The 134,020-nt window shown below is 67.8% G+C and overlaps 6 protein-coding genes and 1 pseudogene across 6 annotated transcripts in view; 5 read left to right on the top strand and 2 right to left on the bottom strand.

The window, feature by feature from the left end:
* Positions 1-26,177: 26,177 nt before the first annotated feature.
* GPC1 (glypican 1) lies at positions 26,178-46,838 on the top strand. The gene is made up of 9 exons (XM_054570384.1): positions 26,178-26,612; positions 41,523-41,681; positions 42,526-42,917; positions 43,581-43,746; positions 44,194-44,324; positions 44,407-44,523; positions 44,616-44,749; positions 45,072-45,247; positions 45,457-46,838. Exons 1-9 carry the CDS (start codon positions 26,447-26,449, stop codon positions 45,687-45,689), a joined length of 1,674 nt encoding a protein of 557 aa, XP_054426359.1. The 5' UTR covers positions 26,178-26,446; the 3' UTR covers positions 45,690-46,838.
* A 1,239-nt stretch (positions 46,839-48,077) lies between these two features.
* On the bottom strand, positions 48,078-84,995 carry ANKMY1 (ankyrin repeat and MYND domain containing 1). Its single transcript, XM_054570430.1, has 17 exons — positions 84,865-84,995; positions 82,097-82,283; positions 80,054-80,197; positions 73,817-74,289; positions 72,221-72,437; positions 71,590-71,742; positions 69,412-69,758; positions 67,306-67,477; positions 66,629-66,769; positions 66,105-66,245; positions 64,741-64,848; positions 63,525-63,656; positions 59,965-60,078; positions 59,485-59,650; positions 56,045-56,120; positions 55,246-55,409; positions 48,078-48,190 (listed from the first exon to the last, which is right to left on the bottom strand). Exons 1-17 carry the CDS (start codon positions 84,993-84,995, stop codon positions 48,078-48,080), a joined length of 2,979 nt encoding a protein of 992 aa, XP_054426405.1.
* Positions 58,399-58,761, bottom strand: LOC129068257 (60S ribosomal protein L35a-like; annotated as a pseudogene).
* Positions 84,996-88,634: 3,639 nt separating the features above from the next.
* DUSP28 (dual specificity phosphatase 28) lies at positions 88,635-89,532 on the top strand. Its single transcript, XM_054570424.1, has 2 exons — positions 88,635-89,150; positions 89,298-89,532. The coding sequence occupies exons 1-2, from the start codon at positions 88,758-88,760 to the stop codon at positions 89,415-89,417; spliced, it is 513 nt and encodes a 170-aa protein (XP_054426399.1). The 5' UTR covers positions 88,635-88,757; the 3' UTR covers positions 89,418-89,532.
* A 5,016-nt stretch (positions 89,533-94,548) lies between these two features.
* Positions 94,549-102,837, top strand: RNPEPL1 (arginyl aminopeptidase like 1). The gene is made up of 11 exons (XM_054570423.1): positions 94,549-95,107; positions 97,506-97,646; positions 98,033-98,184; positions 98,608-98,724; positions 98,885-99,120; positions 99,368-99,481; positions 99,805-99,917; positions 100,010-100,118; positions 101,070-101,300; positions 101,386-101,528; positions 101,934-102,837. The coding sequence occupies exons 1-11, from the start codon at positions 94,565-94,567 to the stop codon at positions 102,219-102,221; spliced, it is 2,187 nt and encodes a 728-aa protein (XP_054426398.1). The 5' UTR covers positions 94,549-94,564; the 3' UTR covers positions 102,222-102,837.
* A 6,320-nt stretch (positions 102,838-109,157) lies between these two features.
* CAPN10 (calpain 10) lies at positions 109,158-118,813 on the top strand. The gene is made up of 12 exons (XM_054570383.1): positions 109,158-109,419; positions 111,514-111,645; positions 112,766-112,962; positions 113,658-113,875; positions 115,207-115,348; positions 115,875-116,041; positions 116,183-116,454; positions 117,142-117,344; positions 117,433-117,688; positions 118,170-118,369; positions 118,480-118,525; positions 118,728-118,813. Exons 1-12 carry the CDS (start codon positions 109,294-109,296, stop codon positions 118,755-118,757), a joined length of 1,989 nt encoding a protein of 662 aa, XP_054426358.1. The 5' UTR covers positions 109,158-109,293; the 3' UTR covers positions 118,758-118,813.
* Positions 118,814-133,230: 14,417 nt separating this feature from the next.
* Positions 133,231-134,020, top strand: part of LOC129068251 (G-protein coupled receptor 35-like) — a 912-nt gene continuing 122 nt past the window's right edge. The window contains exon 1 of the mRNA XM_054570382.1: positions 133,231-134,020. This exon is cut by the window's right edge and continues 122 nt beyond it. Coding sequence (XP_054426357.1) covers positions 133,231-134,020 — 790 coding nt within the window.

Here is a 134,020-nt window from a genome sequence, read left to right as displayed (position 1 = left end):
TGGGCTGGAGGGAGCCGGCAGTTCTAGCCGCCACAGCTGTCCCCGCACCTGCCGGCTGCTGTGGGGGGCCGTGGGGGCTCTGACGTGGACCGAGGTGTGGGGGGGAGTCCAGTCGAGAGGGAGCCCGGTCCTCCCTCTCCGTCCCACCGAGTTGGGGCCTCCGTGCCTCCCACGGAATCCGACCTGGCTGAGGGGCCTGCCGGACTAAGACACGTCCCCAACGTCCCAGCTTGTCCCACGAGGGCTGGGTTGGGAGGGTCGGGTGAGCCCAGCCATCCAGCCAAGACGAGGTCCGGCTGGAGCGGACAGCAGGCCGTGGAGCCCTCGGGCCGCGGCCCTGCTGCTGCCCGAGCCAGACAGGCAAGCAGCCCCGGCGGGAGAGCCGAGCCCCATCCTCCCCAGAACCAGGAGGAGACTGTGGTTTTATGCCACCAAACATTCTTTTCAAAAGCGGTGGGGGAGGGGAGAGGGAGGCGAAAGATAAAACAGGGACGAGGGCGATGGGCGGGTCAGAGTGAGGCAGAGGCGGGAGAGCACGGGGCGCCTCCGACCTGGGACCCCCAGGGCGGGCAGCCCCCGGACACCTGCCTCAGGCCCCCCAGAGCCGGGAGGTGACGTGCCCGGGCTGGTGGCGGTGGCGCTACGTCGCGGCAGCCGCAGGAAACATCCCCACACCGCGCAGGATGCCTGGGGGCCGGGGCCGTGGCCCCCAGGGACAGGCCCCTGGACCGTCTGCGCGGCGCTGCCCCGCTGGGCACGCTGTGTCTGAGCCCGAGAGCAGGAGGGCCCTGGACCCTTCCCGGGGCGTCCGCCTCGCGCCGCGCGGACATTCCCGTCGCTCCCAGGGCCGGCACATTTGTTTTGAATTATTTTTGTAAAAAAACGTGGGGCCTGTGACATGTGAATAGCAGCTTACAGCTGAGATCACTTCAGTCAAGGCAGCCGCTCTGGAAAAAGTGAACCGCGGCCGCGAGAGAGGCGGCGGAAGCCCCGCCGGCCGGGCGCGGACAGGCCCTGTCGCCGCGAGCCCAGCCCGGACGATCTGTGCGAACCATCTGCATCCTGTTAGAGCCCGACCCCGGTCCCGACCTTCTCCTGCCAAGCCCTGGGTGAGGACGAGCAACGTCTGTCCCGGGTCAGCCACGGCCTCTCCGCGGAAACCTGCTCACTCCGTCCGCTCTTTGCCCGCGGCGCCTCTGGCCGCCGGCTGTGCGGGGAGCCGGCCGCTGCAGGGCGGGAAGTGGAGGCCCAGCCTCCCCGCAGGGCGCCCGCCTCGCCCTGAGGCCTGCGTGGTGGGCAGGAGCCCTGGGGGAGGCCCAGTCTTTGAGGCACTGAGACGACAGGGCAGGCAGACGGTTTATGTCGAAGTGCGATCCGAGGACACGCCACTCCGCCGTCTTCGGCCACTGTGGGGCTCTGTGACGGCTCCGCTCGGAAGGCGCGGCCGCCGCGGGGGAACGCCCGGCCGGGGGACAGGCGGTGGGCACCCCCAGCTCTGCAGAGCAGTGTTTTTTCTTTCCTGGGGATCCCCCTCCTCCAGGAGACTCTCAGGAGGCTGTGCGCAGTCCGCTGGGGGCTGGCTTCCAGGTGGCCCTGTGGGGCCAGACGGCAGCGCCTTTGTAAAGTAGCGAGTCGGCAGGCAAGGGAGGGGCGTGAGCGAAGGCTGCCGGGACGTCCGGGCCCTCGGGCCACGGCTGCGGTGCCGCGTGGCCCGTCCCCGCCTGCGCTGCTGCAGGCCGCCTGCTCCTCGCCAGGGCCGGGCGGTGGCGCCACCTTCAGCGCGCGAGCCCTGCTGGGCCCTGCGAATGGGGGCCCTTCCTAGGCGGCTGGGGGTGGGGGCCGGCCCTGGGTCGTCTCCGCAGCACCCCGGCGCGGCACCGTCGCCTGCACTGGGCGCCTCGGGGGCCTCCCGTGGGGGCCCTGCCCGCGGCCCCCTCGGCTGGGCCCTCCTCGGCTGGGGACCCTCCCGGGGGAGCTGTATGCTCCCCCCAGCAGCTGCGCCCAGAGCCTCCCCAGGAACGTGGGTGCCGCCTCCCCGCCTGCCCGGGCCTCGGCGGACGGCCACCGCCAGCCCCTGCATCCGCGTCCCCCCCACGAGCTGGGCCCTCGGGGGTGGACTGTCAGGGTGGGAACCCGGAGGAGGCGCGCGAGGCAGGCGGTGCCCGGGGGACAGGCATGGGGGCCTGTCCCCACCGTCCTCCCAGGGTCTCACGCCACCAGCTCCTCCTTGGCCCTGACGGGGGAGGGGGCCCGGTCCCCTGGGCCACACTCCCAGCGTCCTCAGCAGCTGAGCAGGTCGGGCCCCGAACGCGGGAGTTGCACCCATGTGAGGAGGTGGCACGTGACCTGCCGTCCTTTGTCCTTTGTAGGGGCCCCGTGTGCAGGGCCGGACGGAGTGGCGGGGGGGCGGAGCGGAGGTGGGGCGGGCTTCCCCGGGGCAGCAGGCCCCTGAGACCCTGGCCCCTCCCCTGGGGACAGACCCAGGGTGTAGGGGAGGCTCCAGGGGCTGGGTGCGGCCGCTGGGCAGGGGTGTGCCCGGAGTAGCCGCCCCACCCCCAGCGACAGCTGTGCCCCCGTTGGGGCTCTGGGGACTGGACAAACGCCAGACCGAGAGGATTCATCCACACTCCTGACCCCTGACGTCCAGGGGCTCAGGGTGAGGTCAGCGGGGCCGGGCTCTGAGCTCAAGCTCCCGAAATAGCCCAGGGCGCTGCACGCAGGGCAAGGCCGCTGACTTCAGGCCGCAGGCACCCAGGACAACCAGCTGTCCCGCGGCCACACCTGCTGGGCTCAGGGCCGGCTCCGCCTCCGCAGGGGGCAGGGCACTGCGGGGCCGCCCCTTCCCGGAGCCCAGGCCCCGGGAGGGGCCGCGGTCCTCGCCCTGCCCCCGGCCTCTGCCCTGTCTGCCCGCCCCCGGGGCCCGAAGCCCGTTTCCCTCGGCTGAGGCTGGTTCCCTGCAGGTCCTTGCCTGCCGTCGGCTGGAAGCGCAGCTCCCGGCCCAGAGCGGGCACGCTCAGCCGCAGACGGGTGCCGCCCGCGGACGTACAGACGTGGTTCCAGACAATGTCTCTAACACCCCCGCAGTAGAGTCCACCCGCGTCCCCTTGTTGCTCCATCACAGCGGCAGAGGGGACACTAGTCCGAGAGTTTATCGACCCCAGATCGGGAACCCCCAGCCCCCCGGCTCCCGCGCGGGGAGTTCTGCTGCGCAGGCGGAGTCGCCACAGCCCTGGGCAGGCGCCTCAGAAGATAAAGGAATCGCTCTCCAAGAAAACAAGCTGGGAGGAAGGACACGTCGCTTGAATTTGCAGTGTTTTAAAATTGTAGGTTTAGGGAGAGACGCCTTTACCGAGGCGCAGGCAACGGCAGGGGGCCGACGCCCCAGGGGCGCGTGCTTCTCCTCGGGTGCACACCGGGGGGCGCGGGTGTGCACCCGCGGGAGGAGGGGTCGTGATTATCCAAATAGAACTGGGACCCTTCCAGGGAAAGGGCAGCAGTCGCGTGATTAAAGACCCAGTGGGATCTGATTAAAGCTGGTTTTTCAGTGGGGAGGGTGCCCTCGATGAAGTCACGAACCCCAACGGCGCCCCGTGTGCGTGTATGGGGCCTGCCTGTCAGCGGAGCACAGCGCCTCGGTGCCGCCAGGAGAGCTCGCCGTTCACCCTCCCCCATGGACACCCGGCGAGCCCCGGGGAGTTCACTGTTCCCAGGCCAGCGGCTCTGTTGTTTGTTTACAAGGAAACCGCGCCCCCTGTTTCTGTGGGTCCCCGGGGGGCAAGCGGCTGGAGAGCAGGGAGCGTGGCCGGCACAGCGGCCGACAACCTCCAAGGGGCCCCGGCCTGCGCCGGGTGCCCCTGCCCGCGGCGGGCCTCCCTCGCCGCGTGTCAGCGTGCTCTGCGTGTCCAAAAGCAGGCGGCAGACACGACAGCCGGGCGGGACCCCTGCGTCGGGCTATAGAAGGCCGCACGCTGTGGGGGGGCTCTCTGCCCCGCCCCCGCCGTGGCCCGCCCGCTGGGGAAGCCCCGTGGGGAGTCCCGCCTGGTGAGGAACTGGAGCTTCGCAGCGGGGGCCCCGGGGCTGCCGACTCCCTATCCCCCCGGAATGAGCTTGCGGGCGGGGCCGCCAGCCACAGTCGAGGCCGGAGGCGCCTGCGGCTCAGCCGCTGCGGGGCTGTCCTGCTGCGGGAGACGCTCAGGACCGGGGTCTGGGCCCCCAGAAGACGACACACGCCTCTTGTCTGAAGCTGCCGGTTGGACTTTGTTTTGCAGCAATAGACACGAACACAGGCGCCTTTCTGGTCTTGCAGAGAGAACCCGCTGAGGAAACGACCTGAAGGACGACCCGCGTGGGGAGAAAGGGACCGGCAGAGGAAGGCGGGCAAGCGGAGTCGGAACACCTGTGCCGCCCTCGAAGCGCCGTCGCCGCCTCCCCCAGGAGGCCGTGCGGCTGCGGGCGGCTGCTGAGACAGACGGCCAAGAAAACTCCCTCCTCTCCCGTCTCCCAGGGGCTGGCGCGCCCCTCGTGAATTCCCTCTTGAGCTCCTGCTTCTATAAAACTATTAAACGATGTATAAAAATGGAGTTCAAACGGCACGCGCCCCGCACGATGTCAAACGTCCGAGGAAAGGCAATGCCACGGCACAGCTATACGGTCGGGTCTCCGAGCGCCGTTGGAGGGTGGAGTTTTAAAATGGGGGAAACGGGAACTAGCAGGGGCCATGGCTGACAGAGAGCACCGCTCTGTCGGTGAATAAAATGGGTAACATGAGGTAACACGGATTAAAGGACAAAAAGGCACGAGTGGAATCGTAGCGGAGACCGTCCCCGGGAGGAGGCGCCCTTGGAGGCGATTTTTCCGGGCGGCAGGCGGAGCAGGAGGTCCGGCCTCGCAGGGGTGCGTGATCGGGGGGTGCGGAGGTAAAAATCCCGCTGTGCGCTGGAGCACTGTGTAACTTGTGGCAAGTTCAGGAACCTTCGCCGAGGTCCGAGCGGCCCCATCTCTAAAGTGGGAATAATCGCCTGTGGGAGTCTTAACCTCCACCTCTAATATTTTTGGAACCAGTGTAACAATCAACTATAAGGAAAATTAGTGAACTTTCTTGGGTGTTATTTTCTGTTCTTGAAATGAGGACAGCAGCCCCGTGCCCCTGGCCTTGCAGGGGCTTCAAGACGCCAACGACCCACCCGTGGCGCGGGGGTAGAAAAGCTGTGGCGCATGCACGCGGGGACTGCCCCTCGGCCGAGGAAGGAAGGAGGTTTCTCCCTGGCGACAGCGCGGCGGGGCCGGCAGAGCGCGTGCCGCGCGAGAGGAGCCGGCGAGGGACCGGCGCCATGCGATCCCACGCATGCGTGGGACCCCAGGAACACGCCGAACTAACAAGCGAGTGGAAACAGAGCGCGGCCGACAGCTCCGGGGGCGGCGAGGGGTGGGGGGATGGAGCGAAAGGGGAGAAGACTCACGGACACGGACAGCAGGGTGGGGCTTGCGGGGGAGGGGCAGGTGGCAGTGGACGAGGGTACGGGAGGGGGTGAATGGTGAGGGGAAAAAGAAAAAAGGAAAGAATAGGAAGACATTTCTAAAAGTGTCAAATTCATCATTTTGAGGTGACAAATCTGCCCTGGCTGGTGCGGCTCTGTGGACGGAGCGCCGGCCTGAGGAGCAAGGGGTCGCCCGTTCGACCCCCAGTCGGGGCGCAGGCCTGGGGTGCGGGCCGGGTCCCCAGCAGCCGGTGCACAAGAGGCACGCCCACGGGGATGTTTCTCTCCTCTCTTTCTCTCTCCCTGCCCTTCTCTCTAAAAACAAATGAACAAAATCTTTTTAACAAATGACAAATCTGCGTATCATGACACCACTTGGAAAACTATCTTCAATACAGTGAACAAGCCCGGCTCTCGCGCCCGCGGAACCCGCTGAGGACGGTGCCGCGGTGCCGCCAGGCCAGGGCGGGGAGGGGGCGCTTTCGCAGCGCTTTACTCAGATACAATTTGCATGCGACAAAAGGCACAAGGCTTCTGGGCGACGCCTTACACGTGGACACAGCTTGAGGACCGTCACCGGGGTCGAGACAGACAGCGCCTCCGTCCTCCGCCGAGCTCACTCCTGCGTCTGTGGTCGCCCTGGCCCGGCTCCTGGGGGGCAGCCGCAACTCTGACCTTCAGACGGTGTTGCTTAACCAGTACCGCTAACATACACATATTTTACAGCCTTGCCCCAGGGCATGCTTACTGATTTCAGGGAGAGGAGAAGGGAGGGAGAGATAGAGGGACCGAAACATTGATGAGAGAAAGAAACATCGGTCAGCTGTCTCTCGGCCACGTCCCGACCAGGGACCGAACGCGCGACATTTTGTTTTATGGGAAGACGCTCTAAACAACTCAGCCACGACAGCCAAGGCAATAATGCTGCCATTCTTTCCGGTCTGTGTAGAAACACGTTCAGGAACAGCTGCCGCAGCATGCGAGGCCCCGGGTGCCCACCCGGGACAACCCGCACCCTGGCCCCTCGGGTCACACCCAGGCACCCACAGACGCGGCCTGGGTGGTCGGGACGGCGGGGGCGCCCTGGGCTGCTGACCCGCCGCCCAGGCCCTGTGGGAGCCCCGCTCGGCCCGCACCCCCCGCTCCGGCCTGGCCCCCGTGGGGTCCCCGCCAGGCTGCAGACCCCGCGCCCCTGGGCCCGGCTCGGTGCCGGCCCCTCCCGAGCCCTGGCCCCTCCTCCCAGTCCCGGATGCGACCCTGGGCCCTGGGCTCCTGGCTGCGGGGGACAGCGTCTGCGCCACCGTCGCCTGCGCCGTCCAGCCGGCGTCCAGGCCTGGCCAGACGTGGTGTGGCGCCGCAGGGAGCCCGCCCCCCTCAGCCCGGGGGCTGCCCAGGACGCGGGGGCAGAGGCCTGGCCGGTGTCCTCTGGTCCCAGCCGCGGGCTGTGTCACAGTCCTGACGAAGGAGGCAGCAGCCGGGCCATCACAGGCTGCTCTTGGGGGGCCCGCACTCAGAGGACACCGTCAGCAAACCCGCCCCGGGCTCCGCCGGCCTGGCCCCCGGGCACTGGCCCGGAGGAGGGTCTGAGGTGGCCGTCACCGAGAGGAGGGCTCAGCCCCAGGTGCCGTTCTGCGGCCCAAGGAGGCCACAGCGCACCCCTCCTCCTCCGCACCGAGTCCCCGCAGCCCCCGGGACCCCGAGAGCCTGGGGACGCCCCACCTCAGGGACCCCGTGAACAGGGCAGCCCCGTGGTCCCTTGGAAGGGAAAGCGCAGCTCCAGCCGGTCCAGCGTCCACTAAAACCGCGTTTATTGTAACCGGTACACACTTTGAAACGCAACGCTGGGTGCGTGCCGACCCAATGCCGACAATCACGGGAACCGACCGCAGCAAGCGGTGCCAGGGCTTCTGAGCTGAAACGCACCTTCCCTGCGTCTTCAGAACCGGCCGGGGCTCCCAGCTGCCGCGCCGCCTCTGTCTCTTTCCCCGAGGCCAGAGCGGAAGGGGGCTGGGGAAGCTCGGAGCACGAGGTCAGTCCCGGAGCCCCGCCGGACGGACGCGGGTCTCGGGTCTCGGGTCTCGGGCGCCTCCCTCTCCCCTGGCGTTTGCTTGTCCTCAACGCGGAACAGCAAGGCCACCGGGAGTGTGAGGACGGTTGCGGGGGAGGGGCGCAGAGGGCCCTGGGCCTCGGAGACCCGGTTGAGCCCTCACCCAGGAGGGGAAGAAGCCTCCCCAGAACTAGGCAGGGGCCACTGGCGATCGCAGCGTCTTCACGCACCTGGCGCCAGGGTTCCAGGCCATGGCGCCGCCGCCCAGCAGCCTCTCCCGCCTGACGCTCGGCCGCCCTCGAGGACGAGGCAGAGCCTCTGAGTCTGAGAAAGGGCGGCAGGCGGCACCCGGGCGATCGTCTCCGAGGCCGACGCGGCGGACGGAGACCCCTGGGCAGGCCCTCCAGCGCACAGCGCCCTCCCCCACCTGGCCCTGCACGGCTGCACCCCCACCTCCGCCCGCTGAGGCTTCTGGGTGCTGGACGGGGAGCTGGCACCGAAGGGGCGAGGGTACATGGGGACACAGCGCTGGCGAGGGGCCCGCCGGAGCAGGACCCTCGCCGGGGTGCGGCCTGGAGGGCAGGTGCCCGGCCTCTCCGGAGAGCCCCAATTTAGGGATCCAGCCCCTTGACCCCTTTCCTGCCCAGGCCTGGCCCCCGAATCCAGTCTGCGCAGACCTGGTGACGACACCAGGGCCCTGGGCCCCCCTCCTCCCGGGGAGGGGCGTGGGCTCCCCAGGGACAGTGCGAGGGACGGCAAAGCCACCAGCGCCGGGCCCCTACCGCGAGCGACGCTGCGGCAGACGTCCCCGGGGACCCCGCATCCACAGTTACCCGGGAGACTTTTGTTTTTAAGGAGAAACTGATGAAAACAGTTTAACAGGCAGATTTTAAAGCAGGCCTCTCTGCGGAAGGTCCGAAGGCCCCGGAGGAGCCGATGCAGACCCGTAAGTTGGAGAAAACTTGTGTGCACGTGTGCACGTCTGCCCGGCTGGTTCGTCCCTCGGGGAGCCCTGGAGCTGGGGAGCGAGAAGGACCTCCTGCAGGACCCCCGGGGGAGGGCCTTCTGCTCTCTGATCTCCGAGGAAAGGGCAGGAAACGCTGGCTCGGGGCACGCGGCTCCCAGGCCAGCGGGCTCCTGCTGTGGGCTCGGAGGGGCAGTCCCAGCGGCCGTCCCTGAACCGCGAAGGCTGCACACGCGTTTCCACAGACGCAGCGTTCGCTAGGGGCCTCCCTCCGAAGGGTAGTTCATGCGCAGAAAAGCTCACAAGTCGGGGCGGGTAGCTCCAGGCTCCTAAAAAAGGGGACACGCCCGTGAACCCACCGCCCAGACCCGTCCCAGGGCGTCCGCAGAGCCCCCGGTCCCCGGGACCCGCCACAGAGGCCGCTGCTCTGTCTCCGTCACCGCCCGCGAGCTCTGTCTGGGCTTCGACTTCACGGGAGCGGGGCCTCGCCGGCAGCGCGAACTCCTCTGTGTCTGGCTTATCCAGTTCACGCTGCACGTGGGCGGCTCACCGGCTGTCTTGGGCAGGAGTTTGCTCTCCTCCTCACGGCCGTGTGACCACGCCTTTGTTTGGAAGCGTCCGCGGCGCCGCCGGTGGACGGCAGCGTTTGGGGTCCAGGGCTTCGACAAGCAGCAGGGCCTTGTGCCCGCACAGGTGCTGGGGGGTCGGGGGTGGGGCGAGCGTTTCACAGGACGGGCCTGGTGGGTCCTTGGATTTGCGTGTTTCCAACCTCAGGAGACGCTGCTGAACAGTTTCCTAAAGTCTGGGTGCCGTTTCACGCTCCCCGCCGCCCCCAGGGCCCCGGTTCGGCCGTCCGGGGCATCTGGCCGTCCCGCTGATCGCTGTGGTTTTAAATGGGCATTTCCGTGTCACTGACGACATTGAGCACTACTGTCACACGTTCATCCGCCACTTTGTGAGGCCTTTCCCGTCTTTACCCATTTAAAGCGACAGGCGGTCCCCGCCCAGGGGATCGCTCACAGGTATCCGTGGGCCGGGTGCCGTTGCCTCGCCGCGTGGGGAGCCTGGAGGCGGAGTTTGCTTCCAATACCTCACTGTACGGGGGACACAAACTGTGAATTTTAAAAGCCGAGACCAGCAGGAAGATGAATTTCCACTCAAGATCAGTGCATTTTATACACAGCCCGTGGCCAGGCCTCTGAGACACGTGTGTAACCGCTCAGGACAGGGCCGAGGCCGAGGCCAGCGGCCCGCTCACCCCGGTCAGCCACGGGCTTGCTGCCGCGGGGCCGGGGAGGCCTGCCCATGGCGCTGTTCAAGGCGACCTGGGGCAGAGCCCGCTCAGATGGCGTGACTCCGGGGGCCTCGACGCGAAGACACTGGGCGCCTACCCTCCCGGAGAAGCCCCCGAGCTCCCTCCCTGCCCGGCAGGGCGCGCTGAGCACAGTGGACGCCTTTCTGCTTGTCGTTCCCTCTCTCCTTCGCTCTCTGCATCCACCTGTGAGTCCCCGGGGACGGAGAGGGCCCCGCGCCTGCCGGCCGGCACTCACAAACCACGTCCCGGCGAAGGAGTGAGGGACGGGGCAGCGCGCAAAGAAACCGCCTGCACGCCCCGCTCTGGCGCACGCCTGGGTCCCGCCAGGCCGTCCCGGGGGCAGCAGCAGCGGAACGGCCAGGACAGCTCCACGGGGCCGGACGGGCGGCGGCGGGCCTGGCAGTGCCCCCCACAGGCCGCCCCTGCCGCGGTCATGGGCGGGTGCCCGAGTCCCTCCCGCGGGACTGCCAGGGCCCGGGCAGTGGGGCCGCTTCTCAGGACCCAGGACCCAGGACCCAGCTGGCGGCAGGCGCAGGGTCCGCTCTGTCTTTGGGGATGTCGACGTCCCCACCTCCGAGCCCCCAGCTGGAAGGCCACCGCCCCTCCTGCTCACACGGCACGTGGTTCACAAGGAGCAGGCCTCGTTCTGGGGGACGTGAATCCACGCTAGTATTTCCCCGTCGGTAAAATCGGTGAGTGCTGGCAAATGGCCAGCAGTCGGCTCTCTGGCGGGGGCGGCCGACGTGCAGCCAGCTCCCCCCCCACCCCCCCGGCCGGTGTGAATGCGGCCGGCTGAGCCGCTGCTGCTGGGTCGTCGGCCCCTGCGGTGGAGGTGGGGTGGACGCAGGTGGACGCCCTCCGGCCCCGGCTGCCCTGCTCCCCCACACCCCGCCGCAGGCCGCAGGCAACGTGGGTGGTGCCGGTGCGGCAGCCCCCGCCCTGACCCAGCGCCTGCCCTGCCCCTGCACTGGTGCGTGTGCGGGACAGGTGGCCTCTGAGCTGCCTGAGTCATGCCCTCCCTGGGGCCTCTGCAGCTGCTCCCGCGTCAGACCCCCAGCGCAGGCCCCGCTGGCACGTCCTCGTCCGCAGGGCTCTGCCCGGCCCCCACGGGCGCGTCACGGACGCCGCGGCTCCAACCGGGGAGCACTGCCTGCTCGGGAGACGTCGGGGGCCCGGCCGGGCCGGGACCGGCCTGCGCCCTCGGTCACAGCTGATTGGCTGGAAAAGCCCAAAGGACGAGGGGGCCTGGGGGGACTCTAGGGGCGCCCTCCCCACCTGCCGCTCCGGGGCCGCAGGGCAGCTGCTGGCCTCGGCGCGCACCCACACACGTGTGCCACAGACACATGTTCCTTTGCACGCTTGCCCCACACATGCCACAGACACGTGCCCCATACACATGTCCCACACACATGCCACAAACACGAGCCCCACACATGCCACAGACGTGTGTTCCCTCGCACACTTGTCCCCACACGTGCCACAGACATGTGTCGCCCCCACTGTCTCCACAAGCAGGATGCCCGCCAGGGGCCTGCTGGCACGGGGGCCGAGCCTGGGGGCAGGGCTGAGGGGCAGGAAGTGGACTCCACGCCCAAGGGAGGGGCCACAAAGGAGGCCCCAGCGGAGCGGGAGTGCCACCGATCACCGTCCACCGTGGGTCCCCCGTGCTCGGGGGAAGGAAGCCAGGCGCAGGGGCCGGGGCTACAGGACGGGTCCCCCGTGTGAGCTGCGGACCAGGCCCCGGGCCGAACCGAGACGGGAAGCAGGCGGGGGCCGGGGCCGGGGCCGGCGGGGAGGGTCGCACGGCTCTGTGAACAGACGTGAGGGGCCTCGCATGGCCCACGTGACGCGAGGTGGGGCCGGGCAGGTGAGGTTTACCGCAGTTATGCCGGAATTTAAAACCACCCCAGGGGGTTCCGGACGCTCCCCCTGCCCGGCCCGGGCCAGGCCTTGTCCCGGGGGTCCTGGGCCCCTCCCGGGGTGGCCGCCCAGGCCCCGCGAGCACCCGGCCCCGCTGCCCGCGGTCAGGCTGCGGCCTTTCCTGGGCGGCCGCGGGGAGGCCACGGGCTTGCAAAGCGCGGTGCGCGAGGTCGCCCTGACAGTCACAGCTGGAGCCGCGCAGGGCCACCTTTCAATCGGCTCTCCTACTGCGTCTCGCCCTGGACCCCGAGTCCTCCCGGTTCCTACTCTCCGAGCTACTCCCTTTGCTTCCACAGCAGAGATGGAAATTCAGACACGACTATGCCACCGCCAGCACAGCGCGTCCCGCCGCCGAGCGCGCGGCGGTTTGCCACACAGGTCGGCGCGCCTGCGGCCGCGGAGCCGCGCGCCCGCCGCCTTTCCTTCCGAGCGCCCGCGGCCCAGCGCCCCGGAGGTCGTGCGCAGGCGCCTTCCCGTGGCCGCCCCCGCGTTTTGAGATCGAGGCACCACGGGCTTTACAACAGGCGAGCCACGCCCACTCCGACGGCTGCCCCGAACACCTGGCAGACCCCGGGGCGCGTCCCCTGCCTCCCGGACGTCGTCTCCGCGGGGCAGGCTTGTCCCGGGCATCGGGCCTGCTGGCGGTGGCCCGCCCGGGAGGCCGTGAGCGACGCCCCTCGACACGAGCCGCCTTCAGGGGCCAGGACGCGGGGCCCACGGTGCACTCGGCAGTGGGGCCTCTCTCGGGCTCAGGGGAGGGCGGGGGACGGCATGAGATCTCAAGGACGACCGTCCTGCCTGTGAGACGGTCCCTGCCCCAACAGGAGCCTCAGGCCACAGCGGGCGGACGTCCCCGCACGCCCCCTTGCCGGGCTCACAGGCCGACCCTCCCGGGAAGGCGCGCCAGGTGGGGGGCACATGGAGATCAGACCTCTCATTCTGAGGATGGAGGAGTGGGGTGGGGGTGCCCCGGAGCCGCCCGGTTCTGGGGGTCTGAGCCCCGGCGGCGGCCTGGGCGCCTGGCCTCCAAGGTCGCACCTGCCTCGGTCTCACCCAGGGGTCCGGGCGGCCGCTCTCATCGGCCTCCTCACGGCCTGGGAACCTTCCCAGCGGTGAGCCCGCCATGCCTGCCCCTGCTGGACCCGGGACCCGGCTCGGCTCCTCCGCGGCTGCCTCGCCCGCCCTGGGCTCGTGGCGCCGCTCCCACACCCGGGCACTGACCCCAGATTCCAGCGCCAGGGCGGGTCGCTGTGCCGGCTGGGCCAGGACTCCTGGCGCTGGGATGGCTCTCCCCACTGCCCGTCCCCCGCACTGGCCTGGGGGAGCGGGAGCCGGCACTTGCCGGGGCCCCATGCCTCCGGGCCTCGGAGCTCACGAGGCAGGCAGCTCGGGGTCACATGCAACCGTGAGCCCTCAGTCTGTGGAGCTCCTCTGGGCTGCCTTTCTGTCCTCACAGCCGGCACCCGCTGAGGCAGCCCCCCGCATGGACAGACAGACACAGACAGACAGGCATGCAGACCCTGGCCGGTGCAGGGCGGAACTCGGCCGCGAGGGCTGTGGCCTCGGAGAGGGCCCAGGGCGCGTTTACAGGAGCATGGGCTGCAGCGAGGGGTCTGCATTTCATCCTGAAGCAACAGAGACCGTGGGGGGAGGTGGTGCCTGAACGGGGTCCCCCAGGTCAAGTCCGGGTTACCAAAACGTGGTCAGAGGCTCCTCCGGCCGGACGCCAGCCCCGAAACGGCCAGCCAGGTCCGGGGTCCTTAGCTCTGCCTCCTCTGTCCCCAGGCTGAGGACCTTCTGCCCCTGGGCCCCCCGCAGCTGGAAGGGGGTCCCTCCTCTCCGAGCGCCAGGACACACCCCCACCTGATGCGAGTGGGAGCGGGGCTGGGCCCCTGGCCTCCGAGCACCAGCTGCTCGGCGTCACGGCCCAGGGAGGGCGCCGGAGGGAGGCCGTCCCCACCCAGGGCCCAGGAGGCAGCACGGTCCTGCCCGGGGTTCCCAGGCACGGCGGCTCGCAGGGCTACCGCCCCCACCGCGGGCCCCGCCCCCGCCGGCCGCCCTGCCGTCTTGGTCTTGCTCGGGGCAGCCAGGCGCGCTCAGCCCTCCCGCCGCCCACAGCCCACCCCCTGTTGCCACTTCTTCAAAGCGAGCTCAGGAAATGCCGGCCTGGCCCGCGTCCCTCCCTCACCCTCTTCCATCTTGAACCACTTGGAGGAGTCCAGCCCGTCGCCCGCAGCCGCTCCCCGGAGCCCCGGCTCGAGGACCATCTAAAAATAGGGCCTGACCCGCTGGCTCTGGCCACACGAGAGAGGGAGGCCCAGGAGCGGCGCCGAAGGCCTGGTCGGGGCGGAGGACGGGAGCGAGCGCCCCCAGGGTCAGCCCGCCGCCCGGCCCCGCGTCCTCTTCCCGCCCGCCCAGCAGACAGACGCCCGGCGCGCGACCCAGAGGCTGCACACCGGGAGGAGGCCGGGGCCGGCGGAGGGGCCCTCCCGGAGGCCACGGTCGGCGGTGGCCGCAGGCGTCAGGCGGGGGCCTCGCGGGAGCCGGACCTCGCGTCAGGCCCCGGGGTGACGTCAACCCGTCGCTCACCCGCTGAGTCACGCGGGTCAGCTGAACCTCCTCTGCGGACGGAGTCAGCACGGCCTGCCGGCTTTTGGCGTCTCGTGGGGCTGAAGGAGCCACCGTGGGCGAAGCCACCCTCCCCCAGCCACCCCTCCGGCCCCCGCCCGCAGCTCCTGGAGGCCACCTGCCCTGGCCGGTGCGCCCGCCCCGCCCCCAGAGTTCCGCCCGCCCGCCACGCCCAGCACGGGGGGCACACACTCTGCGGCGCGGACAGCAGCGGCGGATGCTGCTTGCAGCCCTCCGCATCCACTCCCCCTCCTCCCTCAGTCAGAGCTCCGATTTTGTGGGGCAAAGACATCTCTCAGGCTCCCCGCGGCTCCAAGAAACCAATGGGAAGAAAGCAAAATGGCACCACCAGGCTTACAGACGAGCGCCCAAGCAAGAGCCCGCCCAGCTCAGGGGTCCCTACTGCCTGGGCCTGTGCGCTTCCTCCTCCTTGGGATGCAGACTTGAGGGAGGGAGCCCCAGCAACCACGTATGACCACGAGGGAACCCCGAGCAGGGGGCTCTGTGCTGAGGGCGGCAGAGCAGCGGCCCCGGTGCAGCCCGGCGGCCTGGAGGGGCACAGCAGGCCCCGCCCCACACCCTCCAAACGTGCCGCTCCGTCTACAAAGGGGCCCCAGCGCCCGCTGCCTCCCGCCCTGCCCGGGGCACGAACCTGCTGCCCACCCCTGGGGACCTTCCCCGCGACGACCCTGTCTGGGAACAGCCTCAGCCCCCAGACGCTGCAGCTGGAAGAGCCAGGGGTCCGGCCAGCTTGGGCAGCGACCCGGCTCCAGGTCGGCTCCCGGCCGAGGTCGGCTCCCCTTCCGGCTTCACTCAGGGCCGGACCCCTTCCCACGGCGCTGACACGGTGGCCCGCTGTCTCCGAGCCGGGCCCCCGGCTTAGGCGGCCCCGCCACTGCAGGAGCCGGCCGGGCTGTGCTGTCCCTGGGCAAGCCGGCCTCCCGGCCTGACCGGGAGAAGAGGCCGATCGGAGGGAAGGACCTGGCCAGGAGGCCCCCGGCCCGCATTCCCGGATGACTCCCCTCCTCTGGCCGCAGGTTCCCCGTCCGAGGGCCGAGGGCAGCGGGCAGGGGGCCGAGATCAGAGGAGAGCGCTGTCTGAGCCGGGAGATGGGCATCAAAGGAGCCAGGCTGCTGGCCAGGGGGCAGGCCGGTCCCCGAAAGCCCTCGCCTGCCGCGGTGAAGAGCAGGCCGCCGCGGTGGAGGCAGGAGCCCGGCCCGCACAAGGGGGCCCGGGCCCGGGGGCAGAATGCGCCCCTCACCCGGCGATCGCCGCCCGGCGCGTCCCCGACGGATGTTAGAGCCTGCGTCCCCTGCTCACGGCAGCACTGTCCTCGGTGGGACCCCTGAAAACAGCCCCTGGGGCAGACAGGACAGCGCCCTGGGCCCCAGAACCTGGGCCGGGGTCCCCTGAGGGGAGAAAGGGACTTGGCCTCTGGATCAGGTGGAGGGTCCCGAGGTGGCAGATGCTCCAGGACCACCGACGGCCCGGGGCCACCGCACGCGTCCTCGCCAGAGGGGCTCTGGGTCAGCACAGGAGGTCGGAGGACAGCAGGGGACGCAAGCCGGGCGCGGGCGCCTCCGCAGCCGGGGAGAGGCCAGCAGCGGGTCTCGGGGGGGTTCGGGGTCACATGTGCGCGAGACATGGGGCGCGTTTCAGGGCAGCTACGGGCGCCTCCGCAGACGTTGAGGAAATCCCACGTTCATCCTCGAGAAAGGTGTCAAAGTAGAGACAGAAGGAAACCTCCGTCGCAGCCCGTTGGTGGCCCCACGGCGGGGTCACACACGCTGGGACACAGGCACCTTTGTCCCCAAGACCAGCGTTGGCTCACTCACCACTGCCCAGGCGCGGCCGGAGCGCAGAGAACGGGAAGGCAACCAGGGCCTCCACGGGGGCAAGAGCGCGGCGCAGGCAGCACCGTTCCCTGGAAAACACCCAAGGACGTCTGCTGAGGCCGTCACCGGCCAAAGGGGGACGTCTGCCCGGTGACCAGGTTCAGGAATGACACGCAGGAATCTGCAGCTTTCGTAGATACGAGCAGTAAGAAGTACATACTTCGTGGACAAGACGGTCTCACGAAAAGAGTAAAAAAAAAAGACAAACTCCTGAGGAAGAAACTTAACAAGACACGTACAAATTCTCTGTGAAGAAAATTTAAAAATACACCCATGAGACCCAGGTATGTATATAGATGTGTGTGTGTTTGAATAATTTATTGGGGGAACACTGGTTCATAAAGTCGCGCAGGTTCCAAGCGTATAACCCTGCGACGCCTGATCGGAATGTTGCATGTGCGCCCGCCCCCAGCGCTCAGCTCCCGCTGACGGGAGGACCCGGGCGGCCCCCGGGGCGGCCGACGCACCACGGCCGCCGCAGCGAAAACTCCGGTGGCGGGCGTCAGACGGGAAAGCGGACGTTGACACGCAGGCCGGAGGCCTCGCGGCTGCAACTGCAAGGGCCCCTCCCGGGCGGAGCCGTGAACAGCCGGGCCGGGCGGGTCAGGCGGCGGCCAGGCCCCTGGGAGCCCCCGGTGACTGTGGCGGGGACAACCAGAGCCAGCCGGCGTCTCCCACGTGACCCCGGCAAGCCCAGGATGGGAGCCTGACCCTGAGCGGGCCCCAGACAGCGGGGGAGGGACTGTGACCCCACGTCTCCCAGCGAGGACGGCCTTCCCCCATGTGCTGGGCCCTGGGACGGCCTCCACCCCGGGGCCGTCGCTCCAGTGTCGGGTGGGGGTCACAGGGGAGTGCACCCCTCCCTCCTGAGGGGAACGAGCCTTCAGAATCGCGAGGCTGGACCCGGCCGGGGGCGGAGGGGGGAAGACAGCCGGTGGGCGGGAACCCAAGGGGGACAGCCCCGGGGGCGGACGAGACGTCCGGTTTCCCCGGGCAGAGCAAGGCAGGCGAGCAGAAAGCAGCTGACATGCTAACAAACACGCGGAGACCCGGTGGGGCTGGCGCAGCGGCTGGAGGCCCCGGAGCTCAGGCACAAGGGAACCTGCGCTCGCCGCGCCCGACCCGGGGGCCGCGGGCCCGGCCTGGCAGCCCAGGGCCTGTCCAGAGCCGGCGCAGCCCAGCCCGCGGTCCTGCCCCAGGCCCCAAGCCGGCCAGCGGGGCCAGGCCGCTGGGTTCCGCGGAGCCCCACGGGGCCGTGGCGTCCCAGACCCTCCAGGGAGGGCGCGTGTCCTCGCCCCATCCTCTCAGCACCCGGCAGGGACACCCCTGCCCTCCCTGCCCTGGCTGGGCACCGTCCCCCCGAGCCCTGGCCGCAGGGTCCCCCGCTCCCTGGGCGCCTCCCATCTCCCCCCATCACCACCACAGCCCCGCCCCCGCCGCGAGGCCTGCCTCCGTCCCTGGCCAGTCCTTTCCGGGGCGGTGGGGCCGCGGCTCCTCCCTCAGGGCTCAGGCTGCACTGATGCAGGACGTGGGCGCGTGGGGGACAGGGAGCAGGCGGGCAGCGCCTGTCACAGCTGCTCCCGCTCCGAGCAGGAACCCTCAGCGCAGGGTGGAGGTTTGCCACAAGCAGAGATGGCCCCCCAAGCCCCGGGGGCCCACGTGGGCTCCGTCTCGGGGACTCAGGGTGTGACTGAGGGGGTCTGGGGGGCGAGGGGCCGGGCCAGGCTGGGCTCCCCTCCCCTGGAGGCTTCCCGCAGCTGCTCGGAGGCTGGAAGGAAGGCCATGCTGGGCAGGGCCCCGTGGACCTGGAGCTGCTGACGGCGGCGTCTGCCTGGGCAAAGGGAACAGAGCGTCACCGGGGGCCTGGCCACCTGGCTGGGGGCGGGCACTGCCCTGGGAGGGGGAGGGGAGCCATCGGGCGGCAGCTGGAAGGTTTCAGGTCAAGTCAGGATACCGGGCTCCGGCTCTGCCCTCTCCTGACCGGCACCCGGTTGGGCAGCGGCCTTGTGTGGCCAGTGGGCACGGGCCTCTGTAGCCAGGTCTCCCCGCACCTCCGGGGTGTCCGCCCGGGGCAGGGCCCTCTGGAGGCCGCGGCCCTCGGGTCCATGGCAGGCTGACCTCCCTCCCCCTCTCTGCCCTGACCACCTGGTGGCTGCTCCCTGTGTGGCAGCTGAGTCTCGGGGCAGGCAGCACGTGAGGGTCCCCAGGCGGCCTGGGGACCGTGGCCAGTTTTGTGTTGGCAAAAGCACCACCCCAGGCGGCTCCGCAGGACCTGAGTCTGGCGCGGCTGCAGGGTGCACGGGCGGGCCAGCCTCTGCGGCTGGCGGCCTGCGGCGGGGAGGGGGCCTGTGTGGCGGGTGGGCCTCGTCCACTCAGGCGAGGCCGTCGGAGCGGAACCAGGGGCTCCCGGGCACCACAGTGCAGCTGCGCCCAAGACCCGCCGCCTGCGTGCAGCCCGTGTGGCCGGTCACTCAGGGGGGCCGCAGGGCCGGGATGCGGGCCCGAAATGGCCCCACGCTCTTGGCTTGTCCGTTACAGACGGCAGTGGGGGTCCATATGTTACCCTGCTAATTAAGCATTTTCTCCTCAAAATCAAGTCTTCACACCATGGAGGGAGCCAAACCCCAGCTAGGCCCCGAGGGACCCTGGGCCGGGCGAGGGAGAGGCAAGGGAGGGGCCCGGCCGGCGGGGAACCCTGCCCGCCACCCGCATCGATCACGGGCCGGCCGCCCGCTCAGCCATCCGTCACCCGGTGTGGTCGCGGTCGCAGGCGGTTCCGGAATGACCTGCTTCCACTGCTCTCTCTCAGGGGGAGGGGCTGGTGTCAGGGAGCCAGTGGCCTTGCCTTCCTCCCGCCCGGGGCCACGAGGGGTGGGCCTCCAGCTCACCTTCCTGGGGTTGAGCCCCGACTCTTGTCCCCAGTGGCTCCGGAGCCTGGGGGATGGCTTTGGGGGATCTGGGGCTCAGGGCCTGCTCCCCCTCCTGCTTCAGGGACACGGCATTCGTGGCCAGCCCTCCCAGGGGGCCCCGCTGGCCCTCTGTGGCCAGGACACAGCGGGAAGTGGGCCATGCCCTGACCTCCGGCGCCTGGCAGCCCAGCGCCGGCCTCTGCCCAGGGCTCCAGGGAGGCAACCTCAGAGTCCATGGAAGGTCTGCCTGGCAGAGGTGCATCGGGCCACGCCCAACAGAGACCCTGTGCTTTAGGGGGTGTCTCCGGGTCACGAGGATCAGCTGACCGCAGGAGGGGCTGCCCACAGAGGACGGCCACCCAAGCAATCAATCAGTCACCGACCAATGGCGCCTACACGCAGGCCCCGAGTGAACTCTGCCGTGGGGCTCTGTGTGTGCGGGGGGCCTGCTCCCCTGACCCTGGGGGGCACAGTGGAGCCCCGTGGCCGTGCCCACAGCTTGGCTGTGCACTGGCACTCGAGCCTGCCTCCCTTCTGGGGAGGGACCGCAGCCCGCCCGCGAGCGCTGAGTGTCTTCCTCCAGTGAGTGACGGAACCCCAGGTGGTCTCAGGGACCACAAACTGGCGTCAGAGTGAGGTGCTGTTGTGGGGACTGTGCCCCCCCACTTGTGCCAGGGAAACCCCGGGCAAGGCCCCCGCGGCCCCACCTCCCAGAGCTGCCCAGGGCCCCTCGCCCTGCTGTCCAGGGTGCTCCAGACCTGGGGGCCGGAGGGCGCCCACTTTCTCCTCAGGGCGGGCGGCGGGCGTCTGTGAACACCTCCGGGAGCCCCAGGGTCCTGAGCGGGAGACAGGCGGGCGCGGCGGGGGTTGGGGAGGGCGTCGGGGCCAGCCCAGCCTTGGCCCCCTCCCTGGGCCGCCCTGCGGTCGTGTGGGGCTGCCCCAGGCCCCACCCCGCCCGGGGGCCAGGCTCCCTCAGCCCAGACCTCAAACTTCAAGCAGAATCAAAGGATTTTTTTATAGTTTGAGCAAAAAAAGTCTTGTGATTTTTTTCCCCCAAATAGTTTGGGCTTGGCAAATCCTAAGCTAGACTTCGCCAAGCATGCCTTCCTCCTATAATTTGAAGAAGAAAAAAACAAGCAGCCAAACCACCGTGTGTTTGCAGGCAACTTGGTCTGTGTGCTGCCGATTCCGCCTCTGTCATCAGAATCTCAGCGTGGAGTGTCCGCGTGCGCGGCGTCCAGAGGGCCCCCGGAGCCTTTCCCGGCTCTGCGATTTTCAGTTTTATTTTAATCTGTCATGGCAGCGTCTCGGGGCGCCACGAACCAGCCCAGGTGCAGGTGGCCAGTCAGGCCAGCCCCTCCCCGGGGCTGCCGGCTCCGGCTGTGGGGCCGGACAGGGCAGCCCTCAGGGGCCCCTGGGTTCCAGGACCTCACCGTCCACCCTGCGTGTCCGCTTCAGAGGCGACGGATCCGAGGGACGTTGTCCCGGTCAGACACAGGCTGGCAGACGCCTCCCACGTGGCCCCAGAGGCCAGGGGGCTCTGCGGGGGCTGGGGGCGGGGAGGCTAGGAGCAGCACGAAGCGGCCTGCGCCATCTCACCTTTGGGAAACGAAGGAGAACGGGGCGGGGAGCCCCGGGATGAAGGCAGAGGGCGGCCTCCCCGTGGGCAGGCCCGAGGCAGGGGACCCGGGGGCCTGAGGCCCCGGGCTGGGCTCTCGGGACAGGAGGACAGGGTCCCGAAGATGCCACCTGCCGCTCGGTCCCCTGGACCGACTGGTCCGACTGTTCTGCCGCGCCCGTCCTGGTTAGGGGGCTCCCGGCGTCCGTCCAGGGGGGGCAGGCCTTGCAGGGCCCCCCGCCCCCTGCAGACGGGCCCCACTCCCCGGGCAGCCGCAGAGCCACACGCCCACGGGTCACGACAAGCCACCAAGCCCGTTCACAGGGCCCGGAGCCCAGCGTCCGCGACGTTGTGCAGAGGTTTCTGCTGGGGTCACAGGGGGTGAGTCTCCGCATCCGCGTGTGCCTGCGCCTGTCCCGGTGCCCAGCCTCGTGGTGGCAGCGTCTGAGGTCCCCGGCCCTGGGGCACGCGCAGCCCTGCCCCGCCAAGTGCCCCGTGCCGGCGGCCAGCTGTGCCAAGGCGCGGGAGGACAGACGGCCGCCCGGGTCCCCGCTGCTGGGCATGGGGGCGCCGGGGCGGGACACCTCCCTGGCCTGGTGAAGTGTCTCCTAGAAACTGTCAGCCACCATCAGGATTAACAGTGACGCCTCGGAAGCACCCCGCCCCGCCCCCACTGCAGTCGCGGAGGAGGCGCGCCTGTTGTCACCGGGACCTTTGCTGCTGTGCGTCACGGACCGCTGTTCTGCGAGAGACCCTGGTCGCGGCTGCGGCGGAGTTTTAAAAGAGACGGCAGGCATAAATATTTGAAAATTAGAAGTAATGACTTAATTGCAGGTGCAACCCGGAAGTCAGAAGGCGGTCCACTGGAAAGCCATTAGAGCTAACGCGGTAATGGAGTCGCTGTGGCATAACCAAAAAATAAATAAAAATAAAAAAAATTCCGTGTTCCACGGCCAGGGACTGTCCTGTACACAGGAATGACCGATAAACCCATATTGCCAACAGCGCTGCCTGCCAGAGCCAAGAAGGTCTACGAATCAATACTCAAATGTAAAAGGCCTACGTGATTTTTTTAAAAAATCTGAATAAGAAGAGAAATTGGAAATGCGTATAATTCTCAATTTTGAGAGGGGGGAAAAAAAGAGTTCTCTCAAAATTAATCTGTAACTGCGGGCAATTCTCACCCATTACTTATGGAGTTTGACAGGCTGAATCCAAGGTCGTCGCGGAGAACATCTGAAAGAACAGCCAGGAATTTCTGAAAGCAAGAAATACACGTCCTGGAAAACGACAGCCTTCGACGCGGCGTGGCCCCGGCCCAGGCGGACACAGGCACGGAGACCGAAGCGAGGCACGGAGCAGTCCAGACGCGCCTTCCCGGCATCTTGCGTCATGGGGGTGGGAGCGGGTTGGAGCCAGATTCCGGGCCAAGATCTTCAATCCATAAAGCGCTCTTCAAAAATCAATGCAAAAAGGCCCAGCGATGACAGTGGGGACAGCAGCGGACTTGAGGGGACCGCGAGGACAGGTCCACGTCCCGGCTGCATGGAGCGCAGGTGGGGACACTCGGGAGAGATGGTGTCTCGTCCCCAGGTCGTCCAAGAACCATGCCCGTGGAGCCGGGGCGGCCCGCGGCCGGACCTGTGGGAGGGCGGTTCTGGATGGCTCGCCCCAGCCCCGCGCGCGGTTTCCGATCACCGGTTCTGCGGGGCGTCGTGTGTGCGGCGGAAAGCCTCGGGCGCGGCACATGGCAGACCCTCCGGCACCCGCACGCTTACAGGGGAAGGCGGACGTTTTCAAACTCGGGGAACGGATGGAAGAGGACAAGGGAGGGCGGCTGTGCATCGAGTGTGGCCTTGGATTTCCGTCAAAAGAAAAGCTGACCCCCCCCACATGGCTGGCAGACGGTGGGGCCCCCGTGAGAACCCGGGGGACATTTCAGAGCATGCCGCTTCCGAATTCGAGATTTTAATGATCACGCACACACACCCTACCCAAGGTGTAGAGAGCCTCAAATTCCGGTGGGGGCCCCGTGGGAGAGCAGCGCTCGGCCGCTCCTTCCCCAGCTCCTCCCGCTCGGGGGGCTGGGGGCCGACGCCCCGTGGGCGCGCAGAGCTGCCCCGTGGTCACGCCGGCGAGAGCCGCGTCGGCGCCAGTCCCGGCACAGGCACCGTCCCCTCCGCCAGGCACCGCGCGGGGCTCTGTGTGTCTCCCACCGCCGGCCACCAGCACTGACCTTCTGAGCAGCGCCCAGAGGGGGAAGCGGCTTTAACTGCTCAGTCCACTCGGAAACTTTGGGGGTGCCAAAAGACACGCCCTGTGGCTCCTCAGCAGCCGGGGAAGGGGAGCCCCAACCCGCAGGACCCCGAGAGCGGAGGTGGGACCGTCTCTGAGGGCGGAGAGGAAGCAGCAGCCGGCCTGTTCCCTGTGTCCCCGGAGCGGTTGGGGCCCTGCCTCCCCAGCCCCTCCCGGGCCAGAGGCAGGAAGTGGGGGTGGGAGCTGCCCTCCAGGACAGGGGTCGCCCCTCAAGGAGACGGAAATGTGGGTGCGCCCACCCTCCCACTCCTAAGGCCTCGAAGGGCCCTTTCTTCTCGGCCCGCGCTGAGCTTCGCTCCCCACAACGCAGCTACGTGAGCAACAGCGCCCTCCCTCGCTCCTCCCTCAGGTCACGCGGCCCCCGAGAGCCCCACGGGGCCCTGTCTCCCAACACCAGGGCTGTGGGCGCCACGCGGCCCCCGCCTGGCCAGCGGCATCCCTTGTCCGCAGCTGAATGGCAGGCCGCGCTGGGACCCCGGCGAGCCGGCCGGGGACGGCGAGGTCGGGCAGCCGGCCCGGGGCAGCTCCTCCGTGGACCGGAGCGGGAACACCCGCCTCGCCAGGAACTGCGTCCACGCCTGTGAAACCGAGGTGCTCCCTGGGGTGGGGTCAGGGCAGGAGGCCCTGGGGGCCTCTGACAGCTTCAGCAGCACCGCCGCGAGCTGTGCCCGCCCAGCGGCCGCGTCCCTGCACCTGGCCTCCCCCCCCCGCCCGTGTCATTAAGGCTCTCGGGCAGGGGCCGGCCCCAGCTGGAGCCGGGAGGCCTGTCCCACCGGCCATCCCTCGAGGCCACGGGCCGACGCGTAGGCGCGGCCCCCGAGGGCAGGCCCCCAGAGCGGGCTCCCGACTGGGTCCTCACCGGCCACGGTGCACAGGGCCCCCGTCTCAGCTCTTCCCCGGGGTCCGCACGGGAGCGACACGGGAACGAAGCCGAGCTTCGCATCCCAAATGACACGGCTGGTCAGCCGGGGGGTGTCCGGTTCGGCCTCGCACGCAGGGCTCCGTGTTCTCTGCGCGGCGCAGGACCGGCCGGCGGCGAGCGCCGGCTCCGGAAGCCACGCGTGCGCCTTCCACCCGCACTTTCCCTCAGGTGAGTGTCCTGCCGTCTCCACCAAGTGTCCCCAGCACAGCCTGGCAGGCGCCGCGCCCGGGCGGGAGGCACAGGCGCCCTGGGTGACCCTGCGGGCCCCGCCCGGGCCCCTCAGCCCAGCCCCAGCCTTGAGGGCGCCGGAGGCTGAGCACCCACAAGGCCACCCCACGTGGAGCAGTGAAGGGCCAGAGCCCCGGGCCCCAGAACGAGAGGGAGGCCCCGGGCCACCCGCACCCCCCAGTGCCTGCTGCCCACACATGGCCACCCGCTGCCGCCTTCCTCAGGGCCGGACGCGCCCCTCACTACGCGGGCGTCCAGGCCTCTGCAAGGAGAGCTCCGAACTGGCCGGGGAAGGCGTCCTCCCTCGGGGAGGGCCCGGCTGCCAGCGGTCTGGGAGGCGGGAACCCTACTGCGACCCCGCGGGGCGGAGCCTTTGCACAGCGGAGCCGTGCCCACTGCAGCCTGGGCCGCTCCCGGGGGCCCCCACCCCGGAACACCCTGGACACTGACGCCCCTCGGGAGCCTCCAGTCCGCCTGGATTAAGAGGAGGTGACAGGGACGCCGTGACAACGACGACAGGAAGAGCCAGTGGCTGTCGAGCCTCGCGTGGGGTTAAGCCCGCGCTCCTGCCTGATCTAGTAGCACGTGGCTGGCCGGGCGCAGGCGCAGAGAGGGCGGGACTAGGGCCGGGCGCGCAGTGCTGGGGGGTGAGGCAGCCGGCGTGCGCCTGGCTGGACAGGGTCACACGCGGGAGGGCCCTGCCGCCTCTCAGGCCACAACCGTGTCCCTGGGGGAAGGAAGCAGCCGGTGCTGGGAGGCCGAGCGGGGTCCTCGCTGCTCGCCGGCACGGCCGACGGACGGGGTGGGGGAGCAGCACCTTGTCGGGACCCCTGCGCCCTTCCTTCCACCTGGAGGTTCCCCGGGGGCCCTTGGCCAAGGACACTGCCCTCTTTGTTTCCCTTCGATTTCTGCCAACCAGGCACCGGGGTCTGCGGCCTGGCCAAGGTGAGTGGTCTCCGCGGCCTTTGCCCACGGGGCCGAGGGGAGAGGGCGGGGCCCGGGCGACGGGGTGCAGCGGCCTGGGGAGGCAAGACAGGCAGGAGCCCGCCGCTTCGCCCCGGGTCCCACGGACTCCAGCCCGGCCCGCTTTGGGCGCCGGGGCTGTGTCTCCCTCGGCTCCCGCTCTCCTCGTTGCCCAGCAACCTGACCTGCTGCTGTCCTACCTCGTCCCTCCTCCCAGACATCACCTGCCACCACCAGCAGCCAGGCCAAAAGGCGGCGGCGCTTTTGTTTCTTGAGCATCCAAAGAACCACGTGGAGGGGACCCAGCCCAGGCTGAAGACCTCCAACTACGTGGCCATGCCCCCTGCAGGGCACGCAGCGGGGGGAGTGGAGGCTCTTGGCTACTTTCCCGCGTGCAGTCCCCCTCTGTCCCCCACGGAAGCACCAGGTGTGACAGAGGCTGTGGGAGGGGCGCTGAGCAGGGTCGGGGTGGTGACGGGGTGCAGGCGAGGGGAGGCGGCGGGCGGCGGAGTGGGCGGCGGGCCGCGGGTGCCCCGGAGCGGACCGGGGCGCGGACCGGGGCGCGGACCGGGGCGCGCTGCCAGGGTGCAGGACAGCGGGGCGAGCCGGCGGGGGCAGGATGAGAGGGATGCTGAATTCGGCTGTGGGCGGGGAGGCCCCTGATAGGCACGCGGAGGGCGTGACGTCACGTCCGGCGGGGAAGCCCGGCCTCCGCGCCCCCGCCCGCCCCGCCCCCACAGGTGGTGCCGCCGCCCTGGGCGCTGGGCGTGGGGCCGCCCTCGGGGACCCCAGACGCGGCCTGCGTGCGCTCCCGCCTCCCTCGGGCAGTGGACGGGCCCACGGGAGCCACCGGGCCCCCGAGTCCTCGCGGAGGCCAGGAGCGCCCGGTGGGCCCGGTCGCGCCCCGCGCTCCGCCCCGGGCGCCTGCTCCCGCCCCGCGCGCCCCTCCCCTGCACCGCCCTCCCCGGCAGCCGAGGGGCCGGGCCGGGCCGGGGGAGGCGCCGAGCCGGGACTGCGCGCTCGCCCGCTGCGCTGGGCGGCCCGACCGAGCGGCCGGTCCTCGAGCCTCGCGCGCCCGGCGTCGCCGCCGGCTTTTGTTGTCTCCGCCTCCTCGGCCGCCGCCGCCTGCGGACCACGAGCCGCGCGCTGGGACCTTGGCTCTGCCCTTCGCGAGCCCGGGCTACGCGGGCCCCACCGGACCCGAGAGAGGCACGGCGAGCGGCCGGGGGCGCCGCGGCTCCGCCATGGAGCTCCGGGCCGGCGGCTGGTGGCTGCTCTGCGCGGCCGCCGCGCTGGCCTCCTGCGCCCGCGGGGACCCTGCCAGCAAGAGCCGGAGCTGCGGCGAAGTCCGGCAGATCTACGGTGCCAAGGGCTTCAGCCTGAGCGACGTGCCCCAGGCAGAGATCTCCGGTGAGTCAGGGCTGCGGGCCTCGGACCCCTGCGCGCCCGGGTTTCCTCCGCGTCCCCGGGTCGGCCTGCGCGGATCCGGGCCCCGGGCGCCCGAATCCCGCCGCCTGCACCGGCCGCCGAGTAGTCCCGGCGCCTCAGCTCGCCCGCACCCCCTCGGGCCCTCACCTCCGAGCCCCGAGCCGCCCTTCTCCGCTAGGCACCAACCCTTCAGTGGCTCCCGTTCCCGTGGAGTTGTCCTCGCTGGGCTCTGCCCGGGCGACCCGGCTCGGTGCGCTCCTCCAGGGCCACGGCTCCAGCGCGGCGTCGGGCTGCAGTCCGAGACCCAGCCGGCACGCCAGCCACCCTCGCCTCCGGCCAGGGCTGACCAGCGGGGTGGCAGTCGGGGCGCAGCTGATGGTGGCCGCGGGCTAGGAACTCTCACCGGACTGTGGGGGCCTCTCCGGGAGGTCCCACCGGGCAGACTGGGGGTTTGTTCCCGCGGGGGCCCAGCAAAGGCGGCCTGGGGGCGGAGTGGGGGGGCGACCTCTGCCCCCTGAGCAGCAGTGCTGCCTGGCAGAGGTTCTGCCCGGGAACGCGTGCCCGCCCACGAGCCCGCCTGCCTGGCGCTCGGAGCCACTTTCCCGGAGTCCAGCTGCAGGTGGTCGGCGTTTGGGATCCGGCCCAGGAGCCATGTCATTTCTTTGTGAAAGCATCGACCCTCCCAGGCGGCCTCAGCCCGGCAGCTGCCTGGCGGCCCTGCCCACCCCTCCCTGCCGGCTGCCGAGGAGCTTTGGGGACAGCAGGACTGTGAGGGTGGGAGATGGGGCAGTGTCCCCGGGACCCCGAGCTTCATCCTCACCCTGCGGCCAGGCCCGCAGCCGCGTCTGCGTGGGATTCCAGGGGCGCCGGGCCGGGGCAGAGCAGGCCGGGTTCCTGTCCTGGGGGCTCCTCCCAAACTGGGGTGCGGGAGGCAGGTGAGGGCTGTGCTCACGGGGGCACAGGGGGCGTGGGGTGGCCAGGGCTCTGGCATGCGGGACAGGAGCGGAGTGTGCCAGTGTGAGGGTGCGTCTTCCGGGGGGGCGGGCAGCCAGGCTCTGGACCCGCTCCCGGCAGGAGCAGGCCACCCTGAGAGATCTACCCCCACCCCCACCGCGACCCCCAACATCCCCAGGTTCTGGAAGGGTTCCTCCTCGGCCCCCCAGGTCAGGTGCCCGTGCCCCCTGCCCTCGCCGAGGGGCTGGTCATTGTTGGGGGCTTCTCTCCCTCCATGGGCGGGGGGGTGCCCAGGGCCAGCTACTCAGTGTGGCTCCTGTTCTTGCCCCTCCCCCCACAGAGGAACTCTGGGCCTAGGTGGGCGTCCCGGGTGGTCTTGGTGGGCCGCTCCCCAGACACCGGGGTCTCCGTCCCCACCCTGCCCCGGACCTCGGACTGGACGGCGGCCTTCGCTGCGGCCCCTGCCCGGGTCCCTGCCGGCTCAGCGTGTGCCCTTAGGGGCAGCCTGGACGCACCCCAGCCGGCCTCCCTTCCTCCCTGCAGTTATGCTGAGAGGCAGGCTGGCAGAGCCGGGCGGCTGCGGAGGGCCGGGAGGGGACGTGGGAACTCCGGAACTGGGGGGCCGGGGGCTGGGCCTTGTCCCTGTTGGGCTGGAGGATGCCGCGGGTCAGGGGCCAAAGGCCCGTGACGCACGTTGCTGTGCATGTGGCGGGTGGGGGCGGGTGCGGCCCGCTGGCCGGGGGCGTGCGGCCACCGGCCGCTGTCCTAGCATCGTCCTGGCCGGGGCTTCAGGCGCCACCCTCCTTGGGGTCTGGAATGCGGGGGGCCTGTCCTCTCCCTGCTGGTGCCCCACGACTCCTGCACCGGGGGAGCTGCCCTAACCCTAACCCCCCAGCCACACCCCCATGGCCGCATCCCCCCACGAGCCCCGGCCTCCAGGGTGTCCTCTGGGAGGGGGGGCCGGGGCTGACCCCGTGCCAGCGCCACGTGGGGCAGAGGAAACGGCGGCCTCAGCGCAGCGGCCCCCAGCGCTGTCTTCTCTGCCCCGTGTGACTCAGCGGGGCCTCGGTGGGCGGGGTGCCCTCTGGTGGCCCGGCAGCAGCGCGCAGAGTCTGGGGAGTCCTGCGGGGCGGCCTCCGTGGCGTGGGGGGACCTGCTCAGCTGGCCGGGGCGGCCGGTGGAGACTCGGTGCCTCCCTGTGGGTGGCGCGGAGGGCGGGCGCCCCAGGTCCGGGCGGCCCCTGGGCTCCTGTCGAGTGGGGAGCAGTGGTGGTGGCTTGAAGAGGAGGCTGTGTGGGTGCGGGGACTGTGGGCCCAGCAGTGGTGACGGCTGTCACCCTGCGTCACAGGTGGGGAGGCGGCCTGGGGGCAGCGCAGCGGGGCCCCGCTCAGGCCAGAGCACCGCCCAGGCGCTGGCTCCCGCGCATGCTGGCGGTCGCATCAGGAAGCGTCAGGGACCCCGCCGCCGGTGGTCCCCTCACCACCAGCAGTGTGGACCCCCCGATGCTTTCCGAGCACCCACCTGGCCTCCCGACACGCGGCGCGGTTCCTCTCTGACCCTTCACGGCTGCCCTGGGTCAGGGTCAGGGTCGTGGCCACAGAGCCGGGCCTGGCTCCTGGTGCTGCTCCCTGGGGACTCACGCCCGTTCTGCCGTGTGCCAGGCCCGTGTGCCACACGCGGTCTGGCTGCCGCGCCTCCGCCCCAGGCTTGGGACCGCACGTCAGGAGGGGGCGCCAGCCGGCCCCTCAGCAGACGCCTTTGCTCCTCTGTGCCCGCGGCCGGTGTGTGCCGGGGCCCAGGCCCCGAGGCGGGGCGCTTGGAGCCCTGGGCGTCCCCCGCTCCGGTTCCCAGAGCCCACCCAGGGCCTGTCCCTCCGCCACGGTCAGCAGGCTCCGCACGTCACCTGGGGCACAACCCCTCCGCAGACCCGCAGGGTCTGTGTCCCCGGCCTGGGCGGGAGGCAGGAGCGGCCGCGGGCCGGGCGCGGGTCCCCACGGTGGCCCGGGCCTCCTGCTCCGCCTCGCCCTGTGTCCCCGCCACTCACGAGGGCTGAGGTTTCATCACCCCCGGCTCGGGGACAGGGCTTGGAGAGGGGCACATGGGGGCCCCCAGGGAGCCAGGGTCTGGCGGGCCACCTGCTGATGCAATGGCCCCGGCCACCGCGCCTGCCGCTCCTTGAAGGGCGGCTGTCCCCCGGGGCCCCCTCCCCCGCGCGGCCTCCCTCTCCCTGTTTCTGGGCGTGTGGCAGTGGCAGCCGTGTGACCGTCCAGGAAGGCTGCCGGGAGGGGGAGCGTGCTGCCGGGCCCCGCATAGACTCCCCGGGCCCCGCTCTCCCCCGGGGGTCCGCAGAGGCCACGCAGACCCCCTCGGAGGTGGCGCCTGGGCCTGGAGAGCCGGACTCGGGTCGGGTCCAGTGGGCGCGTCGGGAGGACTTGGGGTGTCACCTGCTTTACAGAGGAGTAAACTGAGGCCTGGAGGAGCCACTTCCTCTCCGGGCCCGTGCGGGGCCTGCGGCCCGGTCTGCTGACCCCAGAGCCGGTGACGTCAGCGGCTGCCCGGTCCTGGCACTGTGCTTTCCTGAAAGCCGCCTGCGCCCCAGCCCTGAGGCCTGAGATGGGGGCGCGCAGCCAGGCCTCTCCTTTTGGCCCCCTGGACTGTACGTGGGGTTAGAACTGTCTAAACTCTCTCCCCGGGACCATGGTCCTGGCCTCCCTGCCCCAGGCCTGCCCCGTCCAGCCGGACGCAGCTGGGCCTCGCCCGCCCCCGCCCCCGCCTTCCCGCTGCCGGTCCGGAGGAGGCTGGCTTTCTTCGGGCCTGGGGCACTGCCGCTTCTGTTCTGCTAAGGGAGGCCATTCCCAGGCACCAGGGACGCGGGTCAGGTGGTCCACAGAGGCTGGCCTGGCTGTGTGCCGGTGGCCGGCCCGAGCCAAAGTCCCCATGCGTCCCCCGCACCCGGCCGGGCCAAGGCCCTGCGGAGCCGAGGACGGACGTCCTGTGCGGGGGCCGGCGAGCCTGAGAGACGACGGTTGTTTTGTTGGTGCACTGGATGCATAATTAGAAACAGTGCCAGCTCGCGGCTGGCAGGCCTGTGGGCTGGGGATGCCTCCGGAGAGGGGCCGGGGACACGCGGGCCGGGGACACGCGGGCCGGGCTGCAGAGCCAGAAGGAGGCGTGCTCACCCCTGCCTCCGCGTGGGCGCCATGCACGCGGACACGCTCGTCAGATCGCCCTGGACGGGGAGACAGGCCAGGATGGGCTCGCCGAGGCCGCTCGGAGTCAGGTCCGCCCCACCTGGCGGTGACAGGTCAGACGCCTTTCCTGGAAGCAGGGCCCTCCTCCCCAAGGCCTGACCTGGTCCGGGGACTTTCAGGCCGAGACTCGAGACCCGGGTAGGGGCCCGGAGGGTGTCAGCCGTCTCCGGGCTCCCAGCCCTGGCTCGTGTGACACCTCTGTGCCCGGCACCCCGCGCCAGCCCAGTCGTCCCTGGCTGCCAACGTGGCCCTGGGGGCCTGTGGGGTCCGGTCACTGCCCACAGGCTCGGGAGGGCGAGAGCCCCAGCCCGGGCCACCCACCCCGGATCCCAACCCCGCCAACGAGCCAGCGTGCAGCCCTCTTGCCTGTGTGTCTGGGAGCAGGCCCGGGCAGGTGCCCCGCGCTGCCTGCGGGCGGGGGGTGCCCAGCCCTTCTGCTCCCTCCTGCTCTGGGCCCCACCCCGCCTTTCCAGGTGGGAGCGCACGGCAGCCAAAGGTGCGGTGCAGGCTGGCCTGTGCTCACACATGGGGGCCGCCACGCTGCGGGGCAGGCCCTGGGCCGCAGGGAACTCTGGGTGCGAGGGGCGCACCTGCTGCCTCCTGGAATCCTGGGTGGGTCTAGGAGCGGGAGGGGCGGGGCTAAGCCAGCCCTTCCCCACCCGCTCGCCTGCTGTGGCCTCTTCCCTGGCCGGCTCCTGGCTGGCTCACCTTCCTGGCACGTGCACCCCCGCCCGCCCGCAGGTCCTCCCTGGGCGCCCCCAAACACAGGCCTGGCGTCTCCTGCCTCAGGGCTTGGCCCTGCCTCCCGGGTGCTCCCCAGGTCCAGGCCGCAGGGATGCCAAGCGCTGCTCTGCGCCGGGCCTGGGCCGGGCGCCAGGGGCCGGGAATGGCGGCGTGGACAGACCCCGCAGACCGGGCGGCTCCTGCAGCTCTAGGGCGTCGTGTCCCGGCCAAGAGGCCAGAAGCCCCAGGTCAGGACATCAGCTGAGCTGGTTCCCTGGAGCCAGAGGGACCCCCGTCCCAGGCCTCCCAGCTTCCGTGGCTACAGGTCCCTGCTTCGCCTTTGCGTGGCGCTTGCCTCGTGTTTCCCTCCAGGTCTCTGGTTTTGAAAATAAAGACACCGCTCCTCTCGCATCAGGGGCCCACGCAACTCCCGTGTGACCTCGGCGTAACCGGTTATATCTGCAAGGACCTTGTACTCGAGCAAGGTCGCCTTCTGAGGTCACGGTGCCCGTGACTCTGGTGTGTGCGCGGGGGTGCTAGCCTCGCGGTATTTCGTGATGCTGCCGCCTCAAGACGGGGCCCTGCCTCTGCAGGGCCACTGCGGGCCCAGCACAGATGTGCCGCCCCAGGCACGGTGACAGCACGGTGGTCAGGCCGCCCCCGGGCCACCCACAGGCTTCTGGGCACAGCCCTGGCCTGGGTGGCATCGCCTCAGGCCTAGTGCTGCCGCTTGGTCCTCAGCCAGCGCCTTCGCTCCTGAGAGGGCCCCCAAGCAGGGCACGCAGCCTGGGGGGCAGGTGTCGGGCCCCAGGGCAGCAGCGGGGCGGGGAGAGGGGCGGCGGCCAGGGCTCAGCCAGGAAGCCCGCTGCCCACTTGTGCTAAACACTCCCTGGGTCCGGAGGCTCGGCTGGGTGACCGGCAGCCCCGGGGGACCTGTCCGCCCGCCCCCTCGGCCCCCAGAGGCCCGGAGTGCAGCCCGCCGCCCTGCGCATCTCCGGAGCCGGGGGCTGGCTCGGCTCCCGCGGGAGGGCCGGGCGGCGGACCCGCAGAGGCAGTTTAAAGGAAAGGTTCTCACGTGATTCGGCCCCGGCACGTGCCGGCAACGTGCCGTCCTTCCGTGGAGGGAGCTGACACCCCAGGACTGGCACTGTCCTGTCACTGTGCTTGGGGACTGGGGAGCTGGGGGGTGCGGGGCAGACACATAGCTACAGGCCCCTCTGTGAGATGAGACAGGTGTCTCCCCCCCCCCCCCGAACAGCTGCCCGGGGAGCGTTTTGGGCTGTAGGCGGGGCAGGGCCAGGGCCAGGGCTGAGGGGGCCCAGGGCAGGGCAGCCCTGCAGGGCTGGGCGGCGAAGGTCACTCCCAGGCGGGGTGTGGGGGAGGCCAGGAGACAGCTCCGTGTTTGCACACCTGGCTGAGAGGGACATGGCCCCGGCTTTCCAGCGTCTTGACTGAAAGTCCCGTTTCCTGCTCCTGTGAACAAGGCACCGAGGTGTTGCAGTGCCTGGGACTTGGTCGCCAGCAGGAACCGCCCTGTCCCTTCGCCTTCGTAGCGGATGGCGCCAAGCACCATATACACAGCCCCAGCTTTGCTGCCCCGGTCGGCGTGAGACGCGCGGCAGGACGGCGCGGGGCCCCGGTCACGTGTGTGGTGATGCCCTGGCAGCCTCCTTGCCAGGGTCACGTGGGGCCTGGTCAGTGTGCCTCTGGCTTGCCTCTGGGGCTGCCGCTGGCCCCAGCCCCTCAGCTGTCTGCTGGAGGTCTGACTGCCCAGGGCCGTCCACGGGGCTCTGGAGCCCCTCTGCCTGCTGAGGGGCTCGAGGGGGCAGGGCCTCGATGCGGCCGTGGGAGCAGGCTCCCTGCGCCCCAGAGACCCAGCCCTGTCCCACGTGCTCCCCGGCCCCGCGGACCCCGGAGGGCAGCTGGAGAAGCAGGGCGCACACGGCCTGCACACTGCCCCCTGCCGGTCCCGCCCAGCTTGGGTGCCGCCACGGGGCAAGCAGGCGGACGCAGGGGACACGTGGGGCGCGGGTGGCGCTGGCCCTGGCAGCGCCCCGGCCTCTCCCCGGCCCCGGCGTCCGCCTGCCGCACGTGGCAGCGCAGGCCGCGGCATCCAGACACACGGAGCGCTTCCGAGGGTTACGTCCTGAGTTTAATTCCGGACGCAGCAGGCAGCACGCAAGCCTCTGATCGGCCGAGGCCCCACGTGCTTATTGGAAGTGCCTCCCAGGTATCTGGGGAGAGGCTGTTTGCAGTTGTGGTGGTAAAATACGTGTCATAAAATTTACGATCGTAACCGTTCCTGAGAACGCAGCTCAGGGGCAGGGTCGGGCCTCTGTCCGCACCGTCCTCGCGCACCGTCCTCGCAGGGCTCCCTCATCCGCCCAGGACGCACTCCCGGCTCCGCCCCCAGCCCGCGGCTCCGCCCTCCGCGCCGAGCGTCTGGATCTGGCCAGGCGCTGGGGCCCTGGGGCGAGCCTGGCGTGGCAGTTCTCCGCGTGGGGCGGTGTGCGGGCTGTGGTGTGTGGGCGCTTCAGCTCCTGGGCTGCGCAGCCTCCGCTCGGCGCGTGTGCACGGTCTGCGTGTCTGCTCGCCCCCTTGGTTCTGGGAGCAGTGCTGTCGCGCACGGGGCTGGGCGAGGTTCTCTTCAAGTCTCTGCTCTCGATTTGTGCGGGCAGTTACTTTCATGCTAAAAAGCGACGCGTCTTTTCCTGCAGTGTGCGTCTCACCGTGTCCTGCGTGGTTCCTGCGCCGCGCGCCCGCCCTCCCCCTCCCATCTCGCCCGCAGGGCTGGGCTCCCCGCTGGGCGCCCCCCCCCCCGCCCCCCGCCCTACCTGTGAGTGGTGGCGGGTGCACGGGAGCGGCCTGCTGCCTGGGCGGCCGCTGAGTCAGCGGGGGCCTCCTGCCAAGACGCCCGCCTGCCCTGGGGGGTTGCCGTCTGCAGCCTGCCCGGCCGGGCGTTGGCCCTGCTCAGGAATTCCCCTGGGACGGGCACGGTGGGCGGGGCAGGCGGCCAGGTGTGTTTGGCTGTGCGGGCCTCTCCCCTGCCACCGCAGGCCACGTGACACCGCGGGGCTCTGGAGCCGCCGGGGTTGTTCTGGCCGCGTTGGAATTGGAAGGAGTTGCTGTGTCGTGAGGGTGAAATGGCTCTGAAACCTGGAGGTGGCTGAGCCCTCACGTGGCACGGGGGCGGGGGGGGGCCCTCTATCTCAGGATCTCAGGGAGGTGGCCCAGCCTCTGTGACAGCCAGGGACCCCTCGTGGGGCGGGAGCTCGCCCCATAGGCTCCCCTCACACCAGCGCGCTGCCCGCAGTCCTGCCGCCTCTGGGAGGCGCGGCTTCGGGGAGAAGCGTCTGAGACCACGGCTGCGGCCGGGGCGGGCGTCTCGGCCGGTCCCTTCCCGGGCCGGCGCTGGGTGAGGGCGCGCGCAGGTCCTCATGCGGATCCGTCTGTGCCGCTCCAGCCCCGGCCGGGCGCTGGGCAGAGTCCCGAGGAGCGAAGGGGCTCCCCTGCCTGCAGGGCTGAGGGAGGGTCAGGTGCTTCGGGCCAGAGGGTCCCAGGAAGGCTTCCTGCAGGAGGGGAGAGTGAGGGCCTTGAAACGGCAGCGCGGGATGGAGGTGTCAGCGCAGCGGCAGACCACCGGCGGGAGGGCAGCCGCGGGGGCCGCAGGCCAGGCTGGAGCCGCCGTGGCCAGGAGGGGCAAGGGCTGCCAGGCCCCCCAGGGTGGCGGGGCAGGGCGAGCCATCTGCTCGGCCCCCGCTACCTATGGTTCTGTTCTGGGGCGCCCCTCGGTGGTACCGGAGGGCCTTGCCTTTGTCCCGGCCCAGCGGGGGTCCGCCGGCTCTGCGTGCTGGGCACTCACCACGCGGGATGGACAGGCCTGCGTTGTGTGCCTGTGGGGGGCGTGGCTGAGGGAACCTGAGCTGGAGCGTCCCCTCCACCCCTGCCCAGCGTGCGCCCTGTGGCCTCAGCCAAGGGAGCAGCCCAGTCCACCCCTGGGGCCCCATCGCCGCCCCCAGGCCTAGTGGCAGGTAGGCCAGGAGGATGGGCAGCCGCGGGACGGGGCGTGGACATGTCCCAGGCAGGTGCCCCGCAGCGCGGCCTGGGCAGGGCTGAGCGGGGCCCGCGGACTGGGCTGCCCCGGCCCTGGGAGAGAGCTCCCTGCCCTGCGGCCAGAACGTGGGGTCACGGCGGCAGCAGATGTGAACCCGGGGTTCCCTTCGTCCCTTGTTTGTCCTGAGGCCGCGCCACGACCCATGAGCCCGGAGGCAGCCTCGGAGAGACCAGCGGAGGAGGCCCGGCCGCCCGGCCAGTGCCGGGTGGTCCCCCCCGGGGTGGGACGACCGCCTCACTCAGGCGCCCCCACGCCTGGCGCCCCCCCCCCCCCCGGCACGGCGGTCCGCCCGGGGGTCCCTGCCCAGGAACCAGGCAGGGCAGAGGGCTGCCTGCGAAGTGCCTTCTTCCAGGGTCTTTGGTGTTGTGCCCTGCCTGGGCGGGGGCACGTGGCCCAAGAGCAGCCTGTCCTGCAAGCCTCTTGTGTCCCTGTGAGCAGGGTGGCGGAGGGGCACATCGGGGACCCTGCCCTGAAGGGAGGGTGGCCTTGGGGTGAGAAGGGTCCCCCTAGGGAGGCGGACAGGCCCAGTGAGGGTGAGGGCAGCTGGGGCCTCGGTGGGAGCCACCAGCCCCGTCCAGGGAGGGCGGGGAGGGAGGGTGCCCCAGGGGGTGAGGGCTAAGCCTGGGGACCTTGTGGCCCCCTGGGGTTTGGTGTTTCCAGGGGGAAGTAGGCCAGGGCCTTGTGCTGCAGGCCCAGGTCATCGGGGTAAGGGCCCAGAGGAATGGAGAGGCCACCAGGGGCTGGTGGTGGCCTCCCAGTGCTCAGACAGCAGTGGGCACGTGAGCGTGGTGAGTGCGAGAGGGGACTCGTGGGTGGCGGGCTGCCCTGCTCCACTCAGGGGAGGGGCTTGGCATCCCCTGCCCGCACCCTCATCGCCATCCCCGGATGGGTGCCGGGAGGCCAGGCCTGCGCAGGATGCGCTGCTGGGGCCACGCGAAGGGCCTGTCCTCCCACCCGCGGAGATGGGGACCAGCACCCAGGAGGGACTCGCCGCCGCGGCGGGAGGCACCGGGTAGTCCCCAGGTTGAGGGAAAAGAGGGTCTTTCGGCCACCGCCCGCAGGGCGGCAGGAGGGGGCACAGGATGCGCGCGGCAGGCGGGGCTGCGGGAGGAGGCGCGTCCCCGCGGGGCGCCGCCCTCGCCGTGCGCGCCAGTGCGGCTGCGGTGCTGTCTGCGGCCGCCGTCGCAGAGCCCCGGTGCCGCGCACTCCCGCCCCGACCCGCTTCGGCCCCGCTGCTCCAAGCGCTGCCAGCCCGGCCCTTCCTGCTCCGCCGCCTTTCCCCAGCCGGACCTGCGGAGCCCTGCGCGCCCGCACCCGGAGTCGCGCGTGCTTCCCGGAACGTCGCGCCGCTGGAACCGCTGCCACCGCCGCCGGGAAGGGGTTTCGGGCCAAGGCCGGGGTGGCGCCCGCGGAGTTGGGATCCAAGCGGGGGGACCCGTCCGGGCCCCAGCCCGCCATCGCCGTCTCCCGTCCCAGCCCTCCGTCATCCCGAGGCGCGCCGCCGCCACCTCACTCCCGCCGCGCAACCCGCATCACCTCCACTGCGGCCCCATCACCACCTCCTCACCCATCGCTCTGCCGGAGCCCATTCTGCATCCCCGTCCTCCGCTCTCCGCCCTCGGCCCCTACATCCCGCACCGTCTCACGTCCACCCCGGGATCTCTCCATCCTCGGGGCAGCCCAGCCCCAGCCCTCCCCGTCAGTGCCCACCTCTGCCCCGTCCCGCAGGGTCCCGCCACCCCTCCCACCCCCTCCTCTTCTCCCCACTCTCCTGCCGCAGCCCCCCGCCCACCGCATCAAGCCCCCCTTCCTCCGGCAAACCCATCCCCCTTCCCCTCTCGGCGCAGCCCCTGCGAGCCCCTCCCGGCACCCCCTCCCCGGGCGCGCCGCACCCACTGCGGCGAACCCCTTCCCCGCCAATCGCGGCGCCCTCCTCCTCGCACCGCCCCCCGCCTCGCGCCGCGCCCAGCGCTGCCGCAGCTCCAGACCCCGCGCGCCGGCTCCGGATCCAAGGCGCACGGTCTTCCGTCCGGGCTGGAGGGACACGCGACCGGCACCGGGGCGCCCGGAGCCCCGCGGCCGCTGGCTTTTGTTCCGCTGCCTGCGACGCAGCCCAGCCAGCCTCGCACTTGTGGCCCTGGGCCTGGGGGGCGGACCCCTCCCATCCAGCGCAGAGGCGCCTGCAGCGAAGCCCCTGGTTTTGGGTTCCCGTGTGTGACAGAGACTTGGCGGCACCTGTCATTTGGCCGAAATGGTGGAGGGTTTTTGGGTTGTGGGTGAGGGGCAGGGAGGGGCGCCAGGGCAGAGGGGGAGGGGTTATGGTGCTGTTGATGTCTTGGTGGGGGAAGGGGAGGCGTTGAAATGTCCTCCCCCAGGGGGTCTGAGGCCACCCTCGTGGAGAGACTGTCAGTAGGACAGGGACTGGCCAGGGACAAAGGCGGGAGGAGGTGGCGGCAGGCAGACGTGAGGAAGGACGGTCCGGGGCGGGGGGTGCCCCGGGAGCCTTCGACCATTTGCCCATTGCGGGCGCAGCCTGGTGGACTTGTCAGGAGGGTCCTGCCGCCCCGGGGGTGGGGCAGGCGTGGGGCAGTTTGTCCCGAGAAAGGCCTCTTGCTCAGGGGAGCTTCCTGCAGCGGGAGCCAGGCAGCTGTGCGGGGGGTCCAGGATGAGGGGGGCGGGGGCTCCCCGCCTGCTTCCCAGACCGGCATCCTGCCTGCGGTGTGCTGGGGCCGCGGGGTCTGGAACCGTCACCTGCCCCAGCGGCGGCCGCCGACGGAGCTCGTTTCCCAGGCAGCTGGGCCTGTGGGCACAGCGCTCCTGCAATGTGGCTCTAGAGGTGGCTGAGCAGGCAGCCTGCGCACGGTGGGGGCTGTGGAAGCTTCTGGAGAGATGGGCTTGGCGTGGCGCCATCTTCCCTCTGCAGTCTCCGCGGGACCACTGTCCGCGGCTGCCGCTGGGCTTGGGCTGGGGGGCGGTGACCGCTGCTGGGGTGCTGGGGGTCTTGGGCGGAAGCGCCGGGGTGGCCGTGCCGGATGGGGGGCCGTTCGGAGGCCCTGGTGCCCTCGGACGGACGGACGGGCGGGCTGGGGGCTGTGGCAGGAGGGCGGAAGCCTCCCTCCCAGCCGGGCGGGGGTCTAGGGCAGCCCAGGAGGTCTGCGCCCCGGCCGGTGGGCGGCGCGGGCCTGTGCAGGATGGGGAGCTGGCGGGGGGCCCTGGAGCGGAGGCTCTGAAGGGGCCGGGTAGGAGAACAGACCTGCGGTTCCTCTTCCCTCCCCTCCAAACCGGGGGTCAGCGGAGGAGAAAGCCTCCCGAAGAGTGAGGGGAGGGAGCGTTCTGGCCGGGTGGGGCCCGCCGCCCAGGAGGGCAAAGGGGCTGGCAGAAAGGAGGGAGGATGGGGGCGCTGGCCAGCCCGCGGGGGAGCAGCCTCCGTGTGGGGGAGGGGGCAGCAGCAGGGAGGGGAAAACCTGGCGGGGGCGTGCACTCGGCGGGTTTGAGCTCCGGGGAGCAGGACTGGACTGCTGGCTCACTTGTCACCTTTGTTCAGGGCTGAGCTAGAGAAGACGCAGGGGTGGGAAGGGCTTAAGGGGCCAGTGGAGGGTCCCTCGCTCACTTGCACACCTCCAGGGTCAGGGAGCTCATTCCCTCTCCTGGCAGCACACCCGCCCCCAGCACTGGTGGGGAGGGGGCTTGCATTGCGCGGGCGTGCCCTGCAAAACCCACCTCTGCCTCATGTCCAGGACCAACTGATGCCCCTCGGTCCAGGCAGAACCGGGCCCGGGGCAGGCCCAGGGGACGCAAGAGCCTCTGTGCCCTGACCACTGGCCCCCGCGGCTGCGCGCAGCGGGCTGGGGGGCCGCCCCTGCCCAGCCGCCCGGGGCCCCAGGCTGGCGCCCGAGCTCTGGCTCCGTGTCTTCACTCCCGTGGTGTCTGAGGAGGGAGGGAGGGACGGGGGCTGTGCTGGGGCTGCTGGGACAGCGCGGGCCACTGGGCGGCTGGACGAGGTGGCCGGGCAGGGCGGGGGGAGGGGCTGGCAGTGCCCGGGGCCTCAGAGCCTCCTCCGGGGGGCTCCCTGTGCCCTCCCCGCTCTGTGGACGCAGCCTGTCTGAGCTGTCCGCATACATGACAGGCTTCAGGACCGCGGTCGGGGGTCCCCAGGGGGCCAGGAGGGTTCCGGAACGAGGGAGCCAGCTGGGATGCCGCCACCCCTCTGGCCTTCGAGGCGCACGCCCTGGCTGCCCATCCGACTGAAGAGCTGTGTCTCCCCCCAACCCGCCGCGGTCCCATCGCCCAGCCGGCCTGGCCTGAGCACCGCTCACAGCTGAGCCCAGGTGTCACGTGGGAGCCCTGGGCAGGCACGGGCCCCGCCCTCTCCCCAGGGCAAGTCCCCTATGCCTGCCCCGCCGGAGCCTGGTGGTTCCAAGCAGTGGTCGGGGGTCCTTGTCGAGGGTGCAGCCCTGGTCCCTGTTGCTGGGGTGGCCGGGGGTGGGGGCTCAGGTTCCTCTCGGCGAGGGTGCACAGCCCCCTATCTCGGCCGTGCTTCCCCCGCCCCAGACGACCACTCGACATGTGCCCGGCTCTGCAACCTCGGCCCTGGGGTTGCAACCACCGCCCCCCCGCCCAGGGCCCAGGGCCCCACATCCCAGCCAGCACCAGGGCCGTCCTGGGGGGTGTTCTCATGTCCTGGCCACCCCTGGAGGTGCCAGCTCCCCACCACGGGAGGGTGGTAGGGATGGGGCGCCCCCCCCCCGCCAGGCCCTGGGAGTCAGGCTGTTCCCAAGAGACCTGCATGGCCTCGCGCCCCCGCAGCCAGGGGCTCTGAAGGAGTGGGCACCCGGTGGTCTTGCTGCTCCGTCTGTCAGCCCTGACCGAAAGCGGGGCTGCAGCCCCCCGCCCCACCGATGGGCCTGCTGGGGCTGCTCCAGGGCCTGCGGACGGGGTGGCCCTGAGACACGCAGCCCACTGGGCGTGCCCGGGGCCAGGGTGCCGGCCCCAGGTCACCGGGGCGCCCCCACCCAGGCCCCGCCTGCATTCCACGCCCCCGGCCCTGGCCACACTGGGCCCCACGGGAAGGGGGCTGTGGGGGGAGGGGCCTGCAGTGGGGCAGCTAGAGCCGAACCCTAATCTTTGCCAGCCTCAGTTCCCTGGACTGTGAAATGGGGTCCCGGCACCTGCCTCAAAGCTGCAGTTGTTATAAAACCAGGACCCGCGCGTTCTGGGAGTTTCGGTGTCCCCTCTGCCCTGGGCACACGGCAGGGACTTCCTGTGCCCAGGGCTCGTCCCTGCTGTGGCTGTGCGGGCTCAGAGCCTGTCCCTGACCTGCAGCACTGGAGGGTGGGGGGCGGGGGGGCCCCTGGCAGGCACACCGGGCCCTGCCCTGACCTGAGCTCTTTGGGGCGGTGCCTCTGGCCAGCCCAGAGCTGTGGGTCCCGGGGTCCCCACAGAGCAGGCCTGTGGTTCAGCGGGACCTTGAGCCCCAGGTGGCATGGGAGGGGTGAGGCCGCCCCGACTGCCCCTCGGGGTCCTTTCTCCCTGTCCGAGCCTGGGCAGGGTGGGCGTGGAAGCCTCCGCCAGGGACGCAGATACTGGCAGCCCGTCCTGTCCAGCATGGGGCTCCACGGGACCTGCGCTGCTCCCAGCCTCGTGGACGGCCCTCCGGCCCCAGCGCAGGGTGGCATGGTGGGGGGGTGGCACCTGGCATCCTGCCCTGGGGCTCAGTCCTGGGCACCCCTGCTTTCTGCCCTCCCCTGCTGGGCTGGCCCGGAGGCCCTGGAGGTGAGGCCTTCGGAGCAAGGGGCGGGGCCCAGGCCCTGCCCCGCCCCCTCTTCCTCACACCCCTCCCCCCTCCACCAGGCGAGCACCTGCGCATCTGCCCCCAGGGCTACACCTGCTGCACCAGCGCGATGGAGGAGAACCTGGCCAACCGCAGCCGTGCGGAGCTGGAGACAGCGCTGCTGGACAGCAGCCGTGCCCTGCAGGCCGCGCTGGCCGCCCAGCTGCGGGGCTTCGACGGTGAGCCGGCCCCCCTGGTGCCCTGGAGTCAGAGGGGCTTGGAGTCGCACTTTGGGGCTGAGGCCTGGGATGTGGGGGTCCCATTAACAGAAGGACAGCCACGTGCGGGGGCCAGAGCAGGGGAGCCGTGAGCCCCGGAGTCTGAGGTCTCTGCCTCCGCCCTGCTGGGAACACATGCCCGTTTCGAGAGGTGGAACCGTCCTTCCCCCCAGGTCCTCCGAGGGGCCCCCCTGCCCTCCAGGTGGCCCCTTGAACAGGCGGAGCCCTTCTGGGCACCTGCTGGACGCTGGCCTCAGCGTGAAAGCCCAGATGCCAGGCGGGGAGAGTCTGGGCCCCGCGGAGGCCCTGCCCCTCGCGGCCGTCACCTCGGATCTGGGCAGAGCGCCCTAAGCAACGAGTGCCGGGACTGCGTGATGACGTCTCAGTGGGCGGTTCAGTGGGCGGGGTCCCCAGTGAGTGACGGCCGAACAGAGGTCTCCGTGGACAGGGAAGCCCCGGGCATTGCCGGCGGGATGGGGCACCCGAGGCCGACGGGAGACCCACAGGGCTTTTGTCCGAGGCCTGTGGGTCCCGGCTCCTGGAGTCCTGTCCACAGCAGCTGGCCCCACGGACTCTCAGGGGGCCCCAGTCCTCCCCACGTGGCCGTGGGGGCTGGCCAGCTTTGGATGGCTTTAGCCCGTTAGGGCCCTCCTGTTCCCGGTGGGCCAGCAGCCCCCTCCTCGCGCTGACGAGGGGGCGCAGGCCTGGCCAGTGGGGGAGGGGCAGGTGGGACGTGGGCCGTGGCCGCCCGGCGGGGGCGGGCGGGCGGGCGTCCCCGTAGCCTCACGCTGCCTTCTGTGCCCAGATCACTTCCAGCGCCTGCTGAACGACTCGGAGAGGGCGCTCCAGGACGCCTTCCCCGGCGCCTTCGGGGAGCTGTACACGCAGAGCGCCCGGGCCTTCCGGGACCTGTACGCGGAGCTGCGCCTCTACTACCGCGGGGCCAACCTGCACCTGGAGGAGACGCTGGCCGAGTTCTGGGCCCGGCTGCTCGAGCGCCTCTTCAGGCAGCTGCACCCGCAGCTGCTGCTGCCCGATGACTACCTGGACTGCTTGGGCAAGCAGGCTGAGCCCCTGCGGCCCTTCGGGGACGCCCCGCACGAGCTGCGCCTGCGCGCCACCCGCGCCTTCGTGGCCGCGCGTGCCTTCGTGCAGGGCCTGGCCGTGGCCGGCGACGTGGTCCGGAAGGTGGCCCAGGTGCGCTCCGCTGCTCGGGGACCCATGTTCTGCCCGCTGCTTCACGTCCTGGACCCCCGGGGCCCTGGGCCCCCTCCTGACCTGGGGCTGTGGCTGGGGACCTACAGGCAGCACTCACGGCAGTGGGCGGGCGGCATGCGCTCCACTCTGAGTGGCCTGCCCGCTGTCCGGTCCCATCCTTGGCCAGGCAGGGAAGAGAGGGCCCTGGGGCTGGACGCCGAGCCAGCTGCAGGGGTCGGGGGGGCGGGACAGGCCCCTGGAGGCCCGAGCAGGTGGGGGCTGCCGGGCGCCCCATTGGGCATCCTCTCAGGCCCCCTGCTGACTGGTGTGGGGGCGCGTCGGCCTCGGGCCCAGAGCCCTGGGTGGCAGCCACCTCCCCCTCCAGCTGCAGTCCTTGGCGAGTCTCCCCTCAGTCCGGAGTCTGGGACCCCTCGTCTACGTGGCTGCTGTGCTTACGGGGCGCTTTCCCGGGGGCTGGTGACAGCGGAGTGTCGGAGTGGCCACAAGGGCGAGCACCCCCGTGGCCTGGGCCCCCCGTGGGGTGACAGGGCCCCTGAGAAGGGCAGGGCTGGCCCCGGGGTGAGGCCACAGGCGGTCGCGTGGGGACGGGGAGGGCGGGGGCCGGGGGCTGGGGCAGGCGCTCAGGCTGCCTTGGCCGCGCAGGTGCCCCTGGGCCCCGAGTGCTGGCGGGCCGTCACGAAGCTGCTGTACTGCGCGCACTGCCTGGGGGTGCCCGGCGCCCGGCCCTGCCCGGACTACTGCCGCAACGTGCTCAAGGGCTGCCTGGCCAACCAGGCCGACCTGGACGCCGAGTGGAGGAACCTCCTGGGTGAGCGCCAGGGCCCCGAGAGGCGGGCGGGCCCCGGGGTCGAGGGACAGGGGTGCCTCCTGAGCGCTCTGGGTGGAGCGAGACGTGACAGGGCCCAGGGGGGAGCCCTGCCCCCGGGCGAGGGCCCAACGCGTACGTGCCAGCGCGCGTGTGTGTGTGTGTGACGTACAGCGGGCCGGCTTGTGCAAGAGCTGTGAGCTGACACGTGGACCTTGCGTGGCCCAGCACACATGCCAGCAGGCGTGGGATACATGGCGGACCCACAGGCACAGGCGCCAGCATGTGTGGCACGTGGTGGGCCAGCCCACACGTGAGTGCATGTGCGCACCGCTGATACACGGTGGGCCAGCGCGGTGTGTGCATGCAAACACACGAGTGTGCACATGCGTGCGTATGGTAGTCTGGCACGCAGACATGCAAACCGCTGTGCACTCACACCTGTGCCAGACTCCATGGTGCTCATCACCGACAAGTTCTGGGGCCCGTCGGGTGCGGAGAACGTCATCGGCAGCGTGCACCTGTGGCTGGCCGAGGCCATCAACGCCCTCCAGGACAACCGTGACTCGCTGACTGCCAAGGTGCGGGCGGGAGGTGTGGTGGGCCCGGGAGGGGGTCCGGACATGGCCTCGTGCCCCTCCAGGACCGCTGTGTCTCCCCCAGGTCATCCAGGGCTGCGGGAACCCCAAGGTGAACCCCCACGGCCCCGGGTCTGAGGAGAAGCGGCCGCGGGGCAAGCTGGTGCTGCAGAAGCCGCCTGCAGGAGCGTTGGAGAAGCTGGTGAGCAGCTGGCTGGCGGGCCAGGCCCAGGGGGGTGCGGGGGGGGGACCGGCGAGGTCGGGGTGCCCAGCAGCCTGACTGTTGCCCTACAGGTCTCAGAGGCCAAAGCCCAGCTGCGCGACGCCCAGGACTTCTGGATCAGTCTCCCGGGGACGCTGTGCAGCGAGAAGATGGCCATGAGCGCGGCCAGCGATGACCGCTGCTGGAACGGCGTGGCCCGGGGCCGGTAGGTGCCGCCGGCCAAGCAGGCTGTCCCCCCCCTGCATCTCAGCCAGCCTGTGTCTGGCCCGCGCCGGGCCATGCCTGACATGGGGCACACAGCTGGACCCTGGGCGTGGGGACGAGGGCTAGATCCTCGCCCCCAATACCGTGCCCGGTGTGTCCTCGCCCCGCTGCCATGGGGCCTGCGTCAGCTCCCCTTGGCGCCCGAATGCCTTGGGGGTCCCAGATGGGCCGTCCCCTACCACCAGGCAGGAGGAAGGGCAAGTTTGGGGGTGCCCGCTTTGCAGGGCCCTGCGTGGTCATCCGGGGCCTTCCCTCTGGCCCAGGTACCTCCCCGAGGTGATGGGCGACGGCCTGGCCAACCAGATCAACAACCCGGAGGTGGAGGTGGACATCACCAAGCCCGACATGGCTGTCCGCCAGCAGATCATGCAGCTGAAGATCATGACCAACCGGCTGCGCAGCGCTTACAACGGCGAGGACGCGGACTTCCAGGACGCCAGTGAGGGCCGCCGCGGGGCGGGGGGCGGTGCTGTGGGGCCCTGCCCCCCCACGGGTCCCCAGGCGCGGTCAAGGCCCAGCTGGGATGTCCGGGCAGCATCAACCGTCGGGGGTCAGGGTGCCCCCTGCCTGGGAGGCCCACAACGCAGGGTCGCGACGCTCAGGGTCCCCGGGTGAGAAGGGCCTGCCCGAGCCTCCTGTCCTCCCCAGGTGACGATGGCAGCAGCTCTGGCAGCGGGGACGGCTGCCCCGATGACGTCTGCGGCCGGAAGGTCAACAGGAAGAGCTCCAGCTCGCGCAAGAGCCTGACCCACGCCCTCCCCGGCCTGTCGGAGCGGGAGGGCCAGCAGACCTCGGCCGCGGGCCGCCCCCAGCCCTGTGCGGCCCTCCTGCTCCTGCTGCTCACGCTGGGCCTCTCAGCGGCCGGGCCCCGGTGGCGGTAACTGCCCGGGGACCGACGCCAAGGACGGACTTTGCCAAAACTCGAACAGACGATATTTAATTCCCCTGGGCCTAGCGGCCTGGGGCAGGACAGGGAGGAACAGTGAGCGACTGCTGCTCTGTGACGCACGGGGGGCAGGTGGCCCCCCAGGCCTGGCTTTGCCATCACCCTGGCTCTTAATTTTGTGTGAGGCCCTCAGGTCAGCCGGGAACAATGTCCCCCCAAAGCCATGTATTTCAGGGACCTTCCGTGGGCCCAGGATCTGTGCGCCCCCGCTCACGCAGGCCTGGGGCCGCCTCCTGGGCCCCCCGCCCCGCCTGTCCACGCGCCTCCCCCAGGTCCTTGCCCGGTCCCCGCCCAGAGCTGGGGCCTGCGGGGAGGCGCCTGGAGCCTGTGCCTTCCTCTCCCACCGCCTCCCGTGACAACTAGGGGCCCAGGTGTCAGAAAGTGAGGCCTACCCCAAGCACCCGAGAACCCTCGAGAGGGCGCAGGGTTTCTGCCACCTGGGATCTCGAGGGGCTTTGAGATGATGCATGAACCCCTCATAGGCAGCCAGGCCCCCTTCCTGCGATACCACGGGCCCTGGAGCCCCTGAATCAGCTCAGAGCCTGTTGGGCCAAGTAGGCCCTGCAGACCTCGTCCCTGCCAAAGACCTGCTTGGGGGGGGACCCCAACGCACCCCGAGCAGCAGCCCACACAGCACATGCCTGGGGCTCTGCTCGCGGTTGTCTGCAGGTGGGCTTGCTGCTCCTGGCCGTCCCCGAAGGCAGGCGGCCCCTCCGCCCCTGGAGCCGGGCCTCGGCTCAGGCCCTTCAGGCGTGAGGGGGAGCAACCTGGCCGCCACCCCCCTACTGTCCTCCCCAGACCCAGGGCCAGGTGCCAGCTCAGGGTGACGTGGGCCAGGGCTGCCGAGCGGTGGGTGCAACTGAGCTCAGGGCCAGCGTGCCCCGGCACGGGGGCTGAGGGACGCTGGGGTCCCTTCCTCAGCCTGCCCACGGCAGGGAGCCTGCGAGCGCTTTGACAGTTAAGGGCTTTTCAGACGTGCAGATGTTTTTGCAAATGCTTCCCATCCTTGTTCACTGCGAGCTGTTTTTTCAGCTCCTTCCTAACAGCTTTCAAAGGATGCCCTTCCGTGGGCCCAGCATCGGGGCGCCCCTGCTCACGCAGGCTTGGGGGGCCCCACTGCTGCCAGCCCCCAGGAGGGGGCTGGCCCCCGGCCAGGCGGGTTCAGGCCCGAGAAGGCAGTCCCAGGGGGCCGCCGAGCCTGGTGGGCAGGGACGGGCCCAGCCTGCAGGGGCCCAGAGCAGGCTGCCGAGTGCTGGTGGCTCTGCCCCCCCTCTAGGGGCGGGGAAGGCCACTGGCCAGGCCCCTGACCCGGAGCTGGGCCCAGCTCCCAGCCTGAGTTCCAGGCCTGCTCGCCCCAGATGACCCGGAGGGGGCTGGGCCCGGACCCTCGGGCAGGGACTGTGTGCCAGGACGGCACACTGCCGCGTGGGGACGGCCCCGGAGGGGCCTGTGCCCGCCCCCACCCTCTGCGCATCTCTGGGAGGGATGGCCGGGCAGTGGCCAGGCCTGCTGTGTCCTGCCACGGGGTGTCAGCAGACAACGTGTGTTCTTTGCGTCCTTGTACAAATAAAAGGCCGGACACCTCCTGTGGCCGCTGATTCCTCCCTGCCCGCCCCACTGTGAGCGTGTCCCCGCAGACCGCATGGCGGGGCGCGGCCCGGCCTGCCAGTCAGCCGCACGGAGGGCGCTGGCACCGGGGCCCTGCAGCCGCAGCCGGCGGCTCCTGCGTGTCCTTGCCTTGTCCCGGGGAACCCCTGCCGCCCGCCCCCATGTCCTCGCACGTGCCCAGGAGGGTTCGGGTGCCTGCCAAGCAGCCTCAGCGCTGCCCTGGGGCCCAGCTGGGCCCGGCAGCTGTCACCAGAGCGGGACCCCTGCTGCCCCACGCGGCGGCCTGCGCGGCCCTCGGCGCCAGGCGGCCAGCCCTGTCCCCACCGCCCACTGGCGTGGGAATGGGTGCAGGGCCCACCCAGGTCCTCAGCCAGGGGCTGCAGCCAACACACACCCGAGAGCCGCTGGAGGGTCACTTTATTGTGCCCCACAGCCCACGCGAGCGGCCTGGCAGACATGCAGCGCAGCCTCGTTCCCTGGGGCCTGGAGCCCCAAGGGCCCCAAGTGCAGCCGGCGGACATGCGCCCTGGGAGGACGGACAGGTTCTGCGGAGGGGCCTCCCCAGGCGCCGAGGCTCCCGCCAGCCTGTGCAGCAGGGCCCGCGTGCTCCCTGCCCTGCTGACGGCGCCCGGTGCCTGGCGCCCAGCCCTTCCCCCTCCCTGGGCACGGGCGGCCTGGGGCCCGCTCGGCCTCTGGGCGGCGGGGTGGCCTCCGCTCACTCCTGGTTGTAGCTGGTGTAGACCTGCTTCCACCTGCACCACGCAGGATCCTGACTCTTCTTCAGAGGCTTCTGGACCTTCTGTCTGAACCGAGGCAGATGGGCTCGCCCTGTTGGGGAAGGGAGGTCCCCGGTGAGGCGGGCGCGTGGCGTGGGACAGCCCCAGGCCGCAGGCTCCTGACAGCCCACGCTGCCCGCCCGCCCGCCCGCACCCCCCTGCGCGTGCATGTGGGGGCACGACCCCCGCCCCCTCCAGGTGACGGCAGCGCCCCTGCAGTCCAAGCACCAGCTCCAGTGGAGACGGGGGAGCCGCCCCCGCCCCGTTCCTAACAATTAAATGGAGGGCGAGACCTGGGGCCTGTCCCCCTCCTGGAAGCCGACAACAGATGGCAGGTTGCACGTCAGGGCCACTGAAGACAGGGACAGTCCCAGGGCAAGGGGGGCACTGGGGGACGGGACCCTGGCACCCCTCACAGAGGGGCCACCGCGAGCTGTCGGAGAATCGAGACGTTCCCGCCGCCGCCGTGCGCCCCGACCGTGGATGGGCCCCCTAGCTGTGCGCGTGAGCCCCTTCCCGTGCCCGCCCTGGGGGGCAGAGCAGCCGGCCAGCGAGGTCTCCAAGCCCCGGTGACAGCCAGGAGCCAGAGCACAGTCCCCGCGTGAGAACAACGGGAGGAAGCACGAGGGAGCGTCTCATGGGAATCGGTCACGAGGCTCAGCCATGGCGAGCCCGCCCCAGCAGGCAGGTCGGGGTGCTGGACAAACTCGAAGCTTTTCCAAAGCCAGCAGCTGCCCGAGGGCGTGGGGCGTCGTACCACAGGGGCCCGGAAGGCCACGGGGAGTGGGGGCACTCACAGAAACACCCCCGGCACAAGCAGACAGGCGTGGGGCCAGGACACCGGGGACGGTCACAGCCCCTCCCTGCTGCGGGGACCCACAGACGCGCCGGCGCTGCCGGTCCCCTGCTGGCCAGGCCAGGAGCAGACGCAGGGGCCTCGCAGACCCCCCCGCTTGGGACGAGATCGAGTCCCTCGGGGGGGGACGACACCCTAGTGACAGGACCGCACACCCAAATCCCAGCATGGGGAGAGGCGCCCCCGGGCCTGAGCGGCGAGGGCAGCTGGGTGCTGCGTGGTCTCAGGGCGGCGGACGGAGGTGGGAATCGCTGGGTGAGGACACATCTATTTTTCAAAGGAAAATGAGGAGATTGGAGGCACCAGGGGGCGCTGAGGTGCAGCCGCCCCCGCATGAGGGCCCCCCCCAGGAGGTGGGTCAGCAGGAGCGGGAGGTGGGACCGAGGCTCCTGTGGAGGGCGTGGCCCGAGCGCAGCCCCCCGGTGACTGGGGCCACGCCGGACACTGGAAATGGCGGGGCCCCAGGGACGGTGGCGTGGGGAGAGGCCACCCACAAACGGCGCCTGGCCGCCAGCGAGCCCCATGGGAAGGAAAACAGGTCCCCACGACGTGGGAAGAGATGCTCCAAAATGTGGGGGTGACACAGAACACGTGTGATGGACCCAGAGCCCCAGGCCACCAAGGACCTATGGGTCCCCACGGTGCCTTGGCGTGGAGCCCTCAGGGAGACCGCAGACCCCATGACCGCAGGCCACACGGCTCCCAAGCAACTTCCCGTCAACAGTGAAAATCCAGTCCACAGAAACAAGAGGCCAAGACCAAGTGCACAGGGGCCTCTCAGCTGGGACCCTCCCGTAGCCCGAACACCGGGGTACGGGGGACACGCCCCGCCTCGTTGTCTTCAGGGAGACCTTCCAGGGGACAAGGCAGGAGGGCGGGCGCCGGCCCAGCACCAGGTCAGCAGAGCCCGGGGAGGCATCAGGGTGGACGTCTGCCCACCCAGGTGCTAAGAGGTCAGGGCGCTTGTGGTGTTTGGCCTTTTGAATCCCGACATTGCAGCAGGTCAGCCCGCGTTTCTGCGGGGCCGGGAAGCCTGTGCGTTGGGGGCAGCCCCCCCCCCCCCCACCAAAACAAGGGCACACACCACAGGCGAAGCGAAGCAGGGCCCTCGGCCTGGGCAGGGCTCCCCGGGCTCCAGCTCAGTCCGCAGCCGTGGCTGGGGGAGGTGGCAGATGGAGGGAAGGAGGGAGGGAGGCAGGCACCCGCTCCCTGGGCGAGCAGGTGGGCTTTGCTCTGCAGGGGAAGCCCTCAGCTCCTGCCCGACGGCAGCTTCCACGTGCTTCCTAGAGCCAGAGAGGCCACGCTCGCTGCCCGTCGCTCCAGAGACCGCAGGACGCGGAACCCTGATGCCGGCACATTCCGGGCCATTCAGCCCCTGCCAACATTCCAGCCCGATGCCAGCACCCTCTGCCGCCGTGGGGCCTCTGCCCCAGCTGTCCCCTCTCCGTCCACACCTGGCTCCCCGGGCCTCCTCCCAAGGCCCCCCGGCTTTACCTGGACGCCTCTCAGGTGTGGGACTCAGGGAGGGGGGCCTACAGACAGCTCCCTCTGGCCCTGCCCGCCTCCCGCCCCCCGAACCTTAGCCTCCAGCCTGGCTCTCGCGCCCGCTCTGAGGCGGCCCTGCCCTCTGTCCGCCCCGCCTCACTGCGCCCTGTGTGGGCCCTGGGCTGGGCCAGGTGGCAGGGCGCCCCTTGCCCAGCCTAAGAGGCCCCAAGAGTCCAGGTGGGTGGACGAGAGGATGCTGGGCGGCCGGGAGAGATGCGAGGAGGCTCCCAGGGCTGCGCGGGCCGGTCACAAGCCAGGGGAAGGGCGGCGAGGCCGGAGCGGGGAGGAGGCTGGTGGGCCGGCCGCAGACCACCCTCAGCAGACTGACCCCGCCCCGGCCATCTGACTCGGCCACCCTGGCTACACCGAGGGGCCTTGCTTCCCGGCGCGCCTGGGTCCTCACACAGCACCAGGTCCGCACGCTGTCCCGACTCCACCCCCCACCCCCGGTGGCACGAGGACAGCAGTCTGCACGCTCTCCCCGGCGACGTGGGCATGTTGGCCTCTTGCCCACCTCCAGCAGGTGACTAACAGTCGTGGGGGCGAGGGGAGACCCCAGGGTGGCCAGCCTTGGGCGTGGCCTCCCACTCCCCGAGCAGGCGGAGGGGCCTGGCAGCATGGGGGCACCTTCCCGAGTGAGCACGCTGCGCTCAGCGGGCACCCTGAGGACAGGTGACCGGGAGGCGCCTTTTGCTCCGAGCCCGTGGGCAGTGCGGGGTCTCTGCCCCTCCCGGAGGGAATGACTGGGTCCATAGGGGGAGCGCCAGCCACAGGGGCAGCTACGGGCCCCGGCTGCCCCCAGGAAGGCTGGCCAGGCTGCCAGTGGCCCCTGGCCTGGCTGCAGCCCCGCCCCTCCCAGGGTCTTACAGACGGCACCATGGGAGGGGACCCACGGCGACCAGCATGGCGCTTGGCACGGAGCAGGGCCACGGGCAGCCCTCCCCGGACGCCACGGCGGCTGCCCAGGGTGCGGTGGGGAGGGGCCGGTTCCGGCCCATTCTGAGGATGGACGCAACCCTATTTCCTGAGGAGGGGGCGTCGGGGGCAGGGAGGGGGCAGCCGGGGACCCGAGGCCGTGGGCTGGGCAGGCGTGGGCGCGTCATCTCACAAGGGAAGAAGCCCCCAAAGCCCCCATCGACGGGACAGATGAGCGGGACAAAATGAAGTACAAGGAAGAGCTGAAGACCGACGCCAATGGCTGGCTTTCCCGTGACAGCCCGTCCTCCGGGGGCCGATGGCCGGGGACATTCCCCCAGTCACAAGCTGGCCTGCAGCTGCCACTGGCACCTAACACCACACAGCGCTCGCCTGCCTGCCACGTGCCATGCAGGGACAAAGAAAAAGCCACAGGCGCCGGGAAGGCATGGGGCGGGCACAGGGTGTCCGCAGGGCCAGGGGCTGACCACCCGGTGCGCAGGATGAGGGCATGGCCGCCCGATGTCATTCCGTGGGCAGGGGACGATGACGCCAGGCGAGCATGGGGGACATGGGGGCCAGGCCGCCCATTGGTGGGCGCCCAGGACCCGCTCCGCACCCACCGCGAGCACAGCCCCGCTCCGGGGCGCCGGGCGGCCCTCACCCCCAAACAGCAGGCCTCCCCTGCAGGGCGCGGCCCCCACCTCGCGGTGCCCTGGGCGCCCAGAGCCAGTGCTCCCCACACAAAGGGGCCGGAAAGGAGAGGACGTGCAGCGTCCGTCTGGGCGCGGAGAGGGCGGGCTCCTGGCAGGCGCGGCTCAGCCGGGCACAGGGGGCGCCGGCAACGGTGGGGGAGGCCGGGCGGAGCAGCTGGGACTCTGAGGGGACGTCCCACGTGTGGACACAGGAGCGGCGGGGCCACAGGGGCCGGTCTCAGTGGCACCAGTGCCCGGGGCCCAGAGGGCGGAGTGGGGTCGGGATGGGAGCGGCAGCGGCAGTGGTTCCAGAAGCTGCCGCAGTGTGAAGAGCTGCGCGGGCGTCCTGAGGACCGGACGTGAGGCGAGGAGGTGAGAGAAGGCAGAGGGCGCGGCCCCGCGGGAGAGGCCCCATCGGGCGCGGCCCAACACCGCCCGCGGCCTGGGCGACAACGCTGCGGGCGTGCCTGCTGCGTCCCCAGCCAAACAAGTGACGAGGCCCCGCAAGATACTCATCGGAGCGCACGTGGCCGCAAGCGTTTCCCGGGATGAGCCTGAGGTCAGGCTGCGCCGTGCGCCCTGGGGTGCCCAGAGCTCCGGCTCCGTTGCTGGGGAAGGAGGTGCTGGCTGTGGGGCACTCACCCCTCACGCAGGAACTAACTTGGGGCCACTCACAAAATCACAGGTAAAACAAGCAGCATGGGAATCGTTAGGAGCTGGCTGCGTCCTGTGCGGTCTTGGGGGGGCGGCCTCCTCAGTCCCCAGGGCACCAGACCCCGAAGGTCAGGCCCGTGCGGGGGCCCAAGCAGGATGCCCCTCCCCTGCAGCAAATCAAGACGCCCCCGCCCCCCAGGACCCAGGAAGGTGGGTGCTGGGCTCCAGGGAGCGCCTACGTGTCAGGAGGAGCCTCAGCCTGAATAACAAGAACAAGGACAGACACGTGTCCCGTGCGAGGAGGGCGCTCACGCTCGCCCAACGTCCTCAGGAGGCTGGAGAGCAGTTGTCATTCCGGAGGACGCTCCACTCAAACGTGCTGTGACCTCCCAAGGGTGCGTGTGACGGGGACCCCTAACACCTGAGGGTCTCCCCTCTGCGAACCCCGCCAAAGGCGCACGTGGGCCGCGGCGCGTGCAGTGAGCGCGCTGATGAGTGAGCCAAACGACGCGAGCGCCAGGGCGAGGGGGCCGGATGTGGGCCGGCGTGGGGAAGGCGCGTCAGGCCGCTGCGCTGACCACCGAATGAATGAGAAGCGAGTGGGGCGTGAAAGAGCTCGCGTGTGCTGGGTGCCGCGGAGCAGCACGCGCATCCAGGCGCAGGCCCCCCGGGAAGAACAGCTCAGGCCGCTTGTCCCGGAGTGGGAGGCGAGGGCGGTTTCCCCATCTTTGTCTTGTCTTTCTTGACAGTGAGCGGCCAGGCAGGCAGCTCAGAAAATAAACCGCACGTGGGGACCACGGCATCACAGGAAATGTTCATGGCAAAGAGGGTTGTTTGTGGCCTCGTTTAAAACATACAGACCACACTTCTGCTTTTAGGTGCACATGTGCATGTGTGCATATGTGCATGTGTCTACATAGGAGACTAGCCGCACACAGCACGTCAGCCACGTGTGCGCGTGAGGTGGCGTCCCCTTCCTCCTCCAGCACGTGTGTCTGCCGCACACAGCACGGTGCGGGGTCACAGTCCTCACCAGGAGTGTCCTCCCACCGGCAGCGGTAGTGGGAGCCGCCCGCATCCCGTCCTGGGGTTCAGGCCCCAGCCCCGCCGCCGGGAGCCCACCCACCAAGGTCACGCTGGGGCTGAGGCCGGGGCAGCGCGCGCCGACCGGACCTGGAGCGGCACCGGGTCCCGCCCCTCCGCCTGGGAGGCCGCCTCGCCCCTTCCTGGCGCAACGCACGCCCAGAGCCCCCAGCCAACTTCCCAGTCCCTGGTTTCAAGGAAACCAGACGGAGCTGCGCTGCAGGCGGGGAGGTCCAGACCGGCCAGGCCCCGGCCCCCCGGCCCCCCGGCCCCCCCCCACTCTGTGCTCAGCGGTGAGACCTGCGCCTCTGCCCCCGCCCGTCCAGCACCTGCCTGAGGACAGGCCCTCGGCGTCCAGCAGCTCGGCTCTTGGTCGCCGGCCCCTCCTCCACCTCCATCCCCGCAATTTCACATTCACTGCGACCCCCGTCTCTGCCCGCGAACACGTGGCACCAATGAATGTGACTGAGACGCCCCGCCCGTCCCTGCTGAGCGGGCCAGAGCGCCGGCCGGGGGTTCTCGGAAGCCCCCCAAGGCCCCCAGAGCATGGGAGCCCCTTCCACAGTAACCTCTGCTCCGGTCCTGGCCCTCACCCGCGAGGCCGGGCAGCCCTGGGCTTGCCCGCGGACGGCGTGGGGACACAGGCGGGAGTGGGACACAGCCCGTGGGGCCGCTTTATTTCAAGGTCCGGAGGGAGGCGCCGCCGGAGCCCCGCGCGGACTCTGGCATTGGGTGGGAGGCAGCCCCGGGGCCCCCAGCAGGCGCCGCCGGTGAGGCCTGGCTTTGCTCCTCTACTGAGATCCTTCCACCCTCGAGCTCTCGTCCTCGAGGCAGGACCCTGGCAAGGAAGCTGGCAGAGGGGGGGCCGTGAGGGCGGGGCCTCGGCGCCCCTGGGGTGCCGGCAGCGCGGACTGTAATAAAAGCTCCATTTTACAGAGGGGGAGGCAGAGGGGCTGGTGGGTGTCAGAGCCCCGGGAGGACCGGCCCCGGGGGCAGAGCCGCGGGCAGGGCCAGCCGGCGGCCCGGCCCCACCGCAGGACAGGCGCGCGCACCCCGGAGGAGGGGAGCGTTCCCGGGGCAGCTGACCTCCCCATGTCCCCAGCCGCCTGAGGGGGCGGGCGGGGCGGAGCCTGCCTGTGGCCGCAGCCCCACGGCGGGGCGCCCAGGATCCCGGGGAGCCCGTGTCCAACAGAGCCCCCCGACGGGCCCACCCCAGGAGCCGTGGTGCATGGGGCGTGGCGCCCCGTGTGGGGCAAAAGGCCGGGCGGGCTCTGTGCCCCTGGCCCCCACTGCCGGGAACTCAGGGCGGCTGAGCTCCCGGGGACTTCAGAGGGTGACGGGGCCGGTGCGGGGGCTCACCGGTGGCCACCAGGGCGCCGCAGTCCCTGCTGTGGAAGTCGGCCCAGGCTCTGGCCCTGCAGCTCTTGCCGCAGGTCAGGATCCCGTAGCAGCGGCTGCAGGGCAGGAGGCGCACCCCCACGGAGCGGCCGCACTGGTGGCAGAACTTGAAGAAGGGGATCCTGCTGGGGGCCGCGCAGCTGTCAGGTGGTGCCCGCCGCCCGTGCCTCCAGCCCAGGCCCTGGGACCTGGCCCGTGTCCTCCACTCACGGGCAGAGACCTGAAGTCCCGTCCGGGGACGTCCAGCACAGAGCCGTTCAGGACAGAAAACAAGCGCCACGCCCAGGACCCACCCGAGGGCCCACAGGCGGGGCGGGGCTGGGCTGGAGGCGGGGACCCCACATGCCAGAGCGCGGGGTCGGGGGTTGCCGTGTCTCGTGGGAGCAGCAGCTCCGCGGGGGCCCGTGGGTCAGCCCAGCACGCCCTCGCCCTTGGCAGGAAAGTGAGCGTAGGTGAGCACGCCGCCCCCACCCACCACCCCCCGCCCCCACCCACCACCCCCCGCCCCCACCCTGTTGGCCGGGCCGTGCCGGGGCGCACGGGCACGTAGAGACTACGCCGGCAGAGCAGGGTGGGAGCAGAGCCAGGACCCCGAGGAGGAGGGCAGGGAAGGGTACGGGCACAGGGTCCATGCGACAGCACCCATCTCCCAGCCAGCCGTCCCCCCAGCACACGGGGGGCTCCTCGAGTGCGCCCTGCGGCCCCCGCTGCCCTGCGTCCTGCCACGCCCATGGCAGGCAGGGCCACACCAGCCACTTACGGCTTCAGCTCCGTGTGCAGCACCGTGGGCAGGCTGGCGCCCTTCTGCTTCAGCCGGTAGCAGGGGATCAGCTCCGCTGTGCGCAGAGAGACCACGTGAGCCTCTGAGGCCCCCACGGCGAGAGGGCGCCCCGGAGAGGCAGGGACCCCACACGGAAACACCTCCGGGCATGTGAGCAGGAAGGCGGGCGCCCTCCCTCGTCCCCGGCTCCGCCCCTGCCCACCACACCCAGGCCGTCCCTCGAGCTGCTGTGGGGACAAAGACGTGGGCCCCAGCTTCACAGCCGCTTCTCTAGGGGGAAACGTGAGGGGGGAGGGGCAATCTGCCGGGCGCAGTGGGGGACTCCTCCTCCACTGAGCTGAGCTGTGCCTCGTGCGCCTGCCAAGTCACCTACGAAGCCAGTGGCCCAGTGGCTTCAGTGCGTGCGCAGGTGCGCGGCCATCGCCACAATCATTCGGAACGTCAGCGTCGCTCCCGCGGACGCCCGCCCCCAGCCGCTGTCATGCCCGGCTCCCGGGCCCCCAGCCCCGGCGACCATTGTCCGCTCGGTCTGCGTGGCTTTGCCTTTCCGGATACCTTGTTCAACACGCATGTGGCCCTGTGACCGTGCTCTCTCACCGAGCATTGTGGTCACGGTCCCTCCACGCTGCAGCCAGTGTCTGTGCATTGGCCACGGCCCGTTTATCTGTTCGTCCACGGGTGGGTGCACGGGCCGCTCCCAGCGGGCTTCCGCGAGTCACGCTGCTACGAACACACGTGTGCCAGCGTTGGGGGACGTGTTCATTTCTCTTGGGTGCACAGACGGGAGAGGAGTTGCTGGTCACACAGGGCTCTGTGGTTGGCATTCGAGAGCTGCCGGGATGTTTCCCACACACCCACTGGCAGGGCAGGAGGCCCCCTCTCCCCACCTCCTCCCCGACACTCGCGTTTTTGGTCACGGCCACCTCACTGGGTGTGGACTGGTGTCTCAGGGTTGCGCCATCTGTTCGGGATGACCAGTGACATCGGGCCTCTTTTTAGGGGCTTGTCGGCCGTGCGCAGATACCTGGCCTCCTTTAAAGAACTTCTGCGTCGGTGCCGATGTGACGAAGACCGGTTCCATCCCTGTGCCCCGATTTCCTTCCGGTTCCGGTGTCTGGGCTGTGAACCAGGGCTTAGCCACCTCCGCCGGCGGACCGAGGCCTGGGGCGGACGAGGAGCTGCACTCTGTGAGCCACGGAGACTTTTATCGGCCACGGCCGGAACGGCACAGCCCCCGCAGCAGGTGGCGGCTGGTCCGAGCGAGGACACGGTGCAGGACCGCCGGGAGGCGCGGCTCGCGCCCGGCCAGCGCGCGCGGCCCTTGGTCTGGCCCGCCCATCCGCACTGGGGCTACGCTGCAGATGTGCCCTGCGGCGGCGGCCTCGTTTTCCAGTCTCAAGATCTCTTCTCAGATCACTGTCTCTACTCCACTATCAGACAGGTTTCTGTTCATATTCTTTGGTCTTCAACTCAGTTATGTGTTTGCTATTGAGTCATGACAGTTTATCCTACACACGAGTTCCTTACGAGATGTATGGTTTACGAATATATTCTCCCGCCAGTTGTCTTTTCCTTCTGAGTGCCCTCTGAAGCAGAAAAACAGGTTGTTAATTTTGACGCTGTCCGATTGATCTAGTTTTTTCACGGCTCACGCTTTTGGTGTCGTGTCTAGGAATCCACTGCCCAGTCCGAGGACATGAAGACTCACCCCTGTGTTTTCTTCCAAGAGTTTTGTGGTTTAAGCTTTTACATTTAGGCCTTCAATCCAAGCTGAGTTTATTTTTGTATGTGGTGTGAGGGTCAAGTTTCATTCTTTTGTGTTTGGAAAACCAGGTGCCTTGGCCCCACTTGTTGAGAAGACGGTTGTCCTTGCCCCGTGAAGGCCTCGACATGGACACGCGGGTTACTTCTGCATTCTAGTCCACGGGCCTGTGTGTCTGTCTCCTGCAGGTGCCACACTTCTTTGACAACTGTTGTTTTGCAGTAAGTTTAGAATTGGGAAATGTGAGTCTTTCAACTTGGTTCTTTTTTCCAGATTATTTTGGCTGTTGTGGGACTCTTGCATTTCCACAAGGATTTTTTTTTTTTTTTTTTTTTTACTCTTTAAAACAGATTATATTTACTTATTTTAGAGAGAGGGAAGGGAGGGAGAGAAAGAGGATGAGGACCATTGACATGTGAGAGAAACATCCATCAGTTGGCTCTCGTTTGCATCTTGACCAGGAACTAAACGAACCTGCAACCCAACCATGTGCCCCAAACAGGGATCCTTCCAGAGGCCTCCAACCGACTGAGCCACACCAGGCAGGGCTGTTACTTGCTTTTCAATAAGTTTAAGTCCTTGAGGGGCACAGCATCACACAGATTCTGTGTCCAATGGCCTTAGCAGGAAGGCTGCTTCGGAGCTTAGCACGGACCACACCACTGTTTCCACGAGCACGAGTTTCCCTCCCCCGGTGACTCTGGTTTTCTTTGGTTCGCCACCAGAAGTCGCTGTTTTGTCTTTTGCTTTGTGCACGGAGGCACATCTCTTGCCTAGATAGAATCCAGCTTCATCTAGAGCATAAACACCTTCAATTTTGAGAAGAGCTGTGTGTTCCCTCTGGCTACGGAGACCCCATTTATAGCCAGCAAAAATGGCCTTGGACCACAGCCTTCCAGACATACTTGTCGTCGTAGAAGTCCCGTTCCCAGCAGGCTCCACAAGCTTCAAGATGGCGGAAAAAGGCCCACATAAATTTTACAACCAGCTTCACTTTGCACAAAGAAGTCAGCTAGAGTTCGAACAGGCAGATGGCTCTCCATTTATTGAGGTTCTTTTAATTTCTCTTTCTTTCTCCTCACCTGAGAACATTTATTTCCCATTGCCTTTTTTTTTTTTTTTTTTTTTTTGAGACAAACATCGCTGTGAGAGAGAATAATTTGATTGATTGCCCTCCATATGTGCCCAGACAGGGAACTGTATGAGCCCGGACCGGGAATCGAACCCACAACCAAGCTATGTGTCTTGACTGGGAATCAACCCTGCAACCCTTCGGCTGTGGGACGACGCTCCAATCAACCGAGGCTCCCCTGCCAGGGCAATTTCTTTAACAACGTTTTGTAGCTTTCAGAGTGCAAGCTCTACGCAGCTTCTATTACTGATGCCACTACAAACGGAGCAGCGCCCCTCCTGGGTGCTGTGCCCCGTCCCGGGGCAGCCGGGCTGGCGTTCCTGGACGAGCGTGGCCAGAGGCTCTCCCGGGGCCACCTCAGCTTCTTTGCACGACCTCCTTGGTGGGCAGGACACGGGCGCCAGCAGACCCCGGCCCAGCAGGCGGCCGGGGCGGCAGCAGGACAGGCCTCTCGTGTCCCCTCCCAGCCACTGGCACCGCACGACTGTCAGGACGCGCAGCCCGGCTCTGCCTGCAGCCACCCACCTCTCTTGCTCAGGTACAGCGCTTTCGGGTCCCACTGGCTCTCCATGGCCAGGACGGCGTGACGCAGCTGGGAGCCCATGTGCTCCAGGAGCCGCTTCCGGGCCAGGAACACCTCCCGCTCTGCCGGCATCAGCAGGTGGAAGGGGCAGTGGGCGATCTTCCGGTCCTGCGGCACAGCGCCGGTCACCAAGGGGCGCAGGGCGGACCCCTCCCGGGCCTGGCCTGTCGCCCCAGGAGGCGTACAGGGCCGGGAGTGCACCTCTGCTCTCGGGGCTCATTGTGAGGGCAAACGGGAAAAGCACTCCGGAAGCCAGGCACGGCGGCCAGGCCTGGACACGCCTGGGCGCCAGGCCGTCTCTTCCCGAAGGACCGGGATGTGCCCTGGTCGGAGGCGTGAGGCACCTTTGGCTCAGCTTTGCCCAAGGGATGCTACAGGCCCCTGCTCTACCCCCACCACCAACAGGAAACTGAAAGCCATACCTGGAAGAATTTGAAATACCCGTAGTCGACAGCTGTGCCCACTGCCACCTTGTCCCCCTGCGTGAGTGTCACAGGGGCCAGGATGTCGGCCCCGTAAGCGATGAGCCGGTCAATCTGGGGAGAAGGGGGCGGCGTCAGGTGCATGTGACCACTCCGGCCAGCGGGAGGCAGGACCCGGAACTGGAGCGTCCAAACCCCCAACAGCCCCCCGTGCTGTGGTCTGGGCCACCCAAGGCTTCCAGGGCCTCTTGCCAGCCTTGCCGGATGGAGGAGGGCCGCCCAAGGTCATGGTCCCCAGCGGGAAAGCAGGCACTGTCCAGACACACTGTTGTCACCTGCAATGCCCGGGGAAGCCACCCTCTCAGGCGCGTGGAGACAGACAAAACAGACGCACGACCTCATGGGTGAGAAATCAGGGTGATCGTCATGACGGCGACTGTCAGGGGAGCCGAGGCCGGGCCACGGCCGGGGAACCCTTCATGACCCCCGCCCCCGCTGCCCGTGCCTGGCGAGGCCTGGCTGCCGCCACCTTTCCCGCAGACCGGAGGGGCCCAGGGCAGACACCGGGCCTGTCTTGTTTGCATCCTACTGCACGTTCCCGGCCTGCGTCATGGCCCCCGTGGGAGCCAGTTCCTCGCGCTTTGCGGGAAGCTGCCCCGCCTTGTCCCCCAAAGCCGGGTGACTTTTGTAAGTGGCCTGGTGCTCCCCTGAGGTGTGGGGGTTTGGAGGGCGCCACCAAGGCCCATTATGTGAAGGAAAATGGAGGAAAAGCACCGGACCGTACCGACAAGTGCTTGTTTGAACTCTAGCTGATCTATAAAACTCATAAAGGACATGGGGCAAAAGCCTCAGGATAATGGACTCGACAGCGATTTCTTAGGTGTGACACCAAAGGTACAGATAACAACAAAAACTGGCCTTTGTGAAAATTAAGAATTTCTGTGCATCAAAGGTCATTATTAAAGAATAAAAAGGCTCCCTGGCTGGTGTGGCTCAGTGGACTGAGCACTGGCCTGCAAACCCAAGGGTCGCTGGTTCGATTCCCAGTCAGGGCACAGGCCTGGGTTGCGGGCCAGGTCCCCAGCAGGGGGCATGCAAGAGGCAACCACACAGCGATGTTTCTCTCCCTCTTTTTCTCCCTCCCTTCCCCTCTCTAAAAATAAAAAGATAAAATACTTAAAAAGAAAAGAGTAAAAAGGCAACACAGAGATGTGAGAGAATATTTTAAATCACAATATCTGGTAAGTGATTAATTTCCAGAATACAAAGAGGATTCTTAAAACTTAACAACAAAAATGTGTTAAATGGACAAAGGACCTAAATGGGACATTTCTTCAAAGATGACACACGAGTCGTCAGCAAACTCATGAGAAGCTGCTCAGCAACACACGTAGAATTAAAACAAAACCAAATGAGCCCTGGCTGGTGGGGCTCCAGGGATTGAGCGCCCGACTGAGAACCAAAGGGTCGTGGGTTCAGTTCCCAGTCAGGACACACGCCTGGGTTATGGGCCAAGTCCCCAGTAGAGGGCGTGGGAGAGGCAACCACACAGCGATGTTTCTCTCCCTTTTTCTCCCTCCCTTCCCCTCTGTCTAAAAAATAAATAAAAATCCTCTTAAAAATAAAATGAAAAAAAAAACAGCAACAAAAAAAACAAAGAACAAACGAGATGGCACGTCTCACGCACCAGGGTGGCTGATGTCCAATAACCCAGAAAAGAACGAGTTGGCGAGGCCGTGGGGCAATGGGACCCTGGGCACGGCGGGGGTGGGGGCAGGGCATGGGAACGGGGCGGCCACGGTGGGAAACTGGGTGGCGTTTTTTGAAAGAATTAAAAGCAGAATGACCATATGATCCAGCAACTCCACTCCTGGTAGATCCCCAAACGGAAGGCCGAGCCTGGTCCGTGCTCACGGCAACATCATTTACAGCTGCCGGCGCGAACCCACGCAGCTGTCCATCCACGGACCCTTAAACAGCACAACGTGGCCTGTACACGCAAGGCCACGGGTTATTCCGCCTGGAACGGAAGGCCCGGCGGGCGCCCGCCGCCTGCCGCGCGGGGGCCTTCAGAGCGCGGCGCTCAGGGGTCCCGATGGCCCGGCAGGACACGCCCTGTGTGGTCCGCTGACAGGATGGGCCTCACAGGGTCAGGTTCGAGAGACAGAGCGGACGGTGGGGGGCGGGGGGCGGGACGGGGAGTGTTTAATGGGGACCGGGCGGCTGGCCGTACAAAATGAAAAGAGCTGCAGGGGCGGGCAGGGGCGGCGGGGGAGGTACGACCGCTGCACAGCAAGGAGCGTGCAGGGCGCCGCGGAACCGAAAACCGGTCAGGTCGGCAACTCCCGGCCTGGCCTGCGGCTCAGCCGGCAGGAGACTCATCCTTACACCGAAAGGCTGCAGGTTCGGTCCCACATCGGGGCACGTAGGGGGCGCTCGGCTCCCCTCCTTTCCTCTGTCTCTGAAATCAATAAGCGTTACCTCAAGGGAGGATGTTTTTTCAAAGATGGCACATTCTATGTGTCTTTTACCGCAATTTTTAAAAAAATGGGAATAGTGTAACCTCACTTTGGCAAACCAACAAACAACAAACACAACCCCCGAAACACCTTCCATAAAGATGCGGGTGAGCAGCCCGGCAGCTGCAGGCGGGCGGCTTGTCCCTCCCGCCGAGGAGGGACACAGAGTGAACGGGAGGGGCCAAAGCCCCACAGACCTGGGCCGGGCGCCCTGCTCAGCCCGCGCCTGCCGAGCGTGGCCTCGCGTGTTGGGGAAGTGCCGTGATCGCGGACCACATACCTCCCCGCCCGCGAGTGCGAAGGAACGAGCGGAAGCTCTTAAACGCGCAGAGCCTGAGGCCGCGGTTGGCGGCCGACAGCGGCAGGTCTGCTGGGCAGAGCGACCCCGGAGGAGGCGGTAACAATGGGACGCAGGCTGTGCAGGTGAGGGAGGCCGAGGGGACTCTGCGGTGTCAGTACGTTCCTAACCGGCTTATGGTGCACGGCTGGCAAAAATGTTAAGATGTTATTTTTAGAGAGAGGGGAAACGCGGGGGAAAAGAGGAAGAGAAACATCAGTGCGTTATGGAAACAGTGACTGGTTGCCTCTCGTACGGGGACCGAACACACAACCCAGGGCGGTGCTCTGACCGGGAGTCGAACCAGCAACACTTCATTTTGGGGGACAATACCCAACCCCCTGAGCCACGCCAGTTGGGGCTAAAGATGTTTTAATCATTGTAGGCGTGGGAAGTATTTATGGGAATTGGATGCGGTCTTGTGGCTTTCATTAAACCTCCACCGCAGTTTGGAGGGGTGGGTGCGTGACCAGGGTCTCCATCTCAGAGCGTCTACAGTGGGGTCGGCCGGGGAGCTAGTGTCACAGCGCTGGCTTCTCGGTGGGCAGAGGGACACAGCACCCCGACCCCTGCCCCCTGCCCGGGACACAGCACCCGGACCCCTGCCCCCTGCCCGGGACACAGCACCCCGACCCCTGCGCAGTAGGTCCCTTGTCAGCGTGCCCCGCCCCTCCCTGCCCCGGCGGCCCCGCCCCGCGCCTCACCAAGGCCAGCCTGTTTTCTATGCTTCTCTGGTGCTCGTAGGCGATGTCGCAGGCGACGCACAGAGCGCTGCCCAAACCTTTGGTCAGGAGCAGGTTGGGGTCTGCTCCATGGGCCAGGAGCTCCTTCACGACCTGGACAAAGACGGGCTGGTCAGCTGGCCAGCGCCCCCCCCCCCCGCCCCTCCCGCCACAGGACGTGGCCCGGAGCAAGGCCACTGCCGTGCTAGGGCTCACGGAGGCCGCCCCGGGCGCCCTCCACGGCTGCTGCTGGCTCAGAGGAGGGGGCGGGGTGGGGCGGGGCTCTCGGTGGCTCCTCAGGGCAGGCCGGCGCGGTCCCCGATCTTGTCGTCTGTCCCGGGGCCGGTGCTGAGCCAGCCCAGGGCCAGCCCCTCATCCTTGGGACCACTCTGCCTCTGCCCCGGGCCCCCTGGGTCTCTGTGTCCATGCAGCCAGACACGGACAGGCCGCGTGTCCTTTGCTCCCCGCTGTGTCCCCAGCCGCTGGCCCAGGTGCCACCCAGGAAACCAGGAGTAAGGGCAGCTCTCGTGCTGGGCTCTTGGGAGCGTCCCCTCGGAGTGAGCTCCCTGGGCCACACTCCCTCGGGCGAGCGGCTCGCTGGGGATGGGGTCAGGCCTCGGGGCCCAGCTGCAGTGTCCCCTCGCCCGAGAAGCCCTCAGGCCGCCCTGCTGAGGGGGCTGCCCTCCCCCGGCCCCCTCCAGCCTCCGTCCGTCCTTAATCTCTTTTCTTCCCGGCACTTGCCGTTACCTAAAAACTTGCCCCACATGGGTGACAGCCTGTCTTCCCCACTAGGATATAAAACCTTTGGGGCAGGGACTTGGCTCTTTATTCAACATCTGCTTCCTGGAGGGGTGCCCGCGGGCACATGGCAGCTGCTCCAAAAATTAAATAAAAGGACGCGCAGGTGGGTGGAATACAGATGGAGAGAGGAAGGGAGGCTGGGTGGCTGGGTGGGTGGGTGGGTGGCTGGGGGATGAATAAGTGCAGCCCTGGGTGGCAGCGGCTGGCGGGAACTGGCCCTTGCACCTCCCCCGCAGGCCCCCGAGGGGGCCTCCGCCCAGCTGAGCCCTTGCCCCCGGCCCCTTTCCCTCCCCTCAGGGCCCTGCTCTCTAGGGAGCTCCGCCCACAGGGGAGGGCCCACTGCAGCACCGCCCCCCAGGGCCGGGGAGCCTGCCCTGGCAGGGCGGGAGGCGCTCACCAGGTCGTTCCCGCTGGCGATGGCCAGGGACAGCGGGGAGTGGCCGCTCCACAGCAGGCTGGTGTTGGCCCTGTGCGCGAGCAGCAGCTGGACCACGTCCCCGGCGTACTGGGAGGGGAAGGCGGGCGACAGGTTGGAGCGCCTGGCGCGGATCCCGAGCTCAGACGCCCAGACCGTCTGCCAGCCCCTCCATCCCAGCTCCTTGCCCCGCGCGGCTCTGAACTCTAGGCGGAGGAGTGGTGGGCGGGGCGGTGTGTGGGTCAGTCCTCGAACTGAGGTGCTTTCTAAACAGTCTTCGTGTCTAATTAAAAACAAGGACTGGAGGTGTGGGGGTTGACTTTAAAGCTCGTTTTCAAAGGAAGGGGAGACTCAGGACCCCATGGCCATCACCGCCGGTGCAGGGTTGGAGGGCTCGGTGCCCCGGGACACAGCCGAGGGGGAAGCCCAGCCCGGCGGAGAGGAAACTTTCCACACCCCTCCCTGCCCTTCCGCTGCCCCCGCCCCCCGCCTCCCAGAAGCGCTCACAGACGGGGACTGCCCCCCGCCAAGGCCGCTCCCTCTCCCCAGCCTTGCCGGCCAGGCCACAGCCCCCAAGAAAGCGCCCCCCGCCCCCACTGGAGTGCGGGCCCGACGGCTGGGCCCTGCGGCCCCTCCCTCAGCCCCGCCCGTGACCCAGCGAGAAGCTGCCGCAAGTGTCCCCGAACTCTGCTTCCCCAGAGCCTGCCCACGTCGGACGTCGGCGCGAAGGACACAGGGTGTGAGCGGGAGAGCGCTGTGTTCGGGGGCCTTGGCCAGCCCGCCCTCCGGAGTCCGGCTGTCCCCCCTCCTAGCGGGGACTCGGGCGCCCTCAGAGGGTTCTGGCCCGGGCGGCTTTGACACGAGGGACGCCCTGCAGCAGGGAGGCCGGAAGGCGGCCCCGCCCCCTTGCCAGCGTCACCAGGTGCCCCCCACACGGGCGCTCATTCTCTCCTGTCAGGGCGGCACGCACGACCGCCCCACTGTCCTGCGGCAAACGCCCCCGCCACAGTGCCCCGAGGCCGGCCTTCACGGCCGTCTTACGGGAGGGTAAACCGAGGCTCCGACACCCCAAGGCCTGTCCCCTGACCCGGCCGGCCCCCGCCAGGGCTGCTGGCTCCCTGCCCTGCCCCAGCACCTGTGCACCACCCAAGTGCGTGCGCACACAGGCACACGTGTGTACACATACGTGCACACTGCCTACACGCACGACTCACAGGTGCTCTCATGTATGCAACTAGTGTACAAGCACAGAACGCACATGGGCACACCGGTGTACACACTCACAGGCACACCCCAGGGCGCGCGCACGCCCGGCGCCCCGCTCCCGCCGCCCCGGGGGCCCTCACCCTGTGGTCGTCCTCCCGCGCGCAGGCCACGTGCAGAGGCGTCCTGCCGCCCTCGTCGGGGACGGAGACGGGCGGGCTGTGGTAGCTGCTGGGCGGGCCGGCTTCGCTGTTGAGCTTCATGCTTGAAGGCAGCAGGTCTAGCTGTGTGCAGGCGGAGGGTCAGACGGTCGGGCCCCGCGCCCCTCCCCCGGGCGCCCAGAGACCGGCCACTGCCCGACCAGGCCAGGCCAGAAGCGCCCGCAGGCGTGAGTCCGCTCACAGGCTGCGCTGCTCTGCGCTGCGGGTCGGAAGCGGCGTCTTGTGCACCCCCCCCGTGCGTCCTGCGGGGGCGCCCTGGGCCCACCCCTCGAGGTCTCCCGCCAGCGAGCTGTGTCCACGCTGTGGCGCAGCCAGGTGGGTCTGGGGCGCACAGAGCGCCTGCCCAACCCTTTCAGGACAGTGAAATGTTGGGTTACACGGGCGGCACTGTCTACAGAGAAGCCCGGGCCCCCAGCGCCCACCCTCCCGCGTGGCGGACGGCGCACCTGGCCCCCTCCGTGCACGCTGTCCTGGTCCGTGGCCCTGGCGTCCACGTCCGTGATGGTGTGGAGCAGCAGCTCGGTTATCTTGACGCCCTCCGCCCCGGGAAGGGCAGCGGCGATGTGGAGAGGGGTCAGGGCCCTCAGCTGCCGGAAGAATGCGGGCGGGGTGAAGGCGCGCCGGGCGAGCGACCCCCCACCCCGGGAGGGCAGGCAGGGCCTGTCCTGTCCGGGGCGAGTGCCCCTCATGGTCCCGGAGCCGCGCCCGCAGCGCCGCGCTCTGGCCGAGCCGGACGGCTGTGACCTTCGTTTCGAAGATGCAGCGCCGTCAGCACACGTATCGTGAGTCCTACACAAACTCCACTCCCCTGAGGCACAGGATTTTATTCTCAGAAGGAAGGGCAGGGCCTGGCCAAGGGCCCTGAAAGGTGAGGGCCACCCCTCGGCTGACGCTGAGGCAAAACGAAGCCGCTAAGGAAGCCTCTGCCCTGTCAACGGCCTCCGACACCACGGAGGCCTCGGGGGCCGCGGCGGAGGCGGGGCGCGCGCGTCGCCAGGGCGGGGGGTCGCCGGCCCCAGCGCGCGTCCAGCCCAGGCGCCCTGCCTCACACCACGAGCGCCCCCGCGGCCGGCCCCGCCTGCCGCGCGCCCCGCCCTGCCCCGCCGGCCCCTCGGGGGCCCACCTCCGGGGGGAGCTGGAGGTCGGTCCTGGCCCCGTTCTCCAGCAGCAGCCGCACCCCGTCCACGTCGCCGGCCTTCACCGCGAAGAACAGGACCTGCATGGGCACGCGGCACAGGTCGGGGTCAGCGCCGCGCTGCAGCAGGAGGGTGATGGTCAGCCACCTGTTTCTGTGTCTGGAAGGATCAGCAGGACGTGGGCTCAGGCCGGAGGGGAAGCGCAGGCGGCTGCCTGGACAGCACCCCTGGTCAGGCAGGTGCTCCCCCCGCCGGAGGCTCGGGAGGCACGGACCTCGGCTGTGACACCCCGAGCCCCCGAGTCCTGCCCTTGCGAGACCGCCAGCCCCTACCCTGGGGCCAGAGCCACCCACCTGTCCCCAGGCCGCTGTAGGTGGGCCGGTCTGGCCAAGGGCTCGTCCGGCTGTGGCCCTGCCAGTTTCTGGACCTCAGAGATCCCTAAACCTCACTCAGGTTGCCGGGAAGTGGAGTGTGGGGTGGGGACCAGCCCTCTCTCCTGGGGGCTGTGAGGTGAGGGTGGAGAGCACCTGGCACCACGCGCACCAGACATGCACACACATGTGCACACGCACATATACCACTCACAAGCACACATGTACACACCTAACACCAGGCATACCAGACATGCACCCCCCCACACATATACCACTCACGCGCACACATACATGCACTGGCATGGTCACGCACACACTGGCACACACATGCACATCTCTTACGAAGCACACAGAGCTGGGGGCAGCCAGGCTGAGCCCTGGGCCTTGAGTAGGCAGCTGGGTGGGCTGGGCAGTTGGCAGGCGTGGGTGGGTGGCTGCGCTGAGGAGCTGAGCCAGCGACGAGGGCGGCAGAGGGCACGGCCGGGGGCAGGTCTTCCGGCCACGATGTCCCCGCCACCGGCAGGGAACGGGGGTGAGGCTGGCAGGATGGCCGCGGGGGAGCCAGGCCAGTCTAGAGGAGCCGTTCTCAACTTCCCATCCTCAGGACCCCTTTCCACTCTTACAATTCTTTGAGGACCCCAGAACGCTTTTGTTCACGTGGATTCCGACCACCCCTGTCTACTGTGTTACCAATTTTAAAACCTGAGAAGTTAAAAAAAATTTACCAACACATTTAAATAGTAACGAACCACTGCACGTTAACGTGGAACGTTTCTGTGGACGACACGCACCCGGCCGCACCAGAACCCCCCGCCCCATGGGGGACCCGCCCCGCGCGAGCCTGCGGCCCCGGGCGTGGCCGTGCGCACGGGCGGCCTCGCTGAGACCGTCCCGGGCTGACACGTGGCACAGACACCCCGTGGCCGTGCGCACGCTCCGGGACGCATCCTCCTGGGAGAGCTGGGGCACCATCACCGTCAGCACGGCATCGACAGTCCCCCTTAGAGCGAAAGCTGACTGTTCAGGAGAGTGACGGGTGCTGTGCGCCATCTGGTCCCTCTGTCCAGTAAACACGGCGGCCCACGGGGAGAGGACAGTGACTCCTTGTGCGGCTCGAGCCACGGAAGTGCTTCCCCCCCAAACCTTCCCACTGGGGCTCGAGGTAGATGTGCTCCAGGCAGCCTCCGCCTCGTGCCACAGAAAACGTCACGAGGCACGGGCTCCACATCAGGATGTGATAAAGCAGTCACTTCTCCGGCATCCGCAAGGCAAACTCCAGGTGGAACCAGCGTTCTCTTGTGTGTGTGAAGCAGTGTCACGCGACCGTCACACACGTCTTAGGGTTGCTGTGACGATTGTTTCCACCTCGCAGGTTCCCAGAATGGGTCTGAGGCGCCCGGGGCGCATGGGGCACACTTGGAGAACCACTGGCCTAGACTCGGGGGCGAGTGTGGGGGGTGAACGTGTGTGAGCCCGTGGGTGGTGCCCACCACCCACATCCCGGTCGGGAACGTGCTCCGGGACTCTCCTGTCTGTCCCTCAGATGCCATAGCCAGGCCCCAAGCACCGAGCCGCCAGACACGGCCCCCCGAGACCCATTAGAGGTAAGGCGCGGGCAATACAAACACCCTCTCCCGGGGCAGCGGGGAAGTGAAGCTGAGCCTGCGACTCCCCTGGAACGCGACCCTCAGCCCCGCCGCCCACACCCCAGACACCTACTTGACGGTGGACAGCGCCCTCTGCCTCGCGGCCCCTCCGTCAGAGCTGGTCTCGCCAAAGGGCGCCGCGCGCGCACTGCCGGCCTCCACGCTCCTCTCCAGCCTGTCCTGCAACAGCTTGCCGAAGTTCTGCATGCACGGGCTGTACTCAACGTTGGGCTCGCTGCACGGCGTGTGCTTGTCCAGGCTCCCGGACGCGTCGGCCGGCCCCTTGTCCGGGTCGCTGATGCTGCTCTTCAGCGACGTGGACTCCTGGCTGCCTGGCGTGAGCACTAGCTCTTCACGACGGGCAGCGTCTGAGTAGTGGAACGTGGAGGCGCGGGGCTGAGTTACGAGTTTGGGGACTTCCTTGGGGAAGTACAGAAAAAATACATCATCAGGAAGAAAAAGATGGGAGTGGCCGTCCCGTTGAACACCCCCTTGGGCAAAGGTCGGCGCGCGTGGCCGAGCATGCTCACACAGGAGTGCCCTGGCGCCTTCCTAAAAACCCAGCGGGGCAGCCAGCACTTGCAGGCACCACGCGCAGACCTGAGCCCCACAGCAGGCGCCAGCGGCAACAGCACACAAAGCACCACACGTCTAGCACCAGACACGCGCCGGTAGGCAACGCCAGGACAAGGCCATAAAGCGTCTCCCCACTAGTTATGCACTGAAGTGCCAACTGATGGTCACTGGCACCGATTCAGCTCCAACAAGCACCCCCGCTGTGGTGCAGTGAAGGAAACTGTATTCAGTACCAACAGCTCAATGGGGACACAGCTCCGCTGTGAGGTGGCCCTGGGGCCAGGCCCCTCGCTGGCTGGACAGCCCTGCTCTTCTCCCAGGAAAGCACATCCTGTCTGCCGCTCAGCTCGAGGCAAAGGAACACAGCGAGCTTCCCCTTCCAGTGCAAAAGGAGAGGGCACTGCCCTGGGGATGCTGCTTATATGGACAGAAGCCCTGCCCCTGGTCCCTGATTGGCCCCTCCTCATGCAAACGAGGACTCCAAATCCTTGCAGTTTGATTGGCCCAAAAGACACTGTCCCACTTGGTCGGGGTGGAGCTGTTTTCCTTGCAAGCTGATGAGGATATAGCTGCACAGCTCCGATTGGATGGGGAAAGCCTCAGTCCTATTGGCTGACCCAGGATCCCAGCAGCCCCTTTATAAGGGCAGCTCCGAGGGCAGGAGGCAGCGCAGGCAGCAGCTTGGGGCAGGCTGCCCCCTCCCCCCGACGGACAGCGTGTGTGGGCAGCCCCTGGACAGAAGTGGCCATGAGGCCCTGGTTTTTACACACATGAGCCCAGTGAGCCTCCCGGAGCCCTTCTTAGTGGGCATTGTCTTTCTCAGGGTCCACAGAAGTGGTAGGTCGTGGGCCTAGCTACCTGAGAGTTTTTTTTTTTTTTCTGCAAATAGTTGAGGTTTGGGGGCCTAGGAGCCCGGCCTGACTGCAGCCTGCAACACAAACCAGCGTGACGGCCGTGTCCCCACGGCGTCACCCACCGGGACGGCCCTGCTCCGGGGGGCCCCTTGCTCGCTCAGGTCTGTGAGCCGCTCTCCGTGGAGCAGTGCAGGGGTCAGAGGACAGCCTTGCCCCGACACAGAGGACAAACAGCCAGCTTTGTTTAGAGGCAAAGGGACTGATTTTTACAAAAAATTCAAGAATAGAATTAAAGGGCTTTGTGGGCCCGATTCCGCCATCAGGAAGTTAATTTACTCCGAGCGTATGAGGACGCCTCTAGGTGCCGCGCCCCTGAGGACGCTCCGCCTCGGTCCCCGCCCGCCTCTGCGCCTTCCTCCGCTGACCCCACAGACTGCCCCGAGCCCGCGTCCCTGTCGGTCTGGGAAGCCGCTACTGGAGGCCACTCGGCAGAGGCGGGCCTCCCTACTCCCTCTCCTGTGCCCCCTTTCCTGAGGACCACAGCGGGGTTCCAGGGCCCCAGAGGCTGTGCACATGGCTTAGGGACACACGTCCCTCAGCGTCCTGGCATCGAGCTCCGAGCTCCTTGGCCTGCGTGCAGGCTCCATCCCTGCTTCCTGCTTCCCGGCCACAGGCCTGGTGGTTTCACCCCATCTGAACCCGGTCCATGCAAGCAGGGGAGGCTGGCGGGCCGCTGGGCAGGCAGACTGAGGGGCGTGCCATGGGGGACGGGGGGCAGGCGGACGCCGGGTGCCGAGCGGCCGCGGGGCCCGCGGGCTGACCTGCGTCCTCTCGGCGATGTTGGGCTTGAAGGACCCGGGCGGGTAGTAGAGGAGGAAGCACATGCTGAGAGGCGTGAGGCCCTCGTCCGTGCGCTTGTTCACGTCGGCCCCGTTGTCCAGCAGCAGGGTGACGATGTCGGTGTGACAGTGAACCTGGAGCGAGGAGGCTGGTCTCACGGGGGCGGCAGGCTGCCTCGGCGAGGGGCGCGGGGCGAGGGGCGCGGAGCGAGGGGCGCGGAGCGAGGGGCGCGGGGCGAGGGGCGAGGGGCGACGGGCGCGGGGCGCGGGGCGACGGGCGAGGGGCGCGGGGCGAGGGGCGCGGGGCGAGGGGCGAGGGGCGCGGGGCAAGGGGCGACGGGCGAGGGGCGCGCACGCGGCACCAGCCTCCCCGAACGCGGCCCCGCCGGCCGCGGCTGAGACGGCCTCGCGCCCTCGCTCGCGCTCGGCCAAGGGACGCCAGCATGCGACCGAGGCAAGAGAAGACCTACGTGCCCTCACCCTTTCCCACGTGGCCCTGGACGTCCCCCTCGGGGGCTGACCGGGAGGACTGTGGCTTCAGCGAGGGGAGAGGGGACGGCCCCCGCCCACTCGAGGGCCACCCTGAGCAGACAGCGCGGGAAGGGGCGCTCACGGCGGCCGCGGCGAGCGCGGTGTAGCCCTGCACGTCTGCCACATCGGGACTGGCCAGGCTGTCCCTCAGGATCCCGTAAATCCAGTCGTAGTTCCCTTCCTCGGCCTTCAGGATCAGCTCCCTGGACAGCCGCTCCCTGGGCCCGTGGTACGCAAAGCCGCTCCGGTCCCCCTCCAGGATGGCGCCCATGTTCCAGCAGGTGTGCGCCTTCACGTTCCTGGCAACACGGGGGCTCCCGTGGGCCCGGCGCCTGCCGCCCGAGGAGCCTCCCTTTTGGCCCCGCCCCCTCAGCCCTGGGGGCTGCCCTGCTGGCCAGCTGGGGTCAGCGTGGACGTGGTACAGGGTGGGACACACTGTCTGCGGGCGAAGATGCTCAGGCAAAGCGCCCGCCCTGAGCAGTAAAGGCTGCGAGTGGACCCTGTGCGTCCCTAGTTTATTCGGCCCCTGTGTGTGTGCGGGGAAGGGGCTCTCGCAGCTGGGCACCTGGGTGGGAAGGGGCAGGTGCTCACACAGGCCTGGCCCTTGGCACCAAACAACCGCAGCCGACCTCTGCTCGTTCGCTTTCCTGTTTGAGTACAGAGCACACAAGGCCCAAAGCCCACCCACCATACACACAAAAGCTTCTTGTGGGCACAGACCCCCTTCCCAGCCAAGAACTGTGGCTTTATGACAACTCCTGGGCCTGAAAGTCGCAAACTATGGGCTCAGCCGATGTTTGCGTGATGGATGGACAGATACGTCAGGGACTCAATGGATGGATGGGCGGGTATGACGGACGGATGGACATGGAAGGACGGATGGACAGATGGACTGATGGATACACACATACGTAGCCACTGGTATTCACAAAATACACACTCTAAAACCGCTTAGTGATATCTGAAGACGACGTTTAAGAAAGGGATTCAAGTATTCTTGAAAATTTTGCTTAAGAAATCAGCTTCCCCTCGGCGCAGTTACCTCCCCCAGGGCTGTGGGGCGGGGGTGTCCGGAAGCCGGCAGAGCGGCTCCGCCTTTGCCCGGCCATCTTTGGGGGAGCTAGAGGCCTGGCCAGCCCTCAGCCCTCCCTTGCCTGGCGCCCCCACCCTTGGTTCTCTGTCCAGATTCGCGTTAAGGCTTCCCAGTGATACCAGGTCCTTCTCTGTGTGTGGACCTTGTCCAGCGACTTGACCACTAATCACAGGCACGACCTTGCGCAGGGCCGGGGCAGTAGCTCCGGCCACGCGGAGGAGACGGACGAGGCCCCTGCACCGGGATGCGAGCTCTGCTCCTCGGGCTCAGGAGCTCACCCAGGCCCACCGCCCCCCACCCCAGGCCCTGGCTCCACGCTCCCCGAGCAGCCCCCAGCGGGCCTTCCCCGGAGCAGGCCGCCGGCCCCGCCCCCGCAGCCCTCCGGCCCACCCGCCGCCCCGGCCCAGCAGCACCGGCTTCCCTCCCCCGCCATCGGGCTGTGTCAGCTGAAAGGAGGAGCCCGTTGCATCACCACGGCAGACCCCCGGGCGCCACAGCGCTGGGCGCCAGGCGGGGGGGGGCGGGGGGGGCGGGGGGGGCGGGGCGCGCCGCCCAGGCTCCGGATGGGAGCGGCCGCGGCATTACCTGAACTTGTACGCCTGCTTCTGGATTTTGACCATCAGAGGGGTCTCGTTTTTGACGAACCAGGGCTCCCCGTCCTCCACAAACGGAGGGACGCCAGGCAGGAAGAGACGGGCGTCCAGGTCCCTGCGCAGGGTGCGGGGCACGGGCATGTGCGCGTGGTCGGTCGAGTAGACATGCACGTCCGGGGGCAGGGTCAGGTCGTCGTCCAGCAGCAGCCGCTTGTAGTCGTAGAAGAAGGGGTCCTGCTCCTCGTGCAGGTCCCACCGCAGGGTCCCCTCGTCGGGGACGCTGATTCTGGCCGGAGCGTGCGTGAGGAAGCCCGCGAACTCGGGGTAGCTGCGGACCGAGAAGCCGCCGGGCACCGCCATGCACAGCTTGAGCAAGTGCCCCTGGAACCACAGCCCCACGTCCTGGCTGCCGTCCGGGTAGGTCTCGACGCCCGGCCCGAAGCGCTGGTCCGCTCGGTACAGCCCCTGCGAAGCGAGACCCGTGGGAGGGCTCAGCTGGGCAGCGGACTGCGTACAGGGATAGAGGCCGACGTGCTGGCGTGGGCTCATCCGTGCAGGACGTGCTGCGGACCTGGAGGGGTCTCCTTTCGGAGAAGGAGCCGCTAATCACAGACAGGGCCTGCCCAGAGGGTTCGAGGGGGGAGCCTGGCGGGAATGGCACGAGGGGCTCGTTTCAGCAGCTCCAGCCTGGGGAGCCAGCCCAGCGCCCAGGCAGCGTGCGGTGCAGGCACCAGGCTTAGGGTCAGGCAGGTCCCGGCAGGTGGGACCGAGGAGGAGCCGGTCCTTGCTGCCCGTGAACCTGGCTGAATGCAGCAATTCCTGGGCCTTTCTGGATGCTTCCAGCAGGTGTGGAGCTGGAAGAGCTGGGAGAAACAAGCGAGAAACAACAAGCCACAAAGCGGCCCCAGAATAAGGGAACCTGGGCCCGGAGCTCCCTGCGGGCGGCACAGAGAAACGCCCAGTTCCCAGGCACCGATCTTTCCCGCGATGGCGTGGAAGGGCGCCTGGAGGTCGTGGGGTGGCAGAGGAAGCCATCCAGGCCTGAAACAGCGGGACATGCGCGTTGCTTCCTGAGCACGCCCTCACCTGCGCGCTGGGATCGGCGGCTCCCACATCACCTCTCCCCCCTTCGATCCGCCTGCCCCCGCGGCCCCAGCTGCAGCCCCGGGGCCGTGTGCCGCCACCACAAGGCTTCGTCACGCCCCGTGACGCCCGGCCTGCCCACAGGGAAAGCCCAGCCCACGACAGGTGGCGGAAGGTAGAATGAAGGACCAAACTGCTCTGACGATGACCTCGCCACGCAAAGGGGTCGGGATGGGGGCTGGGGTGTTTCTGGAACAATCTGTGGAATGGCACAGGGGCACGAATGCCACCAGAGTCTGTGACACTGGCCCAGTGGGGCGGGAGGGAGGACTGGGTGTCGAGAGAGGTGAGGCAGGTGCTCAGGAGGCCGTGCGGCGTGTCGCGGGGCAGGGGTAAGCGCCACGCCAGTGCACCGGGAGGAAAGGCTGGAGGCAGGGCAGGGGAGGGGGCTGAGCGGCGCAGGCGCTGGAAATCTGTGTGCAGCCCCAGGTGCTCCTAGCCCGGCCCCGGGCTCTAGGTCGAGACCTTTCGTGAGGACATAACCCGACAGCACAGCTGTGACCACAAATGCGGTCACACAGAGGACATCACAACACACAATAATGCCCCCCGCTTGGTGATTAACAAGGAGGGTGAGTCCACAGGTGCACCTCCTGAGGTTTTCAATTTTCTGTTTTCTGTATGTGTTGTCAGGCAAGGGCCACCTGGTGCCAGCTCGACACTGGCGGGAACCCCCCGTGAGCTGCTCTGAGTGGCGGAGGCTTTACTCAGTGCAGTGCAGCTCCATGGAGGCACACCGCCCGGCGGCCAGGCGCCCCGCCGCGGAGCGGGAGACACCGGCAGACGCCAGTGTTCCAACTCCCCCGGAGAAGCCCCTTGTCCTGTGCAAAGGGGAACCGCCCTCCCAAGCCCCTGGGGAGCTGCCTTATATGGACCGAAGTTCTCATCCCTGGTCCCCGGTTGGTCTGTCCTCATGCAAATGAAGACTCTAAATCCACACAGTTTGATTGGTCCAAAAGACACTGTCCTGATTGGTCAGAATGGCGCAGCTCTGATTGGTCAGTGGAGATGTTGTTGGGGGGGGGATATAGCTGCGCAGCTCTGATTGGATGGGGCAGCCTCAGTCCTCTCGGCTGGAACAGGATCCCAGGAGCTCCTCTGGGGGCACAGAGGGCAGGGCACAGCGTGGGCGGCCGCTCGGGGCAGGCTGCTCCCTGACGCGGGGTTTGTGTGAGCGGCCCCTGGGCAGATGTGTCTGCGAGGCTCTGTTGTGTTTGTTTGTTTGTTTGTTTTTTAATCTGAGCCCAGTTGGCCCCCAGGAGCCTGTCTTGGTGGGCATCTTCTCAGGGTCCACAGTGTTTCGTTCTGAGCGAACGACCACACCTCTAGGGGAGCAGCGCCGAGGTCACGGGCAAGCATGGCAGGTCTGCCAGCGAGCTGGGATCGCAGCGCCGTCTGGTGGCCGTCCTGCGAGACCTCAGGAAATGGGGCAGAACGAGCCGCCCTGGAGGGCGGGGAGGAACATGTGTGCACCTTTGCTCGAAGTTTGAAGATGGGAAGATAAAACTCTAAAATGTCAGCCGCGAGGAGGGCGGGCTCTGGATGCCAGAGGAAGGGGCAGGAGCGCTCTCCTCTGCGTGGGCCTGCGTGCGAGATCGGACTGGGAAAACGTCAGTTTTCACATCGTTACACAACTAAATTAAAGCAACATTCTAGCGCTAGAATCCTGAAACACGGAAGCAAACTAACACAGGTGAGTATGGCTCCTGCATCCAGGGGGTGGGTCCGCCCCCGGGAGGAACCGCTTTCGGTGACATGACCCCATGCCCCTGGCAGGCAGGCGGGGCACGAAAGGATGGCCGAGGGACCCGGAACTGTCTTCAGAAGCCACCTGAAGCTGTGTGGCGATTCAGAAACTATTACCCACTGGTCCGAGACAGAGCCGTGGCAAGTTTTGTCAATAGTTAGAAACCAAGACCGTTAGAACAAAAAGAAAAGCAGGCAGACACAGGGCTGTAGCTGTGACGGAAAGCCTCACCCCAGCCCTGGCTGCCGTGGCTCAGTGGATTGAGTGCTGGCCTTCGAATCAGAAGGTTGCTGGTTTGATTCCCAGTCAGGGCATGTGCCTGGGTTGCAGGCCAGTTCCCCAGCAGGGGGTGCATGAGATTCAACAAATTGATGTTTCTCTCTGTGTCTTTCTCCCTCCCTCCTCTCTCTAAAAATAAATTAAAAATTTAAAAAATAACAGAAAAAAGAAAGCCCTACCTCCCTAAACGGGGGGCTGGAGCCATCAGGAGCAACTGAGGATGTCTTTCCTCATCATTTAGGCGACCAAAAAGGCCTAAACGTCACAACCACCCGACAGAGCAGGAAGGAGCACACAGACTGTGTTCCTAAATGCCGTGTCCCGCCACAGGGGGCAGGCTCCACAGAGAAACAGTCCGTCCTGGATCCAGGTGGGAAATTCGTGAAGGAGCCCGGGACTCCTCGTCAGGGCAGAACACAAGGAAATGACCCCAACCTGCTGCACTGTGTCCAAATCGCAGGAGTGGGGCCACAGAGGCTCCCCCTGACCGGGGCGGACACTCCCTGACCAGGGCGGACAGTCTGGGCGTCAGAAAGCACAACAGCTGCCAGGGACTGAAACACAGCACATGTGTTAAAACCCAAAAGTTTATACAGCTACTGAAAAATAAACTATCACTGACCGCCTCTTGAGGGCATTAAGAAATCGATTTATTATTCTGAAAACCGGAACAAAAGAAAAAAGATGAAGTCCACGTCTTGCCTTTGTCATACGAACTGCCTCGTGGCAACCAGTAAAGTAACCCTAGTTCGTAAGGGAAGGAGGAACCACAGAGGATGTCGTGCATCCTCTGACGGAACAACAGCTGTGGACGGTGATGGCTGACATTCTCTAAAACCGCGAGAAGAAAGGTCAGTGGGGCCGTCCCAGCAGCAGCAGCAGCAGCAGCGTGAGGCAGCTGACACGCGAGCGCCTGAGTTCTGTCATCCCCCGGACGGACAACTGGACGCGTGTCTCCAGATGTGATTTTTGACAAAGACGCAAAAGCTAAGCAGTGGAGAAAGCTTAGTCTCTTCAGCAGATGGGGCTGGGAAAAGTGGATATGCACATGGGGGAGGGGACGCCGGGGGGCAGTGACCGTCACTTCCTGGGAAACACAAAGATTAGTCAAGAATGAATCACAGGCTGACATGTAAGCACTAGAGCCATAAATCAGACAAAGACACACATGAAAATCTTGGGAACCTTGGGTTAAGCAACAATTTCTTAAATAGGACACCGAAAAAACCCCCAAAAACCAAACCAAGACTAGGGAAGAAAAATGGATAAATAGGGCCTTGGGACAACTCTCAAAAGTCTGATTTTCAAAAGACACTGTAAAGAAAAGAGAACGGCAGCCAGTGTTGGAAGGAACTGTTTGTAAGTCACAGAATTGGTAAATACTGCGCCCAAAACACAGGGCGGGGCAAAAGGAGGGTTACGGTTGTCTGTGAGACACAAGAGTTTTCTCTTGCATTATCGCTCCCTAACGACTGTGTTATTTTCCATAGGAACAGCCATAAACCTACCTTTGCCCCTAATGAGAACCCAAACAACCCCGTTAAACACAACAGGCAAAGCACAGGAAGAAGCCCTTCGCCACAGGAGAGAGACAGACGGCAAATTAGAAGGCGAAAGACGTTCAAATCACGGGGCATGAGGGTGTCGCAAATTCACACCGCAAGGCACCCGTGGGAACGGCTAGAGTCTTAAGCGGACGACACCAAGTGCTGGCAGAGCCGCGCAGCCGCTGGAAACCTCACGCAGTGGCGGGCGAGGCGGGCAAAGGCTCAGCTGCTTCACAAAGCCGTTGCGCAGTTTCTTGCAAAACTTGCCACACACTTAACGCATGGTTGCTGCCCGGTCATATTCTTCTCGCAGTGAAAATAAAGACCGACGTCCCCACGAAGCCCTGCAATGGAAAGCTCTGAGCCGCGGCACGCGTGGTAACCACACACTTGAAAGAAGGCAACGCTGCCGCTGTCGGGGAATCAGCAGACCACGACTTATGTCCGTAGGATGGGATACAGCTCCTTCACATAAAGACATGGACTACAGATGCATGCAAAACACGTATGAATCTCAAAAGAATCACACCCTAAGCCAAGAAAAATCAAGCGTTAAGTATTGCATGCTGGGCGATTCCATTTACATGGAACTGCAGGAAAGGGGAAACCACGGTGACAAAAAGCCATCGATCGGTGGCTGATAAGGGCTGGCGGTGGAGGGGGATTGGTCGGCGGCAGCAGGAAACGTGGGAGCGTGTTCACACACACATGCACGCACGCGTGCACACAAGCACCCACAGGCCCGCGCCTATATACATGTTGAAGCAGCTTTGTTCACAATTGCCGAAAACCGGAAACCACCCACATGCCGGCCAGTTGGGGAGCGGAGAGCCGGGTGGGCCCTGCAAGGAAAAACCACGGAGCCAGGGGGAGGGAGAGGCCCCCGCATGCGCCTGCGCACGGGGCCTGAAACGCGTGACATAGTGCACGACGCCACGCCCACGGCGTTCTCGCACAGGCAGCCTGAGAGGCAGAAGGGACCGACAGGGGCCGGAGGGGCGGAGCAGGGGAGGCGCGTTTCGATGGGGCGCGGGCAGCGCCGGGGGTGGCAGTCGCTCAGCTCGGGGCTTGTCGGGCCTCGGAGCTGCACAGCAACGTGGGGGGGCTTTCCTGTCCGTTACGCCGTAATAAAATAAACGAGGGAAAAGGTATCTGTATTTGCAAAATAAGGAGTGGTCTCGGGGGGGGGGGAAGGGGGCAAGTTTCAAAACAACATACAGCAAATGATTCAAGCTGTGGGCAAGAAAGTAAATATTTAGGTGCATTTATTGTTCTATATAAAGAAACATGCAACTTGCTAACATCCCAGTCCTGCTCTGGGGACCCAGGAAGAAGAGGCCTCCCATTTCTTTTTTTCATTTTCACTCTTGTGCACCTTCTAATTGGCGCTGTTTTATACAAATGTATATATAAATAGGACACCAACTGCCCCACAACCTAAATATTTTTTTGTACAGTGGCCTGAAGATAGGGGCCCCCCCCTCACCTGCACACACGGGCCCCGTCCGCTCACCTGGAAGACCCGGGCCTTGGTGTGCATGGTGCCATAGCCTTCCCGGGAGCTGAGGTAAAACGTGCCGGTGAAGCGGGAGCCGTCCGGCCACGTGTAGGTGCCGAAGCCGTGGCAGTGGTCTCGGTAGAACTGCCCATGGTAGGACTGTGGACAGAGCGCTCTGAGACGTGGACCTGAGAAGCCGCCCTCGCCACCCAGACCCCCACAGGACGCCCTGCCAGCTCAGCTCCACGCCTGGCCAGCCAGGAGTCCGCTGGGGGCCGCTGGGCTTGCAAACTCAGGGGCTGCCTGGCCGCAGGGTCCGCTTCAAGCTCAGGTGGCCCGCGTGGACAGAGCTTGGTCGCTCAAATCATGCAGAGGGGGCCCCAGGAGGTCCGCCCTGATGGCCACGCCCCCTCCTGCCTGGCTCATAGCGGAAGTCAGGAAGGGAAAGGCCAGGACCTGACGAGGTCCGCGCCCGCCGGGGTCTGGGCAGAGGCTGGGTCCACTCTGGGGCTCTGGCCTGGCCTCAGCCCTCACCCTGCCCGGCCTCCGCTCAGGCTCCCCAGGCCGCAGGAGGCCCGGGGGGAGCGGGGCCACCAGCCACCAGGTCACCCGTGTGGCCCTGGGGTCAGGGCTGTGGGCCTGGCTAGGGACGTGGGTTTGGCTTTGATTTTAAACTCCTCAGTATTGGGCCTCCGTCTGTGTCAGGGGTGGGCCTATTGGAGCCTGTCCCTCCGCGGGGACCCCAGGAAGAAAACAATGCAATGTCCAATCACCAGACTCGACCATCATGCGCCCCAGAAATGAGCTAGACAGCACTCGGCGCCTGTCCCCACTCAGCACAAAGGGGACACACTGCTGCCTGCTTCGCATCCCTTCTCTTCCCTCTGGCAGCTGAGCTGACTCCCCGTGGGGTTTTCAGTGGACTGACCCTCCCCCACACACGCGACCAAGGCTGGCCAACCGAGGACTCCTGACCCCCAGGCCGGGGCTTGATTTGGGCTCGGCCACAGGACCCGTCCCCGAGCCAGACCACCCTCCTGCTGCGGCCTTCTCTCCTGCAGTCGTGTGTGATGCCACCCCGCCGGGCGTGCCCGTGGTGGAAGGCCAGCCTCGCCCCCTCCACTGGTCATCAGAACCCTGGGCCCAGCCACGTGGAGGCCTGTGGGGCCCCGGTGAGGGGCTTCCAGTTACAAGAGCCGACAAGCCCCTCCGTTTCAGCCGGGTCTAATTTCGGGTTACTGCTCCTGAGGGTCTGGCTGTGCTGGACTCTGGCTGGCAGAGAAGTCCAAGGCTGGGGACAGCGGCCTCCCACAGCAGTCACTGAGTACGGCGACGTGGGGCGTGCCAACGTCCGCTCAGCTAAAAAGGAACAGCCTGCACGTTGCAAACTGTTTGCGTAGGCCTTTGGGGGCCGTTCGCTTCCCAGCATGAGCGGGTTCTGTCCGCTGGGGCCCTTGTCCCTGCCTCCGTCCACCCCTTCGGGCCTCCTCTGACCGGCAGCGCAGACACGCTTGGTCCTGCTCTTCAAATACAGTCGGGCACTCAAGGCCACTGCCGGAGAGCGGCACACCCTCCCCTCTGGTCTCTGCTCCGCCAGCCTCCGTGGCCGCCCAAGCTGCTGCTTGGCGGAGCCCCCAGCTGTGCTCTCACTTCTCAGGGGGAAGCTGGCGTCGGGAGGAAGGCTCCAAGTACCCAAACCTCCCACGGCCCTGAGAGGGCAGCCCCACCCTGGACGGCACCGTGCCAGGCAGAAGAGAAAGCAGCCAAGGATGAAGAAACAAATCTGGACGGGCCCAGTGCTCGCGCCACGGATGCCCCGCTGACCAGCGTTGGCTAGCAGAGCCCCAGGGCAGGGCGCCCGGCCCTGCGCTCCTGCCTCAGTGCTGGCCACGTCGCCTGGTGGCTCCTGTGCGCCCGGGGCCTGGCCCAGGGCTCCTCAGGCAGGAGAGACCTCAGCCTGGCCGCCTCCCTCCCATCGCACCCCTTTGGAAGCAGCGAGAAGGGCTCTGGCTGGCCGCGCCCTGGGCAAGGGGCAGGGAGGCGTCGGGAGCCAGTTACCTCGCCCGTGGGCCACGAGAACTCTCCGTACCCCATCTTCATGTCCAGCCCGAACTGCCCTCGGTAGACGCAGCCGTCCGGCCACTCCTGCACACCGTGCACCAGCTGCACGTGGGCCTCCTGCAGGTCCTGCTCCCCGAGGGGGCAGCCGGGCTCCTCCCCGTCCTCTGCGGCCGGTGGCACGTTCCTGGGGGGCAGGGGGAAAGGCGGAGGCTGGGAGAACTGAGCTGGCCGGACTCCTGAAGAGTGAGAACCCCTCTCCACCCCCTTCATCCCCCCAACCACCCTGGGGCAGAGGCTGCTGGTACCCGCATTCTCCAGAAAGGGAAACTGAGGCAGAGAGGGTGTGGTGATTGCCCAGGGCCACACAGGACGCGGGAAGCACAGCAAGTCTGTCTGGCGAGGGGAAGTCTGCCTGTGGGTGGCCTGGCAGCAGCCCGGGCAGAGGACCGACGGCTGCCTCGCACCAGCCGCGCGCTGGGCCAGCCTGGTGTCGGCTGCCTGCCCGGGCGCCCCCTGCAGGCTCTCCCGTCCCGAGCTGGCAGAGCTGGGAAGGGGACGGAGCCTGGACCGACTCTGGCAGAGTGACCTATGCCCAGAACTAGGAGCACAGGCTCCAGAGGAGGGACGACAGAGGAGCAGCCTGAGCAGCTGCTGGGGACCCAGGAGCGAGCAAGCGCGCACCCAGAGGGGGCAGGGGACGTCTGCCAGGCGGGCTGCCTCTTGTCTGCTCTTGCCCCGGCCGGGGCGGCCCAGTGGACTGAGTGCCGGCTGCGACCCAAAAGGTCGCCAGTTTGATTCCCAGTCAGGGCACAGGCCTGGGTTGTGAGCCAGGTCCCCAGCGGGGGGCGCGCAAGAGACAACCACATGTGGATGTTTCCCTGTCTCCTTCCCTTCACCTCTCTAAAGATAAATACAATCCTTAATCTTTAAAAAAATACAAATAAACAAAAGTACAGTCCCAACTCAAGCGCGGACCCACCTCTGCACAGCACACACCCCCTCCCCACCTCTCTGCAGTACGCTGCTTCGGGGTGTCTGTCCTCTAGACCGGCCCTGCTGCCAGGCTGCACACGGCACGGGGACATTCAGACTCTGACCTCCCTCCACCAGATGGCCCTCACATGCCAGCCATGAGCCACAGAGCCCCGAAGCACCCCCCAACGAGCAGGGATTGGGCTGCTGCAAACACAAGGATCTCTACTGGCCACATTGTTACAGGTCTGCAGGGAGAAGCCAAGAAAGACAGATACCCACATGCAACGGTCATGAAGTCCGGGGGCTCAGATATGCTTTGATTTTTTATTTGTTTGTTTGCTTTTTTTTTTTTTTTGCTTACATGTGGGTTGAATTGTGCCCTCACCCCCCAAAATTCCTATGTTGAAGTCCTGCCTCTCCAGAACCGCACAATGTGACTTTATTTGGCCCCTAATCCAGCGTGACCGTTGCCCTATAAAAGGAGGAAGTTGGGACAGGGAAGAGCGCACAGTGTGAGGATGCATCTGCGGAGAGAAGACAGCTGGCTGCATGCGGGGGAGGCCTGCCCCCGCACCCCGCCACGCCCTCAAAGGGGCAGCCCTGCCTGCCCCCCGGTCTTAGGCCTCAGGACCGAGGACAGCGAGTTGCTGCCTAAGCCACCAGCCTGTGGTCTTTGCTACAGTCCTAGCAAACCAGCACACCAGCAGTTTCTCATTTTCTGCGTGGCACAGACATTACTTGTCAATTAAAGAACAGTGATAATGAGGACAAATAACTGACCATGAGAATAAGAGAACTAGAAATTTTCAAATATTTTCCTAAGAATAAAAATAAATGAAAATGATTTTGAGATCAAGCAAGGAAATCACCGCTGCAACCAATCCGCCTGGAAGGCCCCTGCGGGCTCTTTGGAAAGAGCTGGCAAGGCAGGCGAGAGCTTGGCCACTCGGCTCTGCAACCAGACAGTCTTCCTACTCCCTTGTGACTCAGTTTCCTCCTCTGTTCAGCGGGGACAATGTCAGGCTCTCCAGTGGCTATCGCAAACAGCATGGGCGGGGCTTACACCACGGACGGGCATCGCTCCCAGCTCCGGAAGCTGGAAGTCTGAGGTCGGGGTGCCCGCGGACTCGCTTCTCCGTGAAGGTCGGCCCCGTTGGGTCCTCTCTTGGTGCGGAGCAAAGCTGTTAGTCCGTCTCTTCCTCTTCTTAGAAGGGCAGTAATGCCACCATGGGGCCCCACCTTCATAACCTCATGTGACCCATTGGCCCCGCAAAAGCCCCCTTTCCCAATACCATCCCATTGAGGGTTAGAGCTTCAACATAGGCACTTCAGGGCTGGGGACCACAGCTCAGTCCATACCAGGGGCAAATACAACAGGGTGACAGGGTGGTCCCCCTTCAGATGTCAGGGCCACCTCCGGAGGGCAGTGCCTGGCCCAAAGCGGGCTGGCCGCGGGTCGGCTCTCAGGGCAACGGCGGCCTGGGAAGAGGCTGTGCGGACCCAGAGCCCCTAAGGCAAGTGTCCCTGAGGCAGGGAGGGGCAAGGCAGGGACAGGGCGGGCAGGCTAGAAGGAAGGGGTAAAGGCCGGGCTCGGGCCCAGTCTCCCATTACGGTGATTCTCCTCACTGGCTTTTGATACACCATCGAGGTCTTTCCATTTCTCCAGAGACTCGTTTTTTGAGGGATAAAATAACTTAGAGCGATTTCTTAACACCTGTCCCAAAGCTGGGTCCAGCTCTGGCGAGTCCCCAGTGTCAGAGGCAGATGTCCCTACAGAAGGGCCCTCGCACCTTTTGGCAAAGAGCAGGGAGCTCGCCCAGGTTTCTGGGTCCTCAGAGGCAGCAGGCTCGCTGCCTCTCCCCTCCAGCGGGCCGCCGTTTGGGGCTTTGTAAAGTGAGTCCGAGGAGTAGCCCCCTTCCATGTCTCTCGCCTTTGTACCTGCAGGCAGAGCCCGAGACCCACGTTAGCTCTCGAAGCTTCCGGCAGGCGCCCCCTAACAGGGCACAGCGCCATCGGTCTCGGAGAAACGGGCCCCTCCCCAACCGGACCGGGCCCCAGGCCGCGGCCCCCCAACATCTTGTTAGAACCCCCCCCCGCCCCGGGGGAAGCTTCACCAGAGCTCCGAGGGTGTTCCTGTCCCTTCGTGGGGGTGGGAGCCACAGAAAGAGCCGGCGGGCCTCCTTCCCACGGCCTCTAGTTAGAGCCATGCGGCGGGGCTAGTCCGGCGCCGGCCAGCTGCCCGAGTTGGGGGCACAAAGGGCTCCCCGTTCTCCGGGGACCTCGGGAGTCCGCCCACGAGGGCTGCGGGGCCGGGCGCGAGGTCATGGCCTCCACCCGACCCCTAACTCATAGCCCATCATGCGCGTGGGGCCCCAAATCTCCTCTCCGCTCCCCCCAGGCACAGGCCCCCATGCCGCCTCTGTGGAGCTCGGAGACCTCCCTCCACTTCGACTCACCGCGACTCGCTGCCTCCCCGCAGGGATCGCGGTCGCGCCCCTGCCACGGGGTCGCACCGAGGCTCGGAGAGCTCGCAGCGACCGCCCCGGATCCGCCAACCGCGCCGCCGCGCCGGCCAGTCTCCACCTTGTACCTCGCTGGAGCCCGAGAGCGTCGGGTTGCCCTGGAGACGGGCCCCGCCCAGGCGCGGCTCTCGGCCTCAGCCAATCCCCCGCCCGGCCTCGCCCGTACACGCCCACAGACGCGCCCCGCTGAGCCCGGACACGCCCCCCGGTGTCCAGAGGTCGGGCCTAGCCGTGGCCCTCTGTGACCTCACGGGGCTCCCTGCCCCTTGACCCCATCCCCCTCTCCCGCCGGTGACACCTTCCCACCCCGCGGCGGCCCCGCACGTCCGCGAGCGCTGTTGGCTTATATGAGCCCCGCGAGAGCGCGGGGACGCGGCAGGGCAGTCTTTCCCCGCAACGGAGCTCAGTGTCCCCCGGAGGACGCTGTTAGCCTCCGGGCTAAGGGCGCCCCGGGGACATAGCGCGAAATGCTACCACGGTTCCCGAGCAGAGCCCCGAGGAAACAGGCACGCCTTTGGGTGGGTCAACGTGCCCCAGGTGGCGGTAAAGCCAGTGTTTGATCAGACTCGTCCTGACCCTCCAGGCCGGGAACACGAGGAGGGGGCCATCCAGGGTCACCGGGACCACATTTTAGAATTTAGATTTGTTTTTCCAATCTCACCGAATTGTCAGATTTGCCAGAAATATTTTTAAACAGCTTTCGTGTTGGGTGATGTATGAGTTTCCTAAAGCTGCTAGAACGAAGTGGCACAAACCGGGCGGCGTAAACCAACAGGAGGTGTTCCTTCCTTCGTGTTCGGGCCTCCCAACCTTCCTCTCTCTATAAGGACGCTCGTCACTTGGTTCAATCCAGTGTGACTTCATTGCATGTACAAAGCCCCTATTACTGCCAAGGAGGGTTACCAACCGCGACGGGAGGCCACTGGGCCACCCACGTTCACGACACGTTGGGTGGGAGGAGAGGTTCCCGGCGCGACCTTGAACTGAGCTGGCCGAGGGCGGCAGGGTGGCTTTCCTGTGGGTGCCTTAGAGGGAGCGGCTCTGAGGCAGGAACTCGCCGCTGTTTCCAGTGCCCCGGCGATAACAGGCAGCCCTGTGAACAGATCTCTGTTGTTATTTTCAGTTCTCGAACCGACGTCGTAGTTGCAATGACACGCATTTGTGTCATACTCTGACGTTCCCTTTCCCCTCACTTTTGTTACCCAGATGTTTTAGGCAGAAACTTGCCGTTAAATGAAAGGCTCCTTTCTTCCCCGTTGAACTCCCGTCTTTTGGAGACTTGCCTGATGGGCAGCCCGCGGTAGGAGCCCCCTTCTGGTGGGGTTCGGTAACACCTCGATGAAGCAATCACGGGAGAACAGCTTTACTGATTGGCTGCATGTATAACCAGGGGTCCCTTCTGGAGCTGGGAGACAAGAAAATCTACTTCAATGGCTCCCATGAGCTTGGGAAAATGGGAACCCCACTGCCTCCCCAACTCAGAAACGTCGAGTCTGCCCCCAGGACAGAAGAGAGAAGTGGGTTCTGGGCGGGCCTCTGTAGGTGACGTGGGGACCTGCAGCGGATGAAGGCCTGGCTGCAGACCAGTATGTGAGTCTTTCGCTCACAAGGGAGCCCCAGGTCGCAAGAAAGATCGGGCAGTTACCAATGCTCGGTGGCTGCAGCTGGAATGAAGAGGACCAAGGTCCCCAGAGAGGGATTGCACAGGCTCATTTTGTCGGGCTCATCCCGCACTACGTGTGTGTGTAGGGGTGGTGGGGTCCACACTGGAGGGGAATCTCTGGTAGCATTGAGTGCAAATCTTACGTAAACAATGGCGAGGAATCAGAAAAACCTTCTACTACTATTACAATAAAATTGAAATTGCAACTAAATAAATATATGCAAGACTTCAAGATGGCTACTTTTCACTGAAACCATTCCCTGAAAGGTACTGGTCATTAGGGAAAAATAATCTATTGAAGAGGTCTTTTCAACGAATCTTACTGAAGAGGCAACTGTGCAGACATTAAATGGCATTGATTTTTTTAAAGTTACAGAGATGTCCCAAGAAGTTAAAAACTATGAAAAATACAAACAACAGAAGTACTGGTCTAGAAAGAAATGATGAACAGTTCGTGGTAAATGGCTTTATTTATATGAACAGTGTTTTACGATAAAAAATAAAATGCATAAACTACAAAGGGCAATTTATTAGGAAGCAGGGAACAGAACGAATAAGCATAAAGCTGTACTCAAGGGCATCTCAGCCGTCAATGCAGTTCAACAGGAAGGAGTCATGAAGAACACACAAAACCGCCCTGCCCGGTGTGGCTCGGAGGGTTGGGCGTTATCCCTCGAACTAAAGGGTCGCCAGTTCGATTCCCAGTTGGGGCACATGCCTGGGTTGTGGACTGCGTCCCCAGTTGGGAGGTAAATGATGTTTCTCTCCCTCCCTCCCTCTAAAAATTAAAAAAAAATACACGAAACTAGGTAGCTCACCAACTAGACACGGAGGGTACGGATAAGGGTACGGATAAGGGTCCGGACGGGAATCCGCGGCAGGGCCCTCTGCTCTGCCACACTAGCGATTTTCCACCCGTCATCTCATGGCGCGCATACACTAACTACTAAAACTCCGCAGCACCCATCTGACAAAAAACAGGTATTTTGATTTATTAACACCGGACTGTTGTTGTGTTGGCTGTTGTCATTTTTTTAATTGGACAATCTAAGGTCAGTGCCCCTGACCAAATGGCCAGGCACTGCGTGTTACAAACCCTCGCGGGGCGTCGGTGTGCCTGCTGCAGCCTGCTGCCTAAAACCCGCTGCTCTCCTCGGCAGCCACCCCTCCTCCAGCCCCGCTGGCCCGCCCGCTGGACAGACTCCAGCGCAGCTGTCCCCGTCTATGAAACCTCCCTGGGTCCCAGGGACCTACACCTGCAGCTCTAGAAGACCCGCCTCGCGGAACGGCTGCCAGACTCCCACTGGCAGCCAATCAGAGAAGGGGCCGCAGGGCCTGACCAATGAGGAATGCCCAGGGTCCTGTGGGCGGGCCCGCTGGTGCACAGCCCCGATCCTGCACGCCCCGGCGACCCTTGGAGGTCTTCGGGGCCCGGGGCGCCCCCCCCATCCGACAGAACGGATGTAGACCCCCCGGGACAGCCGCCCGAGCGCCGGTCATGGACTCGGGACGAGCCGGATGCCTCGGGAGTCTCGAGGTCGCCTCGCCGCCGTTTGTGCACGTAGCCCCCTCGCTCTTCCTCGGGAACTCGCGCGCCGCGTCCCAGACGGAGCAGCTGGCACGCGCGGGCGTCACCCTGTGCGTCAACGTCTCGCGCCAGCAGCCCGGGCCGCGCGCGCCCGGCGTGGCCGAGCTGCGCGTGCCCGTGTTCGACGACCCGGCGGAGGACCTGCTGGCGCACCTGGAGCCCACATGCGCCGCCATGGAGGCCGCAGTGCGCGCCGGCGGCGCCTGTCTCGTCTACTGCAAGAACGGCCGCAGCCGCTCGGCCGCCGTCTGCACCGCCTACCTCATGCGGCACCGTGGCCTCAGCCTGGAGCAGGCCTTCCAGGTAGGCGGGCCTTCCGGTGGGGCGGGGCGGGGCGGAGCCGCTCGTGGGAGCGAGTCTTCCTGGAGGGGCGGGGCGCAGGAGTGGAGGACGTTTGTGGTTTTGGCACCGAGCGCTGCGCAGAGCTTAATTTAATCCCCTTGTTTGCAGACCGTGAAGAGCGCCCGCCCCGTGGCCGAGCCCAACCCGGGATTCTGGTCTCAGCTCCGGGAGTACGAGGAGGCCCTGCGGTCCGGGTCCCGCTTGCCCGCGGCGCCCTCCGGACAGTGAGCCCTGGTTGCTCAGTCCAACCCCCAAGCCGGGGCTCCGAGTTTCCTGGGGTGAGGTAGTCCATGCACTCCCCTCGCTTATTAGACAGGGCTGGGCAAGGAAGGTCAAAACCTCCTGAACTTGAAGCGGAAAAGCATCTTACAGGGACATCAAGACCGGGAGCCAAGGTCAGGAGATGAGGAAGTTCAAGGGTCACAGAGGTCCGCCACCCTGCCGCTGGCTCCCGGGCCGCTGGGACGAGGGCGACGCTGGCAGGACGCCTGCGGCTGCCGGCAGCCTCGTGCCTGCCCCCTGCCCAGCCACAGCGGCTTTTCTCCAGCCTCGCAGTGGCCCCGTCTGAGGTCTCTGAACCCAGCGCAGGATCGGGCCGGCGAGCACCCGTGGTGTCCAGACTTGTAGCTGCTGCGTGGTGCGGACTTGAGGGTGCAAGGCTGTGACAAACTGCCAAGCACACCCACCTCATGCCTTACTTATGTGCCGGTTTCAGCAACAGTCCTGAGCCCACGCTGGGTGTCCGGCAGCCACCCGTGCACCGGAGCGTGTGTACTAGGGGTAGTTCTGGTCACACACACCTCACCTGGACATCCTGTGGCCTAAAGGTGGTCCTGGAAAACTTATCGCCATGCACACCTTACTTTTTTAAAAGATTCTTGTTTATTGTTAGAGAGGGGGGAAGAGGGATAAAAAGAGGGAAACGTCAATCGATTGCCTGTTTCACACCCCACCCAGGCGCCTGGCCTGCCACCCAGGCCTATGTCCTGACCGGGAATTGACCCGGTGGCCTTTCAGTTTGCAGACAACACCGAACCCACTGAGCAACGCCAGCCAGGGCACCGTCACCACCACTTACATAAGAGAGTGGGAAGAAGAAAAGGGAAAACTGGGCAACTCATGTGGCCAGCAGTGCCAATTAAATGCCAACAGGAACCCCAACCTGGGGTGCGGCCAAGGAGGAAACTATTCTTGGTAAACAGCTCAACTACCACACAGCGCAGCTGTTTTCAAACAGTGACTGCACGGTGGCCCTGGGGCCAGGCCCCTCTCTGCTCGGCTCCTCCAAGCTCTGCTTGGCTGCTCTGTGCTCAGCGGGACAGCTTTCAGATTTGAGCTCAGCCCCGGGAAGTAGCTTTCAGTCTTGGGGAGAAAGAGAAATGGCACTCGGGGGCGGGGGCGGCTTATATGGGCAGGAGGCCCGCCCCTGGTCCCCCCACATGCAGATAAGGGTTCCAGATCCTCTCGGTTTGATTGGTCCAAAGGGCACTTATCCGGACTGGTCAGAATAGAGCCACCTGGGTTGGTAAGGGCTGTGCACCTGATTGGACGGGGCAAGCCGCAGTATCATTGGCTGACGCAGGATTCCAGGAACTCCTTTATAAGGGCTGCTCAGAGGGCGGGGCTCCATCCAGGCGGCAGCTCAGGGCAAGGGAGGTTTTCACACCAAGTGTGGTTTGCATGAGAACCCCTCTGTGGAAGTGGCTGCTGAGCTCCGGGTTTATTTTTGTTTGTTTGAGCCCAGCCAACCACCAGGAGCCCTTCTTAGCAGTTATCTTCTTTCTCAGGGTTTAGCGTGAATTGCAGAGACTAGATATAGTTCCTGGTTAATATATAGAAGCACATAGGAGACAATGAATAAAATAACTGTCGTTTGTATTTATCATTTTCCTTTCTGCTACCCATTTCACGCCACCCCCCCGCCCCCACCCTCTGCCAGCCCCTCACTGGTGCTGGCCTTTCCTGGTGGGATGAGCTGTCACCCTGCAAGGCCCTGAGTGGCCCTGCCTGCGCTGGGGCTGTGCCCTCCGCTTCCTTTCCCTCTCTATGCGGGTGGCGTCAGAGAGCAGCCTGAGCTCCAGCCTGCTCCCCTGATCCCCAGCAAGTAGCAGCGAACCCTGGGGAGCCAGGGCCAGCCCCTCCCCCCAGCAGAGCAGCCCTGACTTGCCTGATGCCTCAGGTGTGCGGTGGTGACTCAGCCTCCCATCCCAGGGAACAGGGTGTGTCCCCAGGTGGACGCATCCTACCTGGGAACAAAGACATCTGCCCCAGCAGAGCCCAGGGCTGTGGCAACGGGAAGCTCACCCTGAGTGGGGCACGTGTGGCTGTGACAGGGGCCACCCCCTCCCAGGCGCTCGCTCCTGCGACAGGAACGATGTCATCCTTCGGAATGCCACACCCAGCCCTGCTCCGGGTCGCCAGGCCAGGCCCCCGTCCCTGAGAGCCGCAGCCGCAGCTGTAACCCGACCCTACCACCCTGATGAAGGCTCAGCGGCCGCCGCGTGCTCCCCCAGGCCACTCGGTCCACCCCACGGGGGTCTGTGCCACCTTCTCTCCCTGGCAAGAGCCCCTGGGGCTCTACCTGTAGCCTCGGGAGCTGAGTGATTCGCCCAGCCGGGGGCTCGGGGCAAGGACCAGAGCCCCGGCAGCCACCCTGCGGGCCGCAGCTGACCCCTCCTCATGGCATGTCTGATGGCAGGGCCCCTAACCTGCTGACCCGGCCCTGGGGGCGAGGGCGCAGAGATGACAGAGCCCTGGCCAGCTGGAAGGGCATCTGTGGGTCGCATCAGCTTCTTATCCCACCCGTTCTGTTCTGAGAATCATCCGACTGTGGTTCCTGCCAGGGATCCAATTATCCCCAAAACCTCTGTCCAAAGAACAACAGCACCACCTGAATGCCCCTTCCTCCAGGAAGCCCTCGCCTCCACTTCTGCCCCCTGGCAGCTGAGGCCAGGGAGCCATACTCCTCCCTGGAGCCCGCCCGTTGAAACGGGGTGCCCAGGCCAGGTGCAGTAGGGCAGGGTGGGGTGTAGGTGGGGCGTCGTCTGCTTCAGCACACCCGGCCAGCCAGATAGAGACTAGAGAGTGAGAATTCCTAGGGGGGAGGCCCCGGCTCAGCAGCCGGACTCCCACGTCTGCCTGCCCTGGTTGGGTCCGCATGGGCCAAGAGCTACACGGCTGCCCCCCGGCTCTGTCGGGACGGGGGCAGGGCGGAGGGAAGCTGTCTGCTGTGGGCTTCGCAGTCTGCCAGTGCCTATGGGCTGGCATTAATACTTCAGAACAGGTCTGCGTGTTCCTTCCAGACTGGCTTGTCTTGGCTTTTTACATAAGTGGGGATGGAAGGCACCCCCCCGGGGTAACCCCAAGGAGGTAACAGTTCCTCTGGACCAGCAAGGCTGCCCCACCTGACCCCCGGGTGCAGACCTGGCCACAGGACATACCCAGGGCCCTCCAGGAGAGGGCGGGGGGCCCTGGCCCCCGAGTCCGCAGGACCAGCCAGCAGGGCAAGATGCCCCTGATGTAACTCGCTCTCGGCCCAGGCGGCCGGCTGACCGGCCTGAGGGAGGGCGGGGTGGGCTGGCGCCGGTGCCCACATGGAGCCCCACTGCCCCCGCCCTGCCGGCCTGGGCATGGAGCTCGGTGAGGCTGGTCAGCCTGCAGGGCCACGGCAAGCACCGCCCTTGCACCACGGGGCCCCTGCCACCCAGGCAGGCACTGGGCCCCCGAGGGCAGGAAGGGCTGGCCAGACCCCAGGCCTCTCCCTCTGGGGCCTCTGGCCTGGACGGACCCCTCCGACAGGTGAGTGCAGGAACGCTGGGCTCCTCGTGCGTGTGGGGTGGGGGCCCCAAGGGAGAGGCTGTGTCCCTGAGCCAAGCTGGCACACGGGGACCTGCCTCCGTGAACATGCTCTGCGTCAGCGGACACCTGTCCTCCCTCTCGACCCCCTTCCCACCCCCACAGGGGGAGGGCAGGCACGATCGCATGGTTACAGGAGGGGACACTGAGTCCAGAAGATTCAGCGCTACCCAGGGATGATGCTAAGGTCAAGCGCGGTGCCTCAGGCCGCCCCACACCCCTCGCCACTCAGCAGCCGGGCCAGGCAGAGGCGCGCAGGGCTCTGGGTGCTCTCCAGGGGAGGCCCCGCGTTCCCACGCGACGCTGACCGCGACGTCGTGGTGGCCCCTCTCACGCCACGGCTTCAGGGTCTGCCTGACACTCCCTCGCTGGGCGTCTTGCCTGGTCTGCAGCGTCCCCTCCGAGCCCAGGGCCCGCCCACGTGGGATGGGGGCCTGCAGGCCTGTTACTGGTCCAGCCCTCACCTCCCAACCCACCTGACTCTAGGGCCCCGCCCACCGTCGGGCAGCTCTCTCCAGCGGAACCTCCTTCCAGGACGGGATACGGGCTGCATCCAGTGTGGCTGCCACCAGCCACGCACGCACTCCACACACACACACCCACGGAGACCTTGGAACAGGCTCGGCAACCCAGGAGCCGAACCTCTCATTTTAATTCAAACCTAAATAGCCACACAAGGCTGACGGCCACCCGATCTGACAGCACAGCCCTGAGCTCCCCCTCACACCGCGTGGCCGACCACACAGCCACTGGTCTCACGGGGGTGTGATCTGGGGGAATAAGGGAATCGCTCCCTCAGCCCCCGGCGTGTGAATCCTGTGGAGCTCCCGACACTACACTTCCCAGCTTCACGGAGCAGCCACTGCCCCGGGGACCTGGCCCCCAACGGCTCTGAGGGGGCAGCGCCTGCTGGGGTCTCTCTGGCGGGCCACGTAGGAAGTGCACAGGGCAGGGAGGCCTCCTGGCTCCAGGGCGCCCCTGTCCGCCGAGCACAATGGCCCGGAGGTCCCCAGATCCCAGCTCACTACCCCTTGCACCCCCACGCACAGCGCCCCCGCCCCTGGCACAGGGCCCGCCATCCCCTTGCCGCCCCGCGCACAGCGCCCAGTCTCCTGACCCCGCGCACAGTGCTCCCAACTACCCAGTCTCCCGCGCACAGCGTCCGGCCACTCGTACAGAGCTTCTCCCGCTCCCAGTTCCCTCGGCTCACAGCGCCCCGGCCACCCGGTCCCTGGCTCACATCGCCCCGAGCACACGTTCCCCACGCACAGCGCCCCGGGACACTCGGTCCCCGGCTCTCAGCGCCCGGCCACCCGGTCCCCAGCGCACAGCGCCCCCGGCGGCGGTCAGGCGGAGCCGGAGCGGGGCGGCGCACGGCGCGGGGCCGGGCCGGGCGGCTCCCGTCGCGACTTCCTGTTGTGCCCGCGCCCCACCGCCGCCGTCGCCGCTGCCCGGCACCCCTCGCCGGCTCCCCGCGGCCCGGCGCGGCGCCGCCCATGGATTTCACCTAGCGCGACGGCATGGCGGCGCAATGCTGCTGCCGCAAGGCGCCCGGCGCCGAGGCCGCGCCCGCCCGCCCGCCGCCCGAGCCGCCGCCCGCCCTGGACGTGGCCTCGGCCTCCAGCGCGCAGCTCTTCCGGCTCCGCCACCTGCAGCTGGGCCTGGAGCTGCGGCCCGAGACGCGCGAGCTGGCCGGCTGCCTGGTGCTCGAGCTGTGCGCGCTGCGGCCCGCGCCCCGCGCGCTCGTGCTCGACACGCACCCGGCCCTGCGCCTGCACTCGGCCGCCTTCCGCCGCGCCCCCGCCGCCGCCGCCGCCGCCGCCGCCGAGCCGCCCTGCGCCTTTGCCTTCGCCGCTCCCGGACCCGGGCCTACGCCCCCGCCCCCTCTGCCCGCCTTCCCCGAGGCACCCGGCGGCGCCGAGTCCGCCTGCGGCCCGCTGGCCTTCAGGGTGGACCCGTTCACTGACTACGGCTCCTCGCTCACCGTCACGCTGCCGCCTGAGCTGCAGGCGCACCAGCCCTTCCAGGTCATCCTGCGCTACACCTCGACTGACGCCCCTGCCGTGAGTCCTGCCAGGGGGGCTAAGAGCGGCGGGCCAGGCAGGCGGGGTCGTCGCCGCGCTGCCAGGCTGACCCGAGACCGGGGCACCTGCCGGGAGCCGAGGCGGTCTGGCCCGGAGGGTGGGGGTCCTGGCCTCTCACCAGGCACTCCCCCTCTGGTCCTGGAAGCCGGCCCAGGCGCCCTCCCTGAACCCCAGCTGCTGTCTGGGGAGCCCTTAGAAGCCTTGCACCGAGTGAGCGCCAAGGTGCTGCCCCAGCAGCTGGTGGGGACCGGGAACAGCAGGCCACCAAGGGAAGCCCCTCCTTCCAGGTGTGCAGAGGCAGGGCGGCTTCGGGAGGCACTCGCCTCTCTGTGAACCTGCCGGAGCCTGGCACTGAGGGGCAGCCCACAGTGTCGCTTGTGGAAGGGCCTCCGTGAGACCTGGGCCTTCCGAGGACTTATGGGCACCAGGTCTGTTCTCCGGAGGTGGCGCCAGGGGCAGACCTGGCGGAGCGGGAGGCTGAGGTCAGCTTGGCTTTCACGCCCTGGGCTTCCAGGACGAGGACTGATGGGAAGCTGTGGCTGAGTGGCCCATGTCCCCAGCAGACACGCGTGGGCTCTGCAGGACTTGGGGCCCAGAGCTCCCACTGCCCCAGAGGCTCTGCCAGAAAAGCCAGACGGCCCTGGGCGCCCGTGTGGACTGCACACATGTGACTCCACACACACACACACATACAGAGAGACAACACAGACGTCCCGTGGAGATCCCTGTCACTGCCCACGGCACGCGAATGGACAGGGTGACGGACAGGTGGTGCTGAGGCGTCAGGCCGGAAGCCCAAACTAGACAGACCCGGGCCGGCTGGGCTGGCCTGGCAGCTGGCTCAGGTGGCCTGGCGACCCGGCAGTGAGGTCTAGGCGGTGTGTCGCTCCCCGACCTGCGCACGGGAACGCAGAGCCCCTCTGTCTGGTGCACCCGGGGCCCAGGACCGGCTGAATGGTGGCACCAGGGCCTTCCACAGCCCACGGGGGATGGGGCCGGGCCAGCAAGGGTGGCCGTTGCCCCTGGGCTTTCTGTGGGGCTCTGGGGTACGGGGGCAGGGAGGGGCGGCGCGGTCCCCCCGGGCCGTGGGCCTCCAGGGCTGGCGACTCGCCTCGGTGCCCACCGTCCCCTGGGGGTGCCGTGGGGCCCAGGGCCCGATCCCTCAGCCTGTCCCTGAGCCAGGCGAGGATGCAGCTCCCTGGGAGGCAGCCCGAGGGGCTGCTGACTCTGGGCCCACGCCCCTTGCGCCCCACTCCTGGACACCAGCACCTGCCAGCAAGGGCAGCCGTCCGCCCCCGCTGCGGAGCCTGGCGCCCGTAGTCCTGCTCCACGGCCCCCCTGACCCGTTGGCACCTGTGCCTCTGCTCCCGGCCCCGTGCACCCTGGGGCTCGGTGCGCCCGGAGGGTGGCCCCTCTGGGCGGGTCCTGCCTGCCTGGGGGCCTGCCCCAACCCCGTGGGTCTCTGGGAGGCGGAGAGGTGGACGTGGGTAGTGGGGACAGGAGGCTGAGCTGCGTGGACCCCGTGGAGGGCCACAGGGGCGGGGAGGGGAGCGTGAGAGGCGGCGGCGGTGGGGGTGAAGGGAGTCTGGGGGCCTGTCCCCAGCGTGGGCCGAGGGCTCCCTGCAGCAGGTGTCACTGTGGGGTGTCTCCTTAATGTGGATTCTTGGGTCCCAGCCGGGAGCCTTTTGGGGTGGGGCCCAGGAATCTGCATTTTTAACAGGCCTCCTGCTGCAGGCAGCCCGTGGTGAGGGAACAGGGGCGGCAGCTAAGGCGAACCTCGAAAAAGCCACGCGTGCTCGCAGGCGTCTGCCAGGGAGACAGCGCCGCCTGCGGGTGGGCAGCCGGTGGCAGCAGCCACTGCGGCATCGGTCCCCGGTGCCCCCGGCACGGACACCTCCGTCCGGGCCGTCCTCTTCGAGGGCCCGGCCTCGGCTCACCGCCCGCCGTCCCCTGGCCTGGGGTCCGCTGCCAGGGCGCCCCAGACGCCCCCGGGATGGGCGTGCGCGCTCCGGGGGCGCCCTCGGGAGGCTCTGGTTCTGCCCTTCCACGTGCCGGACCCCCTCTCGGGGCTGACGCCGGACGCGTCGCCGGCCTGTGAGAATTTGGGCTCGGGTGTCCCGGCTGTGCCTCGGTTTCCCTTTGGAGGCTGGGCCAAGGGGCCTGGCGGCTCCCGGTGCACGTCCCGCCGCCTGGAGGGAGGGCCGGCCCTGCCGACATAGTGCAGGCGCCACTCTGGGTCCGCGGCCCAGCCTGCCCGGGGGCGGGTCAGCGACAGTGACCTGCACCCCCGTGGCCCCGGGTGTCCTGGCGTCCCCTGGGGAGCGGAGGGCGCCCGCTGACGCCGCCCGCCGCTGACACCGCCCGCCGCCCCCCGCAGATCTGGTGGCTGGACCCCGAGCTGACCTACGGCAGCGCCAAGCCCTTCGTCTTCACCCAGGGCCACTCCGTGTGCAACCGTTCCTTCTTCCCCTGCTTTGACACGCCTGCTGTCAAGTGCACCTACTCGGCCGTGGTCAAGGTCTGCGCCCCGCCTGGCCCCCAGTCGCTGCCCCGCAGGGACCCCGCCCTCCTTGCTCGGGGGAGGGGCTGCGTCAGCTGGGCGCCCGGCCCTGGGGTGCACGGGGGTTCACATGGGGTGGCCGGTCCCACGGACGGGGCCCCCGCCCCTGGGGCTCGGGGTGGCAGCCCACACCCAGGGCACGCGGTTCGCAGACCGGGACTTAGCTCTGATGGGGGTGACAGGCTCCCTGCCCGGGTTGTGGGGCCCAGGGCGGGGCCACGGGGCTCCCCGGCGAGGACGCTTCGGCGCGGGGTGCCCTGTGGGGGCATGTGGGCTGCCTCCACAGGTGTGGGCTTTCCCGGCCTGGGTGGGGGTGCCCTGACGGGTGGGGCTCCCGCGTGCAGGCCCCGTTGGGGGTGCAGGTGCTGATGAGCGCTACCCAGAGCACCTTCGTGGAGGAGGAAGGTGTCTACCACTTCCACATGGAGCACCCCGTGCCCGCCTACCTCGTGGCCCTGGTGGCCGGGGACCTGCAGCCAGCAGACATCGGGCCCAGGTAGAGCCTCCGCGTCCTGCGTCCTGTGTCCTACAGCCGCTGCCTGGGGCTCGGGCTGGGAGACCCCGTGCTGTGGGGACCGGCCCTGCCTCCTTGCTGTGGCCTGGGCCGCGCCGCCGGGCCCTTCTGCCCCACACATGCCCAGACTGGGCCGCCTTGGCTTCCAACCAGCCGGCACCCTCCCCGAGCCCACGCGGCTCCTTCCACTCAAGAGACAAAAGGAGCGGGGCGGCCGCTCGGGGTTCTGCTGGGCCCCTGCCCCAAGAGGGCCTGCGCGGCAGCCGTGGGGGGCAGGGGGCTGGCCTTCAGCCCGGGTGGAGGAGGCATGGGTGGCCCCGGAGCCCAGAGCAGGGGAGGGCCTGGAGGGGGCGGGGCGGGCGGCCTCAGCGCCCCCCGCCCCCGCCCCCGCTCTGCGCGTGACAGGAGCCGCGTGTGGGCCGAGCCGTGCCTCCTGCCCTTGGCCGCCAGCAAGCTGTCGGGTGCGGTGGAGCAGTGGCTAAGCGCTGCCGAGCGGCTCTACGGGCCCTACATGTGGGGCAGGTACGTCCAGGCGCCCGCGAGCCCTGGCCGTGCAGAAGGGCCGGTCGGAGGGCGAGTCCCCAACCCCCGAGGAGTGGCCCTTGACTGACCTCCATGGCGCGGGTGGGGGGGACGGACGCGCGCCCCCCAGGCACCCCAGCCCTCTTACCGCCCCCCGCAGGTACGACATCGTCTTCCTGCCCCCCTCCTTCCCCATCGTGGCCATGGAGAACCCCTGCCTCACTTTCGTCATCTCCTCCATCCTGGAGTGCGATGAGTTCCTGGTCATCGACGTCATCCACGAGGTGGCCCACAGCTGGTTTGGCAACGCTGTCACCAACGCCACGTGGGAGGAGATGTGGCTGAGCGAGGGCCTGGCCACCTACGCCCAGCGCCGCATCACCACTGAGACCTACGGTACTGCCTGGGGCTGGCCCCGGGCGGGCGACCCGGGGCGGGGTGGGGCGGGGCGCGGCAGACGGGTGGGGTGCCAGCCCTGCCCGGCCTCCAGGGTGGGAGCCCCTGCCCCCTGCTCCACGGTGTCCGCGGGGGTGGCCTTGGTCAGCTCCCAAGGCTCTGGGTGGGGGGGACAGCCTCGTGGCCGCCCGTGGCTCAGGCCTGCCCCCGCCCCGCCCCCGCCGCCTCTGCCTCCATGGCCACCCAGGTGCTGCCTTCACCTGCCTGGAGACGGCCTTCCGCCTGGACGCCCTGCACAGGCAGATGAAGCTGCTCGGAGAGGACAGCCCAGTCAGCAAGCTGCAGGTCAAGCTTGAGCCAGGTACCCTGTACCCCCGGCCCTGCTTGCTCGTCCCCATCGCGGCTGAAGCCCTGCAAAGGCCGCCCGGGGGCCCCCAGCCCCCGGAAGGCCCCTGGAGGCCCCCGCAGCCCGCCGCCGCATCGCCTGGGCGCTGAGCTCCTGCTGCCGTCCGTGGCGGCGGGGCCCTCGGCCGGCCCCAGGCCTTGCTGGCGGAGCCCATCGCCGCACCCCCAGGGCGTCTGCGTGTGTCGGGCGGCGGCCCTTGGCCCTGCCCTTCCTGCTCCACCCTCCTGGCCCCCCATTGCCCAGAGGTGGGGTGCCACCCAGAACTGGTGTTGTTTCAGGGGTCAACCCCAGTCACCTGATGAACCTCTTCACCTACGAGAAGGGCTACTGCTTCGTCTACTACCTGTCCCAGCTCTGCGGGGACCCCCAGCGCTTCGACGACTTCCTACGAGTGAGCAGCTGCCCCGCACAGGCCCTGCCCCTCGCGCCCCGGCCCCGCCCCGGCCCCGCCCCGGCCCGCTGAGCCCTGCCCCGTCCCCACAGGCCTATGTGGAGAAGTACAAGTTCACCAGCGTGGTAGCCCAGGACCTGCTGGACTCCTTCCTGAGCTTCTTCCCGGAGCTGAAGGAGCAGAGTGTGGACTGCCGGGCAGGTGAGGCCCGCCGCCGCCCGCTACGTGCCCCGACCGGCCCGCCGGGGCAGCGGTGGGTGCGAGGGGTGGGGGCCCAGCTACCCAGGTGCGCCCTCTGCGCTGCGGGCTCATCGTTCTTCCTCCAGACGTTCATGCTGGACAGTGAGGGCTCGGGCCGGGAGACCAGGGAAACAGAGAGGAGGCTGTGCTTCCCAGCCCAATGAGGTCTGGAGGGCTTCCAGGAGGAGGTGGCACTGTGGCCCGGCCGACCCGCTTAGGCAAACTCAGGACGGGGGGCGTAGAAGCGGGTGTGCGGAGGGCATGGGGCGGGAGCGGCTGGGCGGAGGGGGGTTGCCCCAGAGCCGCTGCAGCCCGGCGCCTGCGACTCCCCTTGGGGTGCCCCGGGGGGTCCGCGGGCCCAAGGGCTGAAGGGGAGACCGGGCGGTCTGACACGTCGGAGGGGCCGAGATTTGCCGGACGGCAGTGCGGGCCGCGCAGGGGCTGGGTGCGGTGACCCTGTTGTGGAAGGTTTGGTGAGTGCGGCATGGGCTTTGGGGTGCACTGCAGAGTCGGGGGGCGGGCTCGGCTGACGCCCCCAGTTGCCTGGCACCAGGGCTGTAAAGCAGGGGTGTCACTTCCCTGACATGGTGAAGGGACCCCGACTCTAGTACCAAGGTCCAGTTTCAAATGCTGCCGTTGCCTTGCACCCAGGAGAAGGGGGGGGCCGGGGGGTCCCTCAGTCATCAACGCAAGCCTCCTGGCCTCCCCGGGGCCCCAACAGAGGCCACTCCGGTGGCTCGATGTGGCAGGTGCTGGCGCTGACCCCAGCCTCCCCCGACTGCCCCTGCGCCGGGGGCCCCGGGCCCTGGAACAGTCACACCTGGGGGCAGCCTCGCGCTCTGGGGCCTTCTGGGCGGACCTGCCCAGTGGCTCCTCCCAGCCCAGGGGACCCCAGATCGCACCTCCCCGCAGGGCTGGAGTTCGAGCGCTGGCTCAACGCGACGGGCCCGCCCTTGGCCGAGCCGGACCTGTCTCAGGGATCCAGCCTGACCCGGCCCGTGGAGGCCCTCTTCCAGCTGTGGACCGCGGCGCCGCTGGACCAGGCGGCCGCCTCGGCCAGCGCCATCGACATCTCCAAGTGGAGGACCTTCCAGACGGCGCTGTTCCTGGACCGGCTCCTGGATGGGTCCCCGCTGCCCCAGGGTGGGTCCCGCGGAGGCTGGGCAGCCCGGGGCAGGGGGGCGGGGGGATGGGGCGTCGGCCGGCCCTGACCTGCCCCCGCCTGCAGAGGTGGTGACGAGCCTGTCCAAGTGCTACTCCTCCCTGCTGGACTCCATGAACGCCGAGATCCGCATCCGCTGGCTGCAGATCGTGGTCCGCAACGACTACTACCCCGACCTCCCCCGCGTCCGGCGCTTCCTCGAGAGCCAGGTGCGGCCGCCGGCCCGGCCCTGCCCGTCCCGCCCCTACCGCCTCACCGGCCCTGCGGTCGGGCCGCTCGGGCCGGGCATCCCGGAGAGTGGGGAGGGGCAGACGTGGCCCCAGGGCAGGCGGCCCACGGGAGGCGTGCAGGCAGCGCCAGCCCATGCGCAGAGTGGACTGGCAGGCAGAGCCTGAGGCCTCGGCCCACTGGGCCTGGGGGCGCCTGAGCCTCTCGGAGGCCCAAGGGCCCAGGCCCACAGGGGCTGCGACCTCTTGGCCCAGCCCAAGCTCCCTGGCGAAGGACCTAGAGTGGGGTCTGAGGCCAGCAGGGGCCAAGAGTGTGGGCCCGGGGCCGGCGGGCTGGCGGGAGCGGCCGGGGACAGCCAGTATGACCTTGCGTCCCCGCGCCCGCAGATGTCCCGCATGTACACCATCCCACTGTACGAGGACCTCTGCACCGGCACCCTCAAGTCCTTCGCCCTGGAGGTCTTCTGCCAGACGCAGGGCCGGCTGCACCCCAACCTGCGCAGGGCCATCCAGCAGATCCTGTCCCAGGGCCTGGGCCCCGGCGCGGAGCCCGGCGCGGAGCAGGGCGGTGCTGGCGCCGGCGCCGAGGTGGACGCGCACCCCCCGGCCCTGCTGCTCGGGGACGAGGCCCCCAGCGGCGCCATCTCTCTCAGGGACGTCGACGTGTCTGCCTAGCCCCGACCTCCCCGACGCCACGATTGTGCCTTCGCGGCCCAGGCCTGCCACGACTGCAAGTCCGCCCCGGCCACGAGCGCCGCCTGGGGCCGTCCCCAGGGACCTCCCGCGGCCGCGGCCGAGGCCGGGCCCCTCAGCCCCCTGCACTGCCGGCCCAGCGCGGCCAGCACGCGCCACGTCCTCCTGTCTCAACACTGGCTGCCGGGTGCTGCCCCATGGCGACCGCCACACTGTGCCTTACGCCTGCGGGAGGCCTGGGCTGCGCTGCCCCCACCGTGTGCCTCCCGCAGAGCCCTGCCCCCGGCCCCTGGCAGAGGGACAAGGACACAGACGTGCCCTCAGGGTGGGGGCAGGGGACACCGAGGAGAGAATGGACGTTTGGGGACGAGCCCCTGGAAAGCCTTAGCCCCTCAGGGAACACGGGGACCCAGGCGGGGACGTCTGTCTTGCGGCTGCTGGGGCCACTGCCGCTGTGCCCGTGGGGATGGGGCAGGTGGTGCTGGTGCTTCCCGGGCCCACTGTGCTGGGGGCGGCCTGGGGACCCTGCACTCAGAGCGCGGCCGCCCGGGGCACCGCTGCGACGGGGCCCCCGTGACCGTCCCATTAAACCTCCCCTCTGAAAACGGCCGCCCAGCTTGCCCGTCCCTCTGCCTGTCCCCCACGTCCGCCCGGCAGCTCCTGGGGGCGGGGGGTCAGCAGCAGTTCGCGGCCCCGCCCTCGGGTCTTGCTCTGCACTCCAGCCGCTCTGGGCCCTCCTGGCTCTGCCCAGCAGCCCCAGGTCTGAGGACCAGCAGCAGGCTGCCCTCGACGCCCCCATCCCCTCGGCCAGGCCTCTGGGACCTCCCGTTGGACCCTCAGACACCAAAGCACAGGAGGCACTTGCCACTCCACCGTGGGCCGTGCTCGGCCATGGCCCCCGTCACAAATGAGTGAAGGAAGCGACGGGGGCGTTTGGTCTCAGACACTCAAGACGGAGGGGCTGTAATGGCCACAAGCACAGGTCCTGTAGAGACTGTGGGGCTCGGGGACAGGTTGGGGGCTGTGCTCAGCGTCACCGTGAAGGGCAGCGGAGCTGTGGGCCGCAGCCGAGGTGCAGCGCTGAGTCCCCATGGCGGCGCCCGGGCTCAAGCCAGAGGCAGCGGCGGTGTCCAGTCACGGCTCTTATACCGGGGTTGCCTGCTCTGGGCCTGAGTGACCTGTCCCGCTGGCCAGAGCCAGGCTCGCAGCCCCTCCTCACAAGGGCCCGGGGCGCGGCAGGGTCGGACGTGGTGGGCCAGTAACCCCGCGCCTCCGCGTCCGGCCCCTAGGTTGCCCAACACCCCAGTGACTCCCCTGCACTTCAGCCTTCCCTTCCCCTCCCCGGGAGAGGGCCCCAACATGACACAAGCCCGTGCCCAGGGCCTCTGTGGTCTCCAGGGATGAGGATCTGTGCCCACCCCGCACCAGGGCAGGATGGGGATCCACCGCACGGGGGCCAGGAGCTAGGCCTCCGCAAGGTGCTGAGAAGGGGGACCCGGGAGGCTTCGGGCGGCACCTGCCCCACAGCCACCGGGAGCCTTTTCAGGCACAGCCACAAGGGGGCCGGCCCCCGAGCGGGCGCCCCGGTCCAGGGCGCTCAGGGGTCCGTCCTCGCCCTGGCTCCTCGGCCCCCAGAGCCCTCCTTGGGGGCCGCAGCGCTTCTCGGCCTCGTCCCTGCCGAGGCCGTGCCACACTTCTGGTCCCGGCTCCGGTGTCTTCAGCGGCTCAGCTCTCGGCACGTGCTCGGGGCCGCCCCGTGGGCCACTGCCGCCCTGGTCAGTCGCGGCTGAGAGGGGGCTCCACCCCGTGGGTCTAGCATGCGCCCCCCCCACCGCCCCTCCCGCCTTTGGACCGAAGAGCTGGGAAGCGGCTCTCGGCAGCCCCCACAGGAGGGGCCGCGCCCACAGCCCTGCTGCCCTACAAGCTCCAGCTGCGGCTGCCCTCGGGGGGAGCCTTGCCCTCAGCCTGGGCGTCCCGGCCTCCCTGGCCTTTCTCGACTCCTCCCCTCCCCGCGTGCCCACCCGGAATACCTCCCGGCCCGTCTGTTCCTGGCAGTGTCTTGCCCAACCCAGCCTGTGAGCAGCCTGTACCGCTCCTGTTTCCCAACTTCTCCACCAGACCGAGCTCTTGAGACGTCACTGCCGCACGAGTCATCACGGCTGTTTTCCCAAACGTTCCGCGGTTGTGTAACAGCTTGCTAGCGTCCCCGCTTCCCGCGAGGGGCCCCCGCCAGCCCCCCCGCAGCGCGCGTCCTGCTGTGCTGGACGTCCAGCCTAGACCAGGCAGGCTGGGCGGCACCGCGGCGGCGACCCGCTCTGAAAGGCCAGCGCTTCAAACTGCAAAGCCTTCCCGTCACTCCTGCTCGCCCACGTCAGGCCGGCTGTGGGGTGGGGTCTCCCCATCACCGGGTCCCTAGGGAGCTGTGCTGAGGGGGGACAGGACATCTCGGACATTCTAGGCACCTTGCCACACAGATGAACGCGGGGCTCGCGCTGGTGATGAGACGCATGGGGGCCAGGCACCCCTTCTGTTCACGCCAGCCTCACTCAGCCACTCCTGCCGCGTGCACAGAAATGGCGTTAATAACTCCCATAAGGGCTGAGGGCGGGACCCTGGGCGAGAGCTGCGTTTTGGGGACAGAGAACGGAGCTCGGAGGCAGAGGAGGGCGGTGTCCACGGGAGGGGCCGCGAGCTCCAGATCTGCTGGGGCCCAGGAGGGTGGGGCCCTGAGGAGACGGCTTCCTCCACGCAGGGTGGGAGGCTGAAGCCGGGAAGGGCGAGGGAGCCGCGGGTTTGCCTGTGGGGCCTGCACCGTCCGCAGCCTGTCTGGGGCCAGGGATCCCGACAAGGCGTCCTGTGTTCCTCAGGCCCCGTCCTGCGCAGTCCAGGCTCGTCCCGGGTGCTTCTCTCCCATCCCCTACTCTTGCTGGCGTAGGCCCCCCTGATCCAGGCCAGATACCTGGGGCAGAACCTCCGGGAACCTCAGACCTAAAGACCTGGCTCACCCACCCTTGGGAGCAATCAGGGAAGCACGGGGAGGGCCACGCGCGCGACGCACCGGACCAGCCCCCGAGCCGCTGGCTGGCAGAGGAAGCAGAAGAGGCCTGCAGCCCAGGGCGTGAGCACCTCCGCCACGCCAGGGGCTGGGAACGAACTGCGAGGCGGGCCAGCGCTGGGGCAGAGGGAGCGGGAACGAACCAGTCGGAGACCTGGCTGTGTTGGGAGGGGTGGTTGTTAAAAGTGGGAATTCAGGAAACGCTCTCAACGAAGACAGGACGTGTGGGCTGGGAGGGCCAGACAGGTGCTCCAGGGTCAGCCAAGGGACTTTGACAAGGGAAAGTATGCAGAAGTCAAGTCAGAGGGCTTACTGAAGGCCCGAGAGGCACAGGGAGACAGACGAAGCCACAGGAAAAGGTTCAGATTGATCAGGGCGCCCTCGCCCGCTCCGGCCGTGGCCTTGCCTCCCTCGCCCCCCAGGGCCAGGCCACCCACGGCAGCCATGCCTGGTCCGCCCGCCCCACCCGTGCGCCCATCAAGGTCTTTTCCTGGCCACTCTCTCCTTTGCTTTGGAGAATCCGATGTTAGCTCTTCAGGCTATTACGTACTTTTCCCACTTTCTCTCTGTGGACTTGGAGAAAGAAAATGCCGTCTAAGGAGGGCTCCTGACGCCTAAAATTTAAGAGATGCTGAGCCCAGAAGCTCTTTGTGCACAGCAGTCTCTGCCTTTTAGGGAGGACAAGCCCGGGCTCAAGCACCAGCCTGGGCCTGGACCTGCCCCCTGCGCTGTCCTGCCCGCTGAGCCACCCTTATAAAGGAGCTCCTGGAATCCTGTGTCAGCCAATAGGACTGAAGCTTCCCTGTCATCCCATTGGAGCTGCCCACATACTTTACCAACCAATGAGGATTGCTCCGTTCTGACCAATCAGGACAGTGCCTTTTGGACCAGTTAATTCACAGAAGGGCAGGCCAATCAGGGACCAGGGGCGGGGACTTCTATCTATATAAGCCAGCTCCGCGGGGCTCAGAGATGGGGCTTTTCGTGTCCCTGGGCCGCGGTGTTCCTTTGATGGTCCCAGTAGGGCGAAGTTCTTTAGCCACAGAAGATCCCAGTCCCAAGGCTGCCTCACAGCCGTGCTGTGTTGTGATCGAGCTGTTCTGCATCAAATGGCTCCCTTCTTCATCACTTCCCAAGTGGGGAGTCCTTGGCAGAGTTTGATTGGTGCCAAGGGCCCCCTGTAGGCATCTCTAATGAGTCAGCTGGTCAGAATGGAACTCCCACGATGGAGAAATGACCTCTAAACACGGGGCTTGGCCAGGCTGCCCGTGGCAGCCCAGCACAGCATCTCAGTGGCATTTTAATAGGATCACGGCAGGGTGTTGAGATCACCGCCACCCACCCAGGTCCAGAAAAGCCTTTGTTCAGAAACCAGTGAGCAAGCTGACAGAAGGATCCCCGTCTGCAGTGACTCCCCCAGCACCCGCAGGGCTACACAGGGCGGCCCGCATCCGACACGCGCTCCTGTCCGGGTGTTACTGGACAGGGGCCTGGCCCGGAGAGGGCCAGCTGTAGTGTGTGGGCTCTTGACTTTGTGTGGGAAATATTTCACAACACGAATCCAGGTGACTATGAGGAATCATTTATTAATGCTGGGAACAGTGAAACAGGGAAGAAGCAACAAGAAACAAGGAAGAAGCGGCCTCGCCTAGAAGCAGCAACAGGAGAGCCTAGGCTGGGCCGCCTTAGCTCACTGGGAAGTCAGAAAAACGGAGGCTTTGGGGACAGGATCAGGGCATTAGCTGATGCTATTAGCTGGGACCAGCTGCCCGCTGCCCTTTGAGAGTTTGGGAGACACCTGCATGTGAAAAAAGGAGGGGGAGGGAATGGAGAGCGAGCTGGGGCTGGGCTCTTTGCCTTGAGGCCTTTATCCCCTTCTTACAGGTGGGCAGCTTAGGGGACATCTCCGGGGAGGGTCTCGGACTAGGCAGTGGTTCTCCAGGTGCGCTCTTTCAGGGCGGAAGCCTTCCCTGATTGGTCAGTGCCAGACCGGGGTTCTTCAGTCACTGCGGTTGGTTCTGGCATTTGCCCACCTGGTTTTGCTACTTTTGGGGGCTTGGAGCTGAAACACAGCTGCAGCCTCCATGGTCTCTCCAGGGAGGGGAACTTTTGTATTTGGTTGTAAATTGCTCGGCCATTGTGTTCAGATATCTGTCTCAATTTCCCTATTCCACTCGCCAAGGAATTATCCTAGCTTCTTATTATCCTGTCTCCAAAGAAAAGGAGTCAACTGGGGGGACTGCATGCACTGTGCTAATAACAGAACTTAAGGACACACGGCCATTTGGGAGCAATAGTTGGCGGTAGGGGACATCCTATAAGGAGCACGTATTTTTTATTCTTATAAACATTTATCTGAACCAAACAGAGAATACACCTGGGAGCAAGAGCTCAACAGACTGATAAGTGCTTCCTTATTATTTTTACCAGGGGGTTAAAAAGACAAAATTTAATCTAAAACATCACCCAAAAAAGAATCCACTCCTCACATACCAGTGAGCAAAGTGAACGGGTTCTGCCTGGTTTGGGAATGCTGGCTGCCCTCCCCGCCCCATCCTGGGCTGCCACCTCCTCCCTTTGAAGCTCCTTTTTAAGTCTGTGGAATGGAACAGTGATACCTACCGGTGGGTCGTGTGAGGATCGTATAAACTAGGTCTCCCGGGTGGAACGCTCCTCACTTCTGCAGGATCGCCCATGGTTGCTCTTATGACCATCCTTTCACTACGGGCCCCACAGCCAGTCCTTGCGATTCCACAGGACCTCTGGGCCGTCTCACCCTGCGCCACACCCACGGGGCACGTCCCTCTTTCTGACTCAGGACAAGCCACCAAGTGCCTTTTAAGAAACTAAATCTTTCTCCGTTGCTGGTTCAAAATCGGGGCCTTTGAGCTCACTGTGCCACCCCAGCCTGAAGGACCTATTTCTGAGCCCAAGCAAAAGTAGTCATAGTGAAGCAAGCAGCTGGGAGGGGCAGGGAGAGAAGCAGCCTCTGGCGGGGCCGCCTTCCTTCCTAGGAACGCGCAGAAAGGGAAGGCGATGCGCAGGTCCTGCAGCAAATGCGAGTCCTTGAGCAGGTCCCGAAATCACTGTCCTCACCTCCCCGCAGCACCGAGCGGCCATAAGCCAGAGCCCCACGTCCAGCAGGTAACTGTCCAGCCAGCCCACCAGGACCAGAAGGCCGGCCGTATGCGGGGCAAGAGGATGCTCCAGCCGCCTGCCCTGGACGCAGCGTCTGAGCCCAGCCTGCCTTGACACAGACTCCCAGGCCCTCCCCCACCCCACCGCCCCGGGCCGTCTCCTTCCCCAGGACCCCAGGAGGGCACAGGAACAATATCCGGGACTCCCCGCCCGGCTCGCGACTCTCCCGCCCAAGCCGAGTCTCCTGTGGGCTCCGCCCACAAAGGCGGCACCGCCTACGCCGGGAAAAGAGGCGCACCCTTGGAGGCCGCGCTGCATGCTGGGACCTGTGGTCCACGGCGCTACGCCGGCCGAGGCGGCTTCTCTGGTACCTTCGGCCCCAGAGCGCGCGAGTCCCAGCGGTCCCAACGCCTCGGCCCGACCCGCACAGGCCCAAGGACAAGACGACCGCTGCCCTCGTTGAGCTTGAACCTCGGCCGTTACAGTTCCGGGTCCCTTTGGCCCGGAAGGAGAAGTGCAGCCTCGCGAGAACCCAGCTCGGGAGCCACGCCCCTGGGGAGTTGGAAATTCTACGCGAACTTCCTAGCGCCCAAGTGCGATTGGGCACGGCATCATGTGACTCCCTGCGCTGCGCCTGGTTGGCTGCATCCTGGGAACCCTGCGGTTACCAGGGCGACCGAGGGACGGCGAGCGGCGTCGTCGGCGCTGCGAGTCTGACGCGATAGAGGGCCCGGCGAAGCTGGGGAACGTCGGGCAGCCCGAGGACGGCAGCCGACTCGGCCTCCCGCCGGGGCTACGCTCCCACTCGGCCGCGCTCGACGCGGGGGCGCGGGCTACACATGGGAGCCCAGGGTGCCCAAGATGCGTGCGCCGGCCAGGGAGCTGTTCCGGGACTCCGCCTTCCCTGCCTCGGACTCCTCGCTCTTCTCCAGCTTCTCCACGCCGCTGGCCCAGTTCCGGGAGGACATCACGTGGAAGCGGCCCCAGGTAAGCGGCTGCGGGGCCCCGGGTCGGGTCTCTGCACTTTGTGTTCTGCCCAGGTGCGAGCGCGGAGGCTGGGCGGAGCGGCGGGAGCCGGGCCCGGTTCCGCCGGTCTGCGCTGCTGTCCTCGCGAGGGGGTCCCCAGGCTCCCTACTCCACATGGCAGCGACCCCTGAAGCTTCCTTGGCTGCTCTGGGCCGCGCGCTCGCGGCCCGCACCTGTTGAGAGTTCGGTTCCGAAGGAGAGTGAGGCAGCGCGAGAGGGGCGTGCTCTCAGGCGCAGAGCCAGCCCCGCTCCTGCGTGTCCGCCAAAGGGCGCCTGCCGGACTTGGCTTCCAGTTCTCACGGCTCCTCTCTATCTTGTGGGTCGGCGGCGAGGTCCTCTGCTGCTCTGGTGGAAGGGCCAGGCTGAGCCTACGAAACAAAGTCACTTGGCTTTGCAAACTTCTATTTTGGATTTAGTGCACCTGCGTTTCCAGGTGTGACCATGTTAAGGTGGCAACTTAAAGGGGTGCCGGGGCTGAGTGCTACGTGGACATCTTTAGAAACGGCTTATCAGTGTGCTGAGTGAGACTGCCCGTGGAAGAAGCCTGCCTTCCCGGGTGAACCGGCCGCCAGAGCGGGCGGCCCTGGGGCAGCGCTGCCCAGACCTGTCTGGCCTGGGAGGTGGCAGGCCACGGCGTGGAGGGTCTGATAGGTCACGCCGGTGGAATTTGGATAAAAATGGATCTTGGTTGCAATGGGAGACCAGGAGAGGGTTTTCTGTAGAGGAACGGGTCACCTGGGGGTACTGCCGGGGGGACATGGGCGGGTGGGGCAAGAGTGTGAGCCCGCCTCGCGGTGGTCCCGGGGAAGGGCTGCAGTTCGCGTGACAGCGTTAGCATTTTGATGGGCGAAGACAGAGAAGGGATCGGAATGACAGTTCGGTTTCTGGCTTGAGCACCTGGGTCAGCGGGGGTCCCATTTGCTGTGCTGGGGGAACGTGGGAGGTGGGAGTCTGGAGTGGATTTTACCCTCGTGTGTCAGTTGGCACTGTCAGGAGGCAGGGGGATGGGGGAGTTGGGAGCCCAGGGCCATCCGGGCAGAGGCTTGATCTGGGGGCTGGGACTGTAACTGGCGGGTTTCCGGCCGGGCCTGGGGGAGCGTGTCCAGCGGAGAAGGGGGAGGACTCGGAACTGAGCCTGGGGGAGCCCTAATGTTTCCGAGTCGGGGTGGCAGGTGCCAGGAAGTAGCAGCAGGCAGTGAGGTGAAGGACCCCCAGGAGCACATGGAATCGTGGCAGCCAGGACGGGCCTGCTGGGGTCAGGGGACACCCGCCTCTGCTCTGATGCTGTCGAACGTTGGGGAAGGTGGACACAGGTGCCTGTTGGAGTTGACAACACGGAAGTGACCTCGGTGAGACGGTCGGAGGTGTGAAGCTAGAGAGGCCCGAGTCTGCGGGAGGGAGCCGGGGAGGAAGCAGGGACAGTGGCTCTCTCCCAGAGGTCGGAGGTCAGAGGTCGTCCATGAAGGGGAGTCCCAGGAAGCGGGGCTGAGGGGCAGCGTCCCCCGGGCACCTCATGCTGGAGGGATGCTGCCCCGGAGGCGGCAGCGGGAGGGGTCGCAGGAGGAGCCCAGGCCTGAGGCAGGAGGGGCAGGTCAGGCAGCCTCTGATGAAGCAGGGGGTGAGGGCAGCGGAGAAGAGACAGAGGACAGCAGGCGGGAGCTGGTCCGGGGAGTGGGCCCAGGAGCCTCTGAGGGAAGCAGTGGGTCTTGCAGCAGCTTGGAGGACCCGCTCGAGACTGGCCGTTGGGGATCTAAAGGGGAACCGTTGTCTCGGTGGATGTTCGTTGCTTGGAGAAGGGACGGTAGCACTGATCGAGAGCTGGGGCTTTAGCCAGTTAAGGAAGGTGGACAGAGACAGGGACCCCATAATCGAAGCAGGATGGGCGATCTGAAGCCAGGAGGGGCTCATGAGTGACGCCTGCAGGAAGCCAGCTGCCCCTCTCCCCCGTCTCGCTGTGTGCAGGAGCAGAAAGGCCCCTGCCAGCCTGTCACGTGAGTCCCCTGTTGTACGAGCTGCCAGACATATTGTAACTCTGGGCAATTTTCTGTATTTTAGGAAATTTGTGCCGCGCCCCGGATGTTTCCAGATAACCCGCAGGAAGGGCAGGTGAAGCAAGGGCTGCTGGGGGACTGCTGGTTCCTGTGCGCCTGCGCCGCCCTGCAGAAGAGCCGGCACCTCCTGGACCAGGTGTCTGTCTTCCTGTCTGCTCTGCACAGGAAGGAAGCCGGGGGCCAGCAGCGGAACCCCGGTTCTGTGGGGCTCTGCCGGGCTGCTCCGCACGACAGCGGCGAGTGAGCGCCTGGCGCTCGGGCTGCAGGGGGCGCCTCCCGCACGGCCCTGCCGCGCCCCCCCCCCCCCCCCCCGCACCGAGGGGCTCTCCTGCAGGCAGAACCGGCTGGCACCCGGACCAGGGAGGCAAACGTGCCCGCCTGGGTCAGAAGGGGCTGGCCGAGGCAGCCTGTGCCCTGGCTTGGAATAAACGTCTCTAGCTAGTTGGCTTCTTTAATAGGTTTTGAACCTAAATCGGCCGAAGATGATTAGAACCGTCCCTGGTGCTCGGCTGACACCGCAGGTGCAGGCGGCCACTCCCACTCCCACCCCTCCCTGGAGCCACCCGCCTCCTGCTTGGCGCCCTGCTCAGTGGTGCCCATCAGGGCGGCAGCAGCCGCTGCCGACAGTGGCCCGTTCGGACCCCCTGCTGCGACCCAGGCCCCGCACCCAACATCCCGCCTCGTGGGCTCTGACCTTTCTCCCAACAATGAGGGCGCTGGATCTGCGGCCACCGTGCCTCTGGCTAGTGTGTGGCAGAGCCGCACGAGGTGTCCGTGCGCAAAGCCCACACTGCCTCTTGGGTCAGGACGCCACGCCCGCGGTGAGCGCGTGGGTCCGGGCGGGGCCGAGGTCCAGCGTCCCCGGCTCCCACGGGGCGATTGCCCTGCCCGCAGTGGCCTGCCACCCGCACCCAGCTCTGTCGGGAATTGGGTCTCATATGTGTAAAACTCCTATGTTTTGGATTCAGGTCAAGGGCTCATTCGGGACAAGATAACGTAAGAGTTCACATCAAGCTTTGTGAGGCACTGGCTCTCTCCCTGTGGTTTTAAAATGTTTTACTGACAAGTCTGTGGACGTCCCGTATGTGGATTGGTTTTCCACGAGCGCCGACCTGGGTGTGGCACAGGTCGGACCCTTTGCTGACCGCAGGGCACTGTGGGGCAGCGCAGCGTGGTCGCACTCTGCCCGATACACCTGGGGGCGCTGCGTGGCGTTTGTCTCATGGTCTCCTCTTGCCTCTCCCTGTGCGCGGTAGGTCATTCCTCCTGGACAGCCGAGCTGGCTCGACCAGACGTACCGTGGCTCCTTCACCTGTCGAGTTTGGCAGTTTGGACGCTGGGTGGAGGTGACCGTAGATGACCGTCTGCCTTGTCTTGCAGGGAGACTCTGCTTCTCCCGGTGCCAGAGAGAGGATGTGTTCTGGCTTCCGTTGCTGGAGAAGGCCTACGCCAAGTACGCGGGCAGGAGCGGGTGGGGCAGGGCCAGGCGGGTGGGGCAGGGCCAGGCGGGTGGGGCCGCCACCCCCTCAGGCTGCCCCCCCCCCCCCGAGCCCGTCTCCACCCTCCCTGGGCTGCAGCGCCCTCTCCCTTCCAAGCGTCTGATGGCCAGTCCTGGTGGGGCTGACCGGTCCAGAGACGGAAACCACGGGGCCAGGCCTGCGGCCGCCTCTCCCTGCCCTTTCTGCCCAGCTGGGCACGAAGAGAGGGCATGTGTTTTCCTTCTCTTTCGTGAAACCCCAGCAAGAAAGATGTTTCCATCTATTTGTTCTTCACCACTGGGGACAGGCAGCCTCTTGCAGGCCTTTGGGGAGGAAAGAGGCCACCTGGGCGGTGGCCTTGTCTGTGGTGGCCCAGCCTGAGGCTGAGACCTCATGTGGGGCCCGGGCAGAGGCCCTTCCCTCGAGAGTGCGCTCACCATCTGGCTCACGGGTGGGCTTTGCACAGAGGCAGGGGGTCTGCACGTGGGCAGGGGTGCAGGGCGTCGTAGGGACGCTGCGTGGCAGCCGGCGAGGGCAGGGCGGCAGGAAAGAGGAGGGATTGGAGCGGGCAGAGTGGGGGTCAGAGGACAAGAGGGGCTTCGCAGGCTGTGGGGATGGGAGGGGCGCACGCCGCGCCCGTGTCGGGGCTCACCGGGCGCCTGTCTCCCAGGGTCCACGGGTCCTATGAGCGCCTGTGGGCGGGGCAGGTGGCGGACGCCCTGGTGGACCTGACCGGCGGCCTGGCAGAGCGGTGGAGCCTGAAGGGCCTGGCCCGCAGCAGCGGCCCGCAGGACGGGCCCGGCGGCCCAGAGCCCCGGACTTGCCGGCAGCTGCTCTGCCTCAAGGAGCGGTGTCCGATCAGCTGCTCGGTGTTCAGCCCCAGAGCAGGTGAGGCGGTCGGGACTGGGACTGGGCTGAAGGCAGCGTGGAAGTCCCTCCATGCCGGTGCGTTCCGGCTGTGTGACCTGGCCCTGCTTCCTGCCCGTCTCCGGGGGCGGGGGCGGGGGCGGGGGCGGGGGCGGGGGGGCCTTCTCCCTTGCCCAGGACTCACCCCTGGGCAGGCAGGAGCCTGTGTGGAGACGGCTGCTGAGCACGAGATGGCGCCGTCTCTGGCTCGGCTGGCAGCCTGCAGGGTTGGCACCCTTGAGCATAAACCTTTCTTTTTTTTAAGATTTTTTTTGTAGAGAGAGGAGAAGGGAGGGAGAAAGAGAGGAAGAGAAACATCCACGTGTGCTTGCCTCTGGCAGGCCGGCGCTCAGTCCCCAGAGCCACACCAGCGAGGGCGGAATGCGCGCTTTTTGCATTCTGCGTTCTAGGCCGGCCTCCGTGTTAGGTGGACGCCGTCCCCCTCCTGTCTCCTTCGTGCGCCGGTCGTAGCTCCCTTCTGTCTCCCCTAATGCTGGAAACGGAAGGCTTTTTTGGTTCCACGCTTCACAAGTAACGTGACGCTTTATGCTTAAAACTCTCCTATTTAGAGTTACTTCCATGATGGAATCTTTGGTCAAAGGCTGACCGTTGACATGAACTGACCTGCGTGGACAGTTACACTGCCCTCGCGTGTGCGCGAGGCGGCACCGACCTGGGCAGGGCCCCTCCCCTGAGGCTGGGGCTGCCCTGGGGCTGCCTGAGGTCCCCCGGGGCCCGGGGGAGCAGCCCGGGGCTGGGGACGTGGGAGGGAGAGCCCGCGCCCGTGCGGTGGCTAAGTGCCATTTGAACAGAGCACTTGGGGGTGACCCAGGGGGTGGCGTCCTTGCTCGGGGCCCTGACCCCGGCAGGGCCATCCTGCTTGGCTGCTCCTGTGTCGCCTGATTCTGGGCTCTGGTCCTCCCTCTGGCCCCGGCCGGCCTGGCCGAGAGCCTCCCTGTCCCTGGGTGGTCCCAGGCCGTCGGTGACCGTACCAGGAGTGGCGCTTTTGAGACTTGGTCCTGCACCAGGCATCCTGCCGGCCACATGGTCCGGCCAGGGCCCCTGGTGTACCCCGGAGGGGAGTGAGCCGCCAGGCCTGGTCCAGCGGAGCGGGAGTCCAGACCCGGGCCTCCCTGGGGCCCTGCACTGCCTGAGGCTGCTGTTGCGCTCACGGTCCACGGCGGTCGGGGAGGGCGCCCCGGGGGTCGGTGGGGCCGCAGCGGTGGGGGGCTGGACCGGCCCCAGGTTCGGAGACAGACCTGTGCGCCTGCTCGGCGTGGGGACCCCGCCTGTGACTGAGCCGCTCCTCCCAGGTGCCAGGGAGCTGGGGGAGTTTCACGCCTTCATCGTCTGGAACCTGCACGAGCTCCGCGGCCGGGCCGGTCAGAGCTTCCTGCTGCTGCGCATTCAGAACCCCTGGGGCCGGCGGTGCTGGCAGGGGCCCTGGAGAGAGGGGTGAGCGCCAAGAGCCCGGGCCCCAGCAGGGGCGCCTAGGCGCTGGTGCCGTGGCCCGGTCCGTGGTGGTTTCTTTGTTTTTTAAAAGATTTTATTTGTTGTTTTAGAGGGGGGAAGGGAGGGAGAGAGGGAGGGAGGGAAACATCCCCTTGTGGTTGCCTCTCGCGCGCCCCCTGCTGGGGACCTGGCCCGCAGCCCGGGCCTCTGTCCCAACTGGGAATAGGACCGGTGACCTGTGAGTTTACAGGCAGGCCCCCGGGGGGCTGGGTGTGGGGCAGGTCCCACGCTTGGCGTGGGCGGGCGTCCGGGTCGCTGCTCCCCGCCCGCTGCCCTCGTGGCCCTGCGGCGGTCCCAGGAGGGTGCGGCCAGGGCAGGTCCGAGCGTGGGGGGCCGTGGAGCTGGGCCCCGAGGGGCTGGCAGGGCGCGGCTCTCGGGACGGCCTCCACCGCTCCGGGTCCCCACGCCCCCGCATGGCCGGAGCTGTCGCTCGGAGGAGAGCCCTCCGCTGACCGGAGCTCCCTTCCAGGGGCGAAGGGTGGAGCCAGGTGGACCCTGAGGCCTCGCGGGCCCTGCTCTCCCAGCTGCAGGACGGGGAGTTCTGGGTGGAAGAGGAGGAGTTTCTCCGCGAGTTCGACGAGGTCACCGTCGGCTACCCGGTCACGGAGGCCGGCCACCTGCAGAGCCTCCGCTCAGGTGACTGCGCCCGCCCTAGGGCGGCCCCCAGGGCGCAGCATGGCTGGGGGGGGCGCCCGCATCCCCCTGCCCCTGCGGTGGCTCCTGGGGGACCGGGGCGCTGGCGGTGGGAGCCCGACGTGAGCTGTGCTCCCGCCCTAGCAAAGGTGCTGAGCCACACGCAGGAGCTGCCGGGCGCCTGGGTGCAGGGACAGTCGGCGGGAGGCTGCCGCAACAACAGCAGCTTTCCCAGCAACCCCAAGTTCTGGCTGCGGGTCGCGGAGCCGAGCGAGGTGTGCGTTGCGGTCCTGCAGGGGCCCCGGAGGCGCGCGGCCGGCCGGGCCCGGGCGCCGGCCGGGGACGGCTGTGCTGCGTGGAGCCCCTCGAGCGTCCCGGGCAGGGACTACCCGGCCGTGGGCCTGCACCTCTGGAAGGCAAGTCCGTGGGGCCGGCGTCCCGCTCAGGAGGGCTGGGGTCCGGGACGGGAGGCCCCCCGGCCCTGGCCGTCCTGGGGTCCTGTGCCCGCTGGCGGCCGCTGACCCAGCGCCGGTCGGGGTCGGCGGGACTGCGTTCCCGGCCGTGCCGTGTGCGTGCCAAAGCCCCTGGCCCAGCCGGCGGGGGGCACAGCCCGTGGGCTCCTGGCCACGGCTCTTCCCTGTGGGCCCGGCTCGGCCACTGCACAGACCCCCCCACCACCACGTGGCTGGTAACATCTGACCTCGAGGGGCTGTCCGAGGAGCCGCCTGGCCCCCGATGGGGACGTCTGCGCTGCTCTCCTGGGGACAGGCACCTGGCCGGGACAAGCACACGCTGCCTGGTGCTGCCCGGGTCTGACAGCTCGTGCCCCTGTGTCCCTTGTCCCTTCGTGGGCGTGGTGCATATTTTGCTCCTGTCCTGCTGAGAGCGGCTGCTGCCAGGCCTTCTCCCCCGCAGCCTCGGGCCGCGCCCGCGCCCTCCCACAGCCCTGGCCACCCATGCGTCCTGCTGGAGCTGGAGGGCCTGCTGGCTCGCCGGAGACAGCGCTGGGTGCGAGCCCAGGGTGGCCGGCATTCCCAGCCAGGCCCTGACGCCAGCACAGGGCGGGGCCGTGCCCGAGTTCCCATGCGGCCGCCTCTCCACAGGTGGAGAAGCGGCGGGTGAGCCTGCCCAAGGTCCTGTCCGCGCCCCCTGTGGCTGGCACTGCGTGCCATGCTTACGACCGCGAGGTCCACCTCTGCTGTGAGCTGGCTCCCGGCTACTACCTCGCCGTCCCCAGCACCTTTCTGAAGGACGTGCCGGGACAGTTCCTGCTCCGGGTCTTTTCCAGCGGGAAGGTCTCGCTCAGGTGAGCGCCGGGCCATCCCCCGGGGCCTGCGGGGGCGAGGCAGGCCGGGCCCCGCCTCCAGCGCCAGCCTGCGTCTCTCCCCTGGCAGCGCCGTCAAGACGGTGGCCCAGAACCCTGACCCTGGGGCGGCCCTGCCGGCGGGGGAGTGGGAGACCGTGCAGCTGCGGGGCTCCTGGAGGGCCGGCCAGACGGCGGGGGGCAGCAGGAGCTTCGCCTCCTTCCCCAGCAACCCCTGCTTCCCCCTCTTGGTCCCGGAGGGCGCGGGCCCCCGCTGCGTCCGGATCACCCTGCACCAGCACTGCCCAGACGGCGACTGCCACCCCATCGGCTTCCACGTCTTCCAGGCAAGCTCCCGGGAGCCAGGGCCGGGCGTCGGGGGGACCCTCGGGGGGCCTGTGTCCACGCAGGTGGCAGACCCGCAGGTAGCCCGGAGCACAGGTGACTTGGACGAAGTGCAGGATTTTCTGGTGGAGCAGATTCTGTGCCCCTGGGGGCGGCGGAGCTGCTGGGCCTGCGTCCTCCCAGAGCAGGGGCCCCCGGCGGCTCAGGCCTGAGCAGGGCGGGCCCCCCGGCGCAGGCGCCCAACGCCCTACAGGCCTCCTGCCAGGGCAGTGGGGCCTCGGTGAGCGGCGAGCCCAGCCCTGAGGGGCCGCCGTGCCGTCCTCCTCGGAAGGGGACGAATGCGCAATGGAGGGACCAGGCAGCGAGCCCACGATGCCCTAGCACGTCCCCAGCCTGGGCTGCCTCAGGCCTGGGGGACAGTGGCTGCAGCCCGGAGGCCACGCCCTGGGGACGGACTGCCAGCCTGAGCCTGTGCCTCCCTAGGTTCCGGTGGGCGGCGAGGGCCCGGGGGCGCCCCCCCTGCTGCTGCAGAAGCCCCTGGTGAGCTGCGTGCCGCACTCCCACGCCCAGGAAGTGAGCCGGGTCTGCCACCTCCCTGCGGGGACCTACAGGGTGGTGCCCTCCACCTACCTGCCAGACACGGAGGGCACCTTCACGGTGACCATAGCGACGAGGATAGACAGGTGGGCGCTGGGGGCTCGCCTTCGGCGGCTCGGTGCCTCCCCGCTGTCCGCGGTGGGCGGAGGCGGGCCTGTGTGCGGAGGCCCCGCCGACCAGCTGTCCTGTCCCGCAGGCGCTCCATCCACAGCCAGGAGAGGCTGGGGCAGCTGCTCCAGGAGGTAGGTGGGGCGGGGGCTGCCGCCGCCCTGGGCTTCGCTCCGCCAGCCCCGCCAGCGGCCGCGCCGTGTGCTGGGCTGTGCCCAGAGACGGGCAGGGCCCTGGCGTCTCCCCCGAGCGGCAGCTGGTCGGGCCTCCTGGTCACAGCCCCGGCGGCGCCGTCCGGCGGCCGCTGCCCACACCTCACTGCCTCTGCTCCCACAGGCCTCCTTTAGGGCGGTGATGAAGAGCTGACCGGACGGCCCTGCACGCCTGCTCCGGGGGCTGGAGTCCTCGGGGCTCCCCCTGGCCCGCGGCGTCCTCGCGCGGTGCCACCAGCCTCAGTGTGGCCGCCGGTCCTGCGCTGAGCGGCTGTGTACGCCTGTGGCTCCCCTGGTGAAGACCCCCCGTCCTGTCCTCGGGGGAGGCAGCCGACTCGGGCAGGCGCGGCAGGGACAGCCATCAAAGCCCAGTGCGGGCGTCCTGGTCCCCGAGCCATGACAACAGCTTCGTGGGACCCTCCAGTCTTCCCTCGGCTCCAGAGAGGCCACGCGGCTGATGGGCGCGCGCACTGCCACACGCCTGCTCACGGCATTTCCAGGGCTGGACTCGACAAATAAACACGAGTGCTGAGGAGCTTACTGGGGTCCTGTCTCGGGCCGGGGGGGCGCCCGGGACCTTGGCCGGGGAGGTGGTGCGGGAGGAGGCCCGGCCCGAGGGCAGGTGGGCCGGGGGTGGGGCAGCGGGAAGCAGGTGCCTCCAGCCGCGCAGTATCCCAGGTGTGGGACGTGGCGGCCCTCTGTCCTGCGGCGCCCCACGGCGGGCCCGTCTTGCCCCTCATTTGTTCTGCAGGGGTCTGGCCAGCCAAGGGTGTGGCCTGTGTTGGGACAGGTTCCCGGGAAAACTGCCGCGGCCTGTTGACCGGCCCGCGGGCTTGCGCCCACTCGTGAGCGTCCCCGGCCTCCCCCCGTGGCTGCAGCCCTGTACCCGGGGCCCAGCGGTCTGCGCTGGGCTGCCCCCGGGGGGATCCCCGTTCACAGGGGCCGCACGGACTCAGGCAGACCGGGTGAGCTGCCACCCCGACGCCGGCAGAGCCCGAGGGCGGCCCTCTGCCCGCCCCCTTGGTGCTGGCGTAGACTCCCCTGGGCCCTCCCAATGGGCGTGGCCCACGCAGGGGCTGGTCTTTCGCCATGTGCCCCCTGTGTCCCAGTCATGTGCTGAGAGACCAGGAAATGACCCCAAGAGCCCTCTGTGGTCCGGACTCCATGGTCACCGCTCGTGCATGCCACCCTGCCGGGGGAGCTCTGGGGTCCGTGTCGGCTCGGGACCTGGGCCCGCCCAGCAGTTCTCAAACGTCCAGCGTCCCGCGTCCCCTCCTCCGCCCAGCGTGCGGCCGCCCAGCAGGCACCGTAGGGGCAGGGGTGGGGTGTCTGGGGGAGTCCTCGGCAAGCCCACTTGCTGGGGCGCCCTTCCTCCCCGAGCCCTGCTCCCTCTGCAGTCTGTGGGTCTGCCCGGCTCCCAGCCCTGCAGCCACAGCTGCTCTGTGAGTAACCAGGGCCTCCAGCCACCTCCCTGCCACCCTCGGAGCCGCTGCTTGTCTGCGGCGCTTGCACTTGCTGCGTGCACGGCCCACTGGCTCACCCTAGTCCCGGCACCCGTGGCCTGGCACCAGGGCAGGTCAGCCGGACAGGGCAAGGCCACCCTGTGCCAGGCATCATGGTCCCCCTGTCGCCAGAGAGGCCCTTGTTGGCCCTCCCCCGGGACCCCGGTTGGGTCTCCAGAGGCTGACGCCGACTCAGCTGTGGTGCACGAGCTGTGGGGCGGGGGCGGGGGTGGGGGAGGCCTTCCCACCCGGAGCTGGGGCCCTGGAGCGTCGGTGCCATGCGGGCTGAAAGGAGCTCACGGCCACTGCCTTGTCCTGGGCAGGCCCCACCACGCACTGCAGCCTTCCCTGCCCGCGGGCACCATTCAGGGAAACAGTCAGCCTGCTGCCGTCCTCACTGGAGATCCTAGCGAGGGGACGCTGGGGCCCGAAAGCCGGGGCACCCCTAGGACGTGCCCGCCAGCTTCTAAGGGGCGGGATGGGGTTCGTGTCCTTAGAGGGACAGACTCCAGCCCAGCGAGGACTGTGGGGGTGGCCGGCTGCCAGACGGGAGGGAGGTCTTAGCCAGAAACTGAGTCTCCCAGGCAGCCTTGGCTTTGGGCCCCCCGGCTCTGGGATTACGGGAACCAGCCTGTCCTCCAGGGGCGCTACCCCCGAAGGCCCGCACCCGCCCGCCCTCTGCAGCGGCTGCGCCCTTGTGAGCTCCCCGAGACCGGCCTGGGGAGGAGGCCGTCCCAGCCCCCACGTCCCGGTGGCCTGGCCTGGTGGCCTGTCACAGCCCATCGGTCAAGCCAGCCAGTGTCCCTGCTCTGGATAGGACCCTGGCCTGGGGCCAGGGGCGGCTGCTCAGCTGGTGTATCCCGGGGAGGCCTGCAGGGGGCGCCCTCGAGCCGTGGCCTGTGCCCTGGCTCTGCCATCCACCCATCCACCTGTTCTCTGCTTGCTTGCTGGGGGCAAAGCGGTTCAATGGCATGAAAATAGACAAAGCCAAGCATTTGTCACGTGGTAGGATTGGCAGCAGTGCTTCGGGAGGGGGTGGCGCCCCTCCAAAGGGGCGGCTCTGGCAGACCACGGAACAGAGCGCTGTGCTGCGCCCCCGTCACCTCTGGGCACGGGTCCCAGAACCCTCCCAGAGGACGGGCGGAGGGTTCGGGGCCCCTCTCAGGAACCCTCTGTGGGCGCAGCCGGACACCCTGGCCGTGACTGGGCCTGGGGACTGGGCGCCCTCCTGGTCTCTTGCTGGCGCTGGGGAGGGGCTCGCTTGGCAGGGGCCCAGTCGGGGCCCCCATGGGGCTGGCGGAGGCTGGAGGGAAGGTGGCCCAGGAGGCAGCGTCCCTGGGGTCCCGAGGCCCATGAAGCAGGTGTCTGGGTGCAGCGGGCATGGCCTCCGTGGCCCTCCGGACAGCCCCTCGCGCCCCCGGCCTGAGCTGGCCGCGCAGGGACCCTCGGGCCACGGGCCGGGCTGAAGGAGCCCCTCCTCGGGCGGCCTGTGCAGCCGCAGGGCCTGGCCCCACTCAGCAGCCCGTCCCTGGGCCTCAGTGTCCCATTGAAAGCTTGTCCTCGAAGGCCCTGCCTGGTGACCCGGGCTCCGGCCGCACTCCCTGGGTGCCCCCCACGCCCTCGCCCCGGGGCTGCCCTCTGGTTTGCTCTGGGGGCCTGGGCGGCCTGGGAGAGCCTGCCGGGGTGGGGCTGGCCTGCCGAGGAGGAGCCGGGGAACGCAGGCTGTTCTCCACGTTTCCCAGGGTCTGAGCAGGACCCGCTGTGGTACCTGCGCCCCCCCCCGCCCCATGGCAGATGCCTGTCCGTGCCATGGCCGCGTCGGCCTCAGTCTGCATTCTTGTGTCTGTCGGTGGCCCCGGGCCCGTGAGGGGCGGCCCGGGCGGAGCAGGGGCCGCAGACCTCGGGGCCCCAGACCTCGGGGCCCCGCCAACCAGGAGGCAACCCAGGCTGCCTGGCACGGCCGGGGCTGCGCGGCACCAGAGGCGGCAGCCCGCCTGCCTGCCACGCTGAGGCCAGCACGGGGCCCCGCCGCGCTGGACCCGCCCGCGGTGGGCTGTGCCACGAGGGCTGCCTGCCTCCAGTGCGTCTGCCAGGCGGGCCTGGGCGTGCGCGGGCGGGAACCGTTCCCGGCCTCCTGGCAGACTTTGCCCGCTCCACCTGCCTGCGTTTCCCTCTGTCACTTCCTGTGGCTCAGGCATGGTGGTGGCGCCCTCTCCGCGGGATCACGTCCCACCCAGCCCTGGTCCCGGGTCTTCTCTCTCACACCCTCGCCCACCCGCCCGCCCCCAGGTCTGGGTCAGCCTTGGGGGCGGCAGAGCTTCGGCGGTGAGTACGGAGGCCCTCGTGCCCTGCCCTGCACGTGCGTAGCCAGGGCGGGGGTCTGGCCGGTTTCCCCGGCAGGAGGCAGGAGGCAGCCAGGGCCAGCCGCGCCGCGGCCAAGGTTCTCGGATGCTCCGGGTTCTTTTCTCTCTGCCTCTGTCTCTCCGTTCCCAGTCACGGCTTGCTCGGGGTCCCCGTCTGCCTCGCTTGGCTTTCCTGGACCCGGCCCGACTAGTGCTCAGCAGATTGTCACTAGTTCTGCTGCATCCGAGATGAATAGAGGAGTCACGGTGTTCCCGGGGACCCTGTGGGGTTTGGGACACAGCTGTGCTCCGCCGGGGGAGGGCTGCCTCTGGTTTTGAGAGTGTGCGTGGGGGGTGGGCCGGCCCCCAGCCCCGGCCCCCGGAGGACGCAGCTCTGTGGCTGTGGGGCCCTGGTTTCTGGTGGGAACGGGGCTCCGCCCCGAGACTGCGCGGGAGCCATGCGCGGGAAATGGTGGCCGGCAGAGCGGTTGGTTTGTGTGGAAGGCCGCCCCGGGCTCCCACTCCGCCCACTCCGCCGTGGCGAAGCAGGGCCAGAGACCTGGGCCGCACCGCAGCCCTGCCCGGCCCAGCATCCGGCTGGGGCCCCCTGGCGGCGGTCCACTGCCGTGCGGAGGTGTCCACACGGCTGTCAGCTGTGCGGCTGCCAAGGCCACGTGCCTGTGGAGAGAGAACATGCGCGTGCACAGGCGGCTGTGGGTCACAAGAGACACAGAGAGCATCTTTGTACCCTTGGGGCTGTGAGCAGGAGCTGGGGTTTGGGGCCAGCAGGTGCAAAGGACTTTTGAGGGGCTCCCCTCCCAGCCAGGCTGACAGGACTCTGCGGTCTGGCACCTCCCCCGCGCCCCACAGCGGCCTCGTACGGGAGGGCGAGGGAGGCTGCGGTCCCACGGGTATGAGGCTGCAACTTCCTGCCAAAGCAAACAGGCCGACGCTCCTAGTTTATTAAGCTCCACACCTGAGTCCCTTTGCTCCCCTTTCCTGTATTAATGATTAGCTAAGTGCTGGCAGCAACGTTGGGCCCCTCGGGCGGGCTGTTCCTCTCTGGGTCCCTGCAAGTGCAGATCCGTCCACACAGACAGCGGGGCCTGGGCCCGGGCGGAGGCGGCACGGCCCACTCACTCAGGCCCCTCCGAGCACGGGCCCTGGAGGTTCAGTCAGGGCAGCTGCCTTATTTCCTAAAGCCCCACCTCCACCCCCACCACACACACAAGCCGAGCTCAGGCTCCGCCTGCCCCCGGCTGCTTGGGACCCCGTCCCTTCACAGGTGAGCCAGCCAGGAGGCGAGGCAGCAGGGCAGGGGCTGCGCTGGCTCGGGCCGGGCCCAGTCGCCCGTGGGCTCCTGGGTAGGGGGCACGATGGGGCGCCAGGGCCATGCGCGTGTCTCTGAGTCCCAGCTGACATGGGCTCCCCCTCATCCCCAAGCCCCGCAGAGAGGACCAGCCAACGTCTCCACGCCTCTCTGCGTCCCCTCACTCCCCCGTCCCCCTCTGACGCCTGCCGTGGGCCTGCCGTGGGCACTGTGGATGTGGAGAGATGCCCAGCGCCCCTGCCCTCGAGGCGCACACGCCTTTTGCGGGACGTCAGAGGACAGTCTGCACACGGGCCACCTGGACGGTCCTGACAAGGAGGTGACGGACAGTGTGTGGGGGTTGGCCGGGGCCAGGCGGCGGCTGGCAGAGGCGCGGGGCACCCGCGGTGGGGTGCCCTCCATACGGGAGGGGTCGGGGGGCTCAGAGACAAGGACACCGAGGCTGGAGGGGCAGCTGAGGGCCTTGAGGCCGCCTATGGGGGTGAGCCTGACGGGTGATGGCCAGGTCGGTTGGGGACGAGCAGCTCTTGAAGGTCACCCGCGTGGCAGGTGGGCCCGCAAGCAGCGCAGAGGCTGGTGGGGCTGGCGGCCGGGGTCCCGGCACGGGGCTGACGCCGAGTCAGCGGGAGCGGGGGGTCTGCTGATGGGGGGCTGGGGTGGGGTGAGGCCAAGCCCCAGTGGACCCCCGTTTAGGGGCCGGATGGAGACGTTCAGGGTGTGAGAGGCGAGGACGGAGCCGGGGAGGAAAGCAGGTCCAGAAGGCGGGGCGGGGCTGCCACCGGTGTCCCTGCAGGCTCGGTGGGCGCAAGGCCCTCGCGGGTCACCGGAGGCTCTGCCCGTCCCCGCGTGCACAGCGTGGCTGCCATCAAAGCCATCGGTGCTTCATGAGGGACTTCCTTAAAAATCCCCACCCGGGAACCTGTTTGTTGATTTGAGAGGGGAGAAGGGAGGCAGGGGGAGAGAGAGAGACATTGATGTGAGAGAGAAACAGCGACCGCTGGCCTCCCGTACACGCCCCCGACTGGGGACTGAACTCACAGCCTGCTGGTGCCCGCTCCCACCAGCCGAGCCACCCGGCCGGGGCTGTGAAGAGAGAACTCGTAAAACTGAAGAACTAAGGGCGGATCAGTTCCGCCGAGCGCCCCTAGGGGTGGAGGAGGGGGACCCGTGTCAGGTGCCTCTGGGGGCGTCTGTGACAGGAGAGCCCTGCGGACTGAGGGAGGTGGGGTCCCCGCGCCCGAGCACTGGGTGGCGTGAGGCCAGCCCCTCCCGGGGAGCCCCTGAGGCCCGAGCCAGCCCGGTCCGCTCGCAGGGCCGGCTGTCGGCTGGATCCAGAGGGTGGCAGGGGGCGGTGGAGCATTGCAGGGCCGGGACGGTGGCGGGCCAGGGCGCGGCCCCACGTGCCCTCCCGGGGGCCATTCTCACAGTCCCGCTCCGGGGCTGCTGGCCCCCGGGAGGGCTCCCCAGTCCCCGCCCGCTGCCTGCTGCTGGAGCGGCTTTGCACACCCCGCGCCTGACCCGTCTGATCTGTCCGTGCGCTGCCCTCAAGGAGAGGCCGGCGGGTGGCCGGCAGGTCTGTGCTGGAGGACATGGCCTGGGGCCGGCGGGGCCGGGGGAGGCTGCTGCGCGCGGCCGGCCTGCGGGGCGGGCAGGTGCGGAGGCGAGAACGGGGAGGCGTGTCCCGGGTGAGCGGAGGCGAGAGCGGACCTGGGGCTGCGTGTGTGCACCGTGTGTGCCCGCACAAAACTCCGGAAGAGAATCCGGACTCTGCAGATTGTTCAAGTGACCAGGCACCAAGGAAAACCTCGGGACTCGCTCACGACTCCTCCGCGGACCTGGGCTTGACCCTGACCTGACCGTGACCGTGATCCAGCCGCCCCCGCCCCCAGCCCGGCCCACCCCAGGCCCCTCCCCCCGCAGCCCATCAGCGCCCGCCCCGCCCCCCCGGCCCAGTGTGGGCCCCAGCTCTCAAAGCTCACGCTGGGAAGGAGCCTCCCGTGCGGCGCTCCGGACCTGCGCGGTGTCCGCGGGGTGAAGGGGCACGCGGCAGGCCCGGCCTTCCTCCCGCCGGCACTGCCGCAGGAAGCGAACGGGGCCTTGGCCGCGACGTGCCGTGTGGCTCGCGTCGTCCTGAGCAGCTTGGGGGATCCAGACAGGGCCCCTGCCCTCTGGGGACCAAGGGGCCCCCAAGTCTCTGAGGTGGCAGGTTTCTCCTCCGTCTCTTCGTCATTCCCCTGCCCTGTGCTTTGGCGCCGGGCCCTGTCGGCGGCCTGCAGGCCGGAGTGGCCGGAGTGGCCGGGTGTCCCAACTGTGCCCCCCAGCGCCTGTCGCTGGGCGGTTCTGCAGGTGCTTGATCAAGCTCGGGAGTGACCTCGGTTGAAGGCAAGACCACTTCACGAGTGACTGAGGTTTGCTGTGTGGTTTTTTTTTTTTTAAGTATAATTACAAATTCATGGGTATAAACGTTTCACTTTAAAAAAAAAGATTTTATTTTCAGAGAGGGGAAGGGAAGGAGAAAGAGAACCATCCATGCGTGGTCGCCTCTCATGAGCCCCCTGCTAGGGACCTGGCCCGCAGCCCAGGCCTGTGCCCTGACGGGGAATCGAACCGGCGACCCCTAGGTTCACAGGGCACCGCTCTGTCCGCTGAGCCGCACCAGCCGGGGTGGCGTGAACATTTCTAATTCAGTGCAATCACCCTCCTCACCGATATTCACGTCATCCTGCCTTGAGGCAGTGGGAGCGCGTGGCCCACGGCCCTGCTCCGTCCGCCCTGTTCTCTGGGACGAAGAGAGGGTGTGGGCACCTCGTCCGCCACGGCACTCGGGCCCGGGAGCGCCCACCCCTCTCTGAGCGCCCGCCTCCTCCAGAGGCAGGGCAGCCAAAGGCCGTGTGCGTGTGGGGCGCGCGTGTCCAGGCCTGTCTGTGGGCCCGAGGAGGACGCATCCGTGAGATGAGTCACAGGCCGCCGTCCAGGCCGCCCCGAGCGCCGTGGCCTTCGCTGCACCGAGCGGCGTGTGTCGGTGTCCCCTGAGCCCACGGCGGGGCCTCCGCAACGCCCGCCTTAAGTGCTTGTTCGTTTCATCGCCTCGGACGCACCGGAGCCCTGCCGTCAACAGCCGGGTGCCGGGAAGGTTGGGGCGTTTTCTGTGCTTTAAAAATCCTTGGGTTACAGAGATGTACAGACGAAGCTGTGTTTGAAAATCGTTTGGAAGATGGAAGATTTCTGTCATTCCTTTGGTCCCCTGGCTACAGAAACGTAGCCAGAGCTCTGGAGTGTGAAATCGCCTGGAAGGCTTGGCGGATCCTGCCGCAAACGGGTGATCCAAGCCCACGGTTTGCTCCAGCTTTCAAGGTTACCGATTCCTTTAAAAACGAGGTGTCATTAAATTGAGTGATTGCATGAAATGTGTACGTGGCTCTAAAGGCAAATCCACAAACCCAGGCATATTCACAGAAGTCTAGTCTCTACCCTCCCCCGCACCAACCCTGTCTGTCACCCCATTTCCACCTGTTCCCGACAGGATGCATTCCATTGAAAAGGAACTTTATGGCCTCTCTTACCGTTTGCAAAAATGTAACCTGCCGGCCCTACCTGCCCCTGTGCCTCGTTCACCTCCCAGCGTCTGCTGCTGGGGAGACCCCCCGACCCATCATGTCCGGAGACGGCGCCGGCCCCCCACCCCCCGGGCGGCACCCCGGGTGGGACAGAAGACAGAAGACGCCTGTGTGCCCCCCCGGCCGCTGCTCCCCTGCAGGGCCTGGGCCGCTCGGAAGCATCTTCCTCGTCTGTCGGTCTGTCTGTCCGAAGGACAGGTTCCCAGGAGGAGCACGACGTATGGGGCCAAAGGCCACGCGTCGCTAATTTGGTGGATGTGCACACCACCTGCACGGGGGCGGGGGACGCCTCGCGCAGCGTCGGGGGTCCGGGGCCACCTGCCGCGATCGCTGTCGCCTAGCCTTTGCCCCGGGACAGGGGGCTGGCGCTGCCGGCCGATGCTTCCCTCCTCAGGAGCCGGCGGCGGCCCTTTCACTGGTTTCCCGAGCCCCTGACGTCTCCTTTTCCGTGTGCTGTCTGCCCGTGTCTCTGTTAGTTGGCATCTTGTCCAGTGTCCAGGAGCCTGGCGTCCTGGGAGGGGCAGGGGAGGGACGCGAGGACACTCAGCAGAGTGGTTCTCGAGGGCAGCAGGAACCTCCTGCCTCCCTGGCTCTTGGGGGGCCGGCTGAGCTCCCTGCTCTTGGGCTCACCCCAGGGAGCCGGGGCCAGACCAGCCACAGAGGGAAGCCGCTGCCCCGGGCTGCGGGGGGGCCTCTGCTGTGAACTCTGCTGCCCCCGCGCTCACCACCGACCTTCCAGCAGGGGCGGCACCCCCTCCCCGGAAGCAGGGGCGGAACCCTGTGCTGGGGCTGGGGGCCTGCAGCCTCCCGAGCAGCCCGGCCCCGCCTGTCCCTGGAGTCAGGGGCGGGGCAGTGGGGGCGGTGGGGGGCCCTGAGGGAGGAGAGCCTGGCGAGGGGCCAGCACCTGCCTCCCCGCCACACAGAGCAGCCTCCGGCGGAGGGAGGGCCGGGCTGGGAGGAGTCAGGAGCCACTGCCGGAGGGAGGGCCCCTGAGGGCACAGGCTGTGGAGCGGCAGCGGCTGCAGCCCTAGACTGTTGCCAGGAGGAGGGTCACATCGGCTGGCAGGGTGAGCGAGCCGCCCGGTGGGCTGAGGGCCTGGGGCCGCGTCCTGGCCCCACAGGGACCCTGCTGCTGGGAGAGGCTGGCGGGCGGGGTGGGCGAGGCACCCCCAACTCCTGCGGTGCCCGGGCGTCGAGGCTCGGGCGGGCCAAGTGCAGACGGGCGGGGCGGGCGGAGCCACGGGGGCTCCCGCATGGGCCTGTGGGTGCCGGGGACTCCGTGGGGCAGATGGGGGTCAGGACCAGGAAGGGCAGCCCCCGGGGCAGCCCGCAGCCTGCCTGTTCTCACGCCTCTGTAAGCCGAAGGCTTCCGAAGCTGCCCCGCAGGACCTTTCCATGGCCCCTCGTGACCGTTCCGGGACCTTCAGGACCTGCCGAACCTCAGGCACAGCCGCCTCGAGGGTGGGCACCAGGGGGCGTCCCCAAGCCCTGCCCCCTCCTGCCCCTCTCCTACCCTCGGTGAGACCCGCTCAGCCAGGTTGGCTGAACGCAGGAGTGACGTGAGGGAGGAAGGAATGAATGAGGGAGGTGGCGGCTGCCCGGGCTGGCCCGGGGAACGTCCATCAGGCTGCGGCGGCCGCGGAGCGGCCCAGCCTCCCCTGGGCCACATCCCCCCGAGCTTCACGGGGGCCCCAGTGCAGGGACCCTGGCCCACGGCCGCTGCACACAGCCCTGCACCCTCTCGGCCCCGCAGGACGTGGAGGAAAGGCCCGAGGACCTGTGCCCGGCCCCACGCACTCGCCTGTCACCACGTCTCCCCCAGGCCCTGCGGGTGCAGAAGCAGGACAGGGCGCGGGGACCGCGCAGGGGGGCGGGCACAGGGCTGGCGGCGGGGCCTCTGATGTCCATGGAGCGCCCGCTCAAGGACCCTGGCTCGGTGGTCGGCACGGCCCTTGGCTGGACTCTCCCCGCGGTCGGGGCCGCCAACCGGTTCAGGGCTTCAACTGAGGCCCTATCGTGTGCTGGGCGGCGCCAGCCACCGGCAAGAACCGAGTGCAGCTGACCCCTGAAAGCCCGGGCTTGAGCCCCGGGCCCACTGACATGCACGTCTCCCTCCTGACATGCGCCTGCAGCATCATTCCAGTCCTGCGGTTTTCTTAGTAAGAGCGTCTTGTCTCTGCTGCTGAAGAACAGTATCTAACCCCACACCTCACAGAGTAGCCGTCGAGAAACCCGGTGTTACCAGCAAGGCTTTGGTGCGCAGGCAGCTGCAGGTAGTTAGGTTTAGAGGGAAATCAAAGTTATGGGTGGATTTTTGACCGGGAGGGTGTTGGCACCTCTAACCCCAAGTTGTTCAAGGGTCGACGGCACAAAAGACAAGTGGCAGGAAGAGAACCAGGCGGAGGGAGGAGGCCGGGCAGAAGGAGGGGGCGCAGGAGGGGCCCATGGGGAGGCCTGGTCGCCTGGCGCTGGGAGACGTGCTGGGGACGGTGGGGGTGGGAGCGGCGAGGCCAGGCCCCTCCCCAGGGTCCTGTGGGTGGGGAGCCCGGGTCTCGGGTCCGGAGGCCGGGGCTCCACGCCCGGCTCCGGGCCTCAGTCCCACCCCGGTCACTGGGCGGGCGGGGGGCGCCGAGCACCCCCAGCAGTCTGTGCGGAGGGGGTGAGCTGCGTTCGGGCACGGGGCGGGGGAGCAGGGGCGCCGAGGAGGCAAAGCCCCTGCCCAGGGAAGCAGGAGCTCGGCGCGCAGAGGCTGGACAGGGAGGACGCCAGGGCCCGGGGGCGTTCGGGGCGGGAATGGGGCCACCTGGGAAGGAGGCCTCCGAGGAGCAGGGCCTGAGGGGGCAGGTGGCTGAAGCCACCGCAGGCCAGGGCTAGTGCCCTGCAGCCCTCGTGGGAGCGTCTGGAGGTGTCGACACCCAACACCCACGTCTGGCTCTCACTTCCCTTCCTGGACATTTCCCCAGGCAGCTCGGGGCGTGGGCAGGGGCGAGGGCGGGGAGCCAGTCCCGCTCTGCTGTCCTCAGTCGAGGTGGCCGCTCAGCCCAGGACGCCGGCTGAGGGCAGGGCCGTGCCCACCGTGGGGCCTGGGGCCCCAGCGCAGGGCCGGGCTGCGCTGGGGGTTTGGAACCTCAGGGGAGTGTCCAAAGGAGGTGCACGGAGCCGCGCACACGGCCCGAGTGCGGGCTGCAGCTCAGATGGACTCGGGGCCCCTCCCAGGGCCTGGACCCACCTCATTGTGAAACCCATGTTGTGGGGTGTGGCTGGCATTTTAGAAACTAGGAATATCTCACTTCTGTGTTTGCACCTCGCTGAGCTCTGTTCCATGAAGCCTTTCCCCCCCGATTTCATTTAACGGGGTGACATTGGCTCCAAACACTCTATGCTGTCAGGGATACAGGGACGTCGCTCCGCTGCCTGCCCTCGGCCGCGCTCCCCGCCCGGGGCCCGGCCTCCCTCGGTCACCGCGTAGCCCCCCCCCACCGCCATCCCCTCTGGCGACCACCTGTCTGTTGCCTTGTGTCTATGAATCTGTTTTCGCGTGTTGCTTTTTGTTTCATGTCCCCCATATGCACGAACTCCCCCCCGTGGGCGGTGTTTGTCCTCCTCTGCCTGACGTGCTGCACGCGGCCCGCGTGGTGCTCTTGGCGCCCGCCCGCACTGCCACCGGTGACGGTGCGTCGCCCTTGCTTGGGCGGGGCAGGGGGCCGTGCATGCGGGCCCCGCCTCCCGGCGTCCGCACCTCCATCGCTGCCACGTCGTGGCCGCTGTGAAAGACGCTCCCGTGAACGGGGAGGTTCATATGTCATTATGAGAAAGCCTTTTCTTTTATTTTTCGGCGAAGTCCCCAGAAGAGGAATTGCTGAGTTCCATGGGACGCTCTTCCTCCCTGTGAGACGCCTGCACGCGTGTCGCTCAGGGACAGCCGCCGCTTCCGCTCCCACGCCCAGGCCGGAGGTTCCCTTTCCTCCCTGCCCCCGCCGTGGCCGGGGAGACGTCACACACACCAGTCCTGGATCCTGGGTGTTTCTCGGGTGGGCTCCCCGCTCCGGGGCCTCTACAATGCCCGGCGCCGCCATCTGCCCCGAATCCCACCCAGCGGTCAGCGGGGCCGCAGGGGCCAGCAGGGCGGGCCGACCCCGGGGAGCTGGGAGGCTGCCGTGGCGGGGTCCCCAGTGCACACAGATCTCTCTGCAGGGGGCTGCGCAGGTCTTTCCGTGCAGGTGGAAGGGCGGCTTTCTGCTTCCTGTGCGGGAAGTGGAGGGAGGGGGCCTCCGCTCTCCTCCCCACAGCAGCCTCCCCGGCTGGAAACACAGGGCCCCTGGCAATCGAGCTCTTGCTTCTGCAGCCGCCCAACCACCGCAGGGGGGGCCGCAGGCCCGCTGGCGTCCCTCGGAGGGGTTGGTGCCGCACTCCCAGGCGGAGGCCGGCCGGTGTCCCCATCCTGGACGCACTCCCCGCACTGGGGCCCCGCACAGGCAGGGGGGCCCTGTGGCCGTTTGGGTGGGACCAAGGCTTCACTCCCAAGCTTTTCTCAGACGCACCTCAGGGGACAGAGGTGAGGGCCTCGGAGCAGCAGCTCTTGGGCTGGGGGCCTGGCAGGTCGCAGGGTTTCAGGGAGGGAGGCGGCTGGGGGGGCGGGGCCGGCAGGAAGGGTGGGGGTCCGGCCCTGGGCGGGGGGTCAGAGGGACTCGGCCCTGGGATAAAGGGAGGCGTCACAGAACAGGGACAGAAACGAGCAGTGCCCATCAGACGTCAGGCACGCAGGGAGGCGGGAGGGCCCGGGGGGCCTGGGGAGATCTTACTCCCGGGAAAAGGAAATTTTTATGAAATTTTAATTGCCAGCAAATGTGCCCTTTTAAAATCTGAAAGGGCTGGAACGGCTTGTTTGCTGGAATGTTCCTGTTCCGGGCTGAAACCGAGCGCCCGCCAGCCTGTGGCCTGCGCATGCGGGTCCCAGGGGCCCAGCCTGGTGGTACTCAGGAGCCCGATGACTCAGCGGACGCTGAGATAGGTCTTCCCTCCTGTGCGTGTGTGTGCGTGTGTGCGTGTGTGCGTGTCTGGGGGTGGCGTTGGGCAGGGGAGTGGGGCCAGCCCAGCCTGGCCCGGGGCCCTCCCGGGGGGCTGACCCCTCCCGTTCCCCACCTAAAGAACAGGGAGCCTCAGGGGCTGCGCTCGTCGGGGAGGGAAGCCGCTGCCCCCAGGTCCCTCCAGCCAGTGGAGCCAAGTTGGGGGGCTGGGAGGGGGTGTGGGGGGGGCGTGGGGGCCGTGTGCCCGCTGGTGGGGGGCACCGAGGTCGGCGCAGCTCAGGGCGGGTCCGCAGCCCTCCTCGGCGTCGGCTGCGGTCACGGGGAGGCCTGGCCCAGACCCGGCCCCCGGCCCCGGTCGGCAGGCCCCAGGGGCCGGACCTGCATGCTGGAGCGCGGGCACGGGGGCCGGGGGGGCGTGGACGGCGTGGGGCGGGGGTTGCAGGAGCTCCCGATGAGGCGGACGAGGGGGTGGAGGGGCCCGGTGCCACCCTGAGGCCAGCCTGGGCCTGGAGGGCCGGGCTCCCCGCCGCCGCTCTGACCACAGGAGCTCGGGGCTTCCTGCCCCAGGTGGGGCCTGGGACGGGGCCTCCAGGCCCAGGACAGGGTGGGCGGGGTCCCGGAGGGTTCCGGGCAGCGGGCCTGGGCCACAACCGCTGCCGCCGGGGTGGCCGGTGGGGCGGATGCGACGCGCTGCTGAGTGCCGCCATGGCTCCTGTGTGGGCGCCTCGCGTGCCAGGGCCGGGGCGGGGGCGGGGCGGGAGGAGGGGCCACCCGCCTCACCCCTGCTCCCCTCCCGCAGCCCCAGGACCATGAACAACACCACCTGCCCGCCCTGGTCCCCGGTGTTCACGCATGTCCACTACACCTACCTGGGCCTGCTGCTGGTGCTGGGCCTGCTGCTCAACGGCCTGGCGCTCTGGGTGTTCTGCTGCCGCCTGCGCCAGTGGACAGAGACCCGCGTCTACATGGTCAACCTGGCGGTGGCCGACCTCTGCCTGCTCTGCACCCTGCCCTTCATGGTCTACTCGCTGACCGACAGCCTCCCTGGGGGGGACACCGTGCTGTGCCAGGTCTCCCAGAGCGTCTACCTGGTCAACAGGTACATGAGCATCGGGCTGATCACAGCCATCGCCGTGGACCGCTACGTGGCCGTGCGGCACCCGCTGTGTGCCCGCGGGCTGCGCTCCCCGCGGCAGGCCGGGGCCGTGTGCGTGGCCCTCTGGCTGCTGGTGGTCGGCTCCCTGGGGTTGCGCTGGGCCCTGAAGGACCAGGAGGGCGGCTTCTGCTTCCAGAACCCCACCCGGCAGCACCCCCAGACCGTGGCCTTTTCGCTGCTGGGCTTCTACCTGCCGCTGGTCGTGCTGCTGGCCTGCTCCCTGCAGGTGGTGGCCGCCTTGGGCCGCAGGCTGGACACTGACGCGGGCCCGGCGGAGGCCACCCGCAAGGCCTCCCGCATGGTCTGGGCCAACCTGGCCGTGTTCGTGGTCTGCTTCCTGCCGCTGCACGCGGTGCTGACGTGGCGGCTCGCCACGGGCCTGAGCACCTGCGCCAGCAGGTACGCCCTGTACGTCACCAGCGGGCTCTCGGACGCCAACTGCT

Source organism: Pteronotus mesoamericanus, unplaced genomic scaffold, assembly GCF_021234165.1.
Source record: "Pteronotus mesoamericanus isolate MK-2021 breed Mesoamerican mustached bat unplaced genomic scaffold, CSHL_Meso_final contig_203, whole genome shotgun sequence".
NCBI lineage: Eukaryota > Metazoa > Chordata > Mammalia > Chiroptera > Mormoopidae > Pteronotus > Pteronotus mesoamericanus.
Note: the sequence above shows the minus strand (reverse complement) of the source record. Positions and strands in the feature narration are given on the sequence as shown.

Excerpts from the sequence above, each read along its gene's own strand:
- GPC1 (XM_054570384.1), top strand. The coding sequence starts at position 26,447 with ATGGAGCTCCGGGCCGGCGGCTGGTGGCTGCTCTGCGCGGCCGCCGCG. Across the intron at positions 42,918-43,580 it reads TGGTCCGGAAGGTGGCCCAG|GTGCCCCTGGGCCCCGAGTG; the intron begins GTGCGCTCCGCT and ends TTGGCCGCGCAG. Across the intron at positions 44,325-44,406 it reads GTGACTCGCTGACTGCCAAG|GTCATCCAGGGCTGCGGGAA; the intron begins GTGCGGGCGGGA and ends TGTCTCCCCCAG.
- ANKMY1 (XM_054570430.1), bottom strand. The coding sequence starts at position 84,995 with ATGGAAGGGGGCTACTCCTCGGACTCACTTTACAAAGCCCCAAACGGC. Across the intron at positions 71,743-72,220 it reads CCGCGCTCGCCGCGGCCGCC|GTTCACTGTCACACCGACAT; the intron begins GTGAGCGCCCCT and ends TCCTCGCTCCAG. Across the intron at positions 69,759-71,589 it reads ACATCGCCGAGAGGACGCAG|GAAGTCCCCAAACTCGTAAC; the intron begins GTCAGCCCGCGG and ends TACTTCCCCAAG.
- DUSP28 (XM_054570424.1), top strand. The coding sequence starts at position 88,758 with ATGGACTCGGGACGAGCCGGATGCCTCGGGAGTCTCGAGGTCGCCTCG. Across the intron at positions 89,151-89,297 it reads GCCTGGAGCAGGCCTTCCAG|ACCGTGAAGAGCGCCCGCCC; the intron begins GTAGGCGGGCCT and ends CCTTGTTTGCAG.
- RNPEPL1 (XM_054570423.1), top strand. The coding sequence starts at position 94,565 with ATGGCGGCGCAATGCTGCTGCCGCAAGGCGCCCGGCGCCGAGGCCGCG. Across the intron at positions 99,482-99,804 it reads GCAGGTCAAGCTTGAGCCAG|GGGTCAACCCCAGTCACCTG; the intron begins GTACCCTGTACC and ends GTGTTGTTTCAG. Across the intron at positions 99,918-100,009 it reads GCTTCGACGACTTCCTACGA|GCCTATGTGGAGAAGTACAA; the intron begins GTGAGCAGCTGC and ends CCGTCCCCACAG.
- CAPN10 (XM_054570383.1), top strand. The coding sequence starts at position 109,294 with ATGCGTGCGCCGGCCAGGGAGCTGTTCCGGGACTCCGCCTTCCCTGCC. Across the intron at positions 113,876-115,206 it reads GGTGTTCAGCCCCAGAGCAG|GTGCCAGGGAGCTGGGGGAG; the intron begins GTGAGGCGGTCG and ends CGCTCCTCCCAG. Across the intron at positions 117,689-118,169 it reads TCGGCTTCCACGTCTTCCAG|GTTCCGGTGGGCGGCGAGGG; the intron begins GCAAGCTCCCGG and ends GTGCCTCCCTAG.